At 41.8% G+C, this 132,489-nt stretch overlaps 5 protein-coding genes and 1 pseudogene across 7 annotated transcripts in view; all 6 read left to right on the top strand.

The window, feature by feature from the left end:
* The first annotated feature begins 5,565 nt into the window (after positions 1–5,565).
* Positions 5,566–9,321, top strand: LOC138192556 (uncharacterized; annotated as a pseudogene).
* Positions 9,322–11,104: 1,783 nt separating this feature from the next.
* LOC138192544 (cytochrome P450 2F2-like) lies at positions 11,105–18,520 on the top strand. Its single transcript, XM_069140003.1, has 11 exons — positions 11,105–11,355; positions 12,615–12,777; positions 13,319–13,471; positions 13,571–13,731; positions 14,427–14,495; positions 14,682–14,786; positions 14,955–15,093; positions 15,702–15,787; positions 16,924–17,025; positions 17,123–17,264; positions 17,371–18,520. Exons 1-11 carry the CDS (start codon positions 11,197–11,199, stop codon positions 17,553–17,555), a joined length of 1,464 nt encoding a protein of 487 aa, XP_068996104.1. The 5' UTR covers positions 11,105–11,196; the 3' UTR covers positions 17,556–18,520.
* A 1,311-nt stretch (positions 18,521–19,831) lies between these two features.
* LOC138192545 (cytochrome P450 2F2-like) lies at positions 19,832–27,241 on the top strand. The gene is made up of 11 exons (XM_069140004.1): positions 19,832–20,015; positions 20,872–21,034; positions 22,740–22,892; positions 22,990–23,150; positions 23,782–23,850; positions 24,256–24,360; positions 25,071–25,209; positions 26,115–26,200; positions 26,504–26,605; positions 26,703–26,844; positions 26,941–27,241. The coding sequence occupies exons 1-11, from the start codon at positions 19,854–19,856 to the stop codon at positions 27,126–27,128; spliced, it is 1,470 nt and encodes a 489-aa protein (XP_068996105.1). The 5' UTR covers positions 19,832–19,853; the 3' UTR covers positions 27,129–27,241.
* Positions 27,242–30,775: 3,534 nt separating this feature from the next.
* On the top strand, positions 30,776–38,176 carry LOC138192551 (cytochrome P450 2F2-like). Its single transcript, XM_069140009.1, has 11 exons — positions 30,776–30,961; positions 31,816–31,978; positions 33,676–33,828; positions 33,926–34,086; positions 34,718–34,786; positions 35,191–35,295; positions 36,006–36,144; positions 37,050–37,135; positions 37,439–37,540; positions 37,638–37,779; positions 37,876–38,176. The coding sequence occupies exons 1-11, from the start codon at positions 30,800–30,802 to the stop codon at positions 38,061–38,063; spliced, it is 1,470 nt and encodes a 489-aa protein (XP_068996110.1). The 5' UTR covers positions 30,776–30,799; the 3' UTR covers positions 38,064–38,176.
* A 4,451-nt stretch (positions 38,177–42,627) lies between these two features.
* On the top strand, positions 42,628–71,740 carry hsf4 (heat shock transcription factor 4). Its single transcript, XM_069140010.1, is given in 13 exon segments — positions 42,628–42,753; positions 44,402–44,510; positions 44,673–44,800; positions 52,465–52,589; positions 55,700–55,775; positions 57,169–57,236; positions 60,104–60,203; positions 61,238–61,356; positions 61,479–61,723; positions 61,859–61,962; positions 62,586–62,651; positions 70,028–70,122; positions 71,218–71,740. Coding segments are annotated over 12 exon segments (1,326 nt in total). The 3' UTR covers positions 70,088–70,122; positions 71,218–71,740.
* A 32,387-nt stretch (positions 71,741–104,127) lies between these two features.
* Positions 104,128–132,489, top strand: part of gnao1a (guanine nucleotide binding protein (G protein), alpha activating activity polypeptide O, a) — an 82,225-nt gene continuing 53,863 nt past the window's right edge. The window contains exons 1-3 of one of the 3 annotated variants that reach the window (XM_069140000.1): positions 104,128–104,881; positions 105,649–105,691; positions 121,951–122,092. In XM_069140000.1, coding sequence (XP_068996101.1) covers positions 104,764–104,881; positions 105,649–105,691; positions 121,951–122,092 — 303 coding nt within the window. In that variant the 5' untranslated portion in view covers positions 104,128–104,763. The remainder of the gene's footprint in view (positions 104,882–105,648; positions 105,692–121,950; positions 122,093–132,489) is intronic. The other 2 variants (XM_069140001.1, XM_069139999.1) reach the window with 2 other exon arrangements.

The following is a 132,489-nucleotide window of genomic DNA, read 5'->3' as shown; positions in this document are numbered from 1 at the left end:
CACTCCAGCTGTCTTCTCCCAGATGGTGAAGCCACGAGCTCATTAGCACAATGGTACACGCACGTGGCAAAGAACTCAGCGCAATTAAGTGTTTTCCTTCGGCCAACATGGTGGATTTTGTTATATGAACGAACCATAGATGTGTACAAAAGTATTTCTCTGACTTGAACTAATGACAAGAATAACCTTTTTGTGGTCCTTCCAATGTCTCTGTCGCAGCTTCCCCTCCGTGTGTCGGCTTGTCTTTCTCCGTTTCGCGCTCTCCTGCCGGTTAGCTCCGCCCCTCTAACATCCTGATAGGTTCCACAATCAAGAAGTCTGGCTAGCAACACATTGACACCTCAACCAACCAATGAAAAAACAGTAATCACACGACAGGTTCGCGGTCACCAGAGAACAGTAGGACACTTGAACACTTTGAACATTTAATTTTTGAGCTTATTAATATCAGTTAAGAATGTCTGTTTTACATGATTGCAGATGAACAGTGTTCAGGGGAGAGGAGCAGCACCGAACACAGCAACTACAACCCAGGAATTGAGAAAGCATGTTTCACAGCTCCTGTAGTTCTCCACTGTGTCCACCAGAGTGCAGCAAACGCCGGTTGAGTACTGTGTGGAGGATCGTGGTCTCTAATTGGATGAAGCGGAAAGGTATATTTCCCATGTTCATGAGTATTTTGTTCCACTTCAACGTTACTTAGGCGTTGATAAAAAGTATGAGAGCAAGCAGTAGTAATATTTTGCATTATTAAGCTTGTATTTGTGTCTTTCTGGAGCTGTGAAATAAAGTAAGCGCCACCGGTGAGAAGGACATGACTGAACAGTGCTATAAATGACATGTGTTTCCTTTAAGTTTATGTCAAACTGAATGGACTCAGTCATGACGAAACTCTGTGTCGGTTCGGTTCGGTACGTTGCGGGTTCGGGTGGGTTGGGGGGGAATAATAGGGGGGGTGGTCGGTCAGCGGTACAAAGAATATGCAAATGATTCAACAAATTACAATATTTTTCAAGTTCAACAATAACCTTATAATTATTTTTTGTAAGTTCTGTCACAAACTACTCGTTCACAACGATTACTTTGATATCTCGAATCAACAACAACAACAACAACAACACAACAGTAAACATATTTCATGTGTTCATGTGCTGTTTCATGAATGATTAAGTTGAACAATGAAGTTTTACAAATATCAAACATTTATAACTTTTTGTCACCTCATTAGCACTTCTACAACCAACAGTTCAACCTCTCAGTAATGAACTAATAGAGAAATCTTAACACTGTTAACAATGTAGTAAAGTACCAGATTGATATTATTAATGATGTCTATCATCTTATGATCACAGCACGTGTGAGTTACTCAGTGACGTCAGTGAAGAGTTTAGTGTTGCTCAACAAGCTAGCAGCCAAAGACATGAGCAGACAGACAGACAGACAGACAGACAGACACACAGACACACAGACAGACACACAGACAGACAGACAGACAGACACACAGACAGACAGCAGAGGCTGCAGCAGAGAGAGAGAGAGAGAGAGAGAGAGAGAGAGAGGGAGGGAGGGAGGGAGGGAGGGTTACTACAGTTTCACTGTGTCCATCTTAAATGTGTGCATTCAGAAACCGCTAAATATGTCCAAGTGATAAATACTTCTGTGTTTTTAAGTATGTATTTATGTATCAGGTATGTTTAGGTCAAAATGAATCTGCATAAAGGTCGCTAGCCCAATGCTAACACTAATTCTATAGTAACTCTTATTAAGCATTACATAATCACAGGGTTGGAAAGCAGGTTATGCTAAAGTCATGTGCAACCATAGTTAGCTGTAGAAAGGATGATGTCATTGTGTAATGACTGTGAGTGGATGGATTACAATTTATCTTCAAAACTCATCTATATAGGCTGAACTTTGGTGACTTCCCCCATTTCCATATGAAGATGAACTTTAAACATATAATCAGTGGAGCAGTTCTTAGTGTTGCTTGTTTCACCCCAACTTTCAGCCAGCACTGTTGTCCAGAGCAGGAACATACCTATGACATATTACAAACATTACAAAATGGCTTGTGAGCTGAGCTGCCCAATGGAGCAAGTTCAAGCTCAAATAAATACCTCCTTCCTTCCTTCCTTCCTTCCTTCTTTCCTTCCTTCCATCCAGACAACCACCACAACCAAGCAGCACTACAACAACTTCAGAGAGAACAGACTGCTGCTGCCATTAACACACAATGAGCAACACAAGTGACTTCTAACCAGTCACACACACCTTTGACACAACTCACCTTATTTTCACCTGGGATGGAAGACGTGTGGAGGAATTACTTCTGAAGGCTTTTGCTACTGTGACCAGGTGATAATAGACAGGAGCCACAATAAACTGGAACTTCACACTGATGTAGACAATCCAGTTGACTGGATGATAAAACTAAACACCAGGAATGATAAAGGGCCTGAAATAACTGTTTAATACAAAAATTAAATCAAACTGAAATTAACAACCAAAAAAAAATTAAAGAATGTGGGTCCAAACTGCAGTCAGTGAGGCTGGTTGGAAATGACATGTACAACAAATAATCATCACTGCAAACAAATTCACTGGAGCTAAACCAAACCATTTAACAGCACTACAAAATAAACTAACTTAAACAAACTCACAACACATGAATAAAGACTGGAACCATTTCCTTCTCCCTGGCAGCCCAAACACAGACACACTGTTTTAATACTAAATACGTTGGGCTGTTTTTTCTGTTTCATTTCATTACAAAATAAAACCTAACAAATGATGGAAAAAACAACAGTGGCTGGTTTCTCTAAAGTATCTGCTGAAATAACTAAAGAAATAAAATCAATTAATAGAAAAGACAAAAAATGTACAAACAAAATCAAATCATTTACAGGCCTGAAACAAAACCCCTCCCCTCAGTTTAGAACATGCCGTTGCCTGGAGACTATTTACAAAAAAATAATAAGTTAATATGTTCAAAACAATAGTTGATTTTATTTGGTCTAAAGAGCTCAAATACAAAGTTCATCTTTATATTTCTTCACCACTAAAACCATTTTTTTTTTTTAACAAATCTTTTAAAACAAAGGGAGCCGAACTAAATCACCACCAAACCAAGGCAGGCCTCAGCTTGAGCTCAGGTGTGCAGGAAAGAGGCCCAGGTGAGCTTCCTGCCTCAATAGACAATCCTCCCTTCCTGTCTGGGTCCTAGTGCTAGACTGGTATCTGCCCATCCACACTACTCACCATGTGAAAATAAAGGTTGACCATAGATCTTTTCCACAACAACACAATGTGTCCATGATCTGGAAATGTATTATTCAAATCTTACTGAACCTGATTGAACCACATTTCTCATATATATTGTACAGATCATTTTCACCAAGGTTAACAAACAGCTGAATTACACAATAATGGCTGCTTAATATTTTACTTTATAGGCACTGACAAATGATACGAGGTATTAAGAAAAATTTAACAGAGACATAACAGAAGCAAACAAAAATGGGACAAGAAAATTATTAACAGAGTTTAACATAAGACTTTTCAGGTTTTACAAGATCATAATTGATGGAATGTCAATCAATGATTTCCTGTTTTAAATTAAAAATGATTTACAAATATCTAAAGTTAATATGTGACTTTGAAATATCAGGAACATCTGGTGGCCTCATGGTTCAAGAAGACAAGTGCAGCGTCCACAGTTCAATCGTTGCTGGCGACCTTTTCTATGTCATATCCATCTCTGTTGTTTTTAGTAAAACAAACTATCAACTGTTACACTGCAAATGGAAAACAGATTTACAAATGAACAATCTTAAATGTTTGTTGCATTGTTGACATTGTTGTGTCCATTTTACACTTTTGGACACAGAGATCCGAACACCAGTTTGTCTACACACAACTCTTTCCACCAGGCGGGGCGCTCCACAACCTGGCTGCCCTGCATCACCGTCGACCACAGGTTCTTATACAGCTGCATGGAGGACAAACAACACCACAGGTTGGACAACAATTTCTTGTGTGCACACAGCAGACCAAAACTCTTCTCTGTGGCCTAAAGGACATCTGGAAATATGCTGCAGTGGTTGTTGGTTAATCAGCTTTAAAACCTCAAGTTACTGTATATCCATTTTCCTTTATGTTGCAGGGCACATTGGAATGAAGGTCCGCTCAACACTGAAACATCCACTGTGTTGGATGGAGGCTACCATACAGAGCTAACACTCATGCTAGCACATTTACCAAGTTACAGCTAAGTGGGTACAAACAAAATACTCAAAGCATTTTTTTATTACTAAAAAAAAAAAAGTTCAAGATATTTTTAATAAAGCACAAATCTCATTTTCATATATTGCATAATGTCTTGTACATGTATGTTTGTAATGTACTGATATCTCACCATGACACCAGCTCTACACTGCAATAGAAGAACAACACTCATTTGGATTTCTGTCCTTTACATGGATGTTGGACGTAGTGAGGATGTTAACTTTCTGCCTGAGGCCTGGAAATGTTTCAGACTTATTATATTAGGACTAACTGATGAATGTGTCTGAATGTTTACAGGGAGGAACAGAGAAACTCAACCTTCCTTCCTTACTAACCTCAGCTGTCATCTTCACCTGAAATGTGACTGCCAGGTGGACATCGGTTATTAGATCCATCTGAACATACTAATCACAGCTCATTCTCACAGTTTGTTTACATGTGTGAGGCTGTGGTAGTTTTCCTTTTACCAATGCATGCATGCTGATGATGTCACAGAAAATGAAACATTTTCCTTCATCCTCTAAGTATTCCAGGTGATGAAGGTCCTCGTCGTCTGTGGGCTACAGCTTCAATAACTAGCAAACCTAAAGGCTTAATCTGATACTCCTACATTTAGCTGCAAGTCAGCTTCTCACATATAAAGACACTAACATGCACACATGAATCAGGAATATTTCAAACAGATCCCTATATTTAAAAAAAACACAAACAGTGGTCCATATAATTAGAGAACATAATCACAAACTGTAAGCATTACGAAAAAGGCAAAAAGCGTGGAGTAGAGCAAAGACTCCTCCAAAAGCTGGCCACCTCGTAACTGCATAAATTACAGAGTCTCAAAGACTAACAGAGCAATCGGCCAACGGACAAAATGCTCCACAAGGCCCGCCCCTGCAGGACAGGGAGACACTACATAATGAGCAGCTGCAGGAGCAGCCTCTGTCCCCTCCTCGCAAATTTGATCTGCTGCAAAAAGGGAAAAAGCTCTGCACAGCAAGCAAGACAGGCACAAGAATGTCTTTATTTTATTTTATTTTATGTTTTTCATTTAGGGATCTGTCTCCCGTAAAAAAAAAAAAAAAAAATATTTGGAGATAAAGTTTTAGCTGAATTTCAGGAGCAGGACCACGCCTCAACGCCTCAACCACTCCCCCACTTCCGGCCACACTCCTATAAATATCCACCCACTCTAAACCTCGGCCTGTTCACGTTTTCTGCATCCGGAACCAGACGCCACACAGAAAAAAAAAAAAAAAAAAACGATCTTACCTTGGACCAAACATGGATCTGCTGTTCCTCAGCCCGTCTGACGACGACGACGATTGTTTTACCTTCACACAGGCCACCGATACACCCAAGGGAAGCCCTCGATCTGCTGCCATCTCCAAAAACCCCAGGGATACCCACGAGACGCCACCAACCGCCACCGGGAACACCCAGACAGCACATCGGAGCCATACCGCCAATCTCCAACAAACCGACCAGCTGCATCCACCAGAATCCCTCTCTCCGTTCAATCCTTCTGTACGAAGGTTCCGATCCACGGCCGTCCTCCAATAACTCACTCACCGGTGACATAGGTAGACCTGCCACCCCCAGACGTAGTCAACGGAAACGTAAGTCCCCTCTCTCTTCCTCCGCTCGCTCCAGACCCAGCGCTCAGGAAGGAGTCTCCGACGACTCCGGCTCCCCAGCGCACTGCGCTCAAAGCCGCCGCCGCCGCCACCGCTCCCGCGGTCCAGCCAGGTCCCCCGTCCAAGACGCACCAGCCAAGATGTCCGACTGGACTGTAGTCCGTCTACTAAAAGCGTTAAAAGAGAAGGGGATACCTCATCACCGCTCCGACAAAAAAGCAAAACTTCCAACTCCTCACAACTTTACAAAAGTCACGTCAGGCTAAAAACACAGACGTACCTCTATCCAAAACACACCGGCGTAACGTAAAAGACAGTGACGTCACCACGCACCTCCAAGCCCCGCCCTCCCACCCACAAAGTTCCATGGTTGCCAGGTTGGCAGCGCGCCACCTCTCATCCCCCTCCACTTCCTCCAGCAAACTCATCTTTGTACAGCGGCACCAGGATGCCAACTCTCTTTTCCTCTCTTCAATTTCCACAGCATTCAATTCCACCTTCTGGCTTGGATTCATCAGTCCATACTACTGATGTTCTTCCACACCCCCCTTTTTTCTGCCCTCTACTCTAGCACCGGGTTGCCAGGTCTTCTTTCCTCTTTCCCCCTCTCTCATCCATCCACAGCGCCCATCATCACCACTGGGCTGCCAACTTACAACCCTTCTGCCCCCTTTCCTCTGGCGCCTCCAGCGACCTTCCCCAGCACAACGAGGGCCGCAGTTTACCCCTCTTCCATTGGAGATTCCTGGCACCGGGATGCCAGTCCCTACTCCTTCTTTCCCTACCGTCCAACCATCCCATGCTCTCTTTTCTGGCTCTGTGCTGCCGCCCCTCATCCCTCCCCATTCTTCCAACCCAGCAGTCCCACAGCCACACTACCGGCACCGAGATTCCAGCCCCCCTCCTCCCTTTTCCCCGGCTCCAAACACACACCCAGCACTTCTCCTTGGCGTCAGCGATTCCTCCACCCAACATACCGGCAAAAAAAACAAACCTTCTCCCATCTCCACGAACCTACGTCAACAGATAATCTCAGGTAAATACATTGACTTGGCACAACTCATCCTCCCTCCCCTCCACCAACACACTGAACCCAGGGTGATCAATAGCCATGAGAGCCTTATTATCATATGTACCTCAGCGCCAGCTCGCTCAAAAGACCTTACCCCGCCCGAGTTCGCGTACGCTTTCTCACTGTATAGAGATGTCCCCTGCACCCCCTACTCAGCTAGGAGGACAGAGTTAGATAATTACCTTTCTATAATCCTCGACCTAGCTCTCCACTTTGGCAGAGCAGGCTTTTACCAATACCACATCCAATTCGCTTCAGAAGCCGCAGCCCGTCTCCTCCACTTCAACCAGGCCACTTACTGGAGTACCCTCGACCAGGAACTCTACTGCCGCATTTTTGAAGCCCGTCCAGCTCTCCCCTGCAAAATATGCAGCGCCCCTTCCCATCCAACCACGTCCCCAAAGCCAACCTTCAGCCAGCACTCACCCAACTTCCAAGTTATAACTCCTTCTTTATCACCTCCCTCTATCTGAAGAGAAAACAGAAGGTCCTTCACACATCTTGGAGTTTCTCGGGATTACTCTCGACACTGTCCGGTTCCAAGCTTCTTTGCCCACGGAGAAACTCCACCGCATCATTCTCCTCCTACAAAACTTTCTTCTTACTCCCTCTTGCACCAAACGGGAACTGCTCTCCCTCTTGGGACATATGAACTTTGCCTTGCGCATCATCCCCCAGGGCCGCTCCTTTATTTCACACTTGCTCTCCCTCGCATCATCCACACCCTCACTTATCGATCCAGTCTCCATGGATACCCCCTCCAGAACAGAGATGCAGATGCGGCTGCACCTCCTCTCCAACTGGAACGGTATCACCTTCTTTTACGATGACCAACTTTCCAACCCAGAAGACATTCAGCTGTATACTGACGCTGCTCCTTCCAACGGTTTTGGGGGCCACTACGGTAGATGATGATTTTCAGCTGAATGGCCCGTCGACTTCCGAAAATTACTCCAAGGCTCCCTCCAATCATCTTCAGCAGTCCATGAAATATATCCGATCGTTATCACCGCTCTCCTCTGGGGGCACGAGTGACCAAAAAGGTCTATACTCATCCATTCTGATAATATCGCCATAGTTGACATCATTAACAAAGGCAGAACAAACTCTCCCACAATCATGCCTTTCATACGCCGTCTCACGTGGCTGTCGGTCAGTCATCAATTTATTCTCCGACCTAAATATGTTCCTGGCCACCATAACTCCATCGCTGACTCTTTGTCTCGCTTCTCCTTCCAGATCTTCAGAACCTTAGCTCCAGACACGGAGGAGAATCCAACCCGTCCCACCATTTTCAGACACAACAGTCCTCATTTGAAACAAACCATCGCAGAACTCATCGCTTTTTCCCAACAAGCCATCATCAGCAGCTTAACCCACAGCAATCTTTCTGCTTACTGGACGGCCTGGAACTCTTTCTGCTCCTTCCATGCCACGTTTAACCTTCCGTTCCCTTCCTTCGACGTGGCCTCCGTATGCAGCTTCATCTCCCATGTCCACTCAATTCTCCACATCGAGATACCCACCATTAAGGTTTACCTTAGCGGTATCAACTTCTTTGCATAATTACTCACTGGCTCCCCCTGCTCCACTGCAACGCTCTCCCAGTCGTCTTTACTTATTAAAGGCCTTCAGCGCCAAACACCTACACCGACTCCTCACCGTCTCCCGCTAACCACCGATCTTATTTCTCGCTGTATTGCCACCCTTCGCTCTAACCACTTTTCCACCCATCTGGCGCGCACTCTGGAATCCATGTTTCTACTTGCTTTCTTTGGTTTCTTGCGATGCTCAGAATTCGCTTCTTCTTCAGCCAAGTTTAACCCTAGTCTCCACCCTTGCGTATTAGACCTTTATCCAATCTCCGAAGATTGCTTAGGCTATTCGCTCAAACGTAGCAAAACAAACCAGGTCAGCAACCCAGTTCCCATATTTTACTTGAAACTAAATTCATATCTGAGCCCCTACGAACCCTTCATACACTATCTGCAGCTCAGGAAAACGCAGCAAACTTCTTCCCATGAACCACTGTTCATCACCGAAACAGGCCAAGTTGCCAATCGATCCTGGTTCCTTTTACACTTCAGCGCAGTTCTAATCACCTCGGGGATTAATCGTGACTCCTTCTCCGGCCACTCATTCTGCATAGGGGCAGCCACCACCGCGTCAAGCAGAGGAGTCCCAGACCACCTCATCAAGGTCATGGGCCGCTGGTCTTCCCAAGCCTACCAACTTTACACCCACCACAGCTTTGACGACAAGCAGCCTTGCTTTCTTAGGATGGCTTCTTTTGGGGATCCGCCAGGCCCGGGAGCCGCATGTGGATCCTAAACTAAGCCTTCCCCAAACCGCGAAACTCTCACCCTGGCTTAATCTCCCTCAATCAATGAAAGTTCTCCCTCGGCCGAGACGGGGTCCTAGCTAGTGAAATATAGATAGTCACCTCGAACAGGGACTAATGAGCCCAAACGGGATCCTCGTCTGTCGCCGTGGAGAACAAGACGGTCCCCCAGTGACATGGACGAGGAAACCCTAATTGGAAGCACGGGATAGGAGGGAGAGGGGTTGGGGTGGGAGACCTGCCGGGGGATGGACCGTGCACCCCCACTCGTCCGTTCATTCGGACGGGAGGATCAGTTTCCCTACTCCTAACTTCTAACCCATAAGCACAGAATAAACACAATAAACCTTCTTTTTGAACCTACTTACCTGATTTTAACTTTGCAAACAACCTTTTTTTTTTTTTCAAAAAAAATATTAAATACTTACCTCAATTGGATTTTCTTCTTCGGATCTTCTTCCACCCACCTGGACTTTATTTTCCCCTTTTAATTTTTTCTTAAAAATATTTGTTTTTCTCTCCCCATCCACCATGAGCACAGCTCTATACAATTAGACTCTTGTCAGCCAACGGAGGGGACAAAACCGCCCCCCGGCCAGGCCACAGACACATTACGGCCACGAGACTCACAGTAGGAGGGAGTGGGACTGGGCTGGGAGACCGGCATGGAGGAAGGCCTGTGCTCCACCTCTCATCCGTTCATTCAGATGGGAGGATCAGTTCCCCTAACCTAACCCTAACTGAAACAAAGAGATTGGCTGACTGTGGCCTCTCTAATAAACTGGGGTTCCGGAAATCACAGCCCACCACTGAAGTGACTGTTGTGAAACAACTTTTATTCAAACTTAGTCATACAGAACGGAGGGGGTTTGCTCGCATTCGTGTGACAGTGTGTGTGTGTGTGTGTGTGGTTCTGAAACAGAAGAAGAATACACAACGTAAGAATAATGTAACTTAACGAATAAGTTAATTGCAACTCGATGCCAGGTGGCATAACTAACACAAAGTGTCCACATTAATTCAATAAATAAAACCACAGCCAGGATACTTGAAACGATGAGACTCAGGAACACATATCATACATCAGTGATTAACTAAACAAGATCTCAACAGAGCACTGAAGAAAGCATGCAGTGTTAATTAAGTCACATGTGAAGAATGAATGGATACTACATCACACTAGCATTCAGCATTACAGGCTACAACAAACAACATGATTAAGGACTACTGCCGTGAGAGTGACCGTAACGATGTATCTGCAGTCGTCTTACTTACAGGTCAACGGACGCACACATGAAGTCTTCAACTTACTTTTCACCCAGATCTGTCAGAGCTTGATGAAAAGGTGTGTTTTAGACTTGTGTTTCCAATGGCCTGACTAAACTGTGCTAACACCTTAGTGCCAAATTATTTAACACTGCATGAGATAGGCAGCCTGTATATCGCTCAGAGTTCTTCCACCCACCTTACAAGCGAAGACATTATCCAATACATCTCTAAGGCAAACATAGGATTTCATCTATCTCCATATAATACTTATAATTACAAGAAAGAGCCCATGTCCATTTACTTGCTTTACATTTAAACAGATCAGAAATGTGGGTTGGGGTTTAATATTGTGGTGGAGGCATTTGAATAGACACACAAACACTGACCCTCCATTAATAGTCAGCTCACAGGCATTCGTGTTTTGTGCACCTAATGACCGGGCTGTCTCAGTGTGTGACCTACCCCTCTGTCTCTCTGCCCTTTTATTCACAGGGGAATACATGTAAACAGTCAGAGAAGGTGGGGCAAAGCTCTGAGCTACTCTTGCATACCAGTCAAGCAGTTAGCATCTTCATTTCAGTCCAATCCGTCCGACCATGTTTCTCTCAATTGTCCTACTATGCCTTTGCATTTTCTTCATCCTTCAACTCAGATCCCGGAGGCCAACGAACTTCCCACCGGGACCCCCTATTGTGCCTATACTGGGGAACATTTGGACCCTGAGCTTAGACAACCCCTTGAAGGACTTTGACAGGGTAAGAAAAACACTGCAATGAATGATGTTGCTTTTTAAATGCCTTGAATTGCTTTGCCAATGTCAGAAACACTATCATTAGTACTTAAATGTAACCCAGTGGTTAAATACTGACATTTATGGCCAATGCCAAACTTTACCTAACAGTCACAGTGAATGTGTAACGGCACAACAACTCTTGAAGCTGTAACCAAAATCCTTTGGCAATGAAATCTGTTGGCTGTAAAAGGAAAGATTTGAGAAAGACACACATTTTTACACTTTATACTTACAAGTGCAAACGACACTCAGCAACATTCCTGCTGCTACTCTATGTGATTATATAACAATCAGTAGAGTTGACTGCCTGCACACTTGGACATTAGCCAACCAGTACTGCAAGTCATGCTCAAAGGGTGTTTTCTATCATTCATTCTTGATGCGCCAGCATTTGTGAGGAGATTGTCAAAGCAATGTGGGTGGAAGGGGATTGCTTTGTCAAGCTCAATGCACCGACAAATCCCTTTTATCAACAGCAACGTCTACAGAAACTAAGTTCAGGAGGATCATTTACAGCCCAAGTCGTTATCTCAGAGCACCGGGACACACATGGATATAATTGCACATCTACACTGAAGCAAAACTATCCTCACAAACAAAACATAATTTATTTACATGTGATATTCAGAATAATCACTCCAACTCAACAGGGAGAGGTTTTTGAGAACAGTTTTGTCCGTTTGATGCACTCTATTGCTCCAACCATGAACCAGCACCCACACTAAACAGTCGCATCTTAAAAAAATATTTTTATTTTATGTAGATTTTCAGTAGATACATAAAGCTTGACAATTGACAGATCACAAATGCCCCTGTCATGGGGCTATGTTGCCATTATTGAACCCTGTTGACCCGCCAATTACAAATGTGCCTGCTTATATTTTGACATACTGGTTTGAATAAATTTAACAGATTTGTCTTGACGTGCACAACCTCCACATGTCTCGGGTGTCACTGTGTGATCAGACAAACAAGCAATTTAACTTTAATGGAAATTAAAGGTAACAGAACAGAAAATAATAATTAGTACACAAAATGTAATCACAGATTTTGATTTGGAGTTCTCGGATCATGTTCCTGCAGAATTATAATATGCTAACAGGGGTCTTTTCTCTTACATTACATTTCATTTAGCTGAAAGGTTGGAGACCCCTGGTTGGAGACCCCTTGTCTATATGCACAGTATGTCAAACAATGACATGTTCTCTTGTTCTCTCCCAGCTGAGGAAGACTTATGGAAACGTCTACAGTCTGTTCTTGGGCCCCAAACCAGCTGTTGTCATCAATGGGATGAAGGTCATAAAGGAAGCAATAGTCAGCAAGGGCACTGATTTCGCTGGAAGACCCCAAGACCTGTTTATTAATGATGTCATCGAAAGGAAAGGTAGAATTAACATGAGATATATTAGAGTCTTTAATGGGTCTATCACTGTATATTTCTTTGTGTACTGTATTCAGGGAGCAGACCAGAATCATGTGAGAATGTGTGTTCAAAGTAAGGGACAGTTAAAGCTTGTTTTTACAGAGTGGGTAGGTAACATGCCGCAGCATGCTGGGGACATGTTGAAAAGTAGAATAAAAGCATCTAAGGCAGAAATCAAGTTCAACTTTTGCCCAGTATGTTTTTCTAGAAGGCTTCTCTTCATCGCAACACAAAATAAAGTACACAACACACAAATTAGCAACAAAGCGTGAGCCAGGGGGCAGGTGCTTGGGTGTGCCGTTCCTTTGTGACATTGGACAAACTCTTTTTGGCCTGATACATTTACTACAGCAATGCCCCAGGTTTTAAAGTACTGGATGAAAACATGCTAAAAAGTAGATGAGCTCTGGAATAGGACAGCAATAATCATATAGAAAGTGATTTTGAGAAAATGTTGCATAAGATTATTTTTAAACTCTTTGTTTTTCTACATCTGTTCTAGGCGTGATTATGGCAGATTATGGCTCCAATTGGAGAGAACATCGTCGCTTTGCTCTGATGACCCTGAGGAACTTTGGTCTGGGGAAGAATTCAATGGAGGACAGAATTCATGGAGAGATTAAGTACACTGTTAAAACCCTGGAAAACAGTATTGGTACGTCATCCGTGGGTGCATACGAGTGAATTTTGTGTTTTGCCATTGCTTCTGTAATGTTGTCTTAGTGCAAATGTTTTATACAAATGTCTGTGACAGGTAAAACTCTGAGTCCTCAAGTTATGTTCCATAACGCGGCCTCCAACATCATCTGCCAGGTTCTGCTTGGTACACGCTTCGAGTATGATGATGAGTTCATCAAAGTGATTGTTCAATGCTTCACTGAGAATTCAAAGATAACCAATGGACCGTGGGCTATGGTGAGTTAAAGCATGTCTCTGAGGTAAAAGACCTGACTCTGAAATCTCATCAAGGCTAATGCTAGCTGCTTTGAGCCAGATGCTAATTTCAGAATGCTAACAATCATACCATAAGCCATTTCCTACCATCCTCAAACCCTCTAAAGAAGAGAGTGTATCCCAGCTGACAACTTTACCAGTATTCAAAATCTATTTTTTGTAGCTTTTCCACTTTTACCACTAAAGATTTATTTACTGCTCTTACACTTTTACATGGTTTGTGTTAGCTTAATCTTGCTTTTGATGTTGTGTTTTTATTGATTAAGTCTATTTGACTGTTTGACTCGGTTTGTTAATGTGCAACACTTTGGTCAACCTTTGTTGTGTTTTAAATGTGCTATAGAAAAAAATTTGACTTGACTTGGCTTAACATTAGCCGAACGGTTGAGTACACCCAGAACAGGTTGCCAATCAGTCCCTGGGCTAGCATGCTAACATGCAGATATTTGGCAGGTATAATTCAGTGCTTTCCATGTTCACCATCTTAGTTTAGCATGTTAGCATGCTGATATTTGACCAGGTCTGACTCAGGTTAATCACCTCTTCCAATTGAAATGTATTTGAAGTGAAATGATCTGTTTAGACGAAATTTGTTGCAGGTAGCTGAATCTGCAAGTTTGCATTACAAATAACTAATGATTTATCTCTCTTTACAGCTGTATGACTCACTTCCAATAATTAGAAATCTGCCACTGCCCTTCACCAAGGCCTTCAAGAATGCAGAGGTAATGGGAACATTTAAAAAAAAAAAAAAAAGACTAACTGCACGCACGGTACAAGATGCAGACGTCAGATCCTTCAAGTAGAATTCGGTGTTGACAGACTAATTCACAACCCCGCAAAAGTCAAAGAAATCCACCAGCATGCTGTTGTTGACCTGACACGCTTTCTTTGGTCTTGGTGATCTTCAGACTTGTCGGAAAATTGTAATTCGTATGGTGAACGAGCACAAGAAGACCAGAGTCCCTGGAGAGCCACGAGACTTGGTTGACTGCTATCTGGATGAACTGGATAAGGTATGAGAGTGTGAAAAGAGTCAGCTCACCATCTCAGATGTTATACTTTACATGGGAGTGAGTTGGGTTTGAAGGAGTCTAACAATTTGTTTTAATTAATCTAAACCTGACAGTCATAGTTGGTGTATCACAAAGGTTGTCTTACAATAATCACTCTCCTCTGTTTAGAGAGCCGATGATGGTTCTTCATTTTCAGAAGACCAGCTCATATGGTTCACTCTAGATCTTCACTTTGCCGGAACTGACACGACCTCCAACACCCTGCTCACTGCTTTTCTTTACCTCATGAGCTACCCACACATACAAGGTATGCAAGTAAATATGAGTCATTGTTTTTCAAATTTTATTCAGCACCAAGTCACAACACAAGTTTTTTGAAGAGACTTAACATTGTAAAATCCTTACAACATTAGAATAAGGAGCCCAACAATTAAGCAATTGCCTAGTGAGCAGCAGAAATAAAAGACTGCACTTTAACCAGAGGGAAAACCGAATTCCCTATGCTGACTTTATCACTTTCTATAACATGTCACCTGACTTCCCATTTCGCTCCCATCAAAAATCACTATGGCCACTATAGGCCGCCAATGTAAACATTGATTGTATTAATTCCTTTAAAAACAAGCACCTGAGCAGTGTTGGCATTTTCTGGTGCGGTTGGGCTGGTAGAAACAGGTAACTGATCAAGAAAGCTGCACATTAAAAGAATGCACGCACACTAGCATTCGCTGCTACAACCCAGAATTAAATGCATACTTTTGATGCAACCAATTTACTTTTACATCCCTCTGCAATTTATGAGCCTCTCTATATCTAATATAAGTTTACCTTTCACTCTCTCAGCTGTGTTATCATCTTACTAAGTTGTCTTTTGAAATGCTAAATGACACGTGTGATATTATCTCGCCCCGTCAGAACGATGTCAGCAGGAGATCAACCAGGTGTTGGAAAGGAAGGACCAGGCCCGTTTTGAGGACCGACACAGAATGCCCTACATGCAGGTACTGTACACCATCTTGTAACGGACCGACAGACACCCCCAAACCCCCTTTTTGTTTTTTTTTTGTTTATCAATGGTTGCCTGATAGTGATGTAGGGTCAAGCTTTTTTTTGATTCGGCAAGGGTGAGTCGCTAGAGGATGAGGTGGCGGTGTGGAGAAGGAAAGGTGTTGGCAAATCATAGGTAAAGGAGGAAGTACGGATAAGGAGAAACAAATCCTGCGAAACAGTCCTCCTGATCGGCAATGAAAGTTTAAGTAGTGACGTGGAGGTAGTGAATCCCTCGGGACTACTACGGCTGAAGGGACGATGCAACCAGACCTCGGAGCGACATTTACTACCCGCACAAAAGTAAGTGCTTGACAGTCAGCTGACTGCCGGTATCGCTGCCAGTTGAGCTGACTCGCACACTGAATGACTGACTGACTGACTGAATTGGGCGAACATTATTTTCCCTTTTTGAGTGGATTGCATGTATTTTTATATTTTGGTTTTCCTTGGAAAAATCCAGAAGTGTACCCTTTTTGTTGGCATTTCTTCTTTTATTTTTTCTCTCATTGAATTAAAAATGTTTTGTCTCCTCATGGGAAAATAAAAGAGACTCATTGACAAGAACGGGGCATCTCCTGTGGTGTTTTGTCATTGATAAGGACTGAAAGACGTCTATTTTGTGTTGTTGATACTTTTCTATTGAAAAGTTTTCTAGGTTGTGTGAGAGTAACTTGGGTTATTGTTCATGCCTCCTTTGTGTTGGCTTAGTTTTAGTTAATTTAGATCAATTATTGTCAGAGTTCTCCATGGCACCACAGGACCAAGAATACAGTGAAACTTTAAGCCGTCACTATCTGACAGATGTCTCTGTAATTTTGATGTTATTTTTTGAGTACATCGTGGTCTGAGCGGCATGTTTGTTGAAACATGACACAAAGTGGGCTAAAGGGATATCATTCAGCAGATGGTCAAATCATTGATCAGATCCATTGCAACTACTGTCTTTAAACACAATTTCAATTTGGTCCGTTTTCCTGGTCATTCTGCTGGCTGTTATCTGTGCTGCAGCTTTATTGGTCTACATTGTTTACTGTCTGCTCCAGGTCAGATAAAGCTTGAAACGATGTTTAAATCTGTCTTCATCCAGGCTGTGATTCATGAAGTGCAGAGGATCGCCAACACCGTTCCACTCAGTGTCTTCCACTGCACAACTAAAGACACAGAGCTTATGGGATATTCCATCCCCAAGGTGAGGAGCAACTGGTTAAATATATTTTAGTGACAGAGGCAACAAAGGAAAATGCCTCTTTTATTGCTTTTGACATTTTGGTTACTTTTGTTTTTAGGGTACAATGATCATCCAGAACTTGACCTCACTGCACAACGAGGAAGGACAGTGGAAATTCCCTCATGAATTCAACCCTGAAAACTTCCTCAATGACCAGGGAGAGTTTGTTAAACCAGAGGCCTTCATGCCTTTCTCTGCAGGTACAAGAGGATTAAAAATCATTTCACATTTGGACTGTGATGCACAGACACGGTGAGTGAAGTCAATATGTCGTAGATGACTTTGAGGTCTGTTTCCATGTCTCAGGTCCTCGGATGTGTCTCGGCGAGGGTCTGGCTCGTATGGAGCTCTTCCTCATCATGGTGACTCTGCTGAGGAAGTTTAGGTTCATCTGGCCTGAGGATGCAGGAGAGCCAGACTTCACTCCAGTCTATGGAGTCACATTAACTCCCAAACCGTACCACATGAAGGTGGAACTCAGGTCACAGTGAGGTGGTGTATAGACACACAGCAGAAACAGATGAACGCAAACTGCCAGTTATTCCTGAAAACTCGATTCATGAAAATAATGGAGGCCTTTTTTAACAGCAGGTAATAATCACCAGAGATATATGGCAAATGTTAGGTGAGAAGATCTATGGAAGCTCAAAATTGTTCAATATTTTGACCCATCATCGGTCCTTTTAGTCATTAGTCTGTTGATCTATTGATGTACAATGCTTTGTCCCAAAAAAGGACCGTGTTTAAAAGACAACACCCCCTTTTCCAACATCTTTCAAAAACTAAAGATTTGTCTTTTCCTTGGATTAATAAGGTATCTGGTTTTATTTGCCTTTGTATAAGTGAAACAAGAAATATGGCAATAAATGAAACCCACATTTGTGTATCTCGCCTATCAACATTTTTTAGAGCCATATTTTTTGGCCCTTGACCGACTTTGAGAGACTCACCATAAGTCTTCTGCAAACACAACTCGGAATGCAACACTCTTTGTAGAGGGCAATGTCACGCTACAACTACATTTAAAATATAATGTTACTTTTCAATTTTAATCTGTAGGAAAAACTAGCCATGAAGCTGCACTATTCAAGCTATTGTACCAGTATTGGCTTAAATATACAAGACTGAGTCGTCCAGCCTCCATCACCATTTATCTGATGCTACTACCCACAACTTACCAACTCATCTTGGTATGAAAAACCTTTTATGACCTTTGACCTGTTAAAAGGAAAAAAAAAAAGTTTCATATGGAGTTGGAATATGTCAGTTTATTGCATCTATCTATATCAATGTTATCACATCATACTTTTCGAGTCTTTTAAACCTTTTTTTAAGAAATGGAACTGATAAATTTAGAATTAAAATGGTGGAGGAGATTTGACAGTTTTTAGCTTAGTATGTAAAATACAAAATGCATTTCATGATAAAAAGAAAATCTGTGATAATAAAATCTATTTTCCAATCATTTCTCTTGCTTTTGTTGAAAAAAAAATAATAACTTGGGGCTGTTTTATTGTATGATGCATTGCTCAAGTGTGCCAAAATGCATATTAAATGATTATCACTCATTGCTTTTAAAACAAGAACATAAGCATAGCATTGCTCATGCAAAAAATTTTTTTCATCAAAGTAAATATATCCTATCTGACTGAGATCCTTTTCGGTTTTTCAACATTATTGAAGCCTGGTTTTTGCTGGTGTGGCAGGCGGCCTGGTTATTTATGGCCTGTGTGACCTTTATATATCCCTAGGAATAAAAAATGTTTCACCATTGAATTTTTGATAATGAAAAAAGAGATTTTCTGCAAAAACAAAACCCCACGTTCATTTCAATATACGGGAGGAATTTCTTTCCAATTTTAATGGTTTAGGTTTGGTGTAAAATACAATTGTTCACAACTTACTTGCTTTCCTTTTTAAGGTTTTTATTCACCTTTAATGAAGACAAACAAAAAGTACACAACCACAGGAGGTGGGCCAAGAGCCGAGCTAACCTTTAATCCCAACTCAACCAGCTAGCCTCCTCAGTTCAGTCCAAAGGGTTAGGGTTAGGGTTAGGGTTCAGACAAAGAATAAATGTGACTTGAAGACAGTGGTTACAATGGATCTCTAAATCCGCTCTCTTCCCTATCGCCAACTTCGACATAGGATGTGCTGTGTGGACCACATGGGGAGGACATCAACAGCATGACGGACTGTATCACAGAATACATTAAATTCTGTGAACACACCACCATACCATCCCGGACTGTACAATGCTTCCCCAACAATAAGCCGTGGATCACCAGTGACCTGAAAGCTCTTCTTAAGAAGAAGAAAGCAGCCTTCAGGTCTGGGGACAGGGACTAGCTCAGGAGAGTGCAGCACCACCTGAAGGAGAAGATGAGGGAGTGCAAGGACTCCTACAGGAGGAAGCTGGAGGCAAAACTCCAGCAGAACAATGTGAGGGAGGTGTGGACTGGTATGAAGGAGATTACTGGGTTCAAGGGGAGAGAGAGACAACCAGGGGGAACCTGGAGAGGTCCAATGAGCTAAACTGTTTCTTCAACAGGTTTAGTTCACCGCCCTCATCTGTCTCCTCCACACCTTACACCTTCCAAACACCTCTGCTGCCTCCCCCCTCTGCCCCCCCTGGTGAACTGCATAGAGCCCTCAATCTCAAAGGGCTCTTCCTCCATCGACACCTTGACAAAGTACACAGCCAGAGGAGGCAGGGCTAAGAGCTGAGCTAACCTTTAATCCCAAAATCGAGCAGCTAACCTCTTCACTTCAGTCTGAGCTGTCCCACCATGTTTCTATCACTTGTCCTGCTGTGGGTCTGCATTTTCATTTTCATCCTTCAAGTCAAACCCCGGAGGACCAAGAATTTTCCACCAGGACCTGCTGTCCTGCCTGTATTGGGGACCATTTTGCACCTGGACCTAAAGGATCCCTTGATGGATTTAGAAAGGGTGAGAGAAATGCTGCAATCAATGTTGTTGCTCTATAAATGATTTATATTGTTTTATTTAAAGTTCTTTTGTGCTTTATACTTCATGCAGGGATGGGTTACTCCCCACCAACGCTGCTTCTACTCTCTTTATGGGATTGCATAAAAAGTTGTTGTTTGTGTCCCTGCACACTTGGAGTGTACCCAACTAGTGTTGCAGGTCACACATCCAAAAACATGCACCTCAGGTTAGGTTACCTGGCGCCGTGCTAGTGGCAGCCTGTTGCAGCAGCTCCCCCCCTGAGAGCCCCCCTGCTGTAGCGGAGAAATTTCCCCTCGGGGATTAATAGAGTACTATAAAATAAAAATAAAATAAAAAAAATATATACTTGATAAACTGACTTGATATGACAATATTTTTGATGAGATTTTTGCTGAGAGCTCAACATTATATAGGTGAAAGGTGTTACCTTTTAGGTGATCAATGCATGGAGAGGAGGAAAAGATATTTAACAGCAATATCTCTTTTTTGCGAATGTAAATGTAGTCAGTCTTTTGTTAAGCCACCTTCCGATTAGTGCGCAACCCAGTCTACCATCTGAGCCTCTGAGCAACAGCCTCCCTATAACAAGTAGGTAAACAAAAATCAAAACTAGTCATAAAACAAGGGACGGACGAGGGCGAAGCTTTACTTGAGGTAGAGTGCACCTTGTAAATTTGACTCTACAGTCAGCAGTAATTGTGCTCTGATGTGTCTGCTTTTGTCATTCTCACCTGGCAGGATAATAAACACTCAACTGAACTAAGTTGGCAAATATTTCTAACCCTTTTAAAAATTAAAGTAAACATACATTTGTGTCAAACTTGTTCCCTTCTAGCTGAGGAAGACTTATGGGAATGTCTACAGTCTTTTCTTTGGCAAAAAACCAGCTGTCGTCATCAATGGGGTGAAGGCCATGAAGGAGGCGATGGTGATCAAGGCGACAGATTTTGCCGGACGACCGCATGACCTGTTTATTAATGATGTCACCCAAAGGAAAGGTAGAGTAAATATTTAATGTTTTTGGATGAATAATGAAACAGTCTCAGTACATGTGCCATTGATAGGTCTGTGTCTCTTTCTGCATTGACTGGATTCAGGAATCAGACAGTACCCAGTATTACCTTAGCACAAGTTTGGCCATAATGCATTTGAATTCTGACCTTAGCTTTGAAGCATATTAGAAATGCCACCAAAGGCTTAAATTATTAGAATTAGTCAAATTAATTATTTCTAAGGTGAGAACATTTCTCTCTCAGGGTGACACAGAAAAACCAATCCATATTTCTATGACCTCTATGCTTGACTATTGACTTATATTGGCCTCTTGTTTGGTCTTCACAACTTGTTCAACAGCCCAAGTACGAAGAACAGACATAGAGCACATATAACCCCAATTTTAGAAACCTTGCACTGGTTAGCTGTCAGTTTCTATATTATTTTGAGTCACTGGATAGCCTGGCTCCGACTGGCTTCCTGGTCATGCAAAGGAGCATCATCATTTATTGGCTAATTGACATTTTTGGGTGTTAGGCATTAGTTTTTATAACTTTTTATACATTGTTTTGAATTTATTTCGTGGGTTGGGGTTATTGTTAGAGGAACTGATACAATACACTTATAGGGACATCAAACAGGATGCACAGGATTAACATTTAGTAGGCCAAATTGTAACGGACCTATAGAACTGACTGACTGACTGACTGACTGACTGACTGACTAGCTGACAGATTGACTTGTGCGAACATTATTTCCCTTTTTGGAGTGGATTATATGTGTTTTTGCCATATTTGGTTTTTCCTTGGACATATCTTGAAGTGGACTCTTTTTGTTGGTGTTTCTCCTTTTTATTTTTTTCTCATGGAACTAATATTTTTTCGTCTCTTCTCTTAGGAAAATAAAAGAGACTCATTGGCAAGAACGGGGCATCTCCTGTGGTGTGTTGTCATTGCTAAGGATTTAAAGATGTCTATTTTTGTTGTTGGTACTTTTCTGTTGAAAGGTCTTTTTAGGTTGTGTGAGAGTAACGTGGGTTATTGTTCATACCTCCTTTGTGTTGGTTCTCCCTAGCTGGCACCCCAGAACTAAGAATACACAAAATGTAACATTAAGGTGTCACAAAATCTAGTCTGGTATTACTGGACCCAAATTCACTGTGTGAATATTTAGGTCTGGCCATTCTCCATTGTGTATTGTTTCCAGTCATAGCATCCTACTAGGCGTAGACTTAAATTGAATTAAGAAATTATTGGAGCAGTTTTTCACAAATTCGCATTTACCACCATACACTGTATGTTGCGCACCAAAACCTTACCACTGTCACCATTGTTGGAGCCACTGGCGTCAGTTAGCCACCCTGACTGATCACTAATTTGTCCGGCCTTTGGAGAGGCTGAGCAAACCTTAAAGGGAACAAGGCAAAGCCAAATGCCCTATCTATATATAAAGGTATTCGTTAATCTGCCCCATGATTTGGATCTACTCCAAACTTTAATGGTTTCTTTGTTGGCCGAAGCTACACCCTACCATCAAGTTTCATAAAAATTTGGCAGGTACTTTTTCCCTAATCTTGCTGACAAACAGGAAAACAAACAAATCAAAAACAGTAATAAAACAGTCGAGAAAGGTTGATGAGCTCTGGTACAGAGTAGTGATGAGTTACATGAGTTAATTCCTAAACTGTTTGTGTTTCTACACCTTTCGTAGGCGTAATTACGGTAGATTATGGCTCCATCTGGAGGGAGCATCGTCGCTTTGCTCTGATGACCCTGAGGAACTTTGGTCTGGGGAAGAATTCAATGGAGGACAGAATTCATGGAGAGATTCAGTACACCATTGAAACACTGGAAAACAGCATTGGTACATCAGCTGTGGGTCCATACAACTCAATTTTGCGTTGTGCTATCGTTTCTGTACAACACTGTGTCACACTGTATTTTATTAATGTCTTTTACAGGCAAAACCCTGAGTCCTGGAGTTATATTTCATAACGCAGCGTTCAACATCATCTGCCAGGTTCTGTTTGGTACACGCTTCGAGTATGACGAAGAGTTCATGACAGTGGTTGTTGATTCCATCACTGAGATTTTGAAGATAGCCAATGGACCGTGGGCTATGGTGAGTTAAAGCATGTTTCTTCTGTAGAAAATCTGACTCAGACATGTCTTCAAGGCTAAAAGTCTATCGCCATGCTAGCAGTTCTGAGGCTGGTTTAAGACAGATGCTGACATGTTTGCAACAACAATACCAACATGCAGAGGTTCTGCAGATACAACATCATATCCACCATGTTAGTTTAGCATGCTAATTTTTGATAAGTAGTCCTATACAAAAAGTACAGCTCAGGCTGTGTGATGAAAAGTAGGTAGATCAGCAAAGTCAGTCAGATTCATTGTGTGCATATCATGAATGTCTTCACAAAATGTCTTGACGCTCCTAGACCAAAGTGGCAAACAGAGCAACCTCAGCTTTTTCAACACTTGTGCAACTGCATTAGCTGTGAATATTTTGCTGTCTGTGTATTTGTCAGTTGAACAATCTGAGCCAGAAACTCTGCAGACGTTCTTCGCCTTGCCTCGAACAATTTTGCCCTGTAAATGAACTTTGATAGGAATTATCTCCAGCTGTTTCTTTATATGGTTTTCTTTTTCACCATTTGAATAAAATATTGTTTTTGGAGTAATTATATTGAGGGAAGCAGTATCCGCATGTTTGGATCCAAAAACACAAGATTTATCTCTCTTTACAGCTGTATAACGCTCTTCCCATAATTCGTAACCTGCCACTGCCCTTCAGCAAGGCCTTTAATGAAATGGAGGTAATGTGGAAAATCACACTAAACACACACGCATACAAGGCTCTAAACATTTCATAGGATATGGTGACTTATGTTGGCCTCTATGACAATTCCAGGGTTAATTCCCCTGAAAACACCAATGAAATATTCATTCTGGCTTTCTCTCCCAGAACTGCCCTCTCTTTTGTCTTAGCTAATGCAGTTTTAGATTTCTGTAATTTAAAAATTTAGATTGATTGCATTGCACCTACATAAGTGGAAGTCATCTTTGGTAAAAAAGGGATCTCCATGGAGAATTGCCATGCTTACCCTTGAAGCCTTTACTTTTTGTCTTGATGTCTTTATGTTTTAAGTAAAGCACTTTAAATTTCCTTGTTGTTGAAATGTGCTGTGCAAATAAACTTCTCTCGCCCGGTGTTTTTCTAGATTTGTAGGAAACAAACGATTCGTTTGGTGACTGAACACAAGACGACCAGAGTCCCTGGAGAGCCACGAGACTTTGTTGACTGCTATCTGGATGAACTGGATAAGGTGTGTGTTTGTGTATAGTTGTGTGTAAAGATTCAACTTACTATCTTAGATTTAGCATTATGTTGTACATGGGTATGGGTTGTGTTTAAAATAATTATCAGTCCCTCCAGGAGGTTTTTTTGTGATTGTTTTGATTAAAAATGTTTGATTTTGTGGTGGATTTTCTGAAAAATTGCGACGTAATTTACAAAGTTTTATATTAGTTTTTTGTGGAAAATTGGCAGAATTAGAAAAAATTGCAAGTTTAGAAAGAAAAATGCGATTTTGTTATGCCTTACCTGATAAAGGAATAAATATGTAATCACTTCCTTTGATAATAAACATTTAATTAGATCATTTTAATGTGAAGACCACATTTCCCACAAACCCCGTCACTTCCTGTTTCTCCTCTTGTTCCGGTGAACAAAGTTTTATTTAGTGATGAAAACAAGAGCAGTGCCTTTCTGACTGGAAATGAGGAGTTATTGTTGTTTATAGAGTGAGTTTTGTTTGAAAAGACTTACTTTATGTTGTTAATACTTTCAGCACAGATTCTGATGACAATGTTTTTTGGGGAAAAAATCATGGGAATTAAAAAAAATTGCAAGCTCTTGCAGATATTGCGGAGTTTGTTTGAATTTGCGGAAATTATTGCAATTGCAAGATTTCCTAGAGGGATCAAATTATAACAACTTCCTGATTTGAATTTTTTATCACTCCACTCTGTGTAGAGAGGCGATGATGGTTCTTCATTTTCAGAAGAGCAACTCATCATGTACGCTTTAGATCTTCACTTTGCCGGGACCGACACAACCTCCAACACCCTGCTTACTGGTTTTCTTTACCTCATGAGCTACCCACACATACAAGGTATGCCTGCATGAGTTTCTGTCTTTTACTCTGTAGGTGTATAAATATGAACACTGTTCATAGTCTGACAGCCCCATTTTCCTGCAGCACAAGTCACCCCAGGAAATCTCTATGGGTACCCTACATAACTCCTCCATAATTTTTGTAGATGAAACACCTGATCCCCGCACAATATAAAACCTGTGTTGCTCCTCCTTAATCTAAGGTTTAACCGTTGCCTTGGAGTCTCTTTCCCAGAGGGCACTTTGACATGCCACAGTCGGAAACACACAGGTGTAACTAATCAACCAAGTATCATGGCAAAAGATTAACTCTGCCCTCTCGCAGACTCAAACTCCATTTTCCCGTTGAAAGTCTAATGAACCAAACTGAGCCACCACTCCTGCCTCCTTACATGGATTTAAAAAGCCTTTGTACTTTGTCGCCTTACTTCCATCACATGAAGACACCAGATGTGTCAAACTCAAGCCTTCCTTTCATGGACGGGCCCATGATACCAGACTGAAATATAGACCGGGAAAGTCAGCGAAAGTAAGAATGTATTTCTTGGACACATTTGAAGGCTTTCAAAATGGGACAGACTTGTCGCACCCCTGTGACACAATCTATCTTCAAATGCAACCTTCAAATGATGCAACCTCTGAATTGGGACACAATTCAAGTGTCACTTGCCCCACCATGTGTTAAAGAAGGCTCCACTTTATTTATATGTGCCACAAAGCCATGATCCCACACTAGGACTTTACCAGGAACCTGACCGTAACGCATTATTACCGATGTTACTTTTTGTTCAATACATTGTTGTTTCATGACCTTTCCCCCTCTCAATTGTGTTTTGTAATTATTGTATTAACTTGTATTGTGAAATGGTGAACACATCGTGTGAAGTTGTCTCGCCCCGTCAGAACGATGTCAGCAGGAGATCAACCAGGTGTTGGAAGGGAAGGATCAGGCCAATTTTGAGGACAGACACAAAATGCCCTACATGCAGGTACTGTACACCATCTGACAGAGTTTTCAAAAAATCACTTCAATTGATTGTGTACCCCTGGATCTGAGTGACATGTATGTTAGAACATGACACGAAGTTGGCTAAAGGGAAGAGATCTTATCCAGTAAATCTGGACTTGGGAATTCATTGTAACGACTGTCTTCAAGTCACATTTATTTTTTGTCTGGTCATCAACATTTTGTTTGCTGTTATCTTTGATGCAGCTTTATTGGTCTACATTGTTTACTGTCTGCTCCAGGTCAGATGAAGCTTGAAACGATGTTTAAATCTGTCTTCATCCAGGCTGTGATTCATGAAGTGCAGAGGGTCGCCAACACCGTCCCACTCAGTGTCTTCCACTGCACGACTAAAGACACAGAGCTTATGGGATATTCCATCCCCAAGGTGAGGAGCAACTGGTTAAATATATTTTAGTGACAGAGGCAACAAAGGGAAATGCCTCTTTTATTGCTTTTGACATTTTGGTTACTTTTGTTTTCAGGGTACAATGATCATCCAGAACTTGACCTCACTGCACAACGAGGAAGGACAGTGGAAATTCCCTCATGAATTCAACCCTGAAAACTTCCTCAATGACCAGGGAGAGTTTGTTAAACCAGAGGCCTTCATGCCTTTCTCTGCAGGTGCATTATAACCGTTTCCTACTCAGAGTGGCATGCACACACACTGTAAGTGAGGTCAATTGGTCATAGACTTTAAGGTCTGTTTCCATGTCTCAGGTCCTCGGATGTGTCTCGGCGAGGGTCTGGCTCGTATGGAGCTCTTCCTCATCATGGTGACTCTGCTGAGGAAGTTTAAGTTCATCTGGCCTGAGGATGCAGGAGAGCCAGACTTCACTCCAGTCTTTGGAATCACAACAACTCCCAAACCGTATCGCATGAAGGTGGAACTCAGGTTGATACAGTGAGGTGGTTTGCAGGAATGCATTAATATGTGAAACTGAACCAAACCTTAACCCCAGTATTGTCACATCATAGGTTCACATACTGTTCCCTCTCAATAAATAAGTTACCAAGTGTACTAATCATTTGTTTAATTTGGGCCTCTTGAGATGGTTTGGGCATGTGATTTTGATGCCTTTTCGGTGCCTTCCAGTGGAGGTTTTCCTGGTACGTCCAACCGGTACGACACCTTGGGGTAGACTCAGAACATGCTGGAGGGATTATATATCTCATCTGGCCTGGGAACGCCTTAGGATCCCCCAGCAGGAGTTGGAAGATGTTGCTGGACAGGGGGAGGACTGGGGTATTATGCAAATAAGCAAAAGAAGGTGGAGGAATGAATGGACTGACGGACAGATGCATGGATGGATGGATGCATGGATGGTCTGATGAATGATGGATGGATGGATGGTCTGATGGATGATTGATGGGGAAAAAGGATTTGTCTCTTCCTCTTGTTTGCATTGTGGCTTCGGAAAGTCTCCTGTCCGAAAAGTTTCCTTTGTTGTCTGTCTTATTTGCAAGTGATTCTTTCCGCATCTAATTGACAACTCCCCGGTGTCCTTATCTTGTGACCTACAACCAACGCTGTATTACCACACAAAAGCAGATACAAAGGGAATGGGGGTGACTGTCAACTGTTTGTCCACTGTTTGTCAACTGTATAAAAGCTGCCCTGAGAGAAAAGAAGGAGTGTGCAGGGGAGAATGGAAAGATGAGGATGGGTGAGACAAGGACTGCTGGGGAAGCCAGGCTGGGGAGAGCCCGGCTGGGGCGAGAACTGCTGGAGGACTGCTGGAAAGCCATGCTGGATGACTGCTGGATGGACGGACGAACGGACGGACGGATGAGTGACGGATGGACGGTCTGATGAATGATGGACGGATGGAGGTCTTCTTTGCTCCTCAGAAGAACTGCCAGATAGGTCATGACATAAAAATTAATAGGGTTAGGCCAGTAACGTTCCCGCCTTTCTCACCAAGCTGTGGACGCTGGTGGAGGACCCCGAAACCAATCACCTGATCTGCTGGAGCGCCGTGAGTCTGTCTTTCCAACACACAGTGCACAATGCTGTAGTGAATGTAGTTATTCTGAGAGTTTTATTTGCGGTGCAGCATAGAGTCCCTTTCAAAGGGTCACAAGAGAAATCAGGAGGGACGTAAGAAGAAAGAGGAGGAAAAAGCTCTATTCATTTTTTCAAACTATGCCCAAGTCTATGCCCAAGTCCAAGTCAAGCTAGCCTCCTCAGTTCAGTCCAATCTATCCTATCATGTTTCTATCACTTGTCTTGCTATTGCTCTTCGTTTTCCTCATTATCCTTAAACTCAAAACCTCGAGGCCCAAGAACTTTCCACCTAGACCTCCTGTCATGCCCGTACTGGGGAACATTTTACACCTGAACTTAAAGGATCTCTCAAAGGACTTTGAGAGGGTAAGAAAAATAGTGCATTGAAAGACTTCGCTCTTTGAATGACTTGTGTTTCATGCTTATGTAGGCATGGGTTACTGTGCAACCATGCAGCTTCTGCTCTTTGTGATTGCATAACAAGTTTGTAGAGAGTTGACTGTCTGTACACTTGGAGTGTATCCAATCAGCATTGCAGGTCAGAGATAGGGAAAGTGAAAAGCCAATATTTGTGGTGATATTTTTTCTGAGAGGTCAACACTATGTCAGGTAAAAGGGGTTAGCTTCGTGGTGATTAATGCATGGAGAGCAATGTGTGTGTTAAAAGGGATAGTACAGTTGATTTTTTTCAAATGTAGGTTTTTAGGTTAGGTTAGGTAGTTACTTTATTAATCCCCGAGGGGAATTTTTTTTCGCTACAGCAGCAAACAGAAGCAATAGATAGTAATAGAACAATAAAATAGCAGTAAAATAGCAGTAAAAACTATAAAATATAAATATAAAATATAAAATGCACAGTATATACAGTATATACAGTACAGTATATATCTATATATATTATATACAAACAACCAAGAAACACAGTCAACAGTGTTATTGTTATGTGATGGATTTTGCCAGAGGTGAGTTATTGTACAGTCTAATTGCGGTTGGCAGGAATGATCTCCTGTATCTGTCCTTGTGACAGCGGAGCTGGAGGAGTCTTTTGGAGAAAGTGCTCCGCTGTCCCTGCAGCAGGTGGTGGAGAGGGTGGTCAGGATTATCCAATGTGGATAATAGTTTGTTCAGCGTCCTCCTCTCCACCACCTTTTCCAGACTATCCAGATTGTAGCCGATGATGGAGCCGGCCTTCTTAACCAGTTTGTTAAGTCTGTTGGTGTCACCGGCTCCAATGCTGCCCCCCCAGCAGACCACAGCGAAGTACAATGCACTGGCCACAACAGATGGTAGAACATCTCCAACATCTTGCTGCATACATTGAAGGATCGAAGTTTCCTCAAGAAAAAGAGTCAACTCATCCCCTTCTTGTAGACAGCGTTGATGTTGGTCTTCCAGTTCAGTCTGTTGTCGATAGACACACCCAGGTACTTGTACTCCTCAACCATGTCCACATCCTCTCCCAGACCTCTCAGCGGTTGTGGAGCCGTCATCTTCCTCCTGAAGTCGACCACCATCTCTCTGGTCTTGGCCACATTCAGGAGCAGGTGATTCCTTCCCGCCCACTCCACAAAGTCCTCCACTACTGCCCTGTACTCATCCTCCCGTCCATCCTTGAAACATCCTACCACTGCAGAGTCATCAGAGAACTTGTGCAGATGGCAGGACTCTGAGTTGTACTGGAAGTCAGTGGTGTATAAGGTGAACAGGAAGGGGGACAGAACATTTTAATACAAAAATCAAATCAACCAAAAATTAACAACCAAAGAAATAAAGAATGTGGGTCCAAACTGTAGTCAGGAAGGCTGGTGGAAAGTAAGATGTACAACAAATAAACACCACTGCAAACTATTTACCAGCACTACAATATGCTGAAACTTAAAGAACCTCAAACAAAACATGCATAAAGACTGCCACCATTTTTTTCTCCCTGGCAGCCCAACTGCAGTCACACTGGAAGGAAATGAAACAGAAAAACAGTCCAAACAATTTTGTATTAAAACAAACTGAAACCTAACAAATGGTGGAAAAAGAACAGTCGCTGGCTTCTCTTAGAAGTAGCCGGTAAAAGAACTAAGGAAACAAACAAACAAATTAATATACAAAAGAAACTTTACAAACACATTTTACAAACTATATGCAGAGTGGAAACAAAGCCCTTCCCCTCAGTTGGAAACATGCAGGTGCCTGAAGACTATTTATATGAAAAAAAAAGAAAAAAAAAGGCCAAGTTAATATCTTAAAAAGAACAATTGATTAACAGATCTTTTATTTTGTTTTAAAAGCTAAAAGACACAGTTCATCTTTATATCGGTTCACTACTAAAACCATGTTTTACAACAAATCTTTTAAAACAAAGGGAGCCTACAAAAATCACCACCAAGCCTCACTTCATAGCCTCTCTCCTCCCTTCCTGCCTGGGTCTTAGTGCTAGACTTGTATCTGCCCATCCACAAACCTTTAATACACAGAAACAAAGTACACAGCCAGAGGAGGCAGGGCTAAGAGCTGAGCTAACCTTTAATCCCAAAATCGAGCAGCTAACCTCTTCACTTCAGTCTGAGCTGTCCCACCATGTTTCTATCACTTGTCCTGCTGTGGGTCTGCATTTTCATTTTCATCCTTCAAGTCAAACCCCGGAGGACCAAGAATTTTCCACCAGGACCTGCTGTCCTGCCTGTATTGGGGACCATTTTGCACCTGGACCTAAAGGATCCCTTGATGGATTTAGAAAGGGTGAGAGAAATGCTGCAATAAATGTTGTTGCTCTTTAAATGATTTATATTGTTTTATTTAAAGTTCTTTTGTGCTTTATACTTCATGCAGGGATGGGTTACTCCACACCAACGCTACTTCTACTCTCTTTATGGGATTGCATAAAAAGTTGTTGTTTGTGTCCCTGCACACTTGGAGTGTACCCAACCAGTGTTGCAGGTCACACATCCAAACATGCACCTTAGGTCAGGTTACCTGGCGCCATGCTAGTGGCAGCCTGTTGCAGCAGCTCCCCCCCTGAGAGCCCCCCTGCTGTAGCGGAGAAATTTCCCCTCGGGGATTAATAGAGTACTATAAAATAAAAATAAAATAAAAAAAATATATACTTGATAAACTGACTTGATATGACAATATTTTTGATGAGATTTTTGCTGAGAGCTCAACATTATATAGGTGAAAGGTGTTACCTTTTAGGTGATCAATGCATGGAGAGGAGGAAAAGATATTTAACAGCAATATCTCTTTTTTGCGAATGTAAATGTAGTCAGTCTTTTGTTAAGCCACCTTCCGATTAGTGCGCAACCCAGTCTACCATCTGAGCCTCTGAGCAACAGCCTCCCTATAACAAGTAGGTAAACAAAAATCAAAACTAGTCATAAAACAAGGGACGGACGAGGGCGAAGCTTTACTTGAGGTAGAGTGCACCTTGTAAATTTGACTCTACAGTCAGCAGTAATTGTGCTCTGATGTGTCTGCTTTTGTCATTGTCACCTGGCAGAATAATAAACACTCAACTGAACTAAGTTGGCAAATATTTCTAACCCTTTTAAAAATTAAAGTAAACATACATTTGTGTCAAACTTGTTCCCTTCTAGCTGAGGAAGACTTATGGGAATGTCTACAGTCTTTTCTTTGGCAAAAAACCAGCTGTCGTCATCAATGGGGTGAAGGCCATGAAGGAGGCGATGGTGATCAAGGCGACAGATTTTGCCGGACGACCGCATGACCTGTTTATTAATGATGTCACCCAAAGGAAAGGTAGAGTAAATATTTAATGTTTTTGGATGAATAATGAAACAGTCTCAGTACATGTGCCATTGATAGGTCTGTGTCTCTTTCTGCATTGACTGGATTCAGGAATCAGACAGTACCCAGTATTACCTTAGCACAAGTTTGGCCATAATGCATTTGAATTCTGACCTTAGCTTTGAAGCATATTAGAAATGCCACCAAAGGCTTAAATTATTAGAATTAGTCAAATTAATTATTTCTAAGGTGAGAACATTTCTCTCTCAGGGTGACACAGAAAAACCAATCCATATTTCTATGACCTCTATGCTTGACTATTGACTTATATTGGCCTCTTGTTTGGTCTTCACAACTTGTTCAACAGCCCAAGTACGAAGAACAGACATAGAGCACATATAACCCCAATTTTAGAAACCTTGCACTGGTTAGCTGTCAGTTTCTATATTATTTTGAATCACTGGATAGCCTGGCTCCGACTGGCTTCCTGGTTATGCAAAGGAGCATCATCATTTATTGGCTAATTGACATTTTTGGGTGTTAGGCATTAGTTTTTATAACTTTTTATACATTGTTTTGAATTTATTTCATGGGTTGGGGTTATTGTTAGAGGAACTGATACAATACACTTATAGGGACATCAAACAGGATGCACAGGATTAACATTTAGTAGGCCAAATTGTAACGGACCTATAGAACTGACTGACTGACTGACTGACTGGCTAACTGACAGATTGACTTGTGCGAACATTATTTCCCTTTTTGGAGTGGATTATATGTGTTTTTGCCATATTTGGTTTTTTCTTGGACATATCTTGAAGTGGACTCTTTTTGTTGGTGTTTCTCCTTTTTATTTTTTTCTCATGGAACTAATATTTTTTCGTCTCTTCTCTTAGGAAAATAAAAGAGACTCATTGGCAAGAACGGGGCATCTCCTGTGGTGTGTTGTCATTGCTAAGGATTTAAAGATGTCTATTTTTGTTGTTGGTACTTTTCTGTTGAAAGGTCTTTTTAGGTTGTGTGAGAGTAATGTGGGTTATTGTTCATACCTCCTTTGTGTTGGTTCTCCCTAGCTGGCACCCCAGAACTAAGAATACACAAAATGTAACATTAAGGCGTCACAAAATCTAGTCTGGTATTACTGGACCCAAATTCACTGTGTGAATATTTAGGTCTGGCCATTCTCCATTGTGTATTGTTTCCAGTCATAGCATCCTACTAGGCATAGACTTAAATTGAATTAAGAAATTATTGGAGCAGTTTTTCACAAATTCGCATTTACCACCATACACTGTATGTTGCGCACCAAAACCTTACCACTGTCACCATTGTTGGAGCCACTGGCGTCAGTTAGCCACCCTGACTGATCACTAATTTGTCCGGCCTTTGGAGAGGCTGAGCAAACCTTAAAGGGAACAAGGCAAAGCCAAATGCCCTATCTATATATAAAGGTATTCGTTAATCTGCCCCATGATTTGGATCTACTCCAAACTTTAATGGTTTCTTTGTTGGCCGAAGCTACACCCTACCATCAAGTTTCATAAAAATTTGGCAGGTACTTTTTCCCTAATCTTGCTGACAAACAGGAAAACAAACAAATCAAAAACAGTAATAAAACAGTCGAGAAAGGTTGATGAGCTCTGGTACAGAGTAGTGATGAGTTACATGAGTTAATTCCTAAACTGTTTGTGTTTCTACACCTTTCGTAGGCGTAATTACGGTAGATTATGGCTCCATCTGGAGGGAGCATCGTCGCTTTGCTCTGATGACCCTGAGGAACTTTGGTCTGGGGAAGAATTCAATGGAGGACAGAATTCATGGAGAGATTCAGTACACCATTGAAACACTGGAAAACAGCATTGGTACGTCAACTGTGGGTCCATACAACTCAATTTTGCGTTGTGCTATCGTTTCTGTACAACACTGTGTCACACTGTATTTTATTAATGTCTTTTACAGGCAAAACCCTGAGTCCTGGAGTTATATTTCATAAAGCAGCGTTCAACATCATCTGCCAGGTTCTGTTTGGTACACGCTTCGAGTATGACGAAGAGTTCATGACAGTGGTTGTTGATTGCATCACTGAGATTTTGAAGATAGCCAATGGACCGTGGGCTATGGTGAGTTAAAGCATGTTTCTTCTGTAGAAAATCTGACTCAGACATGTCCTCAAGGCTAAAAGTCTATAGCCATGCTAGCAGTTCTGAGGCTGGTTTAAGACAGATGCTGACATGTTTGCAACAACAATACCAACATGCAGAGGTTCTGCAGGTACAACATCATATCCACCATGTTAGTTTAGCATGCTAATTTTTGATAAGTAGTCCTATACAAAAAGTACAGCTCAGGCTGTGTGATGAAAAGTAGGTAGATCAGCAAAGTCAGTCAGATTCATTGTGTGCATATCATGAATGTCTTCACAAAATGTCTTGACGCTCCTAGACCAAAGTGACAAACAGAGCAACCTCAGCTTTTTCAACACTTGTGCAACTGCATTAGCTGTGAATATTTTGCTGTCTGTGTATTTGTCAGTTGAACAATCTGAGCCAGAAACTCTGCAGACGTTCTTCGCCTTGCCTCGAACAATTTTGCCCTGTAAATGAACTTTGATAGGAATTATCTCCAGCTGTTTCTTTATATGGTTTTCTTTTTCACCATTTGAATAAAATATTGTTTTTGGAGTAATTATATTGAGGGAAGCAGTATCCGCATGTTTGGATCCAAAAACACAAGATTTATCTCTCTTTACAGCTGTATGACACTCTTCCCATAATTCGTAACCTGCCACTGCCCTTCAGCAAGGCCTTTAATGGAATGGAGGTAATGTGGAAAATCACACTAAACACACACGCATACAAGGCTCTAAACATTTCATAGGATATGGTGACTTATGTTGGCCTCTATGACAATTCCAGGGTTAATTCCCCTGAAAACACCAATGAAATATTCATTCTGGCTTTCTCTCCCAGAACTGCCCTCTCTTTTGTCTTAGCTAATGCAGTTTTAGATTTCTGTAATTTAAAAATTTAGATTGATTGCATTGCACCTACATAAGTGGAAGTCATCTTTGGTAAAAAGGGATCTCCATGGAGAATTGCCATGCTTACCCTTGAAGCCTTTACTTTTTGTCTTGATGTCTTTATGTTTTAAGTAAAGCACTTTGAATTTCCTTGTTGTTGAAATGTGCTGTGCAAATAAACTTCTCTCGCCCGGTGTTTTTCTAGATTTGTAGGAAACAAACGATTCGTTTGGTGACTGAACACAAGAAGACCAGAGTCCCTGGAGAGCCACGAGACTTTGTTGACTGCTATCTGGATGAACTGGATAAGGTGTGTGTTTGTGTATAGTTGTGTGTAAAGATTCAACTTACTATCTTAGATTTAGCATTATGTTGTACATGGGTATGGGTTGTGTTTAAAATAATTATCAGTCCCTCCAGGAGGTTTTTTTGTGATTGTTTTGATTAAAAATGTTTGATTTTGTGGTGGATTTTCTGAAAAATTGCGACGTAATTTACAAAGTTTTATATTAGTTTTTTGTGGAAAATTGGCAGAATTAGAAAAAATTGCAAGTTTAGAAAGAAAAATGCGATTTTGTTATGCCTTACCTGATAAAGGAATAAATATGTAATCACTTCCTTTGATAATAAACATTTAATTAGATCATTTTAATGTGAAGACCACATTTCCCACAAACCCCGTCACTTCCTGTTTCTCCTCTTGTTCCGGTGAACAAAGTTTTATTTAGTGATGAAAACAAGAGCAGTGCCTTTCTGACTGGAAATGAGGAGTTATTGTTGTTTATAGAGTGAGTTTTGTTTGAAAAGACTTACTTTATGTTGTTAATACTTTCAGCACAGATTCTGATGACAATGTTTTTTGGGGAAAAAATCATGGGAATTAAAAAAAATTGCAAGCTCTTGCAGATATTGCGGAGTTTGTTTGAATTTGCGGAAATTATTGCAATTGCAAGATTTCCTAGAGGGATCAAATTATAACAACTTCCTGATTTGAATTTTTTATCACTCCACTCTGTGTAGAGAGGCGATGATGGTTCTTCATTTTCAGAAGAGCAACTCATCATGTACACTTTAGATCTTCACTTTGCCGGGACCGACACAACCTCCAACACCCTGCTTACTGGTTTTCTTTACCTCATGAGCTACCCACACATACAAGGTATGCCTGCATGAGTTTCTGTCTTTTACTCTGTAGGTGTATAAATATGAACACTGTTCATAGTCTGACAGCCCCATTTTCCTGCAGCACAAGTCACCCCAGGAAATCTCTATGGGTACCCTACATAACTCCTCCATAATTTTTGTAGATGAAACACCTGATCCCCGCACAATATAAAACCTGTGTTGCTCCTCCTTAATCTAAGGTTTAACCGTTGCCTTGGAGTCTCTTTCCCAGAGGGCACTTTGACATGCCACAGTCGGAAACACACAGGTGTAACTAATCAACCAAGTATCATGGCAAAAGATTAACTCTGCCCTCTCGCGGACTCAAACTCCATTTTCCCGTTGAAAGTCTAATGAACCAAACTGAGCCACCACTCCTGCCTCCTTACATGGATTTAAAAAGCCTTTGTACTTTGTCGCCTTACTTCCATCGCATGAAGACACCAGATGTGTCAAACTCAAGCCTTCCTTTCGTGGACGGGCCCGTGATACCAGACTGAAATATAGACCGGGAAAGTCAGCGAAAGTAAGAATGTATTTCTTGGACACATTTGAAGGCTTTCAAAATGGGACAGACTTGTCGCACCCCTGTGACACAATCTATCTTCAAATGCAACCTTCAAATGATGCAACCTCTGAATTGGGACACAATTCAAGTGTCACTTGCCCCACCATGTGTTAAAGAAGGCTCCACTTTATTTATATGTGCCACAAAGCCATGATCCCACACTAGGACTTTACCAGGAACCTGACCGTAACGCATTATTACCGATGTTACTTTTTGTTCAATACATTGTTGTTTCATGACCTTTCCCCCTCTCAATTGTGTTTTGTAATTATTGTATTAACTTGTATTGTGAAATGGTGAACACATCGTGTGAAGTTGTCTCGCCCCGTCAGAACGATGTCAGCAGGAGATCAACCAGGTGTTGGAAGGGAAGGATCAGGCCAATTTTGAGGACAGACACAAAATGCCCTACATGCAGGTACTGTACACCATCTGACAGAGTTTTCAAAAAATCACTTCAATTGATTGTGTACCCCTGGATCTGAGTGACATGTATGTTAGAACATGACACGAAGTTGGCTAAAGGGAAGAGATCTTATCCAGTAAATCTGGACTTGGGAATTCATTGTAACGACTGTCTTCAAGTCACATTTATTTTTTGTCTGGTCATCAACATTTTGTTTGCTGTTATCTTTGATGCAGCTTTATTGGTCTACATTGTTTACTGTCTGCTCCAGGTCAGATGAAGCTTGAAACGATGTTTAAATCTGTCTTCATCCAGGCTGTGATTCATGAAGTGCAGAGGGTCGCCAACACCGTCCCACTCAGTGTCTTCCACTGCACGACTAAAGACACAGAGCTTATGGGATATTCCATCCCCAAGGTGAGGAGCAACTGGTTAAATATATTTTAGTGACAGAGGCAACAAAGGGAAATGCCTCTTTTATTGCTTTTGACATTTTGGTTACTTTTGTTTTCAGGGTACAATGATCATCCAGAACTTGACCTCACTGCACAACGAGGAAGGACAGTGGAAATTCCCTCATGAATTCAACCCTGAAAACTTCCTCAATGACCAGGGAGAGTTTGTTAAACCAGAGGCCTTCATGCCTTTCTCTGCAGGTGCATTATAACCGTTTCCTACTCAGAGTGGCATGCACACACACTGTAAGTGAGGTCAATTGGTCATAGACTTTAAGGTCTGTTTCCATGTCTCAGGTCCTCGGATGTGTCTCGGCGAGGGTCTGGCTCGTATGGAGCTCTTCCTCATCATGGTGACTCTGCTGAGGAAGTTTAAGTTCATCTGGCCTGAGGATGCAGGAGAGCCAGACTTCACTCCAGTCTTTGGAATCACAACAACTCCCAAACCGTATCGCATGAAGGTGGAACTCAGGTTGATACAGTGAGGTGGTTTGCAGGAATGCATTAATATGTGAAACTGAACCAAACCTTAACCCCAGTATTGTCACATCATAGGTTCACATACTGTTCCCTCTCAATAAATAAGTTACCAAGTGTACTAATCATTTGTTTAATTTGGGCCTCTTGAGATGGTTTGGGCATGTGATTTTGATGCCTTTTCGGTGCCTTCCAGTGGAGGTTTTCCTGGTACGTCCAACCGGTACGACACCTTGGGGTAGACTCAGAACATGCTGGAGGGATTATATATCTCATCTGGCCTGGGAACGCCTTAGGATCCCCCAGCAGGAGTTGGAAGATGTTGCTGGACAGGGGGAGGACTGGGGTATTATGCAAATAAGCAAAAGAAGGTGGAGGAATGAATGGACTGACGGACAGATGCATGGATGGATGGATGCATGGATGGTCTGATGAATGATGGATGGATGGATGGTCTGATGGATGATTGATGGGGAAAAAGGATTTGTCTCTTCCTCTTGTTTGCATTGTGGCTTCGGAAAGTCTCCTGTCCGAAAAGTTTCCTTTGTTGTCTGTCTTATTTGCAAGTGATTCTTTCCGCATCTAATTGACGACTCCCTGGTGTCCTTATCTTGTGACCTACAACCAACGCTGTATTACCACACAAAAGCAGATACAAAGGGAATGGGGGTGACTGTCAACTGTTTGTCCACTGTTTGTCAACTGTATAAAAGCTGCCCTGAGAGAAAAGAAGGAGTGTGCAGGGGAGAACGGAAAGACGAGGACGGATGAGACAAGGACTGCTGGGGAAGGCAGGCTGGGGAGAGCCCGGCTGGGGCGAACCCTGCTGAAGAGGGGGAGAACGGAAGACGAGGACGGCGGAGCAGAGGACTGCTGGGGAACCCAGGCTGGGTAGAGCCCGGCTGGGGCGACAACTGCTGGAGGACTGCTGGAAAGCCCTGCTGGAGGACTGCTAGACAGCCATGCTGGAGAACTGCTGGGGAGAGCCCTGCTGTAGAGAATTGCTGGGGGGAGCAATGCTGGACACCTCTCTTTGAGGGTGCATGTAGTTGCTCCTTCTTGCAAGAATAAAATGTCCGATGTGTTTGATTTTGAACCAAGCCTCTTGAGTAATTTTTCTAACATAATTGGTCCTTTAAGCCGGATCCCAACATCTCCTCCTCTCTCTGGACACAGCCTGAAACCGTGCACGGGAGAGTCTGGGACTCCTGAGGAAAGACCTCCTGCTGTTTCTTTATCGAAGCAGTTTGGACATTGGTGAGACCAGGACTGACTGGAGAGAGGACGAGTGACGGGATCCTAGAACAAGGCTGATTCACCATCAAAACATCGGGCACCCGAGGTAAGACAACTTCTTTTGTTGTTGTTTTGATCTAAAGAGTCTGAGTAGACTAGGTAAACTAAAGAGTCTTGAGTAGACTAGACTAAAAGTCGCATAAACTAAAAAAAAAAGGTCAGCGACCTACAGGTAACTAAGTCGGGGACTTAGGAAATAGGTCAGGGACCTACAGGTAACCAAGTCAGGGACTTCGGAAATAGGTCAGGGACCTACAGGTAACTAAGTCGGGGACTTAGGAAATAGGTCAGGGACCTACAGGTAACCAAGTCAGGGACTTTGGAAATAGGTCAGGGACCTACAGCGAACTATAAGAATAAATAATAGATACCGTGAGTGTCTTACAGTGTAAAGGAAGGCTGAAGCCTAACGGTACACTGTATAAAGACCAGTTGCTCAGGTGAACTCCATACAAACTGGTTGGCTCACAGAAAGAAAAATGGGGACATGCTGTATTAAGATCGAATAGATACCTCTGGAGGGAGACGTAAAATGCATGCACTCAAAAGGCGCGGATAACATAAAATATTTGAAAAAAATGGGAAAAGAAACACGGATTCAAGGGAAAACTAACAGCGACAGCATGTAGAAGGCAAGCTGATACTCCCAAAAAAGTTTATATAGATATGTGGCCCTTTTGAGCCATGGGGTAAACCATGGCTCAACAGGAGGGATGGTGTCTATAATAAACTAAGCCGGCATTCCCCTGTGGCAAACTACTAAAAAAACTTTTTCGGATTGCTGAACGGACCTGAATACACCTCAGCCATTGCAGAAGGATGAGACCTTTGCCTGAACCACATCGCACAGACATACCAGATTAAGTAAGCCGGCATTCCCCTGTGGTGAAGTCTGGCTACAAAGGGAGGTGATACCGATAGGGGTGCTTGTCTCACACCAGTGAAGAAACTAACAACACCTAGGCGATTTAGTTTCTGGTGAGCTTATTTTTGTTATATCTGTGGACAGACAGTACAGCTAAAATGGCTCCGGACAGCATCACATGGCATCCATTCAGGAGGATAGGACCCTGCGGCCTGACAGCGATGACTGAAACACCACGCCCTTATGCAACAACAACAATTGTGATTAATATGATTTTCCTCATGATGATTCTTTTGTTTTTTTCCTTTTTTATGTTATACTTTGTATAAACAGGAGGGATATGACGGGGGAAAAGGAATTGTTTCTTCCTCTTGTTTGCATTGTGGCTTCGGAAAGTCTCTTGTCCGAAAAGTTTCCTTTGTTGTCTGTCTTATTTGCAAGTGATTCTTTCCGCATCTAATTGACGACTCCCTGGTGTCCTTATCTTGTGACCTACAACCAACGCTGTATTACCACACAAAAGCAGATACAAAGGGAATGGGGGTGACTGTCAACTGTTTGTCAACTGTATAAAAGCTGCCCTGAGAGAAAAGAAGGACTGTGCAGGGGAGAACGGAAAGATGAGGATGGGTGAGACAAGGACTGCTGGGGAAGCCAGGCTGGGGAGAGCCCGGCTGGGGAGAGAACTGCTGGAGGACTGCTGGAAAGCTATGCTGGAGGACTGCTGGATGGATGGACGGACGGACGGATGAATGACGGATGGACGGTCTGATGAATGACGGATGGACGGTCTGATGAATGATGGATGGACGGTCTGATGAATGATGGACGGATGGAGGTCTTCTTTGCTCCTCAGAAGAACTGCCAGATAGGTCATGACATAAAAATTAATGTCTTGGATCTCTATGCTGTTCTTTTCTCTGCTCTCCTTTCACTAAAACCTCTGAGCCTGTTTCTGTCTGAAGTTTTTTTTTTCCCTTTAAAGCAAAGTTTTTCCTTCCTAGCTAATGTGGGAATTGTTGAGTTGTTGGGTTCTGTATATAATATTGTAAAGTTCTGCTGTAAGGACTTTAATGTGTTAAGTGCCATGAAATAACCTGTGTTGTGATATTGCGCTTTATAAATAAAATTGAATTGAATTCAAATTCCACATTACAGAGGTCACCCTGACACAAGGATTACTGATGTATGTCAGAAGGGCTCTTTTATGGCAACAAACCGGCAGAAAATTAGGACTGATTCCACATTGCCACTCAGCTCTACAAAACATTTAGGGTCTTTCGACTTATTGTTTTGGTTTCACATCCCGCAGTTTTACTGTTTGGTCTCATTAAGGTCAAAACCTTAAAATATCTTATCATCATGAGAAACCAGTGCTTAAGCACACAGATACAGTGTTAGCATGGAGAAAAAAGGTCACAAATAAAAGAAATCCGATGAAATGATCAATTTAATGTTCAACACATCTAATTTAAGGCATTTTCACTCCAGAACATCCGGACTAAGATTAGTGTTTTTACTACATTGTACGAGATGTTAGATGTTGATAATTGTGGCGTACAAGAGGAAAACATGACCTGATGGTGGCGGCAAAATACAATTTTCTTTAGTCATCAAAAGTGCAAGGATGGATTTTCCCACACAACCTTTAACATCACGCAAGAACATGTTTGTTTGCAACTGTATCCGGTTCTTAAAAAGTAGGTCAGTACGAACAGTAAAACATCACATTTACATTAAATCGTGTCTTTTCTGCGTGAAATACTCTGAACTTTGGGCTGTTCAGTTTGACCAGGAGCCCTTTGATGGTGGAGCACTGGTCTATTATTGAAGCTTTTGTGTGGATGCTGTATTGTTTACTGGGCGGTCTCTTGATTGTCAGCGGGAGGCCAGGGGTGAGGGGCTGTGGGGGTGGGCTTGAATTGTGCATGTGTGTGTGTGTGTGTGTGAGAGAGAGTGTGTGTGTGTGTGTGCTGACATGGACCTTCTGCAATGACATTCAGTTGGATGACTGGTGGTGGCACCAAGGACAGAGAGTGGAGAGCCAAAGAGAGGAAGAGACTGAAGGTGCCATGAAGAGCGACTAAACAAAAAAGTCTAGAGAAGATAAACAATTGCAAAGAAAAACCAAAGAAGAAGAGATAAAGTGTGACAAACGAGGACATCGAATGACGAACACAGATAAACGGACCGACTGAAATGGAATCAAAGAGGCTGAGACAAACTTGGGATTATCAGTAACAGATCACAGAAGTGGACAAACATGGACTAGTCTGCAGGCCTGCACGCACATACCCAAACATACACACACTCAAACACACACACACACACACACACACACACACACACACACACACACACACACACATTTGGTCTCCTGTAGCGAGTCTGGGCAGTGGACAGGTGTCAGAATGCAGGAGTCTCCAGGTGCCGTTGGTGTAGACGGCAGCTACGCCAGTAACGTTCCCGCCTTTCTCACCAAGCTGTGGACGCTGGTGGAGGACCCCGAAACCAATCACCTGATCTGCTGGAGCGCCGTGAGTCTGTCTTTCCAACACACAGTGCACAATGCTGTAGTGAATGTAGTTATTCTGAGAGTTTTATTTGCGGTGCAGCATAGAGTCCCTTTCAAAGGGTCACGAGAGAAATCAGGAGAGGCGTAAGAAGAAAGAGGAGGAAAAATCTCTATTCATTTTTTCAAACTATGCCCAAGTCTTCTCTTTTAATATTGGATCATTTTACGTCTTTGGGCATGGAACAGTTATTTAATGAACCCATTTAGAACCCAGCTTAGAAGTAGAATTACCTTTTGGTGGAAGTGCTAACAGCTCATCGACACTTGAAATATGACTCAGGGCCTCAACTATATTTTCATATTTTTCTATTTTTGATAAGTGGTCTGAAAAAGGGTCTGAAATCCTCCTCTGGAGTGATCCTTTGAACTTGTTGTATTTAACTGCTTGTTTTAATCCAATCTGGAGCGGTCTGTGCATTAATTAAATATTCTAACAGCACCACTTTAAAACTGTTGTTGTTCAGGGTTCATACAGTTTAAAAATGGTTCATTAAATCATTTTGTTTTTGATATCTGGTGCTTTATTTTTGACGTTTGATTCAAAGATAAGTGGCTAATTTTAAAATTCACTTTCATTGTGACACAAATTGTTGGTAAACTCAGTGCCGACGGTAAAATAAGATAGTTACATCAAAGTTGTTGTTTTTTATGTGAAGAGAATTGGAATGGCATAGTTGATACGATAAAACAGAAACTTTATCTTGAACTGAATTTGTTTCCTTTATTTTTCTTGAGTTGTGAACTGCATCATTGATGTGTGACACACAGACGAGCCTGCACAGCTTCTCTGTTCTCCGTCAGAGGGACACAAACACACAAACAGATGCCGTCCAGTCCCATGATATCTGTAGTGAGAGCAGCCTCAGTTGTTATCAGATTCATCAGATCCACAACTGTTTTCACAGCAGAGCTGAGCTACTGCAGCTGCTTAGTAAGGCTGAGAGAGAGATCATGACTCATCACTGACAGACGGAAAGAGTCCGTTTGATTGGCTGACTGAAAAGAATTTGCACTGTGGGGAAAATATACTAACTCCTCGCAAAGCTCCTGTCATTATTCAAGTAACTTTATTTAACATGCCTTATCCGTCTCTGCTGCAGTGACAGGTGATGACACGTATTCACGACAGTTATGTTGCACATCATCTGAGAAACTGGAAGTTTAAGAAATCCAGAAAAGACTAAAATAAACACAAAATGTCTCCAAACAGGTCGTGCAGAATAATCTGTAATCTGCAAAACAGTGTTGGAAAGGCCCAGCATTTCCTTTTATATTCACATGCATATTATTATTGCTCATCATGTGCATTAGGTATATTATTTTATTTGTTTTGGTGCTATTAAGAGATGATGTTTATTGAATGAATTGACAAGCTTTTTAAATAGACAGACTGAATCTGATGGCAGATTGAGATAAACAGCTGCTGTCTCCTCAGTTTTCTGCAGCAGCTCTGCGATCTTTGGAGCACTTGGAAGCTCATTTCATCCTCCTTTGAACAGAATATATATATATGGTTGATATCCAGGCTGATTCTGAGGAGTTCATAACACAATGCATCAGTCACTGAACAGTTTGTAATTCCACATTCCTGAGTGTGTTTTCTGTTTCAGACTGGGACGAGCTTTCATGTGTTTGACCAGGGACGCTTCGCCAAGGAAGTTCTGCCAAAGTACTTTAAACACAACAACATGGCGAGCTTCGTCCGACAGCTCAACATGTGTGAGTACATTCTCCTCTTCTCTCCTTCACTCTCTTCTCCCAACGACAGAATTTATGATGTCTTCTTGTGTGTGTGTGTGTGTGTGTGTGTGTGTGTGTGTGTGTGTGTGTGTGTGTGTGTGTGTGTGTGTGTGTGTGTGTGTGTGTGTGTGTGTTTTACAGACGGTTTCCGTAAGGTGGTGAACATCGAGCAGAGTGGCCTGGTGAAGCCTGAGAGAGACGACACAGAGTTCCAACATCTGTACTTCCTCCAGGGTCATGAGCACATGCTGGAACACATCAAGAGGAAGGTACGACGCACGGGAAGACATCTCAAAGACAAACTGAGTTCCTTAGGATGTAGATAGAATAGACATGTTTGTAATTGGATGAAGTGCTCATGTAACTCTACTGTAACCCACACTGGATTTATTTTATTTCACACATTAAGGACATCAACCTTCCCGGGATAACGAAGTTCCTAAGCCAGTAAAGATTAGGATGTTTTAGCTGAGATTTCGTTTTTCAGTGCACATGCAGGAAGCATATTTATCCATGCATGCACCCATCCATTATCTATAAAGGGAGGCCGGGGCCAGCTGACATTGGGCCAACATGCTGCATAGGTCGCCAGTCCAGTGCAGAGCTAACACTGAAAAACAGAAAACCATCCACACTCACATTCACACCCACAGACAACACACATATCTTTGGACTGTTGGAGGAAACCGGGGATGTAGTCCTAAATCACACATTCACAAACAACACTAAGGTCATTATGTTTGTATCTGCACAAAGCTAATCTAAGCAGAGATCCAAGAGGCTTTTTTCTGCGCTTGCATCGAGTTGCTATTTTTGTGGTTCAACATGAATCTGACTGCGAACAGATGGGTGAATGGCATGTCAATAAAGATGCACTCGTGCAGAGCAATTTTGGTGTCATTGTTGAGGTGAAATCACGTTTGCTTTACCACCAACTCAAACCAGGTCTAAAAGCAGCGTAGCCGACCAAGTGCTGTTTTCGTGGCTTCGGTCCAGTTAATGATAACAGGAAAGTTTGAGTGCAACTTTGTGATTCAGTGAACCATATAAAAAATGAAGCTGACTCTTGTCTATTGAATTGGATATTAACACAAAACATCAGTTTATTTATTAACAACACAAAATCAGTTTGTTTATCAACAAACATCAGTTTATTTATTAACACACATCAGTTTATTTATTAACACCACAACATCCATTTATTTATTGACACCACAACATCAGTTTATTTATTAACACACAACATCAGTTTATCTATTAATACCACATCAGTTTATTTATTAACACCAAAACATTAGTTTATTTATAAACAAACAACATTAGTTTATTTATTAACAAACAACATCAGTTTATTTATTAACATGCAACATCAGTTTATTTATTAACACACATCAGTTTATTTATTAACACCACATCAGTTTATTTATTAACACCACATCAGTTTATTTGTTAACACCAAAATATTAGTTTTATTTATTGACAAACAACATCAGTTTATTTATTAACATGCAACATCAGTTATTTTATTAACATGCAACATTAGTTTATTTATTAACACAGCATCAGTTTATTTATTAACAACACATCAGCTTATTTATTAACACACATCAGTTTATTTATTAACATGCAACATCAGTTTATTTATTGACAACATCAATTCATTTATTAAAACCACATCAGTTTATTTATTAACACCATATAAGTTTATTTATTAACACCACATCAGTTTATTTATTAATTCAATTCAATTCAATTTTATTTATATAGCGCTAAATCACAACACAGCTTATTTCATGGCACTTAACATATTAAAGTCTTTACAGCAGAACTTTACAGCACTATACAGAGAAACCCAACAATTCAACAATTTCCACATAAGCTAGGAGGGAAAAAAACTCCTCTTTAAGGGAGAAAAACCTCCAACAGAGGGAAGAAAAACTCCCTTTAACAGGAAGAAACCTCTGACAGAACCAGACTCAGAGGTGGGCGGAGCATCTGTTAACAGAACCAGGATCAGAGGTGGGCGGAGCATCTGTTAACAGAACCAGGCTCAGAGGTGGGCGGAGCATCTGCCTCGACCGGTAGGGATGAGGGGAGAGCAGAGAGAGAAAAGGACAGCATAGAGCAGGGGTATTCAACTAAAATTTAAAGAGGTCCAGTTAGAGAAAATGTCTTGAAGCAAAGGTCCGGAAGATCATGATGTCTAACTATTTAGTGTGATATATATTTAAGTAGCCTAGTAGTTTTATCAACATCTGTATGTAATCAATACCTGACTGTCAAATCAAATGAATTCAGTACAATTCAAAAACTTTTTGACAATATTTATTTATATTTATTGTCATGTAACAGAACTGAACATATATGTATGACTGCAGATGTGTATAATGTTCCATCATTAACTAAATAAAAGTAGGGCTGCATTTCAAAATAAGAGAAAATAAATAAAATGTGAAAATTGTGCACATTCAAATAAAGTGTTTAACTTCAGAAAAACAAAATAAAGGGAGGAAAAGCTTGAATTTCCCTTTTTCTGTTTCACATTTTGACTCAAGTCTCAACCAATTTTACAGATAATAAATCTCAACACATCTTAACAATTGAACAGTTTTAGAGTATCACTCTCTTCCCCTCTTATATCCCACTGCGTCACTGTGTTGCTCAGTGAGAGAATTGAGCTCTAGCTTGTCCTGCCAGGATTTTAAAGCTGGGTTGGGTTAGGATTCGGGTTAGTAGGCTTGAATGGAGTCAGAGCCATTCTCATCCACATGTGGAGGAGCTCATTGGTGAGTCTGGATCCATATTTAGTTTTGATTGTGTTCATTGTGGAGAACGCTGCCTCACAGTTATATGTGGAGCCAAACATGGTCCAGATGTTGAGGGCTTCTTTCCTCAGACCTGGGAAAGCTGTCTCAGGGACCATTTGGAGCCAGAAAGTGGACGGGTCAGTGCTTACAAACTGCTCTTTCAGGCCCACATCTGCTTGGAGATCAACCAATTACATCTGGAGAGGCCCAGCATTGACCCATTTAAAGTGCTGTGTGACTTCCTTTGAGAACCCGCTGACATCTGTGATGAGAAATGGGTTCTGAAGGAACATGGTGAGCTGCTGTCCAAAGCTGAAGCTGTCAAAACGGTTGCTGAAGTTTACAATCAGCTTATCAATAAAGTCAACAAAAGAAGACATCTCTGTCCCTGAACCTGTCCCTGCACTGCTGGAAGTGTCCACAGTCTCCCTGCAGGTCTTCCTTCAACACCTCAAGTTTCCTCTGAAAGGAGCAGACAGCTGTCATCAGTTCACAAATTGAATTGTCCTCAAATTCAGTTCATTCAGATGTGAAGTGACATCAACCAAAAAGGCCACATTATCCATCTGTTCCTCATTTTCTAAAAAGAGAGAAAACTGTGTTGCCTTCTGACTTCCTAGCTCTTCAAAGAAGATGCTGCTTCCCTCCTGATGGACCAAAGCGTGCTAACACCCTGCCTTTGCTGAGCCATCTCACATTGTTGTGCAGCAAAAGATCATCAGCATTAGCATCAACTTCTCTGAGGAATTGCCTGAGCATGCGATGCTGGTAGGAAGAGGATGCCCTGAGAAAATGGATCATCTTCATCATTGTATTCATCACTTCAGCATGCTCATGTGACAGATTGATGAATGAATTCTCAGGATTGTCCTCTTTCAGTGTTGCTCCAGCTCCTTTCTCTCTCCATCATAGCAGCGGCTCCATCTGTAGTTATTGAAACCACTTGTTTCGGCTCTGTTCCTCTCTTTGTTAACATCTTAATGGCCAGGTAGATGTCTTCTCCTCTTGTCCTGGTCTGAAGGGGAGTGACACCTAACAGGTCTTCACACAACGCTTTCTGGTCTGTGTTGAAAAACCTGACATCCTCTAACGGCTGAGCATCGTCACACATGTCAGTGGACTCGTCCACAGCTCAGCCTCCACATGGTGCCTCATGCATGGCTTCATCTAGCTGGGTTAGCACGTCCTGACTTAATATTTCACTTCTCTTTGTGGCAGATGATGCTGACGTGGGTATTTGCTTTATTTTATCACAAAGCTCTTGTTCTGTTTTCCCTCAAGTTGTGTTTCAGCTGCTGCACTCATGCATTCTTTGACAACCCCTCCATCAGTAAATGGCTTTTTGTGTTGACCCAAAATCTAAGCAGCTCTGAGGGAACCCTCGTGAGCACGTTGTTGGGTGGATGTGTTGTTGGGTGGATGTGTGGCTCAGGATCTTGGTGGACTGGTCATATCGGGCTCTGAGACTGCTTATGTTCTGGGATCTCACCTCAGATTTGAGTGGGTATGTTTGTTCAAAACCTTTATGTTTTGTCTCATAATGGCGTTTCACATTGGCACTCTTAATGAGTGCCACGGTTTCTGAACACGAGACACACTGGTTTAGTGCTCCCAGTGGGAAGTGTGAACAGAAACGAGTCTGTCCTTTCCAGATTAAATGCTCTATTTTCGCTGTCCACTTTTCTTTTTTTGGAGAGCGCCATTTGTTCCTTCTTTTTCTCAACTTTCTCCGTCTCACTCGTCTTTTTCTCAACTTTCTCCGGGACAGTCATCTGTTTCGCTCCCTTTCTCCGGCTCAGTTTCTCTCCCTTTGTTTTCGCTTCATGTATCGCTATCTTTCTTTTCCTTTCTACCGTCTTTTCATGTGTAACTTGCCTCTCACTGTCATCTGTCTGCACTGTAGAGTCACAATGTTTATCGCCTGGAATGCACAGACTTGATTGGCTGAGTAGTATCACGCGGGATGGCTTAATTTGCATGCAATTGGTTTGTGCGTTTCCTCAGCCAATAAACCACTACCGTAAAGACTACAAAAGCTGCGCCGGTTAAATTAGAAGTGCCCCGTGAAGTTTTAAATTCTAAACTTCTGTTTTGGCTCTAGGTCCGGGTCCGTATGGGACGGCTTCTGGGTCCGGACCCGGACCGCGGTCCGCCTGTTAGTGACCTATGGCATAGAGATACAAGACATGAACTGTTGGTGGCGCCGACAATCACAGGGCAGAGACATGCCGCTCCATGACGGGACATCTGGAAAAGAAAGAACAGAAACTACACGAGCGAAGGAACTGAATGGAGACAACAGATAATAAGAAGAAACTATGGGAGAGAAAAAGATACGTTCTGTCAGGATGATGTGGTTCCATACGTTCTGTCAGGATGATGTGGTTCTATAAGATCTGTCAGGATGTTGTGGTTCTAATAAGATCTGTCAGGATGATGTGGTTCTATACGATCTGTCAGGATGATGTGGTTCTATAAAATCTCTAAGATAGGATGGAACCTGGTCATGAAGAACTTTGTAAGTCAGCAAGAGAATTTAAAATTCTATTCTTGATTTAACAGGAAGTCGATGAAGAGAAGCTAAAACAGGAGAAATATAATCTCTAAATCTCATCAGGACTCTTGCTGCAGCATTTTGGATCAGCTGCAGGTTTTTAATGAGTAATTTGGACATCCTAACAACAAGGAATTACAATAATCTAGTCTAGAAATAACAAAGACATGAATGAGTTTTTCTGCGTCACGCTGAGGAAGGATTTTCCTGATTTTATTAATATTACGTAGATGAAAGAAGGCAGTTCTGGAAATTTGCTTTATATGGTGTCTAAAGGACAAATCCTCATCAAAGATGACTCCAAGGTTCCTCACAGTTTTGCTGGAGACCAAGACAACGTCATCTAGAGTAACTAAAAGATTACAGAAAGAGTTTCTGAGGTGTTTAGGACCAAGTACAAGAACTTCTGTTTTGTCTGAATTTAGAAGCAGGAAGTTCTTGGTCATCCAGACCTTTATGTCTTTTAGACAGGCTTCAAGTTTTACTAACTGATTAGCTTCATCCAGTTTTATAGAAAGATATAGCTGAGTGTCATCTGCATAACAATGGAAGTTGATGCAATGCTTCCTGATGACATCTCCTAATGGAAGCATGTACAAAGTAAAAAGTATTGGGCCTAACACTGAGCCTTGTGGAACTCCATAACTAACTCTTGTTTGTCTGGAAGACTCATTGTTGACATGGACAAACTGGAATCTATCTGATAAGTAGGATTTGAACCAGTTTAATGCAGTTCCTTTAATCCTCGTAACGTCTTCTAATCTCTGTAATAAGATCGTATGATCAATTGTATCAAAAGCAGCACTGAGGTCCAGAAGAACAAGTACAGAGACGAGTCCATTATCTGAGGCTAATAAAAGGTCGTTAGTAACTTTCACCAGAGCTGTTTCTGTGCTATGATGAACTCTAAAGACTGAACATCTTCAAACAGATCATTCCTCTGGAAATAATCACAAAGTTGATTTACAACAACTTTTTCAAGGATTTTAGAAATAAACGTCAGGTTGTAAATTGATCTGTAGTTTCCTAAAACAGTTGGTCAAGAGTCGGCTTTTTAAGTAAAGGTTTAATTACAGCCACTTTAAAAGCCTGCGGTACATGGCCGGTTACAATAGATAGGTTGATCTGATCTAATATGGAAGTATTAATTAAAGGGAAGACTTCCTTAAAAAGTTTAGTTGGGTTGAGATCTAACAGACAGCTAGAGGATCCAGATGAAGAAATAATTCTTGTTAACTCAGAGAGCTCAACAGGAGAGAAATGTTCCAAGTTTACATCTGGTCCTACGGTTGCTTCCAGGACTGCTGTTGCTTAGCAACACATCAGTGACAGTAACAGGAAGGGTCTGCCCGATTCTCTCCCTGATAGTAAGAATTTTATTAGTAAAGAAGTTAATGAAGTCATTACTGCTGAGAGCTGAAGGAATAGAGGGCTCAACAGAACTGTGACTCTTTGTCAGCCTGCTGCAGTGCTGAAAAGAAACCTGGGGTTGTTGTTGTTGTCCTCTATTAATGATGAATAATATGCAGCTCTGCCTTATGAAGAGCTTTCTTATATGATATCAGACGATCCTTTCAGGTAGGTGAAATTCTTCTAAATTAGTGGAAAGCCATTTCCTATCGAGCTTCTAGTTGCTGCCTAGCAGAGCGTGATGGTGAGTTGTACCGAGGAGACGCCTCCTCTGGTTCATGAAAACCATTAACACACAATATAGGTTTATTCAATAATACCACAACATCGGTTTATTTATTAGCAACATCAGCTTATTTATTAACACCACATCAGTTTATTTATTAACACAAAATCTGTTTATTTATTACCACACAACATTTATTTGTTAACACCACATTGAAGAGCAATGTGTTTTGAACACAGTATTATTAATAAATGAGTTGCATTAGGAGCTTTAAGTGTGAATAATTTACTTCTGCTCACTTCTCAACATGGTTCCAGCACCTGATTTCACTGTAGTGGATGAGATTAATTTGTTAACTTTGACATTTAATTAATTGGAAATCATCTTAAATTATTCACCTGATATGCCAACCTCAACATCCCCAAAACCTTCAACTTTCACAGCTCAGACTGTCGAGGCTGCTAGCCTCCCCCTGGGTTAGTGTCTCAGTCGTTGATGCTTATTTGATTGGTCATGATCAAAGTTGGCTGTGACACACCTTCTAATTAACTTAGATCTGCGTTTGTGCCTAGATTCACAAATACAGAGCCGTAACAGGATGCAGCCGTGCTAGTAGCTGGATGAGATGGCATTTTGAAAGCTAAAGGAAAGCTGTTCCACAAGAAAACTTCAAAGTCGTAATACCATAAAAATACAGAGCCTTTCTCCATAGTATGACGTATAGCTTGCTTCATAGATATACACAATGATGGTATTTTGTTTCTTTTACATAATATTTCAGAAACAAATTTCAATAGTTGCCAGCATATACAAAAGTCATTGAGATTCCTGTTTAAACAAGTCATGGGCTCAAACTTCCACTAAGAGACTGTGTGGTTGGTTTTGTGATGCAGGAACACAAGTCACCGCGTTGTGTTGTGCACTTTGTGTTTGCAGGTGTCCATAGTGAAGAGCGAGGAGACCAAAGTTCGTCAGGAAGACCTCAGTAAACTTCTGTATGAAGTTCAGCTGCTCAGAACGCAACAAGACAACATGGAGTGTCAGATGCAAGACATGAAGCAGTGAGTACAGAGGGTGTGTATGTGTGTGTGTGTCTGTGTGTGTGCGTGTATACAGTATGTGTGTGTGCGTGTATGTGTGTGTGCTTGTGTGTGTGTGTGTCTGTGTGTGTGCGTGTATATGTGTGTGTGCGTGTGTGTGCGTGTATATGTGTGTGCTTGTGTGTGTGTGTTTCTCTGTGTGTCTGTGTTTCTGTGTGTGTGTGTATGTATGTGTGTGTGTGTGTGTGTGTGTGTGTGTGTGTGTGTGTTTCTCTGTGTGTCTGTGTGTGTGTCTGTGTGTGTGCGTGTGTGTGTGTGCGGGTGTGTCATGGCCCCACAAACATGCCAACAAGTTCATCTCCTTCACCTGTAGTTTGGTTCATTTGTACTGAATGCACTTATTGTAAGTCGCTTAGGATAAAAGCGTCAGCTAAATGAAACGTAAATGTAATGAAATGTAACCAGCAGTTGCGGTTGATCTTTAGAAAGGACCCTTAATAGATAGATAGATAGATGATAGATAGATAGATAGATAGATAGATAGATAGATAGATAGATAGATAGATAGATAGATAGATAGATAGATAGATAGATAGATAGATAGATAGATAGATAGATAGATAGATAGATAGATAGATAGACAGATAGACAGATAGATAGATAGATAGTTACTTTATTAATCCTGCGAGGAATTTATTTTTTGCTACAGCAGCATTTATAGATACAGGGTAAAGTAATAAAGTAACAGAGAAAAATATTAAACATAAAAATATATATGTATATGTAACAATATATACAATAAAAATAGAATAATATTAATTTAAACGAACTAAGCAATAGTACAAAGATTCAAACAAACAACCAACAGTACAAACGGTGTTATAGTTGTGAGATTGATTTGGCCAGAGGTGATTTATTGTAAAGTGTTACAGCAGTGGGCAGGAATGATCTCCTGTATCTGGAATGATCTCCTGTATTAGGAATGATCTCCTGTATCTGGAATGATCTCCTGTATCAGGAATGATCTCCTGTGTCTGGAATGATCTCCTATATTTGGAAAGATCTCCTGTATTAGGAATGATCTCCCGTATCAGGAATGATCTCCTGTATCTGGAATGATCTCCTGTATCTGTAATGATCTCCTGTATCAGGAATGATCTCCTGTATCTGGAATGATCTCCTGTATCTGGAATGATCTCCTGTATCAGGAATGATCTCCTGTATCAGAAAAAAACCCATCATTTTTTAAAATACAGTCGTGATGCTCTGCAGTTTTGAACCACTGTATTGTTCCCCCACCATCCTTTTAACGATATTTGAGTTGGGATAATGTGAGAGCAGCAACTGACCTGTCTGTTGTTCCTCTTTCTAAGTTGGAACAAACCATCCGCTGGATGAACAGACTTGTTCTCTGAAGGCTATTGTTGCTGAAAACAGCTGCTCTGTGTCCATTGTGTGGTGGAGCTGCTTTGTGCTCAGCATTGTTTGCTAATGAGAGGAGAGAATGTTCACCTGCTCACCTGACTAACACACACACACACACACACACACACACACACACACACACACACACACACACACACACACACACATAACGAGCCACAACATTCTTGGAAAGGATGAGCGCACGTGTGCACGGGCACATGTACGGGCATGTATGTAGTCATGGATGACATTTCACCTCAGACATAAGTCGGTGGTACTTTGTGATTTTAATTAAGATGTAATGTAGTCCAAGCGTTGCTTTGTTCGTGTTTCTAAGTTGCTTTAAATGACCCAAACATGACAGAGCTGGTGTTACATTCTGAATAATGTAACTCTACTTTTCTGTCAGAGAGTCTATTAGAGACTACAGAAACTAACACTGTTTTAGAAACCATCATCTCAGGTTTCAGGGCTAACTGAAAAAGTAAACTTTCCAATGTTGCTTTAGTGTCTATAAGTTAAAAGGAAACTCCACTTATTTTACACATCAAAGTGTGTTTGCAGGCATTGGGACGTAACTCAGTGATATTGCAGCTTAAGGCACTTCTGCATCTGTCTCATTTTTCAGACCTGAAGCTACGAACACTTTTATATACAGTCTGTGGTTAAATGTACCAAAAACATTGTGGTTACAGTTACAAAAACACTATATTTTGGGGTAAATGTACCGTGTTTAGTGTTTAGTTAGGGTTAGGCACAAAAACAAGTTTGTTAGGGTTCGGAAAAGTTCTTGATCTGAATCTGATTGAAAACTTGCTATCAACCAGCCAGTTTTAACAAAATAAATCTGGGGATTTTCAACCAGAGGATCAAGGGCCTCAAATTATTAACCTACTGGTCATTGGTGTTATGGTGCATTCATGAGCAACTGGGAAAAGGGATACGTCCAACCTCTGAGTGGGAAAATACATACAACACTGCTGGTTGCTGATTGATCCACCCAGACTCTTGTTTTAGTGCTGATCAACTGCTGCAGATACTCTGCATGGAAGAACCTGACTTAACATAATTTGTGAAACTGCAGTTTCATTGGTTTTGTACTATTTTGAAGAACAATTCAATTCAATTGTATTTATATAGCGCCAAATCACAAAACAGGTTATTTCATGGCACTTTACACATTAAAGTCTTTACAGCAGAACTTTACAACATTATACAATGAAACCGAACAATTCAACAATTCAACAATTCAACAATTCAACAATTCAACAATTCAACAATTCAACAATTCCCACATAAGCTAGGAGGGGAAAAACTCCTCTTTAAGGGAGAAAAACCTCCAACAGAGGGAAGAAAAACTCCCTTTAACAGGAAGAAACCTCCGACGGAACCAGGATCAGAGGTGGAGAACATCTGTTAACAGAACCAGGATCAGAGGTGGAGAACATCTGTTAACAGAACCGTGCTCAGAGGTGGGCGGAGCATCTGTTATCAGAACTGGGCTCAGAGGTGGGCGGAGCATCTGTTAACAGAACCGGGCTCAGAGGTGGGCGGAGCATCTGTTAACAGAACCGGGCTCAGAGGTGGGCGGAGCATCTACCTCGACTGGTTGGGGTGAGAAAAAAAGCTGCGTTCAAGTTAATGTCAACCACAAATCCTCTTAACCATGTTGTTTTTCTGTTCTGTGATTTTTCTGCTGTTTACAGGCAGAATGAAGTTCTGTGGAGAGAAGTCGTCTCACTGAGACAGAACCACACACAGCAACAGAAAGTCATGAACAAGGTGAGTCCAGTGTGTGTGTGTGTGTGTGTGTGTGTGTGTGTGTGTGTGTGTGTGTGTGTGTGTGTGTGTGTGTGTGTTTGTGTGTGTGTGTGTGTGTGTGAGAGAGAGAATTACATCCTGATTTTGTAGATTTTTTTTCCCACTCTGAACCCTTTTATGCTGCAGTTTGTTAGTGTCAATATGAGAAACTCTGGAGCAGTAAATATGTGCAGGAAGACTGTAAACTGTAAACTGCATCATATTATTGGCTCAAAACTTCACCAAGCTGTCCATAACAAAACTTTAAAGTTTCTACACAACTCTGTATCCAACACGTTCCAGATCTTCACGTTGCTCATGTTCCTAGATGTGTTAAGATAAGATAAGATAAGATAAGATAAGATAAGATAAGATAAGATAAGATAAGATAAGATAAGATAAGATATAAAATAAGATAAGATTAATAAGATAAGATACGATAAGATAAGATAAATAAGATAAGATACGATAAAATAAGATTCGTAAAATAAGATTAATAAGATAATATTAATAAGATAAGATAAGATTAATAAGATAAGATACGATTAATAAGATAAGATAAGATAAGATAAATAAGATAAGATAGGATAAATATGATAAGAAAAGATAAGCTATAAGATCAGATCAAATAAGATAAGATATAAGATCATATTTAAAATAAGATATAAGATAAGACATAAGATAAGACATAAGATATAAGATACAAGATACAAGATAAGATACAAGATATAAGATATAAGAGATAAGATAAGACAAGATAAGATAAGATAAGATAAGATAAGATAAGATAAGATAAGATAAGATAAGATAAGATAAGATAAGATAAGATAAGACAAGACAAGATCTTATCTTATCTTATCTTATAACATATAAGATAAGATAGATAAGGTAACAGATAACAGCTTATGAATACAGATAGGAAAAAGATAAGTACCCAGAGAGAAAAAAATTTACAAGTAAAAAATAATATATAATAAAAAGAAAATCTTTTAGGAAAATGAAAAAAAAGAAAAAACAAAGCAAACACAAGCAAGCTATATACACAAAATATATTTTAAAAAAATACACCTTGACCTATACGTTAAAAGAAAAACAGATAATTATTGCATTTAGGTGATATCAAATATATTGTAAATTGTAGGATATATTCTATATCGCTTATTCCAACTGCAGTTAATGGTCTTGAAGATGATGCTGAGTGGGTTACTAGTCCTGCAGCTTATTTTCCTTTGTGTGTCTCTGTGTGTGTGTGTGTGTGTGTGTGTGTGTGTGTGTGTGTGTGTGTGTGTGTGTGTGTGTGTGTGTGTGTGTGTGTGTGTGTGTGAGATCAAGGGAGGATGCTGATTCATGTTGTGCTTTTTTCTCTCTTTGCCAGCTGATTCAGTTTCTGTTCAGCCAGATGCAGTCCAACACACCTGGCACTGTGGGCCTAAAGAGAAAGCTGTGAGTTCACACACACACACACACACACACACACACACACACACACACACACACACACACACACACACACACACACATACACACACACACACACACACACACACACACACACACACACACACACACACACACACAGTGGAGCAATCAACAAAAGTGAGACAAACAGGGCCGCAGTGGGGCAGAGGGAAGGGCTGGCTCAGCTGACCAACTGAACAATCTAACTCTACAAGCGCTGTGAATGGAGACAAGTGCTGAATCAGTCAGTCAGATACACACACACACACACACACACACACACACACACACACACACACACACACACACACACACACACACACACATTGACACCCAGTGAAGGCAGAGCAGAGTGCATGACCCTACAGCCTGTGTGTAAAACGCTGGCTCAGCTCTGCTGCTGACAGTGAACAAGGCCGACATGAGAAAGGAAAAGCTCGCTGCGACACAAACGTGCCAAAGAAATGTGGATTTCTGGGTCAGGAGAAATGTTCCTGCACGTTTAACTGATATTTATGTTGTTTTCACATCTTCATGCTCTCAATTGACTGTCATCACTCCTCCCCACTCCTCCCCTCATTTCCTGTCCCGGTGAGCAAAAGTGATGATACAAAATTTGAAAACAAACAACTAACAACACTGAAAAAGATATGCAGCCGTATCAGCAGCTGTGTGAGGCTGTTAGCTGAGCAGGGCTTAAAATGCTAATGTCAGCAACAGATGCTAACGTGTTGACAACAGGAATGTTAACATGATGATGTTTCACAGCTGGTTCCACCATCTTTGTTTAGTATGTTAGCATGCTGTACACAAACTACACTTTAAGAGTGCCATCTGTTTTGCAGGTATTTGGTCATAAATCAAAGCAAAAAAAAATTCCCCTTGGGGATTAATAAAGTATCTATTTATTTATTTATCTATCTATCTATCTATCTATCTATCTATCTATCTATCTATCTATCTATCTATCTGTCTGTCTGTCTGTCTCATGGCGGCGCTAGCTGAAAAGTTATGTGAGAGTTTATGTGCACCAAGCTTAGACAGTTTATAAAAATGGACGTAGTCTGAAAAGTAAATCCAATGCAGAAGTGCGTTAAACTGCTGTACCACTGACGGCCACTAGGGGCTGATTCACAGCAAGAAAGTCAGATGCAGTGATTCCTATAAAGACGGATATAAAGGAACATAAAAACATGTTAAAATGTAATGGGGGAAAAAAAGCATAAGAACAGACCAAACTAAACACAAGAAAACATATTAATACAGTAAAATAAAATAGAGTTTAAATACAGAATAAAGCAGAATGCAAGTTCAAGAAAGCTTCAGGTGTAGCCAGTAAAAAGTAAAGAGATATGTTTAAAAATGTATTTTAATCATATTTACTGAGCTAGCTTCCCTACAGGTTGCGATATTTACAGGTATCTACAGGTATATATAGGTATCTACAGGTATCCACAGGTATTTATAGGTATCTACAGGTATTTATAGGTATTCACAGGTATCTACAGGTATCTACAGGTAATTACAGGTATGTACAGGTATCTACAGTTATCTACAGTTATCTATAGGTATCTACAGGTTGTTTGTTCCACAGCTGACAAAAGTTGTATCCTTAATTTTCCTTCAGCTGTTTCAGGGAACGTCCAATAAACCAGTTAAAGTAAAGTAAAAGTAAAAACAGGAAACTAAAGAGGTGTATTCTAAATAACAAATCCATCTGTAACAGTTTCTATTTACTAATTAGTAAATACTCTGATGAAGATGCACCGCTGTTATTGACTCTATGAGGCTGTTATTGACTCTATGAAGCTGTTATTGACTCTATGAGGCTGTTATTGACTCTATGAAGCTGTTATTGACTCTATGAGGCTGTTATTGACTCTATGAAGCTGTTATTGACTCTATGAGGCTGTTATTGACTCTATGAAGCTTTTATTGACTCTATGGAGCTGTTATTGACTCTATGAGGCTGTTATTGACTCTATGAAGCTGTTATTGACTCTATGAGGCTGTTATTGACTCTATGAAGCTTTTATTGACTCTATGAAGCTGTTATTGACTCTATGAGGCTGTTATTGACTCTATGAAGCTGTTATTGACTCTATGAGGCTGTTATTGACTCTATGAAGCTGTTATTGACTCTATGAGGCTGTTATTGACTCTATGAAGCTGTTATTGACTCTATGAGGCTGTTATTGACTCTATGAAGCTTTTATTGACTCTATGGAGCTGTTATTGACTCTATGAGGCTGTTATTGACTCTATGAAGCTGTTATTGACTCTATGAGGCTGTTATTGACTCTATGAAGCTTTTATTGACTCTATGAAGCTGTTATTGACTCTATGAGGCTGTTATTGACTCTATGAAGCTGTTATTGACTCTATGAGGCTGTTATTGACTCTATGAAGCTGTTATTGACTCTATGGAGCTGTTATTGACTCTATGAAGCTGTAATTGACTCTATGAAGCTGTTATTGACTCTGTGAGGCTGTTATTGACTCTATGAAGCTGTTATTGACTCTGTGAGGCTGTTGTTGACTGGCTCTGTGAAGCTGTTATTGACTCTATGAAGCTGTTATTGACTCTGTGAGGCTGTTATTGACTCTATGAAGCTGTTATTGACTCTGTGAGGCTGTTGTTGACTGGCTCTGCGAAGCTGTTATTGACTCTATGAAGCTGTTATTGACTCTATGAAGCTGTTATTGACTCTGTGAGGCTGCTATTGACTCTGTGAGGCTGCTATTGACTCTATGAAGCTGTTATTGACTCTGTGAGGCTGTTGTTGACTGGCTCTGTGAAGCTGTTATTGACTCCAGATGTGTGACAGACTGAAACCTTATGTTCCCTCCAGGCCCCTGATGCTGGACGACGGCTCTCCCAGCCCTCCTGCCTCCAAGTTCAGCCATAGTCACCCGATGGAGCCCATGCACGAGCCCTTCTACATCCAATCGGTGAGGAAATATGCACAAGATGCACCTAAATCCACTGAGCACATATTACATCAGTTAGAATATCGTGATTCTGGTCATTTCTAGGTGCGTAAACCGTCAAAGAAAAGCTGGTGTCGCCAAGGGATCTATAAATAGTAAACGGCTGTCAACCTTCAACATTCAGCACCACCAGAGCTGCAGAAAACTTTGAAGTAGCTGATCTCTCTCAGCGCTTGGGCATGATGGGACTTTATCTTTTTATTCACAGCCAGTTGATTTAATAAACACCTCTCTTATTTCAGAAGCAATAGTATTTATTAGGGTATAAATTTAAAGTTTACTTTACCTACCTTCAGTGAATCTCCTTTGACAAGCTGCTACCATCAGTCCAGCTGTTCTGATGTATGAACACTAGAGGGCAGCAGCGTGCAGCGACAGATGTGTATGTAGCCTTGGGTTGAAGTGAATTTGCTGTTTTTCTATTTAACTTGCAAAGACAGAAAGAGCAACAGCTTCAGAAGCTGAGATGTTTAGTGACGTCAGACTGAGCAGATAGACAGTTTGTAATGTCTTCACTTTATACATTTTAAACCCTTTATATACAGGTTCACCCTTTGAGGTTGTTAAAAATCTGTTTATTACTCGCCGGCTGACAACATCAGTGGGTTCCAGCTCCTCATTAAATCTATATGATGTTTTACTTGCAAAAACACGAAGAAAAACAAGTAGATTTAATGTAATTTAGCTCAAATTAGCCAGCAGCTTGATTTAACTTGGCTTTCTTGCTGGTCTGTTTCTTTGATCTCGAGCGCAGGCAGCATTGTAGCTCCATTTTGTTGGGCCTGCAAATTTTCTTGTTGTTAAAAATGTCTGTGGCGTGATAATATAAAGGAGATAAAACCAGTTCTGGTCCTGCAGTAACACAGGTTTTTACCAGATATGTCCGTTCCTTTTGTAGGACAGTACATTCATTTTTCATTAATGAGCATCAAAAACTGGAGGAGGAGACGGAGCAGAGCAAACACACCTCACAGTCCTCTCCTATTCGTCCTCAGCCTTCCAGTGATTCTGCTTCTTGCTCTACTAGTGGGCTAACAGGAGGACCAATCATATCGGATGTTACTGACATGTCTCAGGCCAGCATGGCCCTTCAGATGCAGCCGGATGAGACCAGGTGAGCAAGACAATTTAAAAGTCTGCTGCAGCGCCACCATCAGCTCCACATCCATCTAACATGGTGAAAAAGAGACGCTGGTTTAATGTTTCCTTCAGTCTGACAGTGTTTGACTCCAGCAGGGAGAAGTGCATGATGCTCATCAAAGAAGAGCCTGTGAGTCCAGGAGTCAGAGGAGGAGGGAAAGGAGGCAGTGTCAGGGGAGGAGAGGCCATCGCGTTGACCTCCTCCTGTGAGGTGTGCTCCTCCGAGCCTCCGGTCCTCCCCGTTGCCATGGTGCAGTCCGTTCTGGAGGGGCGGAGCTCAGCAGCCTCGATGGTGGAGAGGAGGAGCAAGAGACCCGCCCTGGACAGGTAGGAGGTCCCAGGTGGACGTAATCACACCAAACTGCACACTGATGGAGGCACTAACCCTATGTGTGTGTGTGTGTGTGTGTGTGTGTGTGTGTGTGTGTGTGTGTGTGTGTGTGTGTGTGTGTGTGTGCACAGAGTGGAGGTTTCAGACTCCGTGGAGAACGTGGATATGAGCCTGGAGGAGCTGCAGCAGCTGCTGCTCAGGAGCCATCAGCAGAGTTCAGTGGAAGCTGGAACCAGTGCTGTTCTGGATGTAGGTCGATCTGTTCTAATCAGAAACTGTAGGACTTTTAAGTTTTCATGGCAAGGATCGAACGGTTTTTGATACTATCGAGAAACAAAAAATGCCTCATTTGGTCCAAATTTCGATATCTGACAGTAAAGCGTCTCATTTCACTGTTTTCAAATTCATTGTTTACAAATTCACTGGAGTAATTTAAGGCTTTTCTGTTTGCGATAGTCTGCATGTGAGGCATTTAGGGACCATCTGTAAATTATAGCATCTACAGATAGTCTGCACACGAGGATTTTGGGTGAGGTCTGTAAATTTAAGCATCTAGCGATATAATACATATGAGCCATTTAGGGGACATTTGTAAATATTTGCATCTACCCATAATAGTCTGCATGTGAGTCGTTGAGGGACCATCTGTAAATTGTAGCTCCAGAAAATAACTTGGGTGACTCTCCCCCTCTAAACTGCATGAAAACTGAACCAGCATGGAAGTCAGGGTATTGGTACCGGCACCAGGAACAATACTCAGCCTGATAACATCTGTCTGATATTTGAAATGTCAAACTGGTCTCTGTCTCATTTCCAGACAGCAGCCAGTAACACTGATCTGAATGACCTTTCATCTTCCTGTTTCTCTGCAGCCTTTCAGTTTAAGCCTACCTCTAACTGAGTGGAACTTCACAGAGATGGAGTCCAACCTTAAATCAGTAAGTCTGACAGTGTGACTGCTCTAAACTGTAGAGATGATTTAATCCTACTATACAGTACGTCGGCAGCTTCTCTGTTTAACTTCTGTGTAAAATAATCCACCCAAACTTTTCACTACATTCGCTAGCTAGTTGCTAACTTTGTCTGCTGTTTATTTGTTGCTGGTTTGGTCGTGAACACTGGATTTATCGAAGCTTCTTTTTTACCAAAAAACATTTCCTGATGCTCAGGGATGACGTGTTATTTTTGAAGTACCACAATGCACGTGTGATGCATATTCAATTCAATTACGTTGCTGTTGTTTCAATTCGAATATCACTAATATATATTTCCCTCCCCTTCATTTTTTTAAGTCAACAATAATCCTGCTAATTTCAACAGCTGTTTCAGATTAATTATCTAAAGTGTAATTGTCACAACAGGTGACTCAAAATTTTTCACAATAAAAGCCAGGTTAAAAAAACAATAAGGACTTCTGTCTATTGGAAAACTAGAGGGCTTTTAATTAAAAATTGGTGTCAAATCAAGGTCTTGAGCTGACATCGTGAATCAATCATTCAATCAATCAATCAATCAATCAATCAATAAACTTAAAATTTCAATATGACAACTGTGACCATTTATTTAGAAATGATCGGATCTTCAAGGACATAAAAGATGTGGAACAAAGAGATTGAACCAAAACAGTAATTGGCTGTAAAATCAAAATAATGAACTAAAATGTGTCATTCTTAATTCCCCACCTTTCACTTTACGTGTAGTTTTTTATCCTTAACATTAATTCTAGCTGCTTTGTCAATTAAGCACCCAATATAATATTCATAATTATGTTTTCACTAGTGTATTATCACCTAAAGCTAAGATATATGTCTTCGCTACCTTAGAATTAGGCCATAATATCTATATGTTGAGCGGGTCCTCTTCCAAAGAGGCCTAAATCTTTCTACAGTAGCCCAGAAGGATCAAACTAAATACTGGATCAAGAGAGTTTCTTTAAATGTTTCGCAGCCACCATAAATTTTCTTACTCACTTGTAAAGTGTGTGTGTGTGTGTGTGTGTGTGTGTGTGTGTGTGTGTGTGTGTGTGTGTGTGCGCGTGTGTGTGGGTGGGTGCCTTCAGATGGTGCAACAATAGTCTGAGGGAGTGACTTTAATGTCACAACATTGGTTGCCTTAATTACGTAACCTTCTGTATCTGTTTCAAATTAAAAGGCATTTTACGTTTCATACATGGTCCATTCATGGTCATTTCTTTCTTTTATTACAACTTATTTTTTACAATTAAAAAGTTCTCAAATGTTTTTTTTATTTCATGTTTCCATTTTGGAAAGAGGCGAATTGCCACCTTAACGTGGTGGAGGGGTTTGAGTGGCTCAGTGATCCTGGGAGTTATGTTGTTGGGGCATCAGCCCCTGGTAGGGTCTCCCAAGGCAAACTGGTCTCAGGTCAGAACCCAGACTAAGAATGGTTCAAAAGACCCCCCGCAATGAATAGCAGCCCACAGTCTGAGGTCACCTCACCCAGGTCAGGGAAACCGGGGCACCCGACCGGAGCCAGACCCAGGAGGGAACCTCGCCAGTGGACGTCTGGTGGCCAGGCTTTCGCCCATGGGGCCCGGTCAGGCTCATGCTCTAAGAAACAACATGGAGCAGCCACCCTGTGGACCCACCACCCGCAGGGACAAGCATCGGGGTTGGGTGCAATGCAGACCAGGGACCCAGGCGAGCCGATCGCCGGCAGCATAGACCAGCTCCAGGGACGTTGAACGTCACCTCGATAGCAGGGAAAGAGATGGAGCTGGTGCAGGAGGTGGAGCGGTAACAGCTAGATATAGTTGGGCTCACCTCCGCACACAGCACTGTGTCTGGAACCAAGCTCCTGGAGAGGGGCTGGACTCTATCCTTTTCTGGAGTTGCCCAGGGTGAGAGGCGCCGGGCAGGAGTGGGGATACTCACGAGTCCCATGTTGGAGTTCTCCCCGGAGAACGAGAGGCTCCGCCTCCATGCGCCTGCGGGTTGCAGGGAGGAAGACTCTGACAATTGTTTGTGCTTATGCACCAAACGGCAGTTCGGAGCCTTTTTGGAGTTGGTGGGGGGAGTCCTAGAAAAGGTGCCGCCTGCCGACTCCATAGTTCTCCTGGGAGACTTCAACGCTCATGTGGGCAACGACGGAGAAACCATGGCAGCGGGTGATTGGGAGGAACGGCCTGCTGATCTGAACCCGAGCGGTGTTTTGTTATTGGACCTCTGTGCCGGTCACGGTTTGGCCATAACAAACACCATGTTGGAGCACAAGGTGGCTCATAAGTGTACCTGGTACCAGAACACCTTAGGCCGGAGATCAAGAATAGACTTTGTAGTCGTATCATCTGATCTGCGGCCGTATGTCTTGGACACTCGGGTGAAGAGAAGAGCAGAGCTGTCAGCTGATCACCACCTGGTGGTGAGTTGGATCAAATGGGAGTCGGCTGGAAAGACCTGGCAAACCCAAACGTGTAGTGAGGTTAAGCTGGGAACGTCTGGCCGAGGAACCTGCCCAGGAGGTCTTCAACTCTCACCTCCGGAAGAACTTCTCACATCCCGAGGGAGGTTGGGGACATGGAATCCGAGTGGACCGTGTTCAGAGCCTCTATTGTAGACGTGGCCGCTAGGAGTTGTGGTCAGAAGGTCATCGTGCCTGTCGTGGCGGCAACCCGAGAACCCGGTGGTGGACACCGAGGATGAGGGGAGCTGTCAGGCTGAAAAAGGAGGCCTTTCGGGTCTGGTTGGCTCAGGGGTCTCCTGAAGCAGCTGAGAGGTACCGGCAGGCCAGAAGGGCTGCAGCTGCGGTGGTCGCAGATGCTAAAACTCGGGCATGAGAGGAGTTCTAGAAGGCCATTGAGAAGGACTTTCGGTTGGCCTCAAGGGGAGGACTGCTGACTCGGACGGGGGACATTGTTGGGCGGTGGAAATCACACTTTGAGGAACTTCTAAACCCAGCCACCATGCTCCCTGGAGAGGACACACCATCTGAAGACTTGGGGGGGTCGCACCCATATCCCTGACAGAGGCCTCTGAAGTAGTCAAAAAGCTCCTCGGTAGCAAGGCGCTGGGGGTGGATGAGATCCACCCTGAGCTGCTGAAAGCGCTGGACATTGCTGGGCTGTCTTGGCTGACATGCCTCTTCAATGCAGCATGGGGGTCGGGAACGGTACCCATGGACTGGCAGATTGGGGTGGCTGTTCCCATTTTCAACAAAGGGGACTGGGGAGTTGCTCCAACTATCAGGGTATCACACTACTCAGCCTCCCGGGCAAAGCTTATGTCAGGGTGCTGGAAAGGACTCAGGCCGTTTGTCGAACCTCAAATTCAAGAGGACCAGTGCAGATTCCGTCCCAGTCGTGGAACAGTGTACCAGATCTTTACCATCTTTACCCTCGCAAGACTACTGGAGGGTCCTGGATGTTTGCCCATCCAGTCTACATGTGTTTTGTGAACTTGGAGAAGGCTTTTGACCGGGTCCCCCGTGGTTTTTTGTGGGGGCTGCAGGAGTACGGGGTGCTGGACCTGTTGCAACAGGCCATCGGTACAACTGCAGTAGGAGCTGTGTTCGTATTCTCGGTAATAAGTTAGATATGTTTCCAGTGGGCGTGGCCTCCGCCAGGGCTGTCCTTTGTCACCGATCCTGTTTGTGACCTTCATGGACAAGATATCTAGGAGCAGCCGGGGGGAGGAGCACGTCGCGTTCGGGGGTCTCCGGATCGCATCTCTGATGTTTGCAGATGATGTGGTCCTGTTGGCTTCTTCGGACCGCGACCTCCAGCACTCACTGGGGTGGTTTGCAGCCGTGTGAAGCGGCGGGGACGAGGGTTAGTACCTCCAAATTTGAGGACATGGTTTTCTGCCGGAAACCGGTGGATTACTCCCTCCAGACGGAGTGCCTGCCTCAAGCGAAGAAGTTTAAGTATCTCGGTGTCTTGTTCACGAGTGAGGGGAGGATGGAGGATGGAGGATGGAGGATGGAGGATGGAGCGGGAGATCGACAGGCAGATCGGTGCGGCTACAGCAGTACAACAGGCGCTGCACCGGACTGTGTTGGTGAAAAGGGAGCTGAGCTGGAAGGCGAAGCTCTCAGTTTACCGGGCGATTTACACTCTGACCCTCACACTTGCTTGGCCTGCTACCACCGTGACCCAACCCCGGATAAGCGGAAGATGATGGATGGATGGATGGATGGATGGATGGACGGATGGATGGATGGATGGATGGAAAAGTAAAAGTACTCATGATGAAAAATGACCCAATTTAGAGTCAAATTAATCATTATTTTAGTGAATGTTGGCCGTTCTTTTAAGTTTTTCAGAAAACCCTCGGCTTTTAGAAAATGGTTTTCAGACGTTTTAGGTTTTCAATTTTTTTTCGAGGGTCTTAATGATTTAAAGCCATCAACAAAGATTCTCCTCTAATCCACTAATCAGACACAAATTGGTCAGCTGAAGTAACATCAGTGCAGTGTGGAAACTTCCCACCAGGTGGAGGTTTTCTTCCAAACTACAACAGCTCACAGAGGAGACAGTTCTGCTGCTGAGAGGGAGGAAATCCTTCAGTGTTGTTCTTCCATTTAAGACCCAGTATAGTAGAAACAGAGGCACTGTTACAAATTCTGCCCTCCTGCCCCCTCATGGTTTTTACCTGGTGTCAGAGAGCCTAGTGCTCGAACTCCACGCTCGCAAATTAATGAACAATGTACAAAACAGTATGTCTCCAAAATCCTTTGCATCTCCATTTCCCACACTGCCTTTAGATGTAAACCTGGTGCCATGAGATGATGACTGATACACAAACTGGTTTCAAATCAGAAATACAACAAATGTTTCCTCATCGTTTCCACCCTGAAAGTCAAAGAGCATCTGCTTCCTCTGTGTTTCCGACTAACTCTGCTGTTACAACATAAAACTTAAGGTTGTGAAACACAACAGCTCCCCTTTCAGGAACCGCCTCATCTTCCCCCGTCTCATAATGAAAGTGTTTTCTTTTCCTGTGTTGCTTCATGCATTGTGGAATCGAAGTGCAACACTGGTGTCAGTTGTCATGAGAGCAGCTTCAGCTGTTGAATCCCCCCCATCATGCAGCTGATGGTTTCATGACGACAATCATGTCAGTCCAAGGCTTCAGAGTTTCCTCCTTCTGTATCAAGACAAACACTTTTGTGGGAAGAGATGCTGAATGAAGCCTAAATAATGAAGTACCAGTGTTTGGAGCAGTCTGGGAGACAGTGAAGTTATAATTTAATACATCATTAGTTCAAGTTTTTATTGACTACAAATGTTTGTAGTCAATAAAAACTTGAACTAATGAAACCTTTAAAAGAAAAAAAAGTACTGCATACAGTGGTATTTTCCTCTTGCCTCTGTTTTTGCAAGAGCTCCAGTAAAAGCAGATCATAACACATCAAACAAAAAGTCCTCATCATCCATCATCCGGAGCCGTTCTCCCTGTAAAAGGCAGATTTGTTGATGCTCACTGTAATAGCTGCTCTGAAAGAGAGCTGATTTCTCCAGTATCTGTTTGGTTTTGTTTGTGCAGCTGACAGTCAATACTGCTCCCAGTAATTAGAGCGCTGCTGCAGGTTTTTCCAGCTGCAGTCTGCGTGGGCCCTGTTTTTCCTCATGTTCTCACAAACCCAAACATGTGCTGTATCAAAGTTTAGGAGCCTCAATCTGCACTACTTCAACATTTCTTTAATGCTCAGGAAACATCTGAATATGTTTTAGTTCCATCACATGTCCACATCACATCCTGCGCCTTCCATCGGACTAATTTAGACACTGAATACAAGTCATTTAACAAGGCAGCATGCTAGTTAGCTTAACATGCTTCTAACATGAGGTTGTTAGCTTATTTGTTAAAGTGAGGCAGCTGGGAAAGATGGCTGGGTTGACTGTTTATTTGCTGGCATGGGCAGCATGCCATTTAATTTCATGTGTATTTCGAACGCTGATGAGTTTACCGTGCTATTTAGCTTAACATGTTAGCTGGTTGTTGTTAGCAAGCAGGTTTTTAGCTGATGATGGCATGGACAGAAGTGAATAAGGTTTGATCCACAGGGCTGACCATAAACTTTATATAAAAATGGATATAGTTTCCGAGTCTGAAAAGTGAAACCAATGCCGAGGTGCCATAAACTGCAATACCACTGAGCACCACTAGGGGCAGGCTCTATAGACTCCTATTCAACTTGACAAACCGATGGGTGGCGTCACGGTTGGTTTCTGCTCGAGGCAACACATGCAGCACTTATTAACTGCTGCTTTGTTCTAAATGCACCGCCAACAGTGAACACAAGTAAGACGAGGACTACTTTTGCATTACTTTGCAATAAAGTTTGCGTTCTTTTGCAACAGTCTTTTGGCATTCCTTTTGAATCAGATGTTTTAATCCAATCAGCTGCTCTGGATCACACTAACAAGAAGGACACATGCAGATACTATTTCATTACAGATATGACGACAATCATGTCAGTCCAAGGCTGCAGTTCTGCACGGCAGCGGTCAGTGAGGGAGCTGCTGAGAGGTAATGAAACACTAACGACATTACCTGCTCCTCAAATTAAACAGGTTCTCATCGGCTACTGAGTTCTTCTGGAGAATGTGTTTAAGTTTACTTTCACTAATTACAGAACCACGCCTATTAATCAGCAGTATATCAGCATGCTTAAGCTCAAAGTAGTATTTCATGAGTTGTTCCATGCTGCAGCTTTCTGCGCCTGAGAAAAGTATTGCAGGTAATGCAAAAGTAGTCCTCAATAAAATCTCCCTACGAGGCTCATTAAAGTAGAACTGCAGTGATTGGCAGATTCATCGATCAGTTGATTGATAGGAAATTTATTAGCAGCTATTTTCATTTGCGTTCAAATCTAAAATTTTCATTAGCTTCCTTCTCCTTTTAAGTTTTAAACTAGATCCCATCCAGACATGTTTTAAGATACAGCACATATAACACTCTTTGTTGTGTGTGACAAAAAATTATTAAATTATCTTGTAAAAATTCTTAAACTCCTTCTCACTCAAAATTTTTTTTTTAAAAATCCTGAATCTATGAATATGCAAATATTTTTCCTTTCTGAAGTTGGACACAGGAATTCTCTCACTTCACTGTTCATGTAGTCTGTATGATCACGGCATCAAAGTGCATCATGTATCTTTGAAAATGCTTTTCTGCTTCAACGCTCACAGGACGACACAAATGACTAAATGATTGATGGGTGTATATTGTCACATTGTTGTAACTGTTGCACGTACATTTGTTGCATACACGGGTATTTTAGGCACTCGTGTTTGATGAAATGAAGCGTTACGGTCGAGGTCGAGGTATTAAAGGTGTGTTTTTCTTCACAGTACATGTTCCAGAACCAGGAAGCCGAAGCCTTTCCGGCTGCTGGCTGTGAGGAGCAGTGAATATGTGCTGTGGACTGTCCGTTCATGAATGGACGGTAACAATTTTGGAATTCATAGCACATGAAAAGTTTTCAAACTAAGGACTTTAATTTTGAATGGAGCTAAGACTATTTTTACAGTGTAGTCACATCAAGAGGGGGCGACTAGAGCTACATATAATGTTTGTTTAATGACAGACATCCTTACCTTTATTTTGATCTGTGTTGTCCTGAATGAGACATGAATCCTTTACCCTCACTAATAGAATAAATAAGTTTGTTTATTTTACAACAGGTAGTTCCACCCCAGAGATCTGATTGGTCAACTGGACATTTGGAACGTGTTCAAATCATAATGACATCACACCCTGCTCATCACTATAAATATCACTCCACCTTCTCCATAATTAGAATTGAATTTCAGATAATATGCAACATAATGTAGTTTCTACTTGTTCTAGGTCTATTAAATGACCCATTTGGTGAAGTCGGGTCTCTTTTGGTCCTTTTTGGTCGCTCCGAGCACCCGTACCGTAACACCACGGATAGTCACGCACTTACAATCCTAGCGGCGGCTAGCTGGACCGGTTTGGTTTGAACACATGACACGGTGGTGAAATGTTAAAAACACATGAGTCCATGGATATCTTTGTTCATCAGATATCTTTGTTCCAACCAGACTGAGCTAGCTGAGCAGTTGAGTGTTTCTATGTTCTGTATTTATTTAGTTGGAAACAAGAAATCCTCTTTGTTGCTGGGTGGTTGCTAAGGGTCCGACTACTTCCTGTAGTGGTAAACATTGCATACGTTACATAAGAGTCTACTGACGCGACTGATTGTTTTCCGTTTGTTAGATCACACTAACAAAAAGTGTTTTTTTTAATTTAAGAGTGAATTGCCCCAAAATATGAACACATTTAGACGATGTGTTTTATTTAGTTGAGAACTTATTGTATAATCTCAGTATTACATGAGAGGGAGTGCTTTAACATCATTATTGGCACGACAGTATTCGGTGTAATATTGCTTAAGTAGAAATCCATATTAATAAATAACCTGTTGTTTTCCTTGGCTGCATTTGTTCATTGTAAAAGTGGAGGTGCTGTGCAGTCCCAGACACTGACTGTTATCTCCTCTGGTTTCTCTCCTCAGGCCACAGAAGCTGCTGTTCCCCTCATTATTCCACTCTGCATGAGTCTGATCGCAGGGCCCTGCCAGGCTGTTTCCTACACGTGGCTTTAATCTTATTCTTTACACATCCACATGCCTACAAAGCAAACAGGCCTCTGTAGATACCAGCTACCTGCTCTGTGGACGTGAATCCTGCCTGCATAGGAACCGTCGCAGGTGTGAGTTTTTCATACTTAACCGAACAAACCAGTGTGTTCTGACATGATTATATCTAGACTCCAATATTAAGCCAGCTGGATGCAGACGCTGCATTCTTGGCTCCTGCACTTTAGTCTTTGTGTGAGAGGGAGTTCCTGCTTGTAGAGGTGACTTTTTCTTCCTATTACGGATATATACAAATTATTATTTTCTATTATTATACTATTATTACAAAAATACTGTATTTGTATTCAAGAGCAAACAAAATAGTCACTGTGAAAAACAATCTTGGCGGGGGGAAAGGGGGGGAGCGATGTAGCATATTTTACGAGTTATGTGATTTTTTTCAGTCTGTGTGAGGGTGTCGAAAACTCGAGGGCTCCTCATGCTTTTAAAATCATGATAAGTGTTGAGATAGATGAGGGGTATGTTTGCCTTTGTGATACGAAAGGTTTCTCGTCCCCATACCAAGACGACACAACAGGTCAGTTTCCACCAACTCCCAACACGCAGTGTAGGACCGTTTGAAGCACCCTCTATAGGACCAACACGTCATCACACCGAATCGACAGAAACAACAGGTGTATTGGACCTTCATCGTCATGGCAACAATAATAATAAACATGTTTGGTTAGGTTTAGGAAAAGGTCATGGTTCAATTAACTACGTTTGTTATGTAACGTACGTAAGTTATGTTACATAAGAAACGTACATTAAAAACATTACTTATGTCAAAGATGACTCTTGGTTTAACAAGCAGATGTATCTTGAATGAAAAAGTCCTGTTTGATCTGCCCAACCTGGTATACTTCACCACTTCCTCGAATGCTCCTGTCATAACTGCTACAACCACTAGAGGACGTAATAAATGTAAATACAGGTCGTTTGAACATCCTTCAACTATCGGCCAATGTTGTCATTGTGAGGACGAGTTCAAAATAGGGATCAAACGTGCTCTAAAATCTATTAAGAAACCTTAGTTTTTGTAAGAGTATCACAACATGAGGTTTCACACACTTAGACACCCGTCTAATGTATCTTTGCACAGGCCTGACATGTAGCCAGAGATTTAGTTATTTCTCTTCTGTCCATTTAAATGTGAAGTTTCAAGGAAATATTAAAAGATAGACTTCTCATTTGACAAAAGCATGAACACTACTGCATTTTTGCACAAATCTGTATCATTAGTTATTTATAGTTATGACAAGAGGTCATTTATTTTCTGTTTGTAGATGACCAACTCTCTGTTGGCAGTGCATGCTTGTCGAAAAGAGATTTCAGCCTCAATGGCAAAATCGTTCATTTTGGGGACAAGAGGTCGCTGAATGTCATTACAGTTGTATCTGGAAAGAAATGCTTCACATTGAGTCATGACTTTAACGAGAATGCATAGAAAATAAAAACCCTGATAAAACCAGCATCCCACAGTCAAGACAGTGGGATGTGTTTCATTAATACTTAACTGTCTAGCAGCCAGTCTGTAAAAGATTTAATTATGGTTCACTTTGTTTCATTAAATGTATGGTGGGGTGGTTACTCGAGACTTTAATTTGTTGTAGAACCATGAATACCTGCTTGAAGAAATGCATATTAATTCTCTGGATTACTAAAAATCATGAATAACTAACTGCCATTCAATGTAAAATATTAGTCCTCAGCACTCGTTGCAGGCAACAGTTTAAAAGTGAACTTAGTGCTAAGTATGCTTCTGGGAAACTTCCTGCAGATAAGTTGAATTGTGCAATATGTTCAGAACTGTGAGAACTCACATAATTGCAATACATGGATGACCATAGGAATGTAGGAAACAGCAACTGTGAGTGGTGGACTGGAACACACCATAGCAAGATGCACTGTGGGAGGATGGTGTTAGCCTGTGAGCGTAAAAGCCGGAAAAATGCCCTAAATTGTCGCTGCATTACTGTGGAGGGGCATGTTAGCTGCAATGTAGCCAAAAGTATGGCGATGACCAAGCCACAGTGTCTGCGCATGTAGCTTGGTAGCTGCACCGTAACCTCAGAACTAATAATGCAGCTTTAGGAATGCATTTTTGCCACGGACAGCTGAAGACTTTTCCCCGTGGCTCTTTACACCGAGCAGCAAAGGGATCTGAACCAAATGACCTTGCTGCTAGCATGGCTAAAAACCAGGCAGCAATTTGCATTAGCTTTTTGAAAGGGCCAAGTCTTGTTCTTTTTAATTAAGGTTGTTATTATTAAGATTACAAAGGTGGATCAGAACCAGACTGCTCCTGTTGCGCATGAACAGTGTGCAGCATCGTGATGAGCATGGAGTAGAGATAACTTATAACATTTGTGAGTAAGTATTCCAAGTTTCATTGCTCAATCAACATGAGCACCTGAGTTACGCACGTTTTCGTGAGAGGTGGTCTGGTGGCGCAGCGATTTCTTCACGCACCCATAAACTTGCATCAGAGGTCACATTAAAGTTTGTGACAAGTTATTTGGGAACAGAAAGAAGTGGCAGGAAGCCAAATCTGACAAGTAGGGGTGCTGGGGAGCGATGATTGTGTTGTTGTGGGCAAGAAAAGTGCATTTTTAACACACTGTGAGCGGCGTGTTGTCATGTTGGAGAACCCTGTTGCCATGGCGCCACAGTTCAGGTGGTTTGCTGTGAATGTTTCCCTCAGAGTCCTCAGAAGGTCCCAGTGGAACTCGGTGTTAACAGTCTGACTCTGGGGGACGAATTCACAGTGACACAAAGAAAACCCACCTGGTGTCTCCTGACCTGACGCGCCTTCTTCGGTCTCGGACAGTGAAGCTCCGCCCCTCTTGAAACGTGATGTCATCAGAACACCTCGCCTGGCTCATTTTTTCATTGCTGTAGATTTCCTGAAGTATTTCAAGGGTCTCTTTTGACGATTTCCTGAGTTTGACACAATATTTGTTGTGCCGTCAAGTCCACGGAGAAATTGCAAACACGCCCAAACTACTGCTCGCAAAAGCAAGTGTTGATTAAGTGATAAAACTTGGAGTATTTACTCACGAAGGTTATGCTCCAAGCACGTCATGGTGCTGTGAACCTTTTGCTAAAAAGAAATTCCTTAGGCACATTTACAGTCAAGATTTGAATGTGCAGAAAGACAGAAAAAAGCAAAACCCACTAAGAAAGACTAGCTTGATTAAATGAGAGAATGTGCAGGGTTTTTGGGGACATTATATTAAATTTGTGAATTAAAAAGCTATTTCAAACTGCCACCTGCAGGCTAACGTTTTCGTGGCAGACCTTCTTTCTCCATGAATGCTTTGTAGAAAAGGGAGAAAAGCAAGCTGTGGGGTACAACAAGTAAAATTGCACTAAGAAAATCACAGTTGTATGATATTTGAGATACAGTACATATTAGACATAGCATTTATTCTTGTTCCTCATGATAATATGAGTGTTAATGACTTTTTCAAGGAGTGATGAATACACACATTCAGTTGCTTTTGTGTTCTTAATTTATTCTGTTTTCCATTTTAATCATTTGCACTGGAAATGATGGATTTGTGTTCACATGAAATTTATGCTTGTCAGGATTGCAGATAGATAAGGAAGTATTTTTGTTCAATGAGTGAAAATATCTCTGCTGTAACAAAGCTTAGCATCCCGAAAGCACCTCTACACTATAGACAGATAATAATAAATTAGCATATCAATACACATCACATACACAAACAAAAAGCTATATTTTACTGGTTCAACGAAGAACACAGATGATCTTAGTGCTGAGGTGCTTTTGAAAGTGGGCCACAACCTGCTGAAAATGTGAATTGTTTTAAATGGATTTTTTTTTTTGCAAAGACTAAAGTGTATTGTTACAGAGAGTCAAAGAAACTGAACATGTATTCCACCTGTGTATGAAATATTTAAGTGGTTAAACCAAATAAAAGTTAAAAACAAGACATTTGACTATTTCTTTGAATTGTTGCTTGAGGTTTTGGACATTTGCAAATACATACTTGTGATCTGACCATTAGCTACAAGCACACATCACACATCGGGTTTGTCGAACTCTCAAAACCACAAGAACAGAAGTGTGCACTAAACACTGGTTTTCTGTTCCAATATAATGTTAGCATGCCTAGCTAACGATTCTGGAGCTCAGGACTTTACACAACATTATTTTCTTTCTGGATTATTGGAGTTTCCAACCACCTTATTGAGTCACTTGGCTAGCTAGCTACTAATAAAATCTGCCAGTGACAGGTGTTATTTCAGCCTTCAGGCTCCGAAAATTACTTTTAATTTCCAGCGGAAAATCTGCAAATCATTGCTACATTAGGGTAGTCAGGGGTTTCCCGCCTATCCCTCACAGCTTTATTCTTCATTCTGCTTATAGTCTGGGAAACCTCTTAATATTAAAGATGCTGTAAAGCAAATTCCAAGATTTGCTTTTCAGTACATTATATACATGTGAAATGAATTGCTGAAAGCATGTGCAAAGTTTTTGCACATGAAATGTGGAGTTAGATCGTTAAAAAGTTTTTTTCTCATCCGTCTTCAGTTCAGGTTTTTTAAGGCGGGGCTAAAAGCTAACCTATCTATGTCACAAGGCTTGCTCACAGCCGGTTTATATAACCTTCTGCATGGCTCCTCCTCTCACGGTGAAACACTATAAAAGCCTGCAGCTCATTTGCATAAGAGGTCATCCCACTGGACTTCAGTTCTCCTCCTGACGTAGCCAGATTGTTATCATACATCAGCTAGCTGCTACAGGACGTCTTCCTCCACCCGCAAGGGAATCTTTCCTAGAAGCAAGAACCTCCAAACTAGCGCTGCATCGCTGTTTAAATGTCCTACTGATGAAGAAAGGAAAAAGAGGTGGATTGATTTCATGAAGAGCTAAAGGAGACGTTAGGATTAACACCAACAGCCGCATCTGTAGGGACCATTTCATGGTGGATAGTTTCACCAACTTCCACCGGAGACGCCCTCCGGCACCTTGCACCGCCGCCGGTAGTTCACCACTCAGTGCAAGTTCTGTGTACTTGTTATATACTAGATAACTTTTCCACAGTAACTCTGCTACATTTAGTCCGCGGTGCAAATTCCTAACGTGATTTTACTCGGTGTAGAATAACGGTATTTTGGTGAAATGGAGGAAGAGGAGGAGGTGGAGGTTGAAGTGGAGGTGGAGGGACATCAGTGAAAGAGAAAAACCTTCTGCTCTACCTGAACAGATTCAAAGTTTGAATTGATGTGATATAATGAATTAACATGTGATGTAATGAATTAACATGTGATGTAATGAATTAACATGTGCTATAATGAATTGACATGTGATGTAATGAATTAACATGTGATATAATGAATTAACATGATATAATGAATTAACATGTGATGTAATGAATTAACATGTGATGTAATGAATTAACATGTGATATAATGAATTGACATGTGATGTAATTAATTAACATGATATAATGAATTAACATATGATATAATGAATTAACATGTGATATAATGAATTAACATGTGATATAATGAATTAACATGATATAATGAATTAACATGTGATATAATGAATTGACATGATATAATGAATTAACATGTGATATAATGAATTAACATTTGATATAATGAATTAACATGTGATGTAATGAATTAACATGTGACGTAATGAATTAACATGTGATATAATGAATTAACATGTGATATAATGAATTAACATGATATAATGAATTAACATGTGATATAATGAATTGACATGATATAATGAATTAACATGTGATATAATGAATTAACATTTGATATAATGAATTAACATGTGATGTAATGAATTAACATGTGACGTAATGAATTAACATGTGATATAATGAATTGACATGTGATGTAATGAATTATCATGATATAATGAATTAACATATGATATAATGAATTAACATGTGATATAATGAATTAACATGATATAATGAATTAACATGTGATATAATGAATTAACATGTGATGTAATGAATTAACATGTGATATAATGCAGCATTGTTCATGTTGCAGTCGTTACAGAACTAAATCAACTCCTCCTCTCTTATTATCTCCACTATTGTAATGCAGGTTGTTAGAAGTAGTTGGAGACTCACTGTCTTCTGTCTCTGGTGTCCAGTTTGACTCCTGGGTTACAGCTCAGGGGGACAAGCTTCATTTATATGCATCTGTATGTTTCACTCATTGGACAAATAAATTCTGATTCTATTGTTTTCATAAAGCAGGCTGCTCCGTCCACCAGAGAGACAGAGGACCAGTGGGACATCATGCATAAAGTCACCGAGAGGTTGGATGTCAGACGGACCGCTTAGTGGGGAAAATAACTGCAGCAACAGGACTGTCATACAGGACACTGAACACCTTCCAGTGAGGGGCGGAGCTTCAGCTCCTTCAGGACACGCCCCCCCAGTCTCAGAGCAGAGAAAACTGAGGATTTTCTCACTATTTCAAACCCTAATTTAACAAACTTGTCTGTTTTTTTTCATTCAAATTTGGATGGATAGTTAACAACCCATACTTCTGTGATGAACTTAAAACTCATTTTCATTTATACTTTACAGCATCTTTAAGGTTTGCTCAGTCACTCTAAAGGGCAGACCAATCAGCAACAACCTAGTGAGGTGTTTGTTTTGAAATGTAGTTGCAACAATAATGGAAGCAACACGGACAGTTGTACCAACGCCAGCAAATATGGAGGAATCGAAGGCGAAGTCTGCAAAGTGGTCATTTACCGACATGGCATTGCACTCTGCTGATTGAGCACATAACAGAAAGTATATGGTGGTCAATGCTAATTGGTTAAAGCCGGATTGAATAGTTTAAAAAGTTAACCCGAGATCTACGGCCAGTTGGATGCAACAACAAGAAACCAATGAAAAGTGTACAGTCCCAAATATTCACACAGTGAATTTAGGTGTGATGCTGCATCTTCGTGTAATACATATGCATGTCCACCAGAGGGAAGCGTATCTGTGTCACATTTTTGCCTCGGAAAAATACCTCCAAAAAACACCTTTGCTAACTTCCGTAATCGAAAACTGTCCGCGGGGGTAAAATTCACGGACTACCACCTTCTTACACAAACTTTTATACTTAGTCTCAATACCTCCGTAGAGTGACGTTGGTCACATGACCATCGTCATGTGACCTGCCTGTGTTTACGTATGTGTTTTTCTCACCTCTAGACGACTCCAAGTGTTAAAGACATGCTTCCCTTTAGTGGACAGGCGTGTGTGCTGCGTGTGCATTGATACTGGGCTTGATAATACCAGGCTAACGTTGGAAACCGCTATATGTGAAGTGTTAGTAACAAAGTCTACAAGAATTTTCAAGGATCAAGTTTATAATCTTTAAATATCCAGCATTAAATCTCGTTATAACAAACAATTGTACTGTGAGGTTGGTTTATTTCCCGCTTCTGGTCTTCATCAGATGACCTGGATATATTTAAAATTTTGGTGATTAGGCTTCTTTAAATAACCTCAAGCTGGCGTATCACAGTTTACTCTGAGCTGAAGAGTTTCCGACCCCCTTTCACACGCTCAGTCCGGCCCTTTGTGGCACCTTTTCACTGAAACTGTCCCGTCATATGAACAACGAACAATGAACAATGTCATTAATGAAATAGATAGCTAAAGCTAACATCAAGACCCTATTCATCTGCTGGCTTCACATCGCTGTTGCTTTACTGTACAAAACCATGTTTAATAAAAAATAAACTGATTATCTTTGCAGGGTGTCCGACGACAGACAACAGAGGTTCAACAACTATCTGAAAAATTCAGGAATGCGATTTATCTTTGGTCCCCAGTGCGGCACAGATAACAGGACTTTACACACAACTGCAGAGTCCTTTTTTGACAGACCTGAAACTGTGGTCCTTTAACAAAACTGATTTCCAAGGCTGCCCGATATCAGGACGGTGCAGAGATATATTTAGTAAAGGGTCAGTGCAGCAGCAAGACTTCTAGTCAAACATTCAATCTCAAGGATAAAAACTGTAACATTAATGAACAGGGACTTATCACGTCATTCAGGCTTCGTTAGGACCGATGCGTCATTAGGACCGATGCTTCGTGATGCTTCGTTAGGACCGATGCGTCATTAGGACTGATGCTTCGTGATGCTTCGTTAGGACCGATGCTTCGTGATGCTTCGTTAGGACTGATGCTTCGTGATGCATCATTAGGACCGATGCTTCGTTAGGACCGATGCTTCGTGATGCTTCGTTAGGACCGATGCTTCGTGATGCTTCGTTCGGACCGATGCTTCGTGATGCTTCGTTAGGACCGATGCGTCATTAGGACCGATGCTTCGTGATGCTTCGTTAGGACCGATGCTTCGTGATGCGTCATTAGGACCGATGCTTCGTGATGCTTCGTTAGGACCGATGCTTCGTGATGCGTCATTAGGACCGATGCTTCGTGATGCTTCGTTAGGACTGATGCTTCGTGATGCATCATTAGGACCGATGCTTCGTTAGGACCGATGCTTCGTGATGCTTCGTTAGGACCGATGCTTCGTGATGCTTCGTTCGGACCGATGCTTCGTGATGCTTCGTTAGGACCGATGCGTCATTAGGACCGATGCTTCGTGATGCTTCGTTAGGACCGATGCTTCGTGATGCGTCATTAGGACCGATGCTTCGTGATGCTTCGTTAGGACCGATGCTTCGTGATGCGTCATTAGGACCGATGCTTCGTGATGCTTCGTTAGGACCGATGCTTCATTAGGACCGATGCTTCGTGACGCTTCGTTTGGACTGATGCTTCGTTAGGATCGATGCTTCGTGATGCTTTGTTAGGACCGATGCTTCGTTAGGACCGATGCTTCGTGATGCTTCGTTTGGACCGATGCTTTGTTAGGACCGATGCTTCGTTAGGACCGATGCTTTGTGACGCTTCGTTTGGACTGATGCTTCGTTAGGATCGATGCTTCGTGATGCTTTGTTAGGACCGATGCTTCGTTAGGACCGATGCTTCATGATGCGTCATTAGGACCGATGCTTCATGATGCTTCGTGAGGACCGATGCTTCGTGATGCTTCGTTAGGACCGATGCTTCGTTAGGACCGATGCTTCATTAGGATCGATGCTTCGTTAGGACCGATGCTTCGTGATGCTTCGTTTGGACCGATGCTTCGTGATGCGTCATTAGGACCGATGCTTCGTGATGCTTCGTTCGGACCGATGCTTCGTGATGCGTCATTAGGACCGATGCTTCGTTAGGGCCGATGCTTCGTGATGCTTCGTTAGGACCGATGCTTCGTGATGCTTCGTTAGGGCCGATGCTTCGTTAGGATCGATGCTTCGTGATGCTTTGTTAGGACCGATGCTTCGTTAGGACCGATGCTTCGTGATGCTTCGTTAGGACCGATGCTTCGTGATGCGTCATTAGGACCGATGCTTCGTGATGCTTCGTTCGGACCGATGCTTCGTGATGCGTCATTAGGACCGATGCTTCGTTAGGGCCGATGCTTCGTGATGCTTCGTTAGGACCGATGCTTCGTGATGCTTCGTTAGGGCCGATGCTTCGTTAGGACCGATGCTTCGTGATGCTTCGTTAGGGCCGATGCTTCGTTAGGGCCGATGCTTCGTGATGCTTCGTTAGGACCGATGCTTCGTTAGGACCGATGCTTCGTTAGGACTGATGCATTGTGATGCTTCGTCAGGACCGATGCTTCGTTAGGACTGATGCGTCGTGATGCTTCGTTAGGACCGATGCTTCGTTAGGACCGATGCTTCGTTAGGACCGATGCTTCGTTAGGACTGATGCATTGTGATGCTTCGTTAGGACCGATGCTTTGTTAGGACTGATGCGTCGTGATGCTTCGTTAGGACCGATGCTTCGTTAGGACCGATGCTTCATTAGGACCGATGCTTCGTTAGGACCGATGCTTCGTTAGGACTGATGCGTCGTGATGCTTCGTTAGGGCCGATGCTTCGTGATGCATCGTTAGGATCGATGCTTCGTGATGCTTCGTTAGGACCGATGCTTCGTTAGGACTGATGCTTCGTTAGGACCGATGCTTCGTGATGCTTCGTTAGGACCGATGCTTCGTTAGGACCGATGCTTCGTTAGAACTGATGCATCGTGATGCTTCGTTAGGACTGATGCATCATGATGCTTCGTTAGGACCGATGCTTCGTTAGGACCGATGCTTCGTGATGCTTCGTTAGGGCCGATGCTTCGTTAGGACCGATGCTTCGTGATGCTTCGTTAGGACCGATGCTTCGTTAGGGCCGATGCTTCGTGATGCTTCGTTAGGACCGATGCTTCGTGACGCTTCGTTTGGACTGATGCTTCGTTAGGATCGATGCTTCGTGATGCTTTGTTAGGACCGATGCTTCGTTAGGACCGATGCTTCGTGATGCTTCGTTTGGACCAATGCTTTGTTAGGACCGATGCTTCGTTAGGACCGATGCTTTGTGACGCTTCGTTTGGACTGATGCTTCGTTAGGATCGATGCTTCGTGATGCTTTGTTAGGACCGATGCTTCGTTAGGACCGATGCTTCATGATGCGTCATTAGGACCGATGCTTCATGATGCTTCGTGAGGACCGATGCTTCGTGATGCTTCGTTAGGACCGATGCTTCGTTAGGACCGATGCTTCATTAGGATCGATGCTTCGTTAGGACCGATGCTTCGTGATGCTTCGTTTGGACCGATGCTTCGTGATGCGTCATTAGGACCGATGCTTCGTGATGCTTCGTTCGGACCGATGCTTCGTGATGCGTCATTAGGACCGATGCTTCGTTAGGGCCGATGCTTCGTGATGCTTCGTTAGGACCGATGCTTCGTGATGCTTCGTTAGGGCCGATGCTTCGTTAGGATCGATGCTTCGTGATGCTTTGTTAGGACCGATGCTTCGTTAGGACCGATGCTTCGTGATGCTTCGTTAGGACCGATGCTTCGTGATGCGTCATTAGGACCGATGCTTCGTGATGCTTCGTTCGGACCGATGCTTCGTGATGCGTCATTAGGACCGATGCTTCGTTAGGGCCGATGCTTCGTGATGCTTCGTTAGGACCGATGCTTCGTGATGCTTCGTTAGGGCCGATGCTTCGTTAGGACCGATGCTTCGTGATGCTTCGTTAGGGCCGATGCTTCGTTAGGGCCGATGCTTCGTGATGCTTCGTTAGGACCGATGCTTCGTTAGGACCGATGCTTCGTTAGGACTGATGCATTGTGATGCTTCGTCAGGACCGATGCTTCGTTAGGACTGATGCGTCGTGATGCTTCGTTAGGACCGATGCTTCGTTAGGACCGATGCTTCGTTAGGACCGATGCTTCGTTAGGACTGATGCATTGTGATGCTTCGTTAGGACCGATGCTTTGTTAGGACTGATGCGTCGTGATGCTTCGTTAGGACCGATGCTTCGTTAGGACCGATGCTTCATTAGGACCGATGCTTCGTTAGGACCGATGCTTCGTTAGGACTGATGCGTCGTGATGCTTCGTTAGGGCCGATGCTTCGTGATGCATCGTTAGGATCGATGCTTCGTGATGCTTCGTTAGGACCGATGCTTCGTTAGGACTGATGCTTCGTTAGGACCGATGCTTCGTGATGCTTCGTTAGGACCGATGCTTCGTTAGGACCGATGCTTCGTTAGAACTGATGCATCGTGATGCTTCGTTAGGACTGATGCATCATGATGCTTCGTTAGGACCGATGCTTCGTTAGGACCGATGCTTCGTTAGAACTGATGCATCGTGATGCTTCGTTAGGACCGATGCTTCGTTAGGACCGATGCTTCGTTAGGACCGATGCTTCGTTAGGACTGATGCATTGTGATGCTTCGTTAGGACCGATGCTTCGTTAGGACTGATGCGTCGTGATGCTTCGTTAGGGCCGATGCTTCGTTAGGGCCGATGCTTCGTTAGGACCGATGCTTCGTGATGCTTCGTTAGGGCCGATGCTTCGTTAGGGCCGATGCTTCGTGATGCTTCGTTAGGACCGATGCTTCGTTAGGACCGATGCTTCGTTAGGACTGATGCATTGTGATGCTTCGTCAGGACCGATGCTTCGTTAGGACTGATGCGTCGTGATGCTTCGTTAGGACCGATGCTTCGTTAGGACCGATGCTTCGTTAGGACCGATGCTTCGTTAGGACTGATGCATTGTGATGCTTTGTTAGGACCGATGCTTCGTTAGGACTGATGCGTCGTGATGCTTCGTTAGGACCGATGCTTCGTTAGGACCGATGCTTCATTAGGACCGATGCTTCGTTAGGACCGATGCTTCGTTAGGACTGATGCGTCGTGATGCTTCGTTAGGGCCGATGCTTCGTGATGCATCGTTAGGATCGATGCTTCGTGATGCTTCGTTAGGACCGATGCTTTGTTAGGACTGATGCTTCGTTAGGACCGATGCTTCGTGATGCTTCGTTAGGACCGATGCTTCGTTAGGACCGATGCTTCGTTAGAACTGATGCATCGTGATGCTTCGTTAGGACTGATGCGTCGTGATGCTTCGTTAGGACCGATGCTTCGTTAGGACCGATGCTTCGTTAGGACCGATGCTTCGTTAGGACTGATGTGTCGTGATGCTTCGTTAGGGCCGATGCTTCGTGATGCTTCGTTAGGACCGATGCTTCGTGATGCGTCATTAGGACCGATGCTTCGTGATGCTTTGTTCGGACCGATGCTTCGTGATGCGTCATTAGGACCGATGCTTCGTTAGGACCGATGCTTCGTTAGGACCGATGCTTCGTTAGGACTGATGCGTCGTGATGCTTCATTAGGGCCGATGCTTCGTGATGCTTCGTTAGGACCAATGCTTCGTTAGGACCGATGCTTCGTGACGCTTCGTTTGGACTAATGCTTCGTTAGGATTGATGCTTCGTGATACTTTGTTAGGACCGATGCTTCGTTCGGACCGATGCTTCGTTAGGACCGATGCTTCGTTAGGACCGATGCTTCGTTTGGACCGATGCTTCGTTAGGACCGATGCTTCGTTAGGACCGATGCTTCGTGATGCTTTGTTTGGACCGATGCTTCATTAGAACCGATGCTTCGTTAAGAGGTGGAGATTCTTGGTCCAGTTGAGGTGGTGAGAGCAGAGCGGTGTCTGAGAGTAGCAGAACGCTCAGCGTGGCTCGACTGCTGAAGTCCAGTAGACACCACAGCAGGCCCCCCGGGGACTAAGGTCAGGCAGGCAGGTCAACTAAACACAAACATGGAGGAGTCAGGAACAGACTTTTCAGGAGTTCGAATTACTTCGTAAAACGGCAATCAGCGTTACCACTGCAGGAAACTTGACAATGTGGCGCTGAGCAGCTCCGGGTCCGAGGTATTTCAGCAGGAGGAGGTCGATGGGCTGATTGAGTCCAGGTGCGTGGCAGGTGATTTAAGGGTGAATAATGAGTTTTTAAGTACTCGAACAAACAGTCCTTCAAGTCTTTGTTGGTGTTTTTCTCTTTGATTTCTCACGATACATTGTTCGGCTCATCGGGCTTCATTTCACGACATAAAAACAGTACAAACACAAACAGATACCTGCCGGGTTACTAATAGAACAAACATTCCTTCCCAAAGATGAAATGAAAGGGGCAGAATGGTTGGAGGACATTAAACCTCAACGTTACAAAGACGCTGTTTAAACACACACTGACAGCAGCACGTTTGGAAACTAGAAATATGTGAATTTATAATCTCTCCTCTCAGGTCCTCTTCGTCTCGTCCTCTCCAGCTGCCAGCTGCTCTCCTCTCCAGCTACGCCTCTGATGTAGTGCATATTCCATTTGTGAATCCTCCAAATTAGATTTCCTTCCTTTTAACAAGCCATCAACCTGAGAGTGTTAGCGGTAAAGTCGCGGTTTGAAATATTCTTACAGCGGTGATGTCAGAGAAATTGTTGTTTTCAGCGAGCCTTTATGGAGCTTTCTCTGTTAAAATCACAGGTTATTGTTCTTTTAAATGAACAAATCATTCAGGGAATTTTCTAAATATGAACCTCTGGTTGTCATCCATCTTGTTTTTATGTGTTTGTGATTCTTTTGTTGTAGTTATTCCTGGTTTATTTTTTTGTGAAATTAACCTTTAACCCCATTAACTGTCATTGTTGTCACCGTGTGTGTTGCCTTTTTTTAGGAGCCTATTATTAATACTAAAATTATGCTGTTCATGTTTGTCACACTGGATGATTCACACAAAATCTTTTTTTTTCTAGCATTTAAATATTTCACATCGAACCAGCATTTGTTGTAGAAATGTACAAAAAGAGCTGCCAGGATGATGGATTTATCTGCTCTGTGTTGTTAAAGGTTTGAACCTGGACAGTTTAAGATATTAAAAGCTTCCATGACTTCAAATCTTTTTCATTTTCATCTTTGTTTGTTTTTGTCCTGAAGTCATATTCAGTATTATTCTCTGGTGTCTGCTTTCCATGCTTTCCAACACTCCTTTGTGGGCTGGTGCTAGATGGATCGGTGGGAAGGATGCTCTGCTGATAGCTCTAACTTTGTAGGAGGGTTAAGGTTAGGGGCGGGGACCAGCTGATTGACAGATAAACAACCAATCCCAGCAGTTTAGAGTGCGCATCCCTCTGGCTGATCCAATGAAGTGCCCAACCTCCTACCTGCTGCCAGTCATCAACTGTTTCCTCTCAGCTCATCAAGTCGCTCTGCTTACATACATCAGTCACTTCTGCCTCCTGTCAACTGTCTTCCTCGTCGATCTCCAGCCTGTTTGATTTCTGATCCTTTTAACTTGGATCACTGTCTTCAGGAAAATTCAAATCAACACAATCTTCCTGTTTTTGGTCCCCGTTGGAATCAAAACTATTTTAGTTTTTCACCTTTTGTGACTTGCATGTCTACAGCTGACGTTATATTATATATGTATATATTACATTTAGCTAATAATATAGTATGTATAGTACAGTATATAGTATATATATATATATATAGTATATAGTATGAAGAGTGAGTCAGTGCCTTGTTCACTTCATTCCTACATTAGGAATTGGCTCCTTTTAGGCCTCGTCATCCATTTGTTCCCAATAACATTTAATCTGCCCCTGCATTATGTTACCCCCCCCACCCCCATTAGCTTGCTAAATTGTTAGCCTCTGTGGCTTCTAGACACCATCCATGTTGTTTTTACGCCCTAACCACCTGAACGCTGAGCATACGGTTAACACGACTTCCTCTGTTGTAACGAAGAGGTCCATTTAAACGGACACGCCCCCTTGGTGGACGGCTGTGTGTATTACATACTAGTGATACGAGGCTGTACACTTGTGGGTGCAGTGAAAGCACGCTGTCATGGTGAGGAGGGCTATATGTGATAATGATTCAAATTCAAATGTTCAACCATCTGATGAGCATTCATTTCCAGAATGTTGACACTTTTCAGATCTTTATTGTCTTCTTCAGATGATCTCCTGGAGGAGCCCCACTACACTCATTAGGATTCTTTGTTTTCCCTCCTCGAAGGTTTATCTTCAGAAATCGAACCCCATGTGGTTTATAATTCAGCTATTCAACAGACAGTTCCTACAAACTGTGCAACAATGAGCCCATTTTCAACAACAGAGCTGTTAAATTTTATCACAGCAGATTGACCATGATGTCAAACTATTCCTTAACGCACTCTCATTTAAAGCAGCAGTTAGTGATTGATATGACATATAGGAGCTGTCATAGTTTCTAAGTTACATAATCTACCGTATCAAGGTGAATGGGGCTTTGCAGCGTTGTTTACAACGTCTACACGTCATAAACAAACATACTACACACTTTATTCTTCAGACACAATGACCACAGAAGGTCATCTGCTGTCTTTGTGTTGCATCGTGCTTTCCAATATTCGTACTGCATCATAAGAACTTGTAGTATAGATTTAAGTTTCTTGCTAAGTCCCAAATGCGCCGGGTGAAACAGCCTCGACTCTGAGATGCTGTTGGGATTTCTTCTCGTCCAATCAGAGAGTAGCGCTGTACAGTTATTATTAGTACTTTAAGAGAAGCCTTTCAGCTTTCAGGAAAGCTTTTTCTTTTTGGGGTATTTTTTATGTACAGATAGTTGTGTTATTATTTGTGCTTTCTTTCCACCTCCTGCCTCCTCTACCATCTTCCTCCTCTCCTCCTCCTCCTACTCTACCATCTTCCTCCTCTCCTCCTTCTCCTCTACCATCTTCCTCCTCTCCTCCTCCTCCTACTCTACCATCTTCCTCCTCTCCTTCTCCTCCTACTCTACCATTTCCTCTCCTCCTCTCCTGTATCTTCTAGAATCAGTCCTCCCCTCATTTCTTCTCCTGTTGTCGCGCCCTCCCTTATCTCCTCCACCTTTCACTGCGCTCCCTTCAGACTGTAACTCTTTTACTCTGAACACTATCTCTCTCACACCCTCTCCTGAAATTCTTCATCTCTTCTCCTCCTCCTCCTCCTCCTTTTCCATCCCCCCACCTCCCTCCTTCATACTGCTGCATTATTCAGACTGAGTGCTATTTGGAATGGCTTGTGTTGTCCCAGAGTACCTCTCCTTTCATCGCACTCCATGGAGCATCGCTGGAGAGTTTAACCCCTCCCTGCAAAGCACCAGAGGCACATAGACAAACACACAAAAATGCATCAGATCCCGCCAGTGCACACACACACACATAAACCTCATATCTCCTTTACAAACTGAGGTAAATATAAAGGACTGCTTGCAGTTGTCGTTTCACACAAGCTCCTCCTTCCTCTATTCTTCCTCCTTCTTCCCCCAATTGCCAGCCGGAGCTCCGCAGAGATCACTTAAGTAGCAGCTGCAGGCAGATGCAGGGTCAGACTACAACAGAACAAGATGACTTTTATTTATAACTACCAGCAGCACAGAGCTGGAGCACTTCAACTGCAGGCGCCACAGCCTTGCAGCACAGAGCCGAGACAAGGCTTTGCACTGACAGGGAAAAAAAAGCAAGAAGAAGGCGAAACATCGCTGCATATTTAATCACTTAAAAAGAAGGAAATACAAAAAAGCCCTGAATCACCTTGTAGTGATTTGTTAAAGTAAAGGAGGAGGAAAAGATATGATTGGGATGCAAAAAGAGGAAAAAAATGCTGCTGAAATGAGCATGTTTCTGTTTTTCACTATTTAATATCAAGCTGAAAAACAGGTTTTCACAGAGAAGATTGAGATGAAGTTCATCTGAAATCTAAAACTGTTCTGGGGGAGACAGAAAAACCTTTGTGCTGCTTTTCAGTTTGAAGTGTCTCTCGAAGTGTTTCGACATTTGTCTTCTTTAATCAGTTTTCTGTCTTTTCAGTGAAGCGGCCTCCGAAAAGAAAAGTTGAGGTGCCGTCCTCAACTTTTCTGTTCTGACACAAGCGCTTCATTTTTGGCACAACAGCTACACAATCCTGCTACAGGCAACACAACGGAGACAAAAATGAGCTCTGAACTAGTGGTAGTGATAGCGATGGTGGTGATGATGATTACGATGACGACTCGGGAATCAGGGTTGAAAATGCATTTTTTTATGCAGTCTTTTTATAGCCGAGTTGTGAGGATGCAAGACGGCTGCCAGTGAAAAGGAGGAATTGACGCCAAACAACCCGAATCAGTGATGTTTCACATTTACTTACCAAAGATGAAGAATTTAATGCTTGAAACGTATCGTTCAACATGTGGTTTTCAACTCATAGTTGTCAATAATCCGTTTTACCATCACTTATTTTAATGATGGAACCTGAGGACACTAGGCCCCGCTCACCGACACTGGAAACCTGAATACACCCACAGACTGGATATAAAAGAGTTCGTAGCTTCAGGTCTGTAAAATGGTTCCGATCCAGAAGTGTCTTCAGCTGCAATACCAGCGAGTACCACTCAAGGTCGGCTCCAAAAAGCCTCCGGCTCCATAGACTCCCATTCAACTTCTCTCATCAAATCCAAAGTGAATAAAATGTGTCCATCAGTTATCTCGATGTTGTTAGCTAAAGTCATTCCTTCTTATTAGTTTTCTGGTGTGTAAGAAATATACTTTTTGTTTGATTTGTGTACAAAGAATCAATTCTAAAAGGCTTGAATTTATATTTATCAGCCTACATTGAAATCACCAAACAATATATTTCACTCTTTCACCAACATTTTGTGCTCGAAATGAAAACTCAGATTTGTACATTTTGTTACATGTTAAACATAATTACGTCACCTTTGGTGAACTTAAAGCAGTAAAGTAGAGATAAGTGGCAACAAACAATGTACTCATTTTCAAAGAGCTGCTTAAACCTACAAACATTCACAGACTCCTTGTATTGATTGTACACACATTCCTCTTTAGCATTTTCCTCAGTTAGTCCTCTACCAGCATTACTTTGAATTTTTATATACTATTTTTACTCATTTCTAAATGGCATCTTTAAAAATTACATATTTATTTAAGTAAATGTGAGGTAGTGTGCTGCCATTCACAACGACTGTGCAGCAGCAGATTCAGGATCTTGGGGGGAAAACAATGCATTCATGCAGTGAAAGTGCAGTCGAGGCTGACCTATCAGCTCACCCATCGCTAATAAGTGACGATAAATATTGAGACATAGCCAACAATAACACACAGACATCTTCCTCTCTCCGCTGTGAAACAAAGATCCACAAATAGTCATATTAATAAAAGAAGAGGTGCTGACTCACCGCTGTGCTTCCATGAAAGAACATGACAGGAAAATAACTCCAAACCTCCACCAAAACCTTTCAGAACAAAACCTGACAGATTGCATACAATTATCCTTCTTCAGTTGTTTGTATTTCTAATAAATAACCAACCGAATCACAGACAGCCTGACCTGATCTGTTGCAGTCATTTTTAACTGCATGCTACATGTACATGCTACAGTTGAGCTTATGAAAAGGTTTAAACGCCCCGTCTGGCTGAGATGGTTTTATGGAGCATTGAGCCGTTCAGCTGTCTTTAATTGGAATATTGTTCTCTATGTAAATGTGGCTATTGTAAAGTTTAATATTAAAAAGATGATGGTATGGTTGATTTCATATTTTTAAGTAACATTTGTTCCAGATTTTCTACATGGCTCTTTCCAGACTGAATGGGCCATGTGCCTCATCTTGAGGCCTCTGTCCTAGCTGCGTCACATATTTCCCAACCCGGTATCACGGCAAAGTGTGAAATAGACACGACGGTCCACTACAGAAAAACCAAGGGAGCCACGCTATAGGCTGTCTCAGACAGCAGAGGTTTTGAGATTAGTAACAGGTGGAAAGAGGGGTTCCCTGGTGGCATTAGACTCAGACTGGCATGAGGTTCAAATCCAGGAGGTCAATGTGAATGTTTTTTTGTTTCCCAACTCCAAAAATGTGTTTTTGCTAAAAGTCCCATTTTCCTGGGGCAGTAGTTAACACTGTCGCCTCACAGTGAGAAGGTGGCCTGGGCCTTTTTGCAGTCTGCATGTTATCCGTGTGCCTGCGTGGGTTCTCTCGGTTCTCTCGGTTCTTTCGGTACTCCGACTTCCTCCCACAGTCTAAAGACATGCATGTCAGGTTAACTGTTGATTCCACAAATGTCCCTGAGGTGTGAATGAGAGCATGAACAGTCTTTGTTTCCGTCTGTCTCTATGTGTTGGTTCTGTGGTGGACTGGTGATCTGTCCAAGTGAACCCTGCCTTTGCCAAAAAGTGAGCTGGGATAGGCTCCGACCCCCGTGATCCTGGATAAAGCGGGTATAGATAATGGATGGATGGATGGTTTCATTTTCCTGTAAATCACATGGCCCAAAGCATGCAGTAAGTTTAATTTTCGTCCACTCCAGGAAAACGTGTAACATTCACGCCTAAATGGCGCAACGCGTGGCTACCTCACGTTTTGCTGGAGTGGACTGGCGTGTCTATTTCTCGCTTTGCTGTGATAGAGGGTTGTATTAGCAGGGGAGGCTGAAATCCATTCAATTTATTTTTGATTGAATGATTTAATTTATCATATTGATGAGACAATTTGCTGTGTTTTTTGTGATGCACTTTGATACAAATCCCCCTGTAAAACTGAAACTAACAGCTGAGTGTTTGATGCATTTCTGTGTTATGTAAAATTATTTTATTAATAAATTTCCTTTCAGTTACAATTACATTGTGCTGTGTTCAAAATTCATCATATCATAATCTTCTTCTTTTTACTTTTCTTGTATTCAAATCTGTTTATTAAACTACCCTCAATCTTCAAAGTTAAGATGGTCCTCACAATAGCACAGAAATTACACACACACACACACACACACACACACACACACACACACACACACACACACACACACACACACACACACACACACACACAGTCCTCATCCAGTGACTGTTTGCTGTTTGTGTGGATTAAGAGGGATTACACTCCACTGACATGCTCCGGTGCCTTTTGGGGTTTGTGTATACGTGTGTGTACTTCCTGTGTTAGTGTAACTGTCTAACAACTTGTATATGGCTGCATGCTGCCTGTATTTAGATCTGGCCGTCTGGGTCGGGTCCATGGGCCGATGGGGAGGGTTCTGAAGTACCTGTAGGTTCCAACAGTTACTGCCCGTCTCCATGGTATGAGAACAAATGGCTGCTGCTGGAAAAGTGTGCCGACATTTCTCCTGAAACTTTCTCAGCACTGTTAATGCAAATACCAGCAGTTGGAAAACAGCTTCAACATGAGAGATGAAAGCATTTAGCGAAATATACATACAGATGTACATGTACATATGCATATTTACCAGTGCCTCCTTCTGATCCAGGCATTAATACTGACAGCTGAAGGTTTTATTATAACTTTTAAACTGTAAATGTTTAGATGAGGCTTCTTTCTTGCAGAAATAGCTTCACACTGTCACCATCACATGTTCAGCCATCATGTGTTTGATATTTTATTAATGATTCAAAGGAAAAGAGTCTGTTTGTGCTTGCAGGTAAAGAAAACTTAAGGAACGTTCTGGTCTTTTTCAACCTCATCATGCTAATTTTGTGCTAAAGTTTCAGAAACTCAAGAACTCTGTAAAAACATCATATAGTCGATATTCATGTATTGAGGTAATCTGTATGATCCTCTAAAAGCATTCATACTTTAAAAAAAACTGTCATAAGTTGTTTTTGCTAGCTGCGAAGGGTGCAGCCAGATGCTAACGAAGCAATGTGTGGTTAGCCACCTATCAAACTTCAGATTCCCCTACTGTAATAATCAAAATTCATACTTATCTTTTTATGCAGTATATAACAGTTATGTACTCAAAGTTGTTTTTTTTAAATAAAAGATATTAAATAAATAACTTGAGAGTTTGACGGACAACTAACCGTATAGTAAACTAGCAGCCTATTAGTAGTTGTGTGGTGAAGACGATTCATCGGGTGATATTTAAAGAAATGTTTGTAACATCTCAACTTTACAGCGTGTCCGGCTTCAGTCAGAAGGAGGCGTGTTGTTGTTGTGAAGGTTCACACAAAGCAGAACACCGAATCAAGCTGTTGGATGGTTTACCAGGTTACGACCACTTCTGTGAAACGGAAACACCTTAGTGGAGAAAGGAGAGAGACTTTGTAAGAATCCTGCCATGTGTTCCCATTCGTGGCCACTAAAGCTGATTGACAGGAGTCAAACTCTAAAATGCTTCACATACATTTCCAACCTGACAGCACAGTTCCAAGGTGGACACGATGAACTGAATATAAAAGTGTTCGAAGGTCTGTAAAATGGTTCCGATCCAGAAATGTCTTCAGCTGCAATACCAGCGAGTGCCACTAGAGGTCGGCTCCAAAAAGCCTCCGGCTCCATAGACTCCCATTCAACTTCTCTCATCAAATCCAAAGTGAATAAAATGTGTCCATCAGTTATCTCGGTGTTGTTAGCTAAAGTCACTCCTTCTTATTAGTTTTCTGGAGGTCCATCTGAAAATAATCCCTCATTCATTAGAAAAGAAGATTCAAGAAGACCTGTTTTTGGGGGCGTGTCTGTTTGATTGACAGGCCTGTGGTGCAGTCAGGTTACAGCTATCGGTGGGCGGGACGTAGTATCGTCAGGTTTCCAATCAGATCAGTCAGATCCACCGCTGGCTCCTCCCCCAGCTCGTCCAAATATGGTCACTTCCTGCTCCAAACCGCTCCGAACTAACAAGATGGTGAATCCGATCCGAACTTCATGGGTGATGTCACTGTTGGTTGATTAGTGTCATCAATTCAGTATCTGACCAAATGTGAAATATGTTCTTCAGTTATGGTGTTAAATAATAGACAGAAAAGGGTTTCTGCAGAACATTATATTGTAGTTAACCTTTTGGATATACACACATATATATATATATATATATATATATATATACTGTATATATATGTGTGTGTGTGTGTGTGTGTGTGTGTGTGTGTGTGTGTGTGTGTGTGTTTGTGTGTGTGTGTGTGTGTGTGTGTGTGTGTGTGTTTGTGTGTGTGTGTGTGTAGGTACAATAAGGAAAATGTGCTCCCTCACATTTCATCTTCTTGTTCTTTATCTGTTTCTCTGCCGTCACGTCTTTCCTTTATAATGTTGTCGTCACTACAAGTCTGGACCAATCATCTCTCTGACTATCTGGTGTTCAACCCTCCTCCTCATCTCCATCACCACCTCATCGTCTGGTTTCCTGGAAGCTTCAACTGAACTTTCCATCAGTCACCCCCCCCACCCCCACCCCCACCCCAATCGGTGGAGGCAGATGACCGCCCACCTCTGAGCCTGGTTCTGTTGGAGATTTCCCTTCCATCTGTCACTTGTGGAAATTGTTGAATTGTTAGGTTCCTGTCTTAAGTGCCCTGACATGTCTTGTCGTGATTTTGCACTACATAAAAGAAATGTTTGGAGATCTGCATACTGAGCTCCTCCACCTTTCTGCCTCCAACATCCGCTTGGAACATCTTTTTATAAAGCAGCCACTCAAAAAAGTTATTCCCTCCTAACGATCTCTCCTTTATTGAATTATGCTGCGTTCAAATGTCCTCGTATTCTCAGGGTTGAGAGGAGAGTCGTACAAACGGCGCCCTCTGGTGGTCGTCACCACGTCACAACTCTGCGTCTTCTATCAGCACATAAAAACAGACAATACATTCCAACATATGAGACATATTTCACAAGTGAGACTATAATTTCAAAGCTTAAAAAGCTAGTGATGTGTAAGAGCTTAAAAACAAAATATTGTCAGTCTATGTACAGTACGGCATATTGCATAGTCTAACAACACATCCAACATCTTCGCTTCTAAACAGTTAGCATCTGTGGCCTTAAGACACCATCCATGTTGCTGTTACCTAGCAACAGCGTTTTTATGACCTAACCACTTGAACAGGGCTTCTCATGTTGTAACCTCAAGCTCACGGGTTCCATTAGAACACATCTTGAGGGTATAAAAAAAACATCCAGCGACATGTTTTGTGGACTAAGAGTTTGTGCCACATTTGAAGAAATTCCCTGAAATTCCCTGAAAATGTTCTTACGGACGCACGGACCTACGGACGTACAGACGTAAGGACGTACGGACAAATCAGAGTGTCTCGTAGAAAATACTTCAGCGGTGACTCGTGGCCGTTTCTCTAACTGTGATGACTGTTTATCTCCTGAAAGTAAAATGAATTGCTTTGATAAGCAGGTGATGTTCAGAATAAAAACCTCCAGTTATCATGAGAGCTGCTTCATTTATTTTCAGTAAGATATGATTAGATTCAGATGGAGGATCAGTGATAACAGGATTGTTTCTACTCAGTTATCCTGCTTTCGTGAGGATATTTTTTTCACTATGAATACATTTTATTATTTAACTTTTATCATTTACTGTAATAGACTTTAATAGACAACACTGAATCAGGTCATAGACCTCACTGACATCATTTTAATTATGTAAATGTGGTATTCAATTTTATAAATACTGACCATTGTTTGGAAATGAAATGGTAATCCCCGTGTCGGTTATCACTTTAACTATAAAGATGATTATATTTTATGCAGTAGCATTACACAACCATCAGATATATGCTCGGTGGATTAAGGTCTTTTAAATGAAATCAAATCAAATCACAGGATCAGTTCTGAACCTTTTTATGGAATGATTTTTTTTTAATGTAGATTTTGCATGAGGGTTTGAGCACAGACTCAGTTTTAGCTCAATATCTATTTAACTTGCTTTGAGTACCACGGAAGTGAAACTAAGATAGCTGTCTTTATTTCTGTCAAAGACCCACACTTTATACTGCCCCTGAACATCCTGTGGAGACAATAATGAGACACACTTTCCATGTAGATGCAAGTTATTCTCAAAGAATCCACGTGTCTCACTGTCATTAAACGCACCTAAAGAAGTAGAAGAAGACGATAAGAGTTCCTCAGCATTCATTGTGGTTGTGGTTGTGGTTGTTGTTGTTGTTGTTGTTGTTGTTGTTGTTGTTATTATGGTTGTTGTTGTTGTGGTGGTAATGTTTTGATCTTTTCATTCGTCCCCTGATACAGTGATGTCAGAGGTCACGCTCATCAGCAAAGAAACGTTCCTGGAGACTCTGCTGAGGCTCCTTCAGCGGCCAGATGAGTAAAACTCGGGGCTTATGGATGAGGGATGGAAACATATTAGAAATCCTGTTTACTGCCAACAAGACTTTGATCCATTGTTTGTTGGTCCTCATCTGGAACATCTGCTTCCAGCACGTTTTGACGTCACATTGAGCTCAATTACTTCTGATTCTGTTTCTCTCCTCTTCACTAGTTTCTTTATTCAGTGTTGCCTTCACTGTATATGATGTCATCATAAGAATGCCTCTTCTTCCTCCCGTCACTGTGTCCTGATTTAACCGAGCTCTTTCCATCTTTAACCTTTTAACGTTATTTCCTGACACTTCCAGTCAGGCTCATGCTCACAAGCGCCATGTATGTTCTACAAACAACATGTATGTTCTACTAACACCATGTATGTTCTACAAACAACATGTATGTTCTACAAACACCATGTATGTTCTGCTAACACCATGTATGTTCTACAAACAACATGTATGTTCTACTAACAACATGTATGTTCTACTAACACCATGTATGTTCTACAAACACCATGTATGTTCTACAGACAACATGTATGTTCTACAAACACCATGTATGTTCTACAGACAACATGTATGTTCTACAAACAACATGTATGTTCTACTAACACCATGTATGTTCTACAAACAACATGTATGTTCTACTAACACCATGTATGTTCTACTAACACCATGTATGTTCTACAAACAACATGTATGTTCTACTAACAACATGTATGTTCTACTAACACCATGTATGTTCTACAAACACCATGTATGTTCTACAGACAACATGTATGTTCTACAAACACCATGTATGTTCTACAGACAACATGTATGTTCTACAAACAACATGTATGTTCTACTAACACCATGTATGTTCTACTAACAACATGTATGTTCTACAAACACCATGTATGTTCTACTAACAACATGTATATTCTACTAACAACATGTATGTTCTACAAACATGTATGTTCTACTAACAACATGTATGTTCTACTAACACCATGTATGTTCTACAAACACCATGTATGTTCTACTAACACCATGTATGTTCTACAAACAACATGTATGTTCTACTAACAACATGTATGTTCTACTAACACCATGTATGTTCTACAAACAACATGTATGTTCTACAAACAACATGTATGTTCTGCTAACACCATGTATGTTCTACTAACACCATGTATGTTCTACAAACAACATGTATGTTCTACTAACAACCTGTATGTTCTACTAACACCATGTATGTTCTACAAACACCATGTATGTTCTACAGACAACATGTATGTTCTACAAACACCATGTATGTTCTACAGACAACATGTATGTTCTACAAACAACATGTATGTTCTACAAACACCATGTATGTTCTACAAACATGTATGTTCTACAAACAACATGTATGTTCTACTAACACCATGTATGTTCTACAAACATGTATGTTCTGCTAACACCATGTATGTTCTACAAACAACATGTATGTTCTACAAACAACATGTATGTTCTACTAACACCATGTATGTTCTACAAACAACATGTATGTTCTACTAACAACATGTATGTTCTCCAAACATATATGTTCTACTAACACCATGTATGTTCTATTAACACCATGTATGTTCTACAAACAACATGCATGTTCTACTAACACCATGTATGTTCTACTAACAGCTCGTTGGTGTATGTGGTGGTTAGTGTTGCAGTAAATCCAGCCAACTGATGCTCAGCCTTGATCCGTGTTTCTGTTCCTGTCGAGCTTTTGTTTCTCATGGAATCAGCTGTTTTGTCAGATTTACTGTCAAATTCTCAGTGAATTTTGAAACAGAAGATTCTTGGTTTCTTGGAGACAGACAAAAAGATGGCTAAAATAAAATGTAGTTTATTTAAGCATCTAATAAGCTCCATGACTGTGCTGACTCTTTATATAAATTATGGGATGTGGACTTGAAGAAGGCTGAAGTTCTCTTGTCAAAAGAAATCTTCATGGTGAATAGCTGACGATCTGTCAGGATGGGTGTTTGTAATGTAACATACTGGGCTACACCTTCTTTAGTTTCCCTTGCTAGAGAGAGATAAACTGTTTTTTCAGACTTGTCAGCACAGATTTCTTAATTAATGTGTTTCAGAAATATGTTTTAGTTTCCTCAGTTTTTGTGTCCTCAATCAGTGAAACACACCACGAGTCTGAAGCAACTGCCGTCTTCTTACACTGTCCTACAAAGACTTGCATCACATCACTGGTAACAGAGTGTGTGTGTGTGTGTGTGTGTGTGTGTGTGTGTGTGTGTGTGTGTGTGTGTGTGTGTGTGTGTAACCGCAGCCTGTTTGTTGAGAGTGAGCGAATGTGAATGCCTCGTCGCTGCGTTGATTCTCTGGATGTAGATTCTATTACTCTTGCAAAAACATTTATAATTTGATCTTCTTTTGCTGCATTATAGTTTAACTTAATCGACCTTCAGCCAGGTGTTAAAACATAACATACATTTAACATTCTCATACCATATCACTCTAAATATAAATTGTACTGGCAGAGCCAGGCATTCCTCTTCCTTGTCAAAACTGACCGCCTACATTACCCACAATGCACCTTGAGACAGTGGAAGTCAACACAATTGACCAGTGACCGCTCGGTCTGTTAGGTGTGTTAGACAGGTAGCGGCTAACGTGATGTTTATCTCCTTTTCAAACTACGTTATACACGTAGAAGCATTTATCAGGTTTGGTTCAGGTGTGCCAGTGACACGTTCATCCGCAGCACAGGTGCATCATGGGACCCTAGCACTAAAGAATCCAAATCTAACTGCATCACTTTTTAATATATCTTAGAATGACTGATTTTTTTTAAATTAACATTATATTAGTCAATACAAGAAGCCATATTTTGTCCATCACAGCTGAGACCCACTCAGGTGTGATGTTCCTGTTCATGTCAGGTTGTTGATGATGATGATGAAGATGATGATGATGACGGACGTCTTCTTGCTAAACATGAGACTCACCAGTGAATGTTTTGAGTTAAATGACTGGAGGGATTTACGGACACGACGGACAGCTGCCTCCAACTCACTCACAATACCTTCATGCACACATCTGGACTTTATATAACTGTAATTGTCCCTAATATGGAGACAGTTTATTGGCTCAGACTGATCTGATAACAACATGCAGTAATATTGGTCCAATCAGAAATTTAGGACATTCTGGGAGGAAAAATATGGAGATAGTATCAGCTTTGTAAGAGTGTCTGTATTATAACGAAGCTCCTGGGAACCGTTTCACACATGATGACCTGAACCAGAGAATAACAGCTTTTAGAGAGAAACGCTAAAACATTCAGCCATTAATAATGTTGTTATGAATCCTTGTTTTTCCATCGATGTACTAAAATATCCAGCAGAAAACATGATATGTTGTTTTCCTGATTTATACCATCGAGACAACAATCAAACCATTCTGTGGTTTGGGCTAAATGCTAATGTCAGAATGCTAACATGCTAATTCCCCTAAAGTGATCTAAGTTTCATACTTTGGTCACATGACAACCTCCCGGATGGACATGAACAAACCACGCCTCCAATGATCAGCCTTCAAACACTACATGTTTTTAGTTTAAGGATAAACCGTTATGGATAAGACATTAAAACAAATAGGCGCCTCCCTCAATGTGGGCGGAGTGAAATGTTTAGCTCCACCCACGTTGAGCACCGATTTGAATTGTAGGTGAAGTAAGGGGCTCCTGCGTTTGCTAAAATCCGGAGGTTCAGAATATACCAACGTTAGCCTTGTCTGCAGGTAAGTGTGTTTTTAACACATTATTATTATTATTGTTGTTATTTATGACATGTTTACCATGCAGTCTCATGTGGGGCCTTATTATCAGCTTCATTTGAAGTTAGCACACATTCGGTCACAGAGCAAAACAATGGTTGTTAAATGATGTTTTATAAAGTTAGCAGAATTTTTACACTTTTATTGGATTATTTTTATATTTGAGGATTTATTGGATTATTTTTACACCTGAGGACTTATTGGATTATTGAGGATTTATTGGATTATTTTTCTATTTGAGGATTTATTGGATTGTTTTTGCAATTGGGAATTTATTGGATTATTTTTACACCTGTGGATTTATTGGATTATTTTTACATCTGAGGATTTATTGGATTATTTTTACATCTGAGGATTTATTGGATTATTTTTGCAATTGAGAATTAATTGGATCATTTTTACACCTGAGGATTTATTGGATTATTTTTACATCTGAGGATTTATTGGATTATTTTTACACCTGAGGATTTATTGGATTATTTTTATATTTGAGGATTTATTGGATTATTTTTGCAATTGAGAATTTATTGGATTATTTTTACACCTGAGGATTTATTGGATTATTTTTACACCTGGGGATTTATAGGATTATTTTTACATCTGAGGATTTATTGGATTATTTTTATATTTGAGGATTTATTGGATTATTTTTGCAATTGAGAATTTATTGGATTATTTTTACACCTGAGGATTTATTGGATTATTTTTACATCTGAGGATTTATTGGATTGTTTTTACACCTGAGGATTTATTGGATTATTTTTATATTTGAGGATATATTGGATTATTTTTGCAATTGAGAATTTATTGGATTATTTTTACACCTGAGGATTTATTGGATTATTTTTACATCTGAGGATTTATTGGATTGTTTTTACACCTGAGGATTTATTGGATTATTTTTATATTTGAGGATATATTGGATTATTTTTGCAATTGAGAATTTATTGGATTATTTTTACACCTGAGGATTTATTGGATTATTTTTATATTTGAGGATTTATTGGATTATTTTTGCAATTGAGAATTTATTGGATTATTTTTATATTTGAGGATTTATTAGATTATTTTTGCAATTGAATATTTATTGGATTATTTTTACACCTGAGGATTTATTGGATTATTTTTACACCTGAGGATTTATTGGATTATTTTTACACCTGAGGATTTATTGGATTGTTTTTATATTTGAGGATTTATTGGATTATTTTTATATTTGAGGATTTATTGGCTTATTTTTACACCTGAGGAGTTATTGGATTGTTTTTACACCTGAGGACTTGTTGGATTATTTTTACACCTGAGGATTTATTGGATTGTTTTTACACCTGAGGACTTGTTGGATTGTTTTTACACCTGAGGATTTATTGGATTGTTTTTCTATTTGAGGATTTATTGGATTGTTTTTGCAATTGAGAATTTATTGGATTATTTTTACACCTGTGGATTTATTGGATTATTTTTACATCTGAGGATTTATTGGATTATTTTTACATCTGAGGATTTATTGGATTATTTTTGCAATTGAGAATTAATTGGATCATTTTTACACCTGAGGATTTATTGGATTATTTTTACATCTGAGGATTTATTGGATTATTTTTACACCTGAGGATTTATTGGATTATTTTTATATTTGAGGATTTATTGGATTATTTTTGCAATTGAGAATTTATTGGATTATTTTTACACCTGAGGATTTATTGGATTATTTTTACACCTGGGGATTTATAGGATTATTTTTACATCTGAGGATTTATTGGATTATTTTTATATTTGAGGATTTATTGGATTATTTTTGCAATTGAAAATTTATTGGATTATTTTTACACCTGAGGATTTATTGGATTATTTTTACATCTGAGGATTTATTGGATTGTTTTTATATTTGAGGATATATTGGATTATTTTTGCAATTGAGAATTTATTGGATTATTTTTACACCTGAGGATTTATTGGATTATTTTTACATCTGAGGATTTATTGGATTGTTTTTACACCTGAGGATTTATTGGATTATTTTTATATTTGAGGATATATTGGATTATTTTTGCAATTGAGAATTTATTGGATTATTTTTACACCTGAGGATTTATTGGATTATTTTTATATTTGAGGATTTATTGGATTATTTTTGCAATTGAGAATTTATTGGATTATTTTTATATTTGAGGATTTATTAGATTATTTTTGCAATTGAATATTTATTGGATTATTTTTACACCTGAGGATTTATTGGATTATTTTTACACCTGAGGATTTATTGGATTATTTTTACACCTGAGGATTTATTGGATTGTTTTTATATTTGAGGATTTATTGGATTATTTTTATATTTGAGGATTTATTGGCTTATTTTTACACCTGAGGAGTTATTGGATTGTTTTTACACCTGAGGACTTGTTGGATTATTTTTACACCTGAGGATTTATTGGATTGTTTTTACACCTGAGGACTTGTTGGATTGTTTTTACACCTGAGGATTTATTGGATTGTTTTTCTATTTGAGGATTTATTGGATTGTTTTTGCAATTGAGAATTTATTGGATTATTTTTACACCTGTGGATTTATTGGATTATTTTTACATCGGAGGATTTATTGGATTATTTTTACATCTGAGGATTTATTGGATTATTTTTGCAATTGAGAATTAATTGGATCATTTTTACACCTGAGGATTTATTGGATTATTTTTACATCTGAGGATTTATTGGATTATTTTTACACCTGAGGATTTATTGGATTATTTTTATATTTGAGGATTTATTGGATTATTTTTGCAATTGAGAATTTATTGGATTATTTTTACACCTGAGGATTTATTGGATTATTTTTACACCTGGGGATTTATAGGATTATTTTTACATCTGAGGATTTATTGGATTATTTTTATATTTGAGGATTTATTGGATTATTTTTGCAATTGAAAATTTATTGGATTATTTTTACACCTGAGGATTTATTGGATTATTTTTACATCTGAGGATTTATTGGATTGTTTTTACACCTGAGGATTTATTGGATTATTTTTATATTTGAGGATATATTGGATTATTTTTGCAATTGAGAATTTATTGGATTATTTTTACACCTGAGGATTTATTGGATTATTTTTACATCTGAGGATTTATTGGATTGTTTTTACACCTGAGGATTTATTGGATTATTTTTATATTTGAGGATATATTGGATTATTTTTGCAATTGAGAATTTATTGGATTATTTTTACACCTGAGGATTTATTGGATTATTTTTATATTTGAGGATTTATTGGATTATTTTTGCAATTGAGAATTTATTGGATTATTTTTATATTTGAGGATTTATTAGATTATTTTTGCAATTGAATATTTATTGGATTATTTTTACACCTGAGGATTTATTGGATTATTTTTACACCTGAGGATTTATTGGATTATTTTTACACCTGAGGATTTATTGGATTGTTTTTATATTTGAGGATTTATTGGATTATTTTTATATTTGAGGATTTATTGGCTTATTTTTACACCTGAGGAGTTATTGGATTGTTTTTACACCTGAGGACTTGTTGGATTATTTTTACACCTGAGGATTTATTGGATTGTTTTTACACCTGAGGACTTGTTGGATTGTTTTTACACCTGAGGATTTATTGGATTGTTTTTACACCTGAGGATTTATTGGATTGTTTTTACACCTGAGGATTTATTGGATTATTTTTTATATTTGAGGATTTATTGGATTATTTTTACACCTGAGGATTTATTGGATTGTTTTTACACCTGAGGATTTATTGGATTGTTTTTACACCTGAGGATTTATTGGATTATTTTTTATATTTGAGGATTTATTGGATTATTTTTACACCTGAGGATTTATTGGATTGTTTTTACACCTGAGGACTTGTTTGATTATTTTTACACCTGAGGATTTATTGGATTGTTTTTACACCTGAGGATTTTTTTATATTTGAGGATTTATTGGATTATTTTTACACCTGAGGATTTATTGGATTGTTTTTACACCTGAGGATTTATTGGATTATTTTTATATTTGAGGATTTATTGGATTATTTTTACACCTGAGGATTTATTGGATTGTTTTTACACCTGAGGACTTGTTGGATTATTTTTATATTTGAGGATTTATTGGATTATTTTTATATTTGAGGATTTATTGGATTATTTTTACACCTGAGGATTTATTGGATTATTTTTACACCTGAGGATTTATTGGATTATTTTTACACCTGAGGATTTATTGGATTATTTTTACACCTGAGGATTTATTGGATTATTTTTACACCTGAGGACTCCAGAGATTCTTTCAGAACAATTCGACATGTTTGAAACGGCTCTTTAAACATGTGTATTAGCTTGTTGCTAACAGCTTGTTGCTAACCCCATGCGGGATCGAACCGAGCCAACACGTCCCTCCGGGTCCTCCGAGGTTCGGACTCATGTCGGCCCGGTGGAGTGCACCACCGGGCCGCGCCACTGGGAGCACGAGCTCTCTCCATATCACTGTTCTGACGTCAGCAACCTGCAATTGAACGAGTGAACTACCGGAGGACCGAGCCCTGCCGGAGCTACCGGAGGCAGTAGTGTTACAGAGTCCCGCCGCCGCCCCGGAGGAGTCAAACGGAGGAAGGTCCAATCGTGAGAACCGAGCGATGCCAGCGCTGCTCCCCGCCGCCCATTAACGACGAGACGAGGAGAAGAAGGAAACCGTTATCGTGATTTACAGAAGAGAGACGGAGACCGCCGACACCGGGCTTGAGAAACGACCAGCTGCGGAGCTACACCGGCTTGTTTTAGCGCTGTGGATCAAACCGAGCGGAGCCCCGATTTAAATGCTTTAACGGCGCTGGAGTCCCGGTTTGAGAGAGGGAGCTGCCCAGGAAGACGGAGGATCACCGAGGGTTGAAGGCACCGTGCAGGAAAAGGAGGAAACCAACCAAGACAGAAAAAAAACAGGATTTGCAACCAGCTTTGTTTCACAAGTTGAATTTAACCACCTATTTATTGCGTTTTCTTCCGTGGATCCCGGTACCGGTAACGATATCAAGCTGTGTTCTTTAACCATGGGATGTACTCTGAGCGCAGAGGAGAGGGAGGCTCTGGATCGGAGCAAAGCCATCGAGAAAAATCTCAAGGAGGACGGTGTGACTGCGGCCAAAGATGTGAAACTGCTGCTGCTCGGTAAGAGACGTGGGTTCGATCCCCGCCGTGGTGGTGGTCGAGCCACAGCGGGGAAATGGGACGCTTGGGGCGGTTGAAAGGTGTGTGCGTGTGTGTGTGTGTGTGTGTGCGTGTGTGTGTGTGTGTGTGTGTGTGTGTGTAAATAAATAAAATAAAAAGACACAACTGTATGGAAAGCTAGACATGAATACAAATCTAACATACAATCAGGAATGAAAAGATGTGCTTGATCTTCTGAACACAGCCTGCTGTATTCTATCAGTTTAAAGCCTCCTGCTGTCATGAGATCCAGTAAAGACGAGGCAGGTGGCTGAAATGTTCTCATCACAGATAAATGCTGGAGCTCCACCACACATGAAAAAATGGCAGTCTGCAGCAGTGGAGGGCCCCACAGTGTTCTGATGGACTCTTGATTCTTGGTGGGGAAATTAACCTTTTAAGTATTTAATCTATTTGACTAACTAAATTACAAGATGGAGGATGGAAGGAGAGATTTAAAAACCAGAGAAGAAGAGGTTGAGAATGAAAGGGTGCAGCCATGTTCTCCATCTTTTTTATCTCCACCCTGCTGCTGTGCTGCTTCACGGAGGTTTTTAAGAGGCTGATTCTCCCTTTCTCTTCCTCCCACCCCCTCCTCTCTCACTCTGTCTCCATCTTCCTCTCTCTCTCTCTCTCTCACACACACACACATACACACACACACACACACACACACACACACACACACCTACCTTGTTTACATTGTCTTCTTGTCTCTTCTCCCTCAGGGGCTGGAGAGTCGGGGAAAAGCACCATCGTCAAACAGATGAAGTGAGTCTTCACAGCACGGTCTAATAACTCTATAGTGCATATGTGTCCTCTCACTCTTCTTATTTTATCTCTGTCAATCTCCCCTCCTCCCTCACACACACTCTCACACACACTCTCACACTGGGGGGGGGGGGGTTGTGCTGTTGCTTATGTTGTCATTGAATGAAGTTGTTTGTGATCCCATGTTCACATACACTATAGTTTCTCTCCACCACCTTCCTCTAAAGGTAATCTTCCCATTCCAGTGACCTTTTAGATCTTAAACTATTGATCCATTAGGCTAATCGATTAGCTGATTGGTAGGAAATTAATGAGCAACTGTTTTGATCATTGGTTCATTGTTTAAGCTGTAAATTTATTGCTTCCTGCTTCTCAAATATGAGGATTTTCTGCTCTTCCACCACTGGAACGTGAAAATCTTGGGTTTCTGGCTGTTACATTCGCATCAGTTTGGCCTTCAGGACATTTTAAAGATAGTTTTTTGGACATATTTTGTAGAGAAACTGTTAAATTGGGAAACTAAGTGGTGATTGCAGCCTTAATCGCTTGTTTTCTGGCGCAGCAGCAGTTAGTGTTGTAATGCCTTTATTTAAATAGCCATGCCGGTGTCTGAAGGCTTCGGGTCGGTCCAGCTCGGATACAAACCCGGCTCAGCCCTCCTGCCGAGACCCAACGTCAGTTAAGAGACTTAATTAAAGCTGATGATAGTTTGGTTTCATTATATCTGATATATTTTCTACCGAATGATACTAGTGGAGGGACTTATTATACTTTAATATTATTACTTTAGTATTTTCAATATCACTGCAGTCATTCCATAATATACCTACAGGATTGACTTTAGCTCTTCTTTAAGGTCGGCTGCACACAGGCTGCTGTACTCCCCCCCCCCCCCCCGGTCCTCCTGTTCGTTGGTCCTCCTGTTCATTGATCCTCCTGTTCGTTGATCCTCCTGTTCGTTGATCCTCCTGTTCGTTGGTCCTCCTCTTCGCTGGTCCTCCTCTTCGTTGGTCCTCCTCTTCGTTGATGCTCCTGTTCGTTGATGCTCCTGTTCGTTGATGCTCCTGTTCGTTGATGCTCCTGTTCGTTGGTCCTCCTGTTCGTTGGTCCTCCTGTTCGTTGGTCCTCCTGTTCGTTGATCCTCCTGTTCGTTGATCCTCCTGTTCGTTGGTCCTCCTCTTCGCTGGTCCTCCTCTTCGTTGGTCCTCCTCTTCGTTGATGCTCCTGTTCGTTGATGCTCCTGTTCGTTGGTCCTCCTGTTCGTTGGTCCTCCTGTTCATTGGTCCTCCTGTTCCGCTGAATGCATTGATTCCACCAGGCTGCTGTAAATCACAGTTGTGGTGCAGGTTAATACCTGGATGTGTTCCTGTAATGGTTATGTAACAAAGACATGTCATGGCTGTGTAAGATTACTGCTCTTCACCACTAATCTTTCCCAACATGATCTGTTGTCTGCACGATATTGTTGTTTATTAAAAAGATCTTCAAACTAGGGCTGTCGCAGCAGTGAAAGTTTAGTTCACGATTTATTGTCATACAAATAATCACAATGAACTCTTTAATAGTTTTTTTCTGTTCATGTTAAGCCACTATTTTAGCCTGTTCATATTTTATTATACATACACCTTATGAGACAGAAGATTAGAAGAGCCCACATTCTTTCCTATTAATGAATCTGGATGCAGGGCCGAGGGCCAACAATATATGCCTATTTTGTGTGAAATTATGTTTTGTTAAAATGTGACATATTTTACCGAAAATTTACTTTTTAAATCCAAACTAAAATTTCAGAACAATTAATAAACTATTCTTTAATCTGTGCAACAATAGTTTTATAATTATAAATCTGCACAAGAGCAGTTCATTGGCATTGAACATCGGAACATATGAATACAGACGACATTTCTTTTTGTCTTTTAGGTTTAAAAACTAAATGTTCAGATAAGATCTAAAAAAAAAAGTTAAGTGTTTAAGACAGGAAAACCACTGTGCTGTTTTTATTTCCTTTCTTTTCTGTGAATCTGACCTGGTCCATTTCTCTCAGTGCGTCCTGGTGTTCCTCTGTGAAGAGTCATATAATATTAAAGTGGACCGAGTCTAACCAGGAAACCTTCACTTCCTGTTTCTGGATCCTCATCAGAGGAAGAAAGCCGTGGTACTTTCAACATGTGGGGCTGTGTGTATAAAGTAGTGCTGTTGAAGGTTCTGCTCCAGGGCCCTGTTCTGAGGGGGAACTGCAGAGACTCAATGAATGATTCGTGGCTAACATGCCCAGAAGATGTACATGTTGTGTTTAAGGTTAATTAGCTAGCTGTAGTTAGCAGACTGTGTTCCTGAAGTTGAAGCAACACGTCCTGTCATCGTGTTAATGATTAACGGGGTTGTAGGTTGACAGCTGTCACTCATCTGGATAACAGTGTGAAACAGAACACAGTGTTGTTGACTGACTTCTCAATAAACAGCTGAAGTTCTGATGTTTACTCTGCAGCTCAGGAGTCAGAGATGATGATGTTCCTGTTGCTGTATTTCCAGCTGACCATGCATTATTTCCTGGTTATTGACTATAGCTGCAGCATGCAGCTTCTTCTGTCAGGGTTTAGAAATAATGAGGTGCTGAGAACAGCAAAAATGGAGGCAACAGCAAGGAGTGTGAAGGATTAAAATATGCTGTTTGTGTGGATCAAAGAGAGTCTGAAGAGGTTCCTCCTCAACTCATCTTACATCTCATTTACATGGTCAACTCAACATATTCATTAATATGTGGAAGCTTGTTTTTTACTTCAGTTTAGGTGACAATCAGTCGATCATTTTAAACTACTTTTAAAACATGTTGGAGTCAAGCAATTACAGTAAATATACATATAATGAGATTTAATTACACACCATGTTCAGCTTATTGTTACGGTTGTCACTGCTCAGGCTGTAAAAGCAGTTGTACATTAGCTCTAGTAGGAGTCTGAAAAATGACCTATAATGATACAAATTCCTCATAAGGAGGTGTGTTACAAACTGACACCTTAGAAAATAGATCAGAGTGAATCCTCCCGTTCGTCACCACATCTTTACATCTCAGGGAGATTTCTCTTTTAATCATTAACAGTCTGCGACCCACATAAAACTTTATAAACTCTGCACAGGAGACGTTGTAAGATAGATACAGTTTATAATCATATATGACAGATGTTTTATGACGATGTGCTCTCACTGCTTCATCATCTGTCTTAAACACTGAATATCAAGAATGTTGACAATAGTTCATGTGTATCTGTGCCACAAAGAAAAAAAAAACAAGAGAATAATTATTTTATTTAGTTTTCCTTTCGAGAATAAAGTCGAAATGAACAAAGTGAAATTATATTTGCAGGATAAAATTACATTTCGATATTAAAGTCCAATTTATGAGAATAATCCAAACTACTTGCTTTTCACTTGTGATTTTCAGTGTTTGGAAAGCTATTCATTCATTCTCTGAAAGCAGCCGTCCACCTCAGAGAACATGGAGCAACCTGCTCGTCACTATTCAGGTGATGGAGCTGATCACACATTTTAATCTGAGCACAGAAACGTGAAATCACTTGTCACATTGAAGATTAAACATGTTTATTGGAACCAAATACAGACGTTTGAAAACCTTTGACTGGAGGCCAAAAAACATAAAAAGATCTACATAAAGATGTGTTTACACATGAGACACGAGACATATGATAGACATGATACACATGATAGACATGATACACATGATGGACATGATACACATGTTATACATGCTACGCATGTTATACATGCTACGCATGATACACATGCTACACATGATGCACATGCTACACAGGCTACACATATCTATGATGCACATGATACACATGATACACATGATATACATGCTACACATGATGCACATGCTACACATGCTACACATGATATCTATGATGCACATGATACACATGATACACATGATATACATGATACACATGCTACACATGATACACATGATATACATGCTACACATGATGCACATGCTACACATGCTACACATGATATACATGATACACATGATGCACATGCCACACATGATGCACATGCTACACATGATACACATGATGCACATGCTACACATGATACACATGCTACACATGATATACATGCTACACATGATGCACATGTTACACATGCTACACATGATATACATGCTACACATGATGCACATGCCACACATGATGCACATGCTACACATGATACACATGATGCACATGCTACACATGATACACATGCTACACATGATATACATGATACACATGATGCACATGCCACACATGATGCACATGCTACACATGATACACATGATGCACATGCCACACATGATGCACATGCTACACATGATACACATGATGCACATGCTACACATGATGCACATGCTACACATGCTACACATGATATACATGATACACATGATGCACATGCCACACATGATGCACATGCTACACATGCTACACATAATGCACATGCTACACATGATACACATGCTACACATGCTACACATGATGCACATGCTACACATGATACACATGATATCCATGATGCACATGATACACATGATATCCAGGATATACATGATACACATGATATTCATGATACACATGATACACATGATATCCATGATGCACATGATACACATGATATCCAGGATATACATGATACACATGATATTCATGATACACATGATATCCAGGATGCACATGATATCCATGATACACATGCTACACATGCTACACATGATACACATGATATCCATGATGCACATGATATCCATGATACACATGCTACACATGATATACATGATACACATGCTACACATGCTACACATGATGCACATGCTACACATGATACACATGATATCCATGATGCACATGATACACATGATATCCATGATACACATGATATCCATGATGCACATGATACACATGATACACATGCTACACATGATATCCATGATATACATGCTACACATGATATCCATGATGCACATGATATCCATGATGCACATGATACACATAATATCCATGGTGCACATGATATCCATGATGCACATGCTACACATGATATCTATGATATACATGCTACACATGCTACACATGATACCCATGAGGCACATGATACACATGATACACATGATACACATGATATCCATGATGCACATGATATCCATGATACACATGATATCCATGATACACATGATAGCCATGATATACATGCTACACATGATACACATGATATCCATGATGCACATAATATCCATGATGCACATGATAAACATGCTACACATGATGCACATGATACACATGCTACACATGCTACACATGATATACATGCTACACATGATGCACATGATATACATGCTACACATGATATCCATGATTATACATGCTACACATGATACACGATATCCATGATGCACATGATATCCATGATGCACATGATATACATGATGCACATGATACATGATCTCCATGATGCACATGATATACATGCTACACATGCTACACATGATATCCATGATCTCCATGATGCACATGATATCCATGATGCACATGATATCCATGATGCACATGATATCCATGATATACATGCTACACATGATACATGATCTCCATGATGCACATGATATACATGATGCACATGATGCACATGATATACATGCTACACACGATATCCATGATGCACATGATATCCATGATCTCCATGATACACATGATGCACATGATATCCATGATGCACATGATACACATGATACACATGATATCCATGATGCACATGCTACACATGATATCCATGATATACATGCTACACATGATACACATGATACACATGATATCCATGATGCACATGATACACATGATACCCATGATACACATGATACCCATGATACACATGATATCCATGATACACATGATATCCATGATACACACTCCTTATTATCCGTCTTCCTCCTGTTCTTCATCTTCCTCTCACCATGTAAATGTGTGTTTGTGTCTCGCTGACGTGATCGGAGGCGACCGGCCGAAGGGAGAACAAATGCTGTCCGTCCCTCGCGGCTGCACCGCTTCCCACAGGCTGTTCCCACTGTGTGTGTGTGTGTGTGTGTGTGTGTGTGTGTGTGTTTGTGTGGTGTGTGTGGTTTCTCTCACTAGAACACGAGATAATTAGGTTTGAGGAGAATAAAAGGGGGAAGGGGAGAAGAAGGTGGTGGTGTTTTGTGCAGAGTGGGATTGTAGGAGGAGGACGGGGGCGTGGAGGAGGAGCAGGACATGGAGGAGGAAGAGGAGGAGGAGGTTGTAAATGGAGTGAGACTGCCAGGAGAAGAGAAGAAAATAATATTTGTGAAGTTTGAGGAGAGAAGTGAGAATACGATGGCAGCTTTTCTTTTCAGAGGAGGGTAAAGTGATGTGAAAAGAAGGAGGGGGGGAGGGGGGGTGTTGGCAGCAACTCCAGTGGTGCATGCAGAGACCATTTGTAACTGGTCATCAGAAGCAGTCCATCAGCCAGATACTCACCCTTTATTGGCTAAATATAGCCGGGGGCGTGCTCAACAGCGGAATGATTTGATTGGCTGCCTCAGTGAGCTGTGAAATAACACCAAGACCTGGTGATATCTGTGTTAGCATGTGTTCACGAACACGTCTGAGGAGCCTCTCACACCCGCCGAGGGATTTTATATTTCAGTCTCATTGGTAGATGTAAATAACCACTTTTAATGTTTTAATGTTTTTAATGTTTAACCAAACTGTATCAACGCACACACACACACACACACACACACACACACACACATACACACACACACACACACACACACAGAGACACACACACATATATACACACACACACACACACACACATACACACACACACACACAGAGACACACACACATATATACACACACACACACACACACACACACACACACACACACACACACACACACACACACATACACACTTTTTTTTTCTTCCCTTTCTATCTTATTTTTTCAACGATATTTTTTTCCATCCTCAGTTTTCTTATTTTCACAGGTTTTCATTCTGTTATTGATTCATAATTTTGTGTTATTGATTCATAGTTTCACTAAAGAAGTAAGAAATGAGTCAGACCCGTTCCCTGTGCAGCGTTCAGAAATGTTCCCTGTGCAGCGTTCAGACCCGATGACGCCTTCATGCTCTCATATCTCAGGTTCTGCTCAAACTTCCTGACAATCAGCAGCTTTTTATTTGTGGGAGAACTCACCATTACTCTGAAATGTGTATGTGTGTGTTTGTGTGTGTGTGTGTGTGTGGTCCGCGCGCTAATCAGGACTTTTTATAAACAACAAAGATCTTTTGTAACAAGGACGTGTGTGTATCTGTGTGTGTGTGTGTGTGTGTGTGTGTGTGTGTGTGTGTGTGTGTGTGTGTGTGTGTGTGTGTGTGTGTGTCTTGAGAGAGTGTTATTTTTCCTCTCCGTGTGTGTGCGTATGTTGATGTGGTTGTGAGTGTGTTTTGTGCGTTAGACCTATTTGGCAGATTTCATGTCAGTTGAGTGCTGTGAGACAATGGAGACTTGTTCCAGTGAGCGCGCTCAGCTGATGAGGAGTCAGCTGATTAGTGGGGGGGGGGGGGGGCTGAAGCTGGACCAGTGGACGTTTCAATGCATGTCTACATTTTTATATCACACCTCAATCAGGCCAGAAAAATTTAAAAAAAATAATAGAAAGTGTACGTCCGTTCCATGTGATCCATGTTGTCTAATGTCAGACTGCTGATCTCTTCCTGATTGTTTACAGCTGGTTATGACATCACATTGTCAGGTGATTGTTTACAGCTGGTTATGACATCACATTGTCAGGTGATTGTTTAAAGCTGGTTATGACATCATATTGTCAGGTGATTGTTTACAGTTGGTTATGACATCATATTGTCAGGTGATTTCCTTCCCATATCCGGTACAGCCCAACACAACAGCAGCCATTTAAAGTCTCAACACACAAACATCTTCAGCTTCACTTTGTGTTCTTCTGCAGCCACAAAATCCTTTTTTCTAGAAAGTCTTGATATAATTCTTAAATTCCTTTGTGGTATTTTATCAGAACAGGAAGTTTCTTATTTATTCTAATAGAAAGTGGTTGTTTCATTGATTGTGTAGCAGGGAGCAACATAGAATAGAAAACAATAGAATGTATCATTAGATCATTTTAAACAGCACTAAAGGTGTTTTTAGGCCTTGAAGTCAGAACCAAGGTTCATATTGTTGTTTCGTTGTTTACATTTGATCCACTTTGGTTTGGTTTCCCGCCGGAATCCATTTTTCATGATGATGATGATGGTAATGAAGATGGTGATGAAGATGATGATGGTGGTGAAGATGATGGTGATGAAGATGATGAAATGATGATGATGATGGTGGTGATGATGATTGTAATGGTGGTGAAGATGGTGATGAAGATGATGGTGATGATGGTGGTGGTGAAAATGGTGATGAAGATGATGATGGTGATCATGATGATGGTGGTGAAGATGATGATGGCAATGAAGATGGTGGTGATGAAGATGATGGTGATGATGGTGGTGGTGAAGATGGTGATGAAGATGATGATGGTGATCATGATGATGGTGATGAAGATGATGATGGTAATGAAGATGGTGGTGGTGAAGATGAAGATGATGATGATGGTGGTGATGAAGATGATGGTGATGATGGTGGTGGTGAAAATGATGAAGATGATGATGTGATCATGATGATGGTGATGAAGATGATGATATAATGATGGTGGTGATGATGATGATGTTGTCAAAGATGGTGATGAAGATGATGGTGGTGTCAAAGATGGTGATGAAGATGATGATGGTGATGATGATGATGATGATGTTGGTGATGATGGTGGTGGTGAAGATGGTGGTGATGAAGATGATGATGGTGGTGAAGATGATGATATAATGATGGTGGTGATGATGATGATGATGATGTTGTCAAAGATGGTGATGAAGATGATGGTGGTGTCAAAGATGGTGATGAAGATGATGATGGTGATGATGATTATGATGATGATGAAGATGATGATGAAGATCATGATGATGGTGATCATGATGATGGTGATGAAGATGACGATGCTAATGAAGATGGTGATGAAGATGATGATGGTGATGATGATAGTGGTGATGATGATGATGATGATATAATGATGGTGGTGATGATGATGATGATATCAATGATGGTGATGAAGATGATGATTGTGGTGTCGAAGATGGTGATGATGATGATGATGGTAATGAAGATGGTGGTGATGAAGATGATGATGATGTTGGTGATGATGGTGGTGGTGGTGAAGATGATGAAATGATGATAGTGAAGATGATGGTGGTGAAGATGATTGTGGTGATGAAGATGATGGTGATGATGATGATGGTGAAGATGGTGATGAAGATGATGATGCAATGAAGATGGTGGTGATGAAGATGATGGTGGTGAAGATGATGATATAATGATGGTGGTGATGATGATGATGTTGGTGGTGGTGATGATGTTGGTGATGATGATGAAATGATGATGATAGTGAAGATGATGATATAATGATGGTGGTGATGATGATGATGTTGGTGGTGGTGATGATGTTGGTGATGATGATGAAATGATGATGATAGTGAAGATGATGATAATGGTGATGATGATGATGGTGGTGATGAAGATGATGTTGGTGATGATGGTGGTGGTAAAGATGATGATGATGGTGGTGATGAAGATGATGATGGTGATGATGATAGTGGTGATGATGATGATATAATGATGGTGGTGATGAAGATGATGGTGGTGTCGAAGATGGTGATGATGATGATGTTGGTGATAATGGTGGTGGTAAAGATGATGATGGTGGTGGTGAAGATGATGATGATGGTGGTGACGAAGATGATGATGGTGGTGATGATGATGTTGGTGATGATGATGAAATGATGATGATAGTGAAGATGATGATAATGGTGATGATGATGATGATGATGATTATGATGGTAGTGAAGATGATGGTGTCGGAGATGGTGATGAAGATGATAGTGATGATGATGGTGGTGGTGAAGATGATGATGATGGTGGTGATGAAGATGATGGTGTCAAAGATGGTGAAGATGATGATGGTGGTATCGAAGATGATGATGGTGATGATGATGGTGGTGGTGAAGATGATGATGATGGTGGTGATGAAGATGGTGATGATGGTGGTGATGAAGATGGTGATGATGATGATGGTGATGAAGATGATAGTGATGATGATGGTGGTGGTGAAGATGATGATGATGGTGGTGATGAAGATGGTGATGATGATGGTGGTGGTGAAGATGATGATGATGGTGGTGATGAAGATGATGATGATGGTGGTGATGAAGATGGTGATGATGATGGTGATGATGATGGTGGTGGTGAAGATAATGATGATGGTGGTGGTGAAGATGATGATGATGGTGGTGATGAAGATGGTGATGATGATGATGATGGTGGTGATGAAGATGGTGATGATGGTGATGAAGATGATAGTGATGATGATGGTGGTGGTGGTGAAGATGATGATGATGGTGGTGATGAAGATGATGGTGTCAAAGATGGTGAAGATGATGGTGGTATCGAAGATGGTGGTGATGATGATGATTATGGTGGTGGTGAAGATGATGATGATGGTGGTGATGAAGATGGTGATGATGGTGGTGATGAAGATGGTGATGATGGTGATGAAGATGATAGTGATGATTATGGTGGTGGTGATGATGATGATGGTGGTGATGAAGATGGTGATGATGATGGTGATGATGATGGTGGTGGTGAAGATAATGATGATGGTGGTGGTGAAGATGATGATGATGGTGGTGATGAAGATGGTGATGATGATGATGATGGTGGTGATGAAGATGGTGATGATGGTGATGAAGATGATAGTGATGATGATGGTGGTGGTGAAGATGATGGTGTCAAAGATGGTGAAGATGATGGTGGTATCGAAGATGGTGGTGATGATGATGATTATGGTGGTGGTGAAGATGATGATGATGGTGGTGATGAAGATGGTGATGATGGTGGTGATGAAGATGATGATGATGGTGATGAAGATGATAGTGATGATTATGGTGGTGGTGAAGATGATGATGATGGTGGTGATGAAGATGGTGATGATGGTGGTGATGAAGATGATGATGTGATGATGGTGATGATGATGATGATGATGATGATGATGATGATGATGATGGTGAAGATCAGTGACAGCAGTCCATCTGTTAGGATTTCCTACTTGGATGGATGGATTATGATACTGCACTCTGATACTGTGTGTGTGTGTGTGTGTGTGTGTGTGTGTGTGTGTATATGTGTGTGTGTGTGTGTGTGTGTGTGTGTGTGTGTGTGTGTGTGTGTCAGTGTGTGTCAGTGTGTGTGTCAGTGTGTGCGTCAGTGTGTATGAAATCTGATTATACAACAAGTAGTTCTGATCAAGAAACCTGATTGGTCGACTGTAACATCTGGAAGTAGCTCAAATCATAAGACAATCATCACCCCCCCCACTCCATCTCCGAATCACTCCCCCACACCCCCGTCTCCCATCACCCCTTATCCTCACACCTCCTCATGTGAACAACACACAAACAGAAAGCCGACACACCGAACTGCAATTAGCTCTTTATCTCAGTCCTGCATTGTTGCCAGCTACCACTGTTTGTCCTGACACACACACACACACACACACACACACACACACACGCACGCACACACACTCTCTCACACACACACACACACACACACACACACACACACACACACACACACACACACACACACACACACATACTCTTTTATCACTGCCGGCAGACCTCTAGTCATGACAAAGTGCACACGGACGACTCCTGTCAACACCTCCCGCACACAGTTACCCACTTAACGTGTGTGTGTGTGTGTGTGTGTGTGTGTGTGTGTGTGTGTGTGTGTGTGTGTAAAGAGTGAAGGAGAAAGAGGGATAAAACGGTGATGTGTGATAAAGACAATGAAATAAGAGGGAGATAATCAGAAAAAAGAGGCTATAAATAACTGAAGATGTCAGAAATGCAGCCTGAAACACACACACACACACACATACACACTGACACACACACACACACACACACACACACACACACACACACACACACACACACACACACACACAAACAAGTCAGTGATACACTTCTAACAACACTTTGTACAACACTTACTTTAAATCTTCCACAGCTGTATTTTCTCCTCATGAAGTTTGTAGTTTCTCTGTAATACTGAGTTAATAAGGACACTAACACTTGTCCTGGTTTCACCTCTCTATGAACGACGGGAGGAGGACTTTCAAAACAGCGTCCATTTAGAGGCTCATTCAGAGAGTAGACACTAGAAATCAGCAGAGAGCAGGAGAGAAGAGATCGATACTGCTGTGATGCTGTTACTGGACCTTCATGCTTTGGCTCTGGAGGCAGTTTGTTGGACATGTTGGCTGATGTGCTCATCATATAGATGTGAATATCTGGCCTACTTCCAGTCTGTAGATCTGTGCTGTATTTATATGGGACTGGCAGGCTAACTGATTGATCTGAAACATTAATCTGCTGCTAGGGACCACACACACACACACACACACACACACACACACACACACACACACACACACACACACACACACACACACACACACAGCACAACAAAAACATGGCTGCGCACAAACATTAACTTGCATACAGAGTTTCACGTGTCACAAAATATCTGATCTGATCTGTCAAATTTCTTTATGCCATGTTGCTGTTTGCCTGTAAAATTATAACGAAATGAGACCTAAAAGGTTTGTTGTAGCCTCTGAAGTTCTTGGTCGGTTTTCTTTAATGATATTTAATGATATAGATTTTTAAGTCATCATTAAAGTTTTGCTCCATAATAAACCATTTTCTATCTTGGGAGAGTAAAATGAGGTCATCTACAGGGATAGTTGGACATTTTGGAAAATATGTTTTTATTCTTTTTTGGTGAGAGATGAAGCTACATATATACTTTACCTCTGCAAAATTGGGATCAATATTCTCATTTACCAAAATATTTCAGCATCACACAATAGTACCACATAGACTGCATGTAAAATGTTTGTAGTCTGCTTTGGAATGTAGTACCACTGAGGACCACTAGGGGCTGTCTCCATAGACTCCATCTGTAGTACCACTGAGGACCACTAGGGGCTGTCTCCATAGACTCCATCTGTAGTACCACTGAGGTTCACTAGGGGCTGTCTCCATAGACTCCATCTGTAGTACCACTGAGGTTCACTAGGGGCTGTCTCCATAGACTCCATCTGTAGTACCACTGAGGACCACTAGGGGCTGTCTCCATAGACTCCATCTGTAGTACCACTGAGGACCACTAGGGGCTGTCTCCATAGACTCCATCTGTAGTACCACTGAGGTTCACTAGGGGCTGTCTCCATAGACTCCATCTGTAGTACCACTGAGGACCACTAGGGGCTGTCTCCATAGACTCCATCTGTAGTACCACTGCACCACTAATTCATCATTCATTACATATTAGGGCTCTGACACTGATATGTTTGGGGGCGGAGCTGGTTGATTGACAGGCCTGGGGTGCAACTGGGGTCCTGGTATAGGTGCGTGGGGCATGGTGTCTTCTGGTTTTCACTTAAATCAAAAGTATGTACTATTGTATGTAGTATGTATAAAATTTGGATGTTAGGTTAGGTTAGGTAGGTTAGGTAGTTACTTTATTAATCCCCGAGGGGAAATTTTTTCGCTACAGCAGCATACAGAAGCAATAAGATAATAATAGAACAATAGAAAGCAATAAAATACCAGTAAAAAATATCAAATATAAATATCAAATATAAAATGCACAGTATATACAGTACAGTATATATCTATATATATTATATACAAACAACCAAGAAACACAGTCAGCAGTGTTATTGGTATGTGATGGATTTTGCCAGAGGTGAGTTATTGTACAGTCTAATTGCGGTCGGCAGGAATGATCTCCTGTATCTGTCCTTGTGACAGCGGAGCTGGAGGAATCTTTTGGAGAACGTCCTCCTCTGTCCCTGCAGCAGGTGGAGAGGGTGGTCAGGATTATCCAATATGGATAATAGTTTGTTCAGCGTCCTCCTCTCCACCACCTTTTCCAGACTATCCAGATTGTAGCCGATGATGGAGCCGGCCTTCTTAACCAGTTTGTTAAGTCTGTTGGTGTCACCGGCTCCAATGCTGCCCCCCCAGCAGACCCCAGCGAAGTACAAAGCACTGGCCACAACAGATGGTAGAACATCTCCAACATCTTGCTGCACACATTGAAGGATCAAAGTTTCCTCAAGAAAAAGAGTAGACTCATCCCCTTCTTGTAGACAGCATTGATGTTGGTCTTCCAGTTCAGTCTGTTGTCGATGGACACACCCAGGTACTTGTACTCCTCAACCATGTCCACCTCCTCTCCCAGAACTCTCAGCGGTTGTGGAGCCGTCGTCTTCCTCCTGAAGTCGACCACCATCTCTCTGGTCTTGGCCACGTTCAGGAGGAGGTGATTTCTACCAGCCCACTCCACAAAGTCCTCCACTACTGCCCTGTACTCCTCCTCCTGTCCATCTTTTATACATCCTACCACTGCAGAGTCATCAGAGAACTTCTGCAGATGTCTTGACTCTGAGTTGTTCTGGAAGTCAGTGGTGTAGAAGGTGAACAGGAAGGAGACAGAACAGTTCCCTGAGGAGCTCCAGTACCACTGACCACCGTATCAGACAGCACACTGCCCAGACGGACAAACTGTGGTCTGCCTGTCAGGTAGTCAGTGATCCAGGAGACAGTGGACGTGTCCACCCCCTCCACCCCCACCACCCGCAGCTTCTCACTCAGCAGCAGTGGTTGGATGGTGTTGAATGCACTGGAGAAATCAAAGAAAGTGATTCTCACAGGTTCACCGGTTCCATCCAGGTGAGACTGAGCTCGTTGCAGCAGGTAGATGATGGCATCGTCCACTCCCACATGAGGCTGGTACGCAAATTGCAGAGGGTCCAGTGAAGATTTCACCAGCGGTCTGAGGTGGGCCAAGACCAGCCTCTCCAGCACCTTCATCACATGAGATGTGAGGGCAACCGGTCGGTAGTCGTTGAGGCCGGATGGAGTCGTCTTCTTCGGTTGTACTACTTAATCTTAAAAATGCGCCTTGACCTTTGACCCTCTTGGTCGTATCCGTGGCGATCCATAGCACTTGCCACTAATACTGCAGTATGTGTTGAATGTTATTAGGCCTCGAGTCGTGCTGTTAAAAGTTAAAGAGTTAAATGCTGGTGAACAGTTGGGCTCAGCAGTTAATTTTAGTCCCTTATTTCTTCTGTGTACTTTATAAATCCTGGTTTCTGTGAGGATGTTAATCATCTGTTGAAGATGAAGCTGGCTGATTGGTTGAAGAACATACAGGTGATGTGTTTTAATAATTATATATATTAAACAATACAGTTGTGTCTAATAGATGATCTATTAGTCTGAGAAGTGTTGTGATGGTTCCATCCTCTGTCCTGGTTCCCTTCAGGATCCATCTCCTCCTTCCCCTCCCTCCCTGCCACTCCCTCCCCTCCTCCCTTCCTCCTTACCCTCCCTCCCCTCCTCCCCTCCTTCTCTTCCCTCCCCTCCCTCTCCTCCTCCCCTCCTTCTCCTCCTTCCCCTCCTCCCCTTGCTCCCTTCCTCCCCCTTCACCTCTCCTCCCTCCCTCCATTCCCTCCCTTCCTTCCACTCCCTCCCCTCCTTCTCCTCCTTCCCCTCTTCCCCTTACTCCCCTCCTCACCTCCCCCTCCCTCCACTCCTCCTTCTCCTTCCCCTCCCCCCCCTCCCCTACTTCTCCTCCTTCCCCTCCATTCCCTCCCTTCCTTCCACTCCCTCCCCTCCTCCCCTCCCCCCTTCCTCCCTCCCCTCCTTCTCCTCCCTCCCCTCCTCTCTTCCGTCCCACTCTCTCTTCTTCTGTTTTTTTGTCACCCTCTTTCAACCACCTGCGTTTCTCCTCCATTCTTTTAAAACCTGATGAAATCACCAAACTCACTTCTGTGAATTAATGTATGTGTGTGTGTGTGTGTGTGTGTGTGTGTGTGTGTGTGTGTGTGTGTGTGTGTGTGTGTGTGTGTGTGTGGTGTGTGTGTGTGTGTTTGTGCGTGTGCGTGTGCGTGTGTGTGTGTGTGTGTGTGTGTGTGTGTGTGTAGGATCATCCACGAGGACGGTTTCTCTGGCGATGATGTGAAGCAGTACAAGCCTGTCGTTTACAGCAACACCATCCAATCTCTGGCCGCCATCGTCCGTGCCATGGACACGCTGGGCCTGGAGTACGGAGACAAAGAGCGCAAGGTCAGCACTCGTCCTCGGGCTCTCAAACATATGCAGCGGACACGGTGCAGTCACACAGTAACATACAGTAGATGTGAAGTAGCATCAGCAGATTTATAAGGAACAGAAGTGTCACTCATGGAAACATCTCCCAAATAGTTTGTGTTCTCACGTCCAAACCATTAATTTAAGATGTCAATCAGCGTCCACTGGATGGACCTGAAGAGAGTTGAGGGAGAGGCTGCTGTGGCCTCTCACAGCTTCTGTCTTTCAGGCAGAGCTGCAGGAGTCCAGGATTAGACATCATGAAATCAGTCAGGTCCACGTCTCTGTTAGATTATCTGTTCTAACTTATCACGACCATTTATTTGACTCTTATCAAACCAGTTTCAGCCACACAAGAGTTACGTGCACTGCAGCAGGTATTTAGGGAACATCTGTGTAAAATATATATATACATACTGTATGTATATACAACACTCTTATGGCTCTTTACTGCACACATATATACTGTATGTATATATATATATATGTATCTATATATAGCTATATAGATATATATATATGTATACTGTGAAAATAACCGCCCCCCCCAAACAAAAACATTAAGAAATAAACCTTAAGAGAAAACCTGCCCATGCTGTTGAATTGAAGCTGCTGCGATACATAACGTGTGTTGAGTATCAGTTTGTTATTGTTCACATAGAAGAAGCTGACTCAGCTGTTTGGGTGGAGCTCAGCTAAGTGAATAAATGTTACTGAACATGAGGAGCTCTCAGAGGAAAAAAGGTTCCTGGTTTATATGGAGATAGACAGAATATCACATTACCTCTCATGCACGAGAGTACTGCAACTAATATGCACACGTATGTCCCTGTGTGCAGTAGCTTCATACATGTTCTATGTGTGCAGTAAAGAGCCATAAGAGTGTTGTTACAGTACTGAGAGGTTTTCTATCAGGACACCTTTGGGTGCAGCAGTGCGGAGGACACACAGTCACACACCACACATCATTGATGGTCTTTCACAGGTCCGTGTTCGTGCACACCTTCTTCATGGACCTGCATTGCAGCGACCTCCTACACGTGCATGTTCAGCCGTTTGTGTTTCTGCAACACCAAATTTCTTCCTTTCATTAAAACCCAGAGCAGGAACAGCAACAGTTTAAGATCCGGCAGTATTTAGTGATGGTATGTTGTCTGTGTTGAAGTTGAACTTCTGGATAATTTTACTGGCCTCGTCTTTCTGCTGGGACTGAACACGTTATCGAGTATCGTCTCTTCAGCACCCCAAGTCTCTATTTGTTAAACTGTCCACGGCGGCGCTGATCCGCAGCCCGATGGAAACGGCTGCCAACCAGCGCTGTCACACTCGAGCCAAAATTCCTTCATGCCAATCTAAGTTAGTCCTGCCTCTAAATCCTCTAAATCCCAAAGCACACAAGTTCAATATATGATACGCTAATTGAGGATTATGAGTCTAATCCACAGAAGAGCATCAGTCATATCTCGATGCAGAACAGTGGGACAAGGTTAATTAGACATGTACACCATCCTGAGTTGAGTTTATTTCACACAAATGGACTCGTGCACAAACATCATATGTGACCTCTCTTGTAAACTGTCTGCAGCACGTGTTGTCTATGACAGGCAGGGCTGCCGGGAACCACGCTGCTCATGGCAAACACATGCATTTAACACCTAGACATTTAGTCTACAGTAGCATACTGTGTTAATCTCTGGACTCCTCTCTGACCCGTATGATGGTGCCTTCATCAGAAACGAGGAACTCTGAAATATGTTGTACTCAGGAAAATAATTCTTGGGAGGACACTGTAGGTAGTACCATTGGTGGCAGACTGTCGGACGGTTTTGCTTCATGCTGATTGGTTGAAATGAACCAGAGTGACAGACGACATGGTGACAGACGACATGTTGACAGACGACATGTTGACAGACGACATATTGACAGACGACATGGTGACAGACGACATGGTGACAGACGACGACATGGTGACAGACGACATGGTGACAGACGACGACATGGTGACAGACGACATGGTGACAGACGACGACATGGTGACAGACGACATGGTGACAGACGACGACATGGTGACAGAAGACATGGTGACAGACGACATGGTGACAGACGACATGGTGACAGACGACATGGTGACAGACGACGACATGGTGACAGACGACATGGTGACAGACGACATGGTGACAGAAGACATGATGACAGACGACATGTTGACAGACGACAACATGGTGACAGACGACATGATGACAGACGACATGACAGAAGACATGGTGACAGAAGACATGTTGACAGATGACATGGTGACAGACGACAACATGGTGACAGACGACGACATGGTGACAGACGACATGATGACAGACGACATGGTGACAGACGACATGGTGACAGACGACATGGTGACAGACGACATGGTGACAGACGACATGGTGACAGACGACATGGTGACAGACGACGACATGGTGACAGAAGACATGGTGACAGACGACATGGTGACAGACGACATGGTGACAGACGACATGGTGACAGACGACATGGTGACAGACGACATGGTGACAGACGACGACATGGTGACAGAAGACATGGTGACAGACGACATGGTGACAGACGACATGGTGACAGACGACATGGTGACAGAAGACATGATGACAGAAGACATGTTGACAGACGACAACATGGTGACAGACGACATGATGACAGACGACATGACAGAAGACATGGTGACAGAAGACATGGTGACAGACGACAACATGGTGACAGACGACGACATGGTGACAGACGACATGATGACAGAAGACATGGTGACAGAAGACGACATGGTGACAGACGACGACATGGTGACAGAAGACATGGTGACAGACGACATGGTGACAGACGACATGGTGACAGAAGACATGATGACAGACGACATGACAGAAGACATGGTGACAGAAGACATGGTGACAGAAGACATGTTGACAGACGACATGGTGACAGACGACAACATGGTGACAGACGACGACATGGTGACAGAAGACATGTTGACAGACGACATGGTGACAGACGACAACATGGTGACAGACGACGACATGGTGACAGAAGACATGGTGACAGACGACATGGTGACAGACGACATGGTGACAGACGACATGGTGACAGACGACGACATGGTGACAGAAGACATGGTGACAGACGACATGGTGACAGACGACATGGTGACAGACGACGACATGGTGACAGAAGACATGGTGACAGACGACATGGTGACAGAAGACATGTTGACAGACGACATGGTGACAGACGACAACATGGTGACAGACGACGACATGGTGACAGAAGACATGGTGACAGACGACATGGTGACAGACGACATGGTGACAGACGACATGGTGACAGACGACGACATGGTGACAGAAGACATGGTGACAGACGACATGGTGACAGACGACATGGTGACAGACGACGACATGGTGACAGAAGACATGGTGACAGACGACATGGTGACAGACGACATGGTGACAGAAGACATGATGACAGAAGACATGTTGACAGACGACAACATGGTGACAGACGACATGATGACAGACGACATGACAGAAGACATGGCGACAGAAGACATGTTGACAGACGACATGGTGACAGACGACAACATGGTGACAGACGACAACATGGTGACAGACGACGACATGGTGACAGACGACATGATGACAGAAGACATGGTGACAGAAGACGACATGGTGACAGACGACGACATGGTGACAGAAGACATGATGACAGAAGACATGTTGACAGATAACGTGGTGGCAGACGACATGGTGACAGACGACATGGTGACAGAAGACATGATGACAGAAGACATGTTGACAGATAACGTGGTGGCAGACGACATGTTGACAGACGACGACATGGTGACAGACGACATGTTGACAGACGACATGGTGACAGAAGACATGATGACAGAAGACATGTTGACAGATAACGTGGTGGCAGACGACATGGTGACAGACGACATGGTGACAGAAGACATGATGACAGAAGACATGTTGACAGATAACGTGGTGGCAGACGACATGTTGACAGACGACGACATGGTGACAGACGACATGTTGACAGACTACGACATGGTGACAGACGACATGGTGACAGACGACATGATGACAGAAGACATGTTGACAGACGACATGGTGACAGACGACAACATGGTGACAGACGACATGGTGACAGACGACATGACAGAAGACATGGTGACAGAAGACATGTTGACAGACGACGTGACAGACGACAACATGGTGACAGACGACATGATGACAGAAGACATGGTGACAGAAGACATGTTGACAGACGACATGGTGACAGACGACAACATCGTTGATATGATTATGATATAGATGTGTGGCTGCTTTTGATGATTTCACGATGAAAGTGTTGAAGTTGAATCTTAGACGGTGCAGCCTGCTAGCAGCCGTTAGCTTGTGTTGGGTAATGAGATGTGTTGATTATTGGAGGCAAAGAAACTCCCTCACACACACACACACACACACACACACACACACACACACACACACACACACACGCACACAGTAACAGACACGTGTCATTGGCCATAACCTTATCCAAAGGCACAGTATATTTTTAATCACAAGGAAGCTATTGATACTCAGCACAGAGGGCTGAAATAACAATACACCTATTGATTAGGATATGATATCTGTGTGTGTGTGTGTGTGTGTGTGTGTGTGTGTGTGTGTGTGTGTTTTTGTGTCAGAGGTTATGTGCCCTTAGACCCCTCCCCCTCCTTTGATGGGAGTTGATGGTAGATACCCTCATGATGCAACAGTGTCTCTCACAGGATTAGATCTATAAACTGAAGTTAGATTAGATCTATAAACTGAAGATCAGATTAGATCTATAAACTGAAGTTTAGATTAGATCTATAATCTGAAGGTCAGATTAGATCTATAAACTGAATGTCATATTAGAGCTATAAATTGAAGGCTACATTAGATCTATAAACTGAAGGTCAGATTAGATCTATAAATTGAAGGTCAGATTAGATCTATAAATTGAAGGTCAGATTAGAGCTATAAACTGAAGGTCAGATTAGATCTATAAATTGAAGGTCAGATTAGATCTATAAACTGAAGGTTAGATTAGATCTATAAACTGAAATTTAGATTAGATCTGTAAACTGAAGGTCAGATTATATCTATAAATTGAAGGCTAGATTATATCTATAAACTGAAGGTTAGGTTACATCTATAAACTGAAGGTCAGATTAGATCTATAAACTGAAGGTTCGATTAGATATATAAACTAAAATTTAGATTAGATCTATAAACTGAAATTTAGATTAGATCTATAAACTGTAGGTGAGGTTAGATCTATAAACTGAAGGTTCTATTAGATCTATAAATTGAAGGTCAGATTAGATCTATAAACTGAAGGTCAGATTAGATCTATAAACTGAAGGTTCTATTAGATCTATAAATTGAAGGTCAGATTAGATCTATAAACTGAAGGTCAGATTAGATCTATAAACTGAAGGTTAGATCTATAAATGCTCTGGGTGGACAGATTGATACGAGCAGAATCTAAAAGATACGTTCCCTCTCCAGTGTTTATCTGCAAACAGTTGCATATAAATATAAATCACCATGGCAACTGAGCACTTGGATAAATTTTCATATTGATGCAGATAGTTTAGATTTTTCTTCTCTTAACAATAAGCACATTAAGATCAGGTGGTCCTCGACTTTGTGTTCTTATGTTAAAGTATATTGGAACAACTCCAAACACTTACACATACTACAGGACGCATGCTGACTCGTTTTTGACAACATACTTTATGTGAACAGTGGACTTTCAGTAAGTTTTTTTGCAAACTTTATGCCGATTAATAAGGAAAAAAATACTGAGTTGCATTCAAAAACGTTTTGCTCCTCCGACTGTCACATGTTTGTTCAGTAAAATGACTTTACAGATGTAAACCCTCTCAGATTAAGAAAACTCCATGACTCTTTGTGACGATAAAAACTTCTGTTTATTTGTTGTTTCATGAAGAAAATTTTTTATTTAAAAAAATATTTTGGCTATATTTCTATATTATCCTGTTTTTTAGGTCAACAGTTATTTACATTATGTACATTTGATCCAGTTCGCTGTGCTTTCACATTGCAGTTTGTGACTAACAAACTTCGCATGACATACTGACCTCCCTGGACTGGAATTGATCAGGTTTGTAACTCAGCTGGTAGCCTTTTGAATGCAGAGAAATAAATGAACAGATTCATTTTGTTGATGCTATATTATTATTATTATTGCGTTAAGACCGTTTTTCAAGTTTTGATTTCTTGATGGGATCACCACTTGAATACTCTCCTCCTCTCATGTGCTTGTTGTTTAATGAGTGATGTTACGCCGCCACAACTTCCAGTAACAGGTGTGAAAGTCTGAACCATCCAGAATGGGTTTCCATGCTGCAAACAAACCGAACCAGGGTTCAGGTGGATCCGGACAGAGACCACCTCTTCAGGTCCTCAAGTCATGTATCCTGTAATAATGACATCACAGTTCTGTTAATGTCTGAGCATTAGGCCGAAGGACCTGAAGCTGTCCATCTGTAACTAAGTGACATATTGTGGATAATATGAGAGAAAATGATGAGAGGGGAAGAGGAAGGACAGGAGATCATTCAAGAAAGAATGTGACAGGAAGCAGAAAGAGAGACCAGACGGAGCTCTTTAATCTACAATCTGACTTCCAGAAGACCTGGAGACGTCCTACTGACTCTGATAAAGGAGGATCTGTTGTCACGAGGTGGTGTTTACCAGGACCCAAATGCAGGCTCACAGACTTAGGTATCGGTTCCAAAATACAGTTTATTGCAATAAACAGAAAACAAACAAACAACCAAACCAAGAGGTGGCACCTATCGTGTCCACTTGCTTCCAGTCGGGAGGGCAACTCAACCGACAGATCCAGGGAGATACGGCTGGCAGGGCAGCCGGCAGACCAGCGGACAGGACCGCTGGAAGAAACGGAGTCAATAATCCTCCGAGTCGGGAGGGCAACTCCACCGACTGGTGACTCCGACAGGGAGCTCCGCAGGAGGAACAGAAGCCGGAGGAACGGGAACAGGAACAGGACGGACAGGGAACAGGACGGAGGACGGACGGGTGACTAACAAATGAACCGACAACCAGAGGAGTGCCGGGGCAGGGTACATATAGTCCGGAGAGGTGATCAGGGAGATGCAGCACACCTGCAGGTGGTGATCAGGGGTGAGTGGCTGCAGCTGCTGGGACTGGTGAGGGACGTGGCCACGGGAGGTGAGGAGAGGAGGACACAGAACAAGCAAACAGGGGACTGAGGGGACACAGGAGGAGAGGAGAGGAGGACACAGAACAAGCAGACAGGGGACTGAGGGGGACACAGGAGGAGAGGAGAGGAGGACACAGAACAAGCAGACAGGGGACTGAGGGGGACACAGGAGGAGAGGGGATCGGGGGCAAAACAGAGGAAAACAGGACTCCTGACATCTGTAACATCACATTCATCATCACAGATGTTCTGAGATGTCCTCCAACTCTATTTGATCATTTTCAGTATATTCTCATCATCCTTTTTTCTTTGTGCCCTTTGCTCATTCTTACCTCGTCTCCTGATAACACCCCCACCCATCTGTTTCTATGGCCTTCGCTGGTTGCTATGGCAACCCAGTGTTTTTCCTTGCTCTCAACAAATTCCACAAGCCCATGTCCAAGGGTGGTGTGACACACACACACACACAATGACAGTGGGCCTGAACTAGACGGTGTGTTGTCACTGCTGCTTTCTTTGAACTCCTCTGATGAACTCTGTTCACTAAACGGCTGCTTTAAAGAGTCACATACAAACTAGCAGGACGTCAGTATCACAAAGATAAACAAGCTCACCATTACACCACCTCACCATTACACCACCTCACCATTACAACACCCCACCATTACACCACCTCACCATTACACCAACTCACCATTACACCACTCACTATTACACCACCTCACCATTACTGTTGTTGTTGTAGCATCTAATACACCAGTTAGAAGGACTGATTAAGAGGAGGAAATGAAGAAGACAGCTGCTATCCAGCTGCAGCAGAGACACACACTCACACTCACACTCACACACAGACAAACACACACACTCACTCACACTCACACACACTCACACACACATTCACAGACACACTCACACACACACACACACTTACTCACACACACACTTACTCACACACACACACACACACACACACACACACACACACACACACACTCATACGCATATGCAGCGGTCTGACATGAGAAAAACAGTCGTGTCTGGATGGTCTCTGGAGAGGAGGAGAAAGAGGGAGGAGGTGGGGGTGGGAGGGTTTGGACAGGTTGCTGCATGTTGTTGTGGAAACCAGCTCCTCTCCTGGGTTAGTCCATGTGTGTCCATGTGTGTCCATGTTGTGGGTTTGAGGACACGCCCCTCTGACGACAGCGTTCCCTCGGCTCGTTAAAGACTCTCAGCTGAAGTACGACACAACAGTCGCATCACTTCAACTTCACTGAGCCAAATGAATCCAAATGATTAAACCCTAACAAGAACTGCAAGAACTACATGTTCCAGTCTGGAATAAATTCACAATTAAACAGATAATGAAAAATGGACACTTACAGTACAGTATAATAATAGAAAGCTTTTATTTATTATTCACTCTCTTTTAGCTCTGGCTTTGATCTCTACCCACTTTGGTTGACACCACAGACTGATTACCAAAGTGTTTGTAGCTTCAGGTCTGTAAAATGGCTGTTAAAGCTGCAATACCAGCAAGTGCCACTAGAGGTCGGCTCCAAAAAGCCTCCGGCTCCATAGACTCCCATTCAACTTCTCTCATCAAATCCAAAGTGAATAAAATGTGTCCATCAGTTATCTCGGTGTTGTTAGCTAATGTCACTCCTTCTTATTAGTTTTCTGGAGGTCCATCTGAAAATAATCCCTCATTCATTAGAAAAGAAGATTCAAGAAGACCTGTTTTTGGGGGCGTGTCTGTTTGATTGACAGGCCTGTGGTGCAGTCAGGTTACAGCTATCGGTGGGCGGGACGTAGTATCGTCAGGTTTCCAATCAGATCGGTCAGATCTCCTACCAGAATAATAAATACATTGTGGCGTCCGTGAACCAGAGTTTCTCTTGTTTGAGTCCAAAACCTGTTGAAAGATTGGCGCACTCAGGGACCAATAGGATCATAGCTCACAGCCACAGAGAGGAAGACCAAAAAATTTCTTCACTACAGCAGGGGGGCTCTCAGGGGGGAGCTGCTGCAGCAGGCTGCCACTAGGGCGGCGCCAGGTAACCTGACCTGAGGTGCATGTTTTTGGATGATGGGAGGAAGCCGGAGAACCCGGAGAGAACCGACGCAAGCACAGGGAGAACATGCAAACTCCGCACAGAAAGGCCCAGGACCGGATTCGAACCCGGAACCTTTTTGCTGTGAGGGGACAATGCTAACCACTGCACCACCGTGCCACCCTTTTTGTGCGATTTATTGACCAGAACTAGAAAAATACATCTAAAAAGTATCTCCTTCCTTATTCTTTGTATAACATAACATGACATATGGAGCTTTGATTTCTTTGAATATGTTTACATTCAGCCGTGATCAGACATTCGCTGATTCTGAAACGTCGCTGTGTTTTGTTTCCGATGCCAATCTGCTCTGATTTCACGGCTCTGGCTCGGTGTCTGCAGATCACGCTCGTGGGTGTCGATACATTTCACGCCTTTAAAATACAGATGTGCTGGGGAAAAAAAGGAATTAAAAATAAAGAAGGAATTAAAAAGAAATTTTTAAAAAATTACGAATAAAGTCAAAAAAGAAACCCAGAGCTGGTCACTTCTCCTGATTTTACTGCTTTGCTGCAGACTGACCCAGAAAGTGTTTGACCCAGGAGGAGGAAGAGGAGGAAGATGAGGAGGAGAAGGAGGAAGAGAGAGGAAGAGGAAAGAGGAGAGAGGAGGAAGGGGAGGAGGAAGAGAGAGGGAGAGAGAGGAGGAGGCCTGATATCCATCATACTGACCTAAACTTTTAAAAGCTGATAGAAGCAAAACATCTGCAGGTGATGCTGCTGCAGTGTGTGTGTGTGTGTGTGTGTGTGTGTGTGTGTGTGTGTTTGTGTGTATGTGTGTGTGTTATAGATCCCTTCCCACCAGGTGATTGTATGGACACAGCCTCCATTACACACACACAAACAACAAAAAACCTCCCTCCGAAATCCCAGGTATCGCTCATGGTCGTTTCTGTTGCTAGGATACAGCTCGTTTCTCTCCTCTGAAAACCTCACTTTAATGATGCAGACGCTTTCTCTCTGTTCTCACACA

This window comes from Embiotoca jacksoni, unplaced genomic scaffold (genome assembly GCF_022577435.1).
Source record: "Embiotoca jacksoni isolate LCO1_2020_lvr unplaced genomic scaffold, fEmbJac1.0.p SCAF_89, whole genome shotgun sequence".
Classification (NCBI taxonomy): Eukaryota; Metazoa; Chordata; class Actinopteri; family Embiotocidae; genus Embiotoca; species Embiotoca jacksoni.
The sequence above is the reverse complement of the archived record's forward strand: the minus strand, read 5'-3'. Positions and strand labels throughout refer to the sequence as shown.

Excerpts from the sequence above, each read along its gene's own strand:
- LOC138192545 (XM_069140004.1), top strand. The coding sequence starts at position 19,854 with ATGTTTCTATCACTTGTCCTGCTGTGGGTCTGCATTTTCATTTTCATC. Across the intron at positions 23,851-24,255 it reads AGGCCTTTAATGAAATGGAG|ATTTGTAGGAAACAAACGAT; the intron begins GTAATGTGGAAA and ends GTGTTTTTCTAG. Across the intron at positions 26,201-26,503 it reads ACAAAATGCCCTACATGCAG|GCTGTGATTCATGAAGTGCA; the intron begins GTACTGTACACC and ends GTCTTCATCCAG.
- LOC138192551 (XM_069140009.1), top strand. The coding sequence starts at position 30,800 with ATGTTTCTATCACTTGTCCTGCTGTGGGTCTGCATTTTCATTTTCATC. Across the intron at positions 35,296-36,005 it reads ATCTGGATGAACTGGATAAG|AGAGGCGATGATGGTTCTTC; the intron begins GTGTGTGTTTGT and ends CACTCTGTGTAG. Across the intron at positions 37,541-37,637 it reads TGGGATATTCCATCCCCAAG|GGTACAATGATCATCCAGAA; the intron begins GTGAGGAGCAAC and ends TTTTGTTTTCAG.
- LOC138192544 (XM_069140003.1), top strand. The coding sequence starts at position 11,197 with ATGTTTCTCTCAATTGTCCTACTATGCCTTTGCATTTTCTTCATCCTT. Across the intron at positions 11,356-12,614 it reads CCTTGAAGGACTTTGACAGG|CTGAGGAAGACTTATGGAAA; the intron begins GTAAGAAAAACA and ends GTTCTCTCCCAG. Across the intron at positions 17,026-17,122 it reads TGGGATATTCCATCCCCAAG|GGTACAATGATCATCCAGAA; the intron begins GTGAGGAGCAAC and ends TTTTGTTTTTAG.